Source organism: Eretmochelys imbricata, chromosome 8 (assembly GCF_965152235.1).
Source record: "Eretmochelys imbricata isolate rEreImb1 chromosome 8, rEreImb1.hap1, whole genome shotgun sequence".
Lineage (NCBI taxonomy): Eukaryota > Metazoa > Chordata > Testudines > Cheloniidae > Eretmochelys > Eretmochelys imbricata.
Genome location: NC_135579.1, coordinates 1645176 through 1783610, shown reverse-complemented (window position 1 = coordinate 1783610; position 138435 = coordinate 1645176). Strand labels below are relative to the sequence as shown.

At 57.4% G+C, this 138435-nt stretch overlaps 4 protein-coding genes across 12 annotated transcripts; 2 read left to right on the top strand and 2 right to left on the bottom strand.

Annotated features, from left to right (window-relative positions):
* Window positions 1-70800: 70800 nt before the first annotated feature.
* On the top strand, window positions 70801-78647 carry CPLX2 (complexin 2). The gene is made up of 3 exons (XM_077825083.1): window positions 70801-70831; window positions 75160-75335; window positions 78450-78647. The coding sequence occupies exons 1-3, from the start codon at window positions 70801-70803 to the stop codon at window positions 78645-78647; spliced, it is 405 nt and encodes a 134-aa protein (XP_077681209.1).
* Window positions 78648-94572: 15925 nt separating this feature from the next.
* Window positions 94573-104476, bottom strand: THOC3 (THO complex subunit 3). Its single transcript, XM_077824008.1, has 6 exons — window positions 104249-104476; window positions 103519-103675; window positions 102374-102578; window positions 96080-96241; window positions 95895-95995; window positions 94573-95519 (listed from the first exon to the last, which is right to left on the bottom strand). Exons 1-6 carry the CDS (start codon window positions 104429-104431, stop codon window positions 95356-95358), a joined length of 972 nt encoding a protein of 323 aa, XP_077680134.1. The 5' UTR covers window positions 104432-104476; the 3' UTR covers window positions 94573-95355.
* Window positions 104477-104583: 107 nt separating this feature from the next.
* Window positions 104584-120546, top strand: SIMC1 (SUMO interacting motifs containing 1). 4 transcript variants are annotated; one of them, XM_077824006.1, is made up of 10 exons: window positions 104584-105113; window positions 111268-112011; window positions 113514-113743; window positions 114633-114702; window positions 115665-115813; window positions 116286-116477; window positions 117156-117284; window positions 118845-119001; window positions 119082-119166; window positions 120124-120546. In XM_077824006.1, exons 1-10 carry the CDS (start codon window positions 105072-105074, stop codon window positions 120345-120347), a joined length of 2022 nt encoding a protein of 673 aa, XP_077680132.1. In that variant the 5' UTR covers window positions 104584-105071; the 3' UTR covers window positions 120348-120546. The 4 variants fall into 4 exon arrangements, with proteins under 4 accessions (XP_077680132.1, XP_077680133.1, XP_077680130.1 ...); XM_077824007.1 differs by having other exon boundaries at window positions 104644-105380; XM_077824004.1 differs by lacking the exon at window positions 104584-105113 and adding an exon at window positions 106514-106656.
* A 3342-nt stretch (window positions 120547-123888) lies between these two features.
* Window positions 123889-137573, bottom strand: KIAA1191 (KIAA1191 ortholog). 6 transcript variants are annotated; one of them, XM_077824009.1, is made up of 8 exons: window positions 137401-137573; window positions 136200-136280; window positions 133278-133468; window positions 131311-131437; window positions 129657-129781; window positions 127259-127365; window positions 126690-126838; window positions 123889-125885 (listed from the first exon to the last, which is right to left on the bottom strand). In XM_077824009.1, exons 2-8 carry the CDS (start codon window positions 136225-136227, stop codon window positions 125677-125679), a joined length of 936 nt encoding a protein of 311 aa, XP_077680135.1. In that variant the 5' UTR covers window positions 136228-136280; window positions 137401-137573; the 3' UTR covers window positions 123889-125676. The 6 variants fall into 6 exon arrangements, with proteins under 6 accessions (XP_077680135.1, XP_077680137.1, XP_077680136.1 ...); XM_077824011.1 differs by lacking the exon at window positions 137401-137573 and adding an exon at window positions 137362-137384; XM_077824010.1 differs by lacking the exon at window positions 137401-137573 and having other exon boundaries at window positions 136200-136350.
* Window positions 137574-138435: the final 862 nt, after the last annotated feature.

Here is a 138435-nt window from a genome sequence, read left to right as displayed (position 1 = left end):
AAATAACACTTCCTTATTTACTTTCTCCACACCAGTCATGATTTCATAGACCTCTATCATATCCCCCCTTAGTCGTCTCTTTTCCTAGCTGAAAAGTCCCGGTCTTATTAATCTCTCCACACATGGCAGACGCTCCATCCCCCTAATCATTTTTGTTGCCCTTTTCTGAACCTTTTCCAAGTCCAATAGATCTTTTTTTGAGATGGGGCGACCACATCTGCACGCAGGATTCAAGACGTGGGTGTACCACGGATTTATGTAGAGTGTGACAAAGTTCCTCCTCTGCCTTGGTGGGTCCTGCGTTTATTGGCAGATTTGCTCACCTCAGAGATTCATGGCAGCCCTCAGTTTGGCCACTTTTGCTAATGGCTCAAACCTGCCATTCATTCAGCTAACCTCATCGCTGGCCAGCATGGGGAAAAGGAAGGAGAACAATCCCCACAGTCTCTGCTGGTCCATCTAGTGGGTCAGGGGACAGGCCAGGGACCTTCCCCTCTGGTGGGACCCACAGTCCAGGTCAACTCCTCCTGTATCCAATAGGGAGTTGGGGGGAACCCGGGCCCACCCTCTACTCCAGGTTCTAGCCCAGGGCCCTGTGGATCACAGCTGTCTATAGTGTTTCGTGTAACACCTGTGTAACAGCTACAACTCCCTGGGCTACTTCCCCATGGCCTCCTCCCAACACCTTCTGTATCCTCACCACAGGACCTTCCTCCTGATGCCAGATAGCGTTTGTACTCCTCAGTCCTCCAGCAGCAAGCCCTCTCACTCTCAGCTTCTTGCGCACCCCTCACTGACTGGAGTGAGGTCCTTTTTAAACCAGGTGCCCTGATTAGCCTGACTGTCTTAATTGATTCTAGCAGCTTCTTAATTGGCTCCAGGTGTCCTAATTAGCCTGTCTGCCTTAATTGGTTCCAGCAAGTTCCTGATTATTCTGGAACTGCCCTTTTTACCTTACCCAGGGGAAAGGGACCTACTTAACCTGGGGCTAATATATCTGCCTTCTATCCACACTCCTGTCCCTGTTATTTCATTAGTTGTCCCCCGGAATCACTTGGCTTCCAGGGCCTGTGGATCCTCCCCTTAGCCTGCGGGTGGGCCCTTTAGCAGTGGGTGGGCTTCTGCCCGCCCGTTCCTGGATCCCAATAGGATCACTCTCCTGTAGCGAACTGGCCTGACCCTGTCACAAGAGGCAATATGATATTTTCTGTCTTATTATCTATCCCTTTCCTAATGATTCCCAACATGCTGTTCACTGTTTTGACGGCCGCTGCACATTGAGTGGATGTTTTCAGAGAACTATCTGCAATGACGCCATGATCTCTTGCTTGGTTACAGCCAATTTAGAACTGAGACTGGCCACTCAGTGCCCCATCTGTGAAATAGGGGTGACTGTCCTTTCTTTCTCCCACCTTTTCTCTGTCTTATCTGATTAACTGTGAGCCCGGGGGCAGGAACTGTCTCCCCCTTAGTGTCTATGCAGCACCTAGCACAATGGGGCTCTGATTTACTTTAATAGCGATAAAGACTGAAATCAGAATCACAGCCAGTGACAGAGCAGAGGTCTTGGGCATAGTCTGACACTGCACAGCAATGGATTGGTTTTGATTCATTGTCACCTAGGAACGACAGCAATAACCGAGAGAAGATCGGGTGGGATCGGACACCATCCCGGGCTGGTACCATTGTCCTTGTTTCATGTGTTTATAACCTTGGTTCCCAACTCCCAACTTTGACCAGTCCTTGGTGTCACACTGTGGACTCCAGCAGACTAAGTAGCTAATGCAGGTCTTCTTTAAGCATCCACACTCTGCTTTGGCCCCGGGGTGACACGTGCCTGTCACTGTCCTTCCTGCTCTTCCTCAGGTCAAGTGAAAGGCTGCTGACCTGTACTGTGTTATTTGGTGGCATCCTTAGTATCAGAAGCCATGCCAGGAGCTTTGCTCCTTACTCTGGTTTAGACATTAGCAAGATCATAACCCGTAGCAAGGGAAATGCTGAATCTGATCTCCAGCCTTGATGGGTACAGAAAAGAGGATTTTGTTTTGAATATATTTCTTACTTTTAAATCTCCGCATGTAATTGCACAGGGTTGGATTCTGCCACTCCTACTCACCGTGAGTTGGGCCTTGCTCCTTGAGGAGCCCCATCCATTTCAGTGGGACTACTCACCTAGTCCAGTGCTACTCTGCATGAGTAAAGGTGGCAGCAGCTGGCTCTTAAGCAGTTTTGAGGAGAGAGCCTTTCCGCTCCCTTCTGAAGGAGGCTCAGAACCCATCAATTCTTGAAGTGAAGACCCTCTCCCCTCCTCCCTCCGTGAAAGCAGCAGCCCTTTGAAGTCTTGCTGAAGGAATCTCAGCTGTTTGCTGGGGTGGCTTCTAATCTTGGTTGAGAGTTGTACGCTCAGCCCATTCCTCGGATGCCATGGAAGGGAGCCCTTAGGACAGTAGTGAAGTTGGAGTTAACAGGGCCTGGTTTAATTAAACAGTCACTATATTGCTAGAGAGGAGGTGGGCGAGGTCACATCTTGTATTGGCCCAGCATCTGTTGGTGGAAGGTACACGCTTTCGAGCTGCACTGAGCTCTGCTTCCCATCTGGGGAAGGAAGAAGAGCTAAATACACCTAGGGACAAATTGTCCAGCAGAAGGGGAACCGCATGTTGGAGGTGGTCCTTTGAAATGAAGTGGTCAGTTGTGGGTTAGATTGTTATGTAGAAAGGGTTTGAAGCAGGCAATTAAGGGTAGCGGGCAGTGTGGTGTGTTACAAATGAGCCATAAAACCAGGGTCCCTGTTAAGTCCATGGTGTCCAGCAAAGTTATGAATTCAAGTTGGCAGATCTGCCTTTTGCAGATGTTTGGCAGGTTTCCTTTGAGGACAAGTATTGAAAGATCAGCTAGAGAGTGATCTCTTTGTGAAAAGTGCTCGCCCATGGGCGACAGTGTGATTTTGTCTTTTATCATTTTCTGTTTGAGTTCATTTGAGAGTGTCGTGATTGTCTGGTTTCACCCACATAGCTGTTATTGGGCCATTTGATGCACTGGATGAGGGACACTGTGTTGTGATAGGCACATGTTGGCCCAGGGATCTTGAAAGGTGTGCTGTGGGGGGTGTTGATCACTGTAGCAGTGGTCCTGGTCTGTGGGGAGCTTGCTTCTGATGATGAGCTTGGCAAGGTTGGGGGATTGTTTGAAGGCCAGAAGAAGAGGGTTCAGGAAAGATTTTTTTCAGGATGTGATCCCCATTGGCAACAACACTGCAAACAGTTGTATTGCCAGTCAGTCCCCCTGGAGAGAGGCCCTTTGGCCACAGCTATCAACAGTCAAAAAAGAACTCAACAGCAAATGATAATGGTGAGAGTAATTAACCACTGGAACAACTTCCCCAGGTGCCTGGTAGATTCGTCATCACTGGCCATTTTCAAATGGGGGTGGTATGTTTTGCTAAAAGCTCTACTCTAGGAATTATTTGGGGGTGGGTCTCTGGCCTGTGCTCTGCAGATGATCACAACGGTCCCTGCTGGCTTTGAGAGCTAGGAACCTCTTCCCAAGCTTCTTCTCCCAGCTGTTGGGCACCAACGTTCCCTTTCAGAGTCTGGATCAAACTTCCTCCTTGTCTATTGATTAATGTGCCGGTAATAAGAAGGGCTTAGCCCTCCGCTCCCAGCTGTTCTGCATCGCACTTTCCCAGCCCCAGCAATGCTCCCCAAACCAGAGCGCCCCACTCTGACTGCGCCAAAGGGGGCTGTGGAGAGAGACCGGCAGGGGAAGGTCCCCGCTCACCTTGTCCGCCCAGGGGGGGAAGTGACACCCCCGCTGGCTGAGGCGGCCCGCCCGTGCTTTGGGGGGGCTGAGCCCCTTCCCCCCTTCCCCCCTCCCCTCCCCCGTGCGCTCCGCAGGTCCCAGGGAGGGGGCGGGTCTCCAGGCAGCTCCGCGCTCAACCCATCGCGGGCGAAACTTCAGCCAGCCCCGGCGCCGCAGCCCGCCAGCGCCGTGAACCCGCGGCTCCCCGGCCGCCTCCAGCCGCCTCTGCCTCCCGTCCCGCGCCCGGGGAGCGCTGCCCCGCGGGCCGCCCGTGCCCCGCGGAGGGCGGGCGGCGGCTGTTTGCAGGCGGGGCGCGGGGTGGCTCGGACTCCGGCAGCGCGCACTCCGCCCGGCCCCGCCGGCCGCCAGCGCAGCCTCCCCGCCCGGCGTCCAGGTTCGTACCGCCCTTTGTCCGCCCGCTTCTCCTCCTTCCCCCGGCCCGGCCTCCCGCCCGCCTAGGCCCCGCTCCGCGCCCCGGCCTGCCGCCGCCGCGGGCTTCAGCACCGCGGGCGCGGACAGCTCCCTGCGCCCCGGGCGCGCCCCGCCTCGCCAGCCAGCGGGGCGAGATCCCCGCGGGGACCGGGCCCGGCCCCGGCCCCCGGCCTCTTCCGCAGCAGCAGCCCCGCAGCGGCGGCGGGAAGGGGCCTGCTCGGTCCGGGTTGGGGCCCGGCTCCCCCGTGCCCCAGCCCGCAGGGCTCCCCGCGCCGGCTCGGGGCTGCTCTCCGGCTACCGCGGGGCGCAGCAGCCCCCCAGTCACGGCGCGGATCTCCCTGCCTCCGTTCCCCGCGCCTCTTCATAGCAGGGCGGGTTATTGTGTGTGTGTGTGTGTGAGCCTTTAATTAGCCCATGGCTCCCGAGCCTGCAGGGCCCTGGAGCTGAAACAATGAATAAAAGGGGCTCCCGCCCACCGCCCTCTTATGTAAGCAAGGTGAAGAATAGCAGCGAGAGCAGGACGAGCTGCGTCCGGGGGTGGGGGGAGATGATGCGGGATTCCCCCAGGAACCCGCCCTCCACCCCCAGGGCAGCACAGCTGCTTCCTCCCCCTGCAGCCAGGGCTTGCTTACGGGCCTGCTTCCAGCAGGATTGCAGACCCAAGAACAGGGAAAGCAGGGGAAATCCTTGTCCGCTCCATGCAAAGAGGCCTGGGGCACTGCAGAGCCGCGAGGGGACGCTCCCCCCACCCCAAAAAAAAAAAACCCTCCTGAAACTAGGTGGGGGGCTTTGGAGGGATGGCTCCTGCTGCCCGCAATAAAGCCAGGTGTATGCACTGCGAGGTGGAAGGGGCCCAGGCAGGCAATGGGGCTGTCCCATGGCTAAGGAAAGGAAAGTGCAATTCAAATGTGCCTATTGCAATTAGAAGGGGTTGCTGGCAAAGGCCATGTGATGAATGGCTCTTGCCAAGCCAAGAACAGGCAGGCCATGATAAGATCGTGGCCTGATAGAAAGCCCATTGGGCTGAATAGACAGACTCCCACTGAAGTCAGTGTGTTTTGCATTAGGCCTTTACACACTGGGGAAGGGCAGCTGGGGGCTCTCTACACACTTCCGGCATTTCTAAAAACCAGGTCCCTCGTGAGCAGAGCAGTCAAAGGGAAGCGAGTCGTCTGTCCCCTGCTCCATCACATGTCTCCCATCGCTGCTCGGGTTCTTGGCACAGGCATCTACAGTTCCTTGGCCCAGCCAGTCCGTCCTAAACACCCCGCTGATGGACCTTGCACCTTACAAGACGTCTCCACTGGCCCTGTTCTTAGGCGGTTCCCTAGTATGCAGACTATATTCTCCTTTTCCTTAGTTCACCCCATTTCTCTTAGTGCTATCTCGCTGACCTGCCCGCCCTCCTGTGCCTCCCATGGTATTCCTCTCCCTCCTTATTTAACATCTTATTTAGACACTCATCCTGCCCCTCCACTGTCCGTCTCCTAGCCAAGCTGCAGCTGTTTAGCCCTTTTAAGCTTTTGTACCTCACGAACCAGTCCATCCAAACCCCTAATCATTTCCATTGCACTTCCCCCAGTCCCCTCTGTGAAGTGAGGAGCGGGGTGCACAGTGGGAGCCAAGTCGCAGCATCTGCTCTTAGAAGCAGGTTTTGTGAACACAAAGTGCTTTAGGCAGGTGAGCTGCCCACCTAACGCACGTGAGAAGGCCCATCGGTATTGGTGGGCTGACTTGCGTGAATAAGGCAACCAGGATTTGGCTCTGAGTTTCAGAATGGGTGGCCTGGGGAGGGCGCCTGATGCTGGGTTTTTCAGAGCTATCTGCTGGAGCTTAAGACATAGGGTGCAGGCTGTTAACGCAGGTTAAAAGGAGTTGGGTTGGCGGGGCATCAGCCCATTCCTGCTTGCAGAACAGTGCATGGCTATGAACAGAGATCAGCCCCGTACTGTACACCAGCAGCGTCTCAGTGCTAAGCCCTGCTGTAAGATTTGAACTCGTGTGTGTTGAAAGCTTGCTCAGAGTGCTATCCCCGGGGTAGCTGGGCCAGTGCTGGAATCCAGCGGCTCATTTACCTGTGTAGTAGAGGCCGGAGAAAGTTCATTGAAGACAGATTGACACATAACAACATGTTTCAAAGTCAGCCTTGGCTGGGGCTGAGCGTTTGTTTCTTCAATTGCCTTATGGGATAGCATTAGTATTGAAATGATCCCAACTAGTCACAGCTATTAACACCTCCCAGAGGGGGATGAGAAATGCAGTTCACGCCTTAACTACTCCTGGTGTTGATTTGGAGCCCCCGGCAGCCACACTGATCGAGCAGACCCAGTGCTCTTTGTTAAGGATCTCTACACAGGGAAGGAAAAGAAATGACATCACAGTTTCAAATCATGAGAAGCCTCAGCGGAGATCAGGGCTCCCGTGTGGCAGGAATGATGGGCAGAGTAAGAGACAGTCCAAAGAGCTCCCAGTTTAAACAGACAAAGGCAGGAGACAAATACAGGTGAAGGGACTTGCCCAAGGCATGCAGCAGGTCAGTGGCAGGAGTAGAGGCCAGGTCCTGTGATCCCCAGGCCAGTGCCTAGCCACAAGGCCAGACTGCCTCCAGGGAACTTTTATATTCTGTAGAAAGCAGCAAAACGTTCAGGAGGAACCAACCCCTTCAATTTCTTGTTGCAATGCGTTATTTTGTGTTACCGCCGTGAGCTCCTCAAGCAGGGATTGTGTCTAGCTTGATGTTTGTACAGCGCCTAGCGCATCCAGGTCCTTGTCCTCAGCAGGTCTCCTGGGTGCTACCACGTTATCAATATGAAATAAGAATGAAGGTGACTTGGGATTCTTATCAGCCAGACAGATCACTTAGCTTCCTCCTCTCATTTCCTAGTGTATAGACAACACAAACCTTTTTAAGAAGAAAAAAAAAAACCCTGAGAACTTCAGGTACAAGCAGGGGTTTAAAGTCAGAGTTATCAGCACAGATGAGAAGTCAGGCAAATCGAATGACTGCTCCCGGAAGTGTCCTTGGGAGAGACGCAGGGAGCTGAAAGGATATTTGTCTTTGCTGCTTCATGTCCCTTTTGTTGGCTTTTTAAAAGTGCCCAGCATTGGCCTACCTCTGTTCCCATTGAACTCAGTGCAGCTGCCCTGATATGGTGAGTGCCAGCAGCGGGGCAGCTGTTCAGAGCATCCGCACAGTTTGGAACTTTCATTAGTATGGAAACTGCCTCTGTGCCACCCACTTTCCTTGATCTATATGTTGCCCGACACCCGAGAGAGGGGAAATCCTAGCCTGACTCCCGGGCACTTCACTGCCTGGGAGTCTCTTAGATGAGACCTTACCCCGTAGCTTTGGTCTGCTGTCTGTGGCCGTTCATGATCCCAGGGCACGTTTTCATATGACTTGCTGCTGGCCCATTGTCTTTGTCCAAAATTTCATCTCCCTGCCATTGCTGCACTGCGAATTTTATGGTCGCTGCTCGGCCCCAGAGGTGGCTGCATTTAAGCGGTGCTGAATGTACAAAGTTTATAAAGTGCGTTGAGATCCCTCCAGACGAAAGGGACTAGAGAAATGTGATAGGTTCATATAAACGCATGCACCCTATCACAAATGCCTGTGAGAACTGTTTGACCGTCTCTCTGACACTCTCCATTCAGCCCCTTGACATCAAAGCCCGGCTGCAAATGGGGGCAGATTTCAGGCCCCGGATGGGCTGGATATGGGGCGGGCAGATGGTGTGTTTTAATTGGAAGCCATTTCCCCAGAACTTAGCTGATCTGTGACCCTCTTTCCCACACCCGAACGCTCCGGCTGTTGTGGAACTCACAGCTGCTGCTGCCGCGCTGGGAGAGCTTTGTTCTGCCGCCGGGGGAAGCGTTTTGTGGAGATGATTGGCACGAAAGACCCTGTGCAAAGTTTTCCTGCCTGTGTGGTTCATGCGCCTCTTTTCCTCGCTCACATCTTCCTGAGCTGCAGTTTTTTAAAAATGCAGAGGTTTTAAAAGACAAACGCGCCCTGCTTTGAAGCGCAGATGCCCCGGGGGCGGGAAGAGGCCGCAGCCAGCAGGTCCCTAGGGACAATGAAAGGAGCCTAGGAGGGAGGTAGCATCTTCTGTAGCATGGCTACATACACAGTAATTTGACCTCCTGCGGATGAAAGTCCAGGGAGCTGCAATGGAGTCTTCTCAGTAACCAAATCCCTGGCTGTGCCTGGCTCGTTAGTGGTGTCTCCTGCCTGTGGGAGTGTAACACCTCTTCCCTGCTCCTTAGTGCTTTTAAAAGTGCGGCCTCCTATCCATTAGCACCATTGCTCCTCTGAAGTAGCTTTTGAGACGTGTTTTCCCTCTGCTCCCTTGGGTCATTTGTTTATCTACAATTTGCTGAATCTCCCTCCGTCCCCCGTTTGGGGAGAAGACTGTTGCTGTATTACAGATGAATATTTCATTTCCCGGGGAACCTGGCTAACCCTGTGGAAACATCGGCCTGGCCCCCCACTCTGGGCATTTGCTGTTTCTCTGCCCTCTTTCGGCTGCTTTGAGTTGCTAAAAGCCAGTGTTTTGCCCTGGGAGATTTCTGCATAGCATTCAGGGAACCAGTTGGCGGGTGATGTCACAGTGCGTTGCTGCGGTAATGGCGGTGATGTTGGTAGGACACAGTGATGATGCGCTTTTGCAACAAAGCGATGAAGGAAGAGAGGAACCAGCTCCAGATTGGTCCTGGAGACCCACAAACTCCTCCCCTTTTCCTTAAAGCTGACTTTCGTCCTGGCTGAAGGTGGCGGATTGCCAGCCCTGGCGACTGAGTCCCGTTGTTTGTCCCCAACCCAGGCAGCACCAGGGCGAGGTTCACACACACACACCCCCCACCTCCCAGGAAGCTACCTTGGCTCTGCCCTGGAAGGGCCTTTTCTGGGGTGAAAGGGGCAACGGGGGACTCCCTCACCCATTCTGTTCTTGGCCTCTTAGCTGCTTCTGCCAGAGAGGGGGCCAGCCACTTCCATCCCGGAGTCCCCATCAGCCCCCCTCCTTCATCCCATTAAGGGCTCCCTTCCCGGCCAAGGCATCCCATGTGAATGGGCTCCCTGCAGTTCTCCCTGTCCGCACTCCCCACCATGAACCCCGACAGGCCACAGCCTCCCTTCTCGTCAGCTGAGTGTGACTCATTTCCATTCCCATCAGCACCTGCTGCCCCTCCCCGCCCATCTCCCCATCAGCCAGAGTCCCACCTGGGTAACGTAAGATCCTCTCTCCTCTTAAGGGACTGAGCACAGTATCTGCAGTGCCTACAGCCCTGCCACCCCAGGGAGCCTGCGAAAGCAACAGCCCATAGACACCGTGGGGCTGAAAACCCTGCTCCAGGAACCACTATCCCATTTACGTGAAGACACCTACCACTTTCCTGGTGCTAAAAAGCCCATCAGCGCTGGCAGGCGTTTAATGTGGCTCTGTCACCGTGCAGAGCAAAGGCTGCTGTGACGGTGCAGGTCCCCGGGGCCATGCAGTCATGCTGCTCTTACCGCTCGTGGGCTGCTGCTCGGTGCTTGAGCATATTGTCACTCAGCAGAAAAGGGGCCAGCGGCTTCTGGGTCACTTACACTCCAGGGCCGAGTTCCTAGTGATCTAAGGCACCTCCGTTTTGGGGGCCCATGGGGCCTGGCGCACGACAAAGGGGTCTGATCCTCAGAGAGCTCTGAGCATCTGCCCTTGGGAAATCAAGCCCCGCTAAGCAGTTTCACTGGCGATACATGAATGTGTAGGCCGAGGCTCCTCGCTTATCACTGGCTGCAGCAGATGGCCCCTTTGGTGTCTTGAGTCTCTCCATCCCCTCTACCAGGGAGCTGCCCTGCAGAGAGCTTGGCCTTGCTTCTTAGTGTCATGTCATAACAAATGTCACACAGATAGGAGCAGACACAAAATGATTGCTCCAAATACCTGCTCTGAGCTGCCGTGGCTGTGCCAGCCGGAGACATTGTCAACCCCCTGATTTAGTCCTTGTGCCAACAGAGCTTCCCCCCGGGCCTAGCCTCCTGCCTGTTGTCATGGAGCCACAAGATCTGTGCTATGCCCCAGCTTTTAAACAGTCCCTTGGAGGAGCCCCAGCTGTGGAGCAGACCCCCAAGGGGTCCCACTCTTCCTTCAGGGTAGGCCTCATGGCCTCACCATCTCAGACTGAGCCGCCTCCTGCTTCACCCCATGAGCTCTGACCCACAAGCCCAAGTGAGACAGGCCCCCAGGCAGAGATTGTTACACTCTTTGGGCAGCTCAACAAGTGTCTGTAGTGGCAACAGGCAGCGGCTTCAATACACAGGAGGGTTTATGAGTCAGCTGGAAGGCAGCACTGGAAGTGTAGGTTAGCACAGAGAAATACAGGTGAGGACAGAGTCCAGCTGGCCAAACCAGAGCAACCCGCCAGCCACGCTGCAGGAGACTCTAATGCAGGCTCCGTCCCGTTGTCAGACCAAGGTGAGAGCAGTCGAGCCTCTTCCAAAAGCCCACTCTGATGCCGGTGCCCTGACACCTCCCAGTCTGGCATCCGCTCACCTTCCCTCCTGAGAGGTGGGGAAACCTCCTTCCTCTCGGTCCTTGGTTGCTAGGCGTCAGTGTTCTGCCCCTCGTGGTTTTCGGTGTCTTCTCGGGTTTTCCATTGCTCTGGGTGGGCCTCCGCCAGTGCTGCAATGACCCATTCGGACCTCCCCAGACAATTAGTGACACCCCCACCCCATGTCCCTTGCACTTCCCCACAAGCAAATTCAGGCCAGGTCTACGCTCAAGTTATTGCTCCGGGGTGTGAAAAATCCTGACCGCTGAGCCACGGAGCGGTACTGACCTAACCCCCCGGGTGGCCAGCACTGTGTCAGTAGGAGGCCTTCTCCTGTCGCCATAGCAACCGCCTCTCGGGGGGGTGCCTTAGCTACCCGGACAGGAGAGCTCTCTCCTGCCGGCATAGGAGCCTCTTCACCTAGCCACTGCAGTGTTTGCCCCGTGACACACACACAGGATTCATAAAAAGTAGTACCAAAAAATTCCCATTTTGTCGCACCTGTCTCCCACTGCTTGTCACAAATGCCTCGTCTTCTTCGGCTGTCCCTCGATGCGAGGATGGAGTCTGCCAAGGGGGTTCATTGCTGGGTTTTTAAGTGGCTGAGGAGCTCAATTCGTGCCCTGCAGATTTTCCCACAGAAGTGACAGGTGTAATCTTGGAGGAGACATAGTTGGTGGCTGGAGCGTTGTGCCCTTTCTTTCCTCCTCTGTTGCGTCTCGGTCTCATGAGCACGTCTGTTCTCCTCAAAGTGAGCTGTGGCTTGGGGTCTGGTGCGGGGCCACCATGTTCTGTTCTGCGCCGAGTCCTCCCAGAGTGTTGGGCTGATGCTTCCCTTCGTCAGATGCACTTTCTGTACGTCTTTGAAACTCTTCCGCTGCCCTCCGCGAGCCCTTCTTCCCTGACTTAATGGAGAGAAGAGCACTTGCTTCGGGAGGCGTACGTACACAGCGGCCAGCCCAGCGGAGTTGGTGTTTCATGACCTGCGCTTCTGTACTGCTGATGTTGGCTGCAGAGAGAACGCGGATGTTAGTGCGTCGGTCTCCCCAGCTGATCCTGAGAATCCTCCTGAGGCAACGCTGCTGGAACCACTCCAGCCTCTTGAGATGTCCTCCAAAGGTTACCCAGGTCTCACACCCACAGAGAAGGGTGGGCATGACAACTGCCTTGTAAAGCAGGATCTTGGTGCCTGTTTGTAGATCCCTATCAGTGAAGACTCGTCTTCCTGTCACAAACACTGAAAAGCCCTAAGGAAATTCACAGACTAAAATCTGCATGAAGTTGGCATTAGAGTAGGAAGGACCCATCAGTGACATACAGGGGGTTGTTTTTATTTTTTAAAAAGCAACAACATTCTTGTTATTTTTTTAAACTAACAAGAATGTTATTATTTAAAAAATGATGTTTAGAAAGCCAGGAAAGTCAGAGTTAATATTAAATGTCAAAGAAACCCAAGCATTTGAGAGTTTGTAAATACATGGTTAAAGCGCCCAAACGGATTTAACTCTGCCCTAGGGAGAACCAGAAATGGGGTGAAACCCAAGGCCATCACTAAAGATTGTTTCTCTTCATCACTGAGAGAAAAGCCAGGCTGCTTTCTGCTCAACCATAGCATGGTTGTGGTGGCTTTTTACCAATCCCTGCTCAGCCGTGTCGCCTCCTGACAGCCATCCTTCCTTACACATCAGTCAGGTCCCCGGTGCCACCAGTTAGACAATTGTAATTGGACACAGAACTAGTAATAACAGCAAATGCAATTCTCCTAGGTCCAGGCCATTAAATTAGAGAATTTAACCAGAGAAGAGCAAAGTCTGTGCAGTGATCCAGCATCATTCCTAGTGCTCGCCATGGGGGATATTTGGGCCAGGGCAGGGAGATCCCCAGTTGCAATGGGAGACAGTGGGACTTACAGCCAGGCAGCTTACCTAGCTTGAAACTGGTGAAGCAAACCCAGTGCCAAGCTCCCAGTGCTGGGCACCCTTCGTAGAGTCTGGAAACGCTCTAAGAGCTGGGGGGGGTGCCCCTTCTCAGTGCCCCGCCCACAAGCTGTGCAATGCTGCAGCTCTTGTAACATGCAGGGCATGGCTCGGTCCCGGAGAAAGCAGAGGGTGAGCAGAGGTGAGGTTGGCAGCGGTGCCATCCCTGCAAGAGCAGCCACCCTGCCACGCTGAGGATGCGCTGCCCCTTCTTCAAGGCCTCGGAGAAAGCCCTTGGTCCAGAACTCACCCGGTCTTCCAAGGAGTCTGAAAGGGAGCAATGCGGGGCGGGGCGGCCACTGTTACTGCCGGGCCGAGCGGGGAGGGCAGCCATCTGAACACAGCCGCTCCAGACTTCACAGGCTCTGCTTCCTTCGGAATGGAATCTGAACTCCAGCGTTCTCCACTTCCTGCTATTTTGTAGACCTGCCGGGCTCTAGGCTTTAACTCCAGCTTAGCAGAGTGCTCTGGGCTGGGGACTTTCCCTCAGAGAGAGGGAGAGAGAGTGGGGTGGGGGCGGGGGCTCCTGGCAGTAGATCCCTAACATAGGGAAAGCCAAGTTCCCATCTCTAGGAAGGCACGGATATGGACCTAGGAGAAGGAGGGGGCTCAACATAAACTGGGGGGGGGGTCCACCAAAAGTCGGGGCCCTGTGCCTGGTAGGGTGGCTGAGGCAGAGAGGCTGGAGGGGGCGGCTTTGGGAAATAACGAGATGCCATCCTGAGGGAGACAGCACGAATTGGGAGCCACATGTGCTCTGCAGCCTGCTGCTGTACCTGGGGCCGCTTTGCACACAGTGTGAATTACACTCCTGCCGTGGTGTGGGGCTGACGGATCCGTCCCAGAGATGGAGGGTCGGGAGAAGCTGCTCAGCTCCCCTACTCTGGCCTCCTCTTCTCTCCTCTCTAGGGCACAGGCTGCCCCTGACATGCTCTGCCCCAGCGAGGAGCCATCGTGTTAGTGCCCCGAAGACAAACGGACGCCTGGCTGGAGAGACACGGAAAGGTAGGCACGGCAGCTTCCCCAGTCCCCTGTGTGCTCCCCTGCACTGCATGCAACTCTCCGGCCTGTCGCTGGCAACTTGCTCGCGCTCCCTCGGGCTCGGGGGAACCAGCCAGCTCCTGAGCCATCCTTCTCCCTGCAAACATTGTTCCCAGTAATGAACCAACAAGCACAAATGCCAGGAAGCGAGGTGCAGTCGTCTGCCAGGGCGAGCGCAGTGCCCCAGGGGCTGGCGGGAACCGCAGAGCTCAGCAAGAAAACAACAAAGCAGGCGTCCCGGCCAAAATCAGTGCTCGGCCTCTGGGCCCCTAGGAATCCTGGGCTTCCTTCTCCTCTCCTGGTGATGGAACCTCACCCCAGAATTAGAGTGTTTTCTATTCGCGCAGCACGAGGGCTGGTCAGAAAGGGGGGGGTTCCCCTGGACATTTTTGACTGTTTATTGAAAACCCCCAAACTGAAATATTTGGGGCCCAAAACTGCTGAAAACCAAAAACGAAACAAAACTAAAGGGGGGAAGGGCAGTTTTCTGACATAGTCAGTGATTTTCAAGGGAAGTGAAACTGAGAGCTGCAGAGGAAGGTCTAAGAACCCACCCCAGCAGAGGGGGATAACCTGCCCTCATTCAGGTCTCCAAGAGTTGAAGAATGACACCCCCTGAAGCAGGTGACCTAATCACCCTACCAGGATGCTTGTTGTCCTGCATTGTGATACCCATAGAAACGGCCAGTCCCTTTTGGGATCTTGTTAAGTTCTTGGCCTCCAGTGAGCTCGGCATTTACCTGCCTGCCTTCCCCTTCCCTTGTACGTGGGTCTCCCTTTCTCCATCTAGGTATGGTACTGTGCCCATCATTGTAGTATCTGACCATCCCTCCCATGGTCCTGCTACTGCCTTTGCAAACTGTGTCATTCCTCCCACACCATTCTGCTCCCGCGGCCCCCATGTACCTGGTATTTAGCAGGCCCCATTCCCCAAGTATCTGAGAGCACAACCCTTTGTGTATTTCTCCTGGCACCCCCCAAGGGTCCGGCCTTGCTATCATCCCCATTTCCACAGAAGTCGAGAAAGACTAAGGGCCGGATGTTTGGTTCCTAACGTCAGCTTAGACTCCTAACTTCCACTGATTCCCATAGCAGTTAGGCTCCGGGCCACAAGCTAGCACGCTAAGCATTGGGCCAGCCTTCCTTGCCGTGCAGCTGGCAGCCCGGGGCCAGTCCTCCTGGCAGACTTGCCATGCCTTGTCATGTGGCGGAAGCCATCCTGAGGGGGCTCTGTGCTACCTGCACTGCCCGTGGGGGAAAACACTGGCAGGACATGGCTTCTGGTGGCATCAAAACCAAAGTGTGTCCCAACCCAAAGCTCAGCTCCCAGCGGTCAGCTCAGACGGTCACTCAGATTCAGGGACAGTTCTCTGACAGAGCAGGGGGGTTGGCCCGGGATAAGACAAGAAGGGCCTGGCGGTGACCATTCCTGGCTCTGCTGGCAATTTGCCATATGATCCCCAGCAAGTCACTGCCCGTCTTTCTGCACCTCCATTTTGTCACCTGTAAAACAGGGACCCAATTGCAGCAGCCCCGCGAGGTTCCCCCAAGGCTGAGGCGGAAGCTGGCCAGGGCATGTGGCGGCCCCATTACCATTTGGGTGCCCACTGGCAACGAAAATCGAGCAGAAACCGTGCATCCGCCTCCCAGCAGGACAGTCTCCGCCTGAGTTATGAGTAGTGTTTGCAAAGTGAGCGAGGTCAACCGGGCACTTTATCCCCATCCATACCCGAGGAGCCTTCTGGATTGTTGCTTTCCCACAGATCTCAAAGCCTTGCTGTTGATGTCGGTGGGTGTTTGAAGCATCTCAGAGCTGTTCTGGGGACCGGAGGGGTAGGACGGGGGGTGGGAGAGGAGCTCTGCAGTGCGAGGTCTCCAGAGAAACCCTTTGTCTGATGCAGAGCGATAACTAAGTGGCTCCTGGTATTCTGCTCACAGCTCCTTCTCTGACTCCCCTGCAAGGCTTTGTGCATGTGTGCGCCTGCCATAAATATTGATGGGCTGGCCGAGGGGTAAGTGTGCATTTATATACCACATTAGGTAGGTAAATGCCATAAGAACCTGCTGTGTGGGTAGAATCATAGAATATCAGGGTTGGAAGGGACCTCAGGAGGTCATCTAGTCCAACCCCCCGCTCAAAGCAGGACCAATTAATAGGAGGTAGAATCTCCTTCCTTAGAAGTTTTTAAGGTCAGGCTTGACAAAGCCCTGGCTGGGATGATTTAATTGGGGTAAGGCCAGGAGAAGCCATGGCATTGGTGCTAGCATCGGGGCTGAGAGCGTTACGGCTCTTTAATGGAAAACGGAATTTATACCGTGGGGGGAGGAATAAGGAAAGAACCTAGAAGAAATCTGCAAAGTCAGAAACCCGTTAAGAGAATCATCCGTACCTGCAGCAATTCCAGATACACAGCCTGAGCTTAGCAGGGACTTTCAGAGATAAATATCTGCTCAGAGAACCCACTTCCTGTGCAGCAAAGCCCAGGCAGGAAAAACACAGAGGGGCTGCAGTATATCTGTTTAATAATGCATGGCACAGACAGGCAAGGCGCATGCTGCTCTGTAAAAACCATGAGGACGAGAAGTCTCCCCTCCAATAGAGTCCAGCCTGCATGCAGATATTCCCAGGGCAGTGCACGGCCATGGATATCACAGGACAATCTAGGTGTGTGTGCCAGTCAAACCCAGGTAACTTCCTAGGGTCGGCACCAACATGGCTGATTCCCCTGGAGCAGTGTGCAGAGGTTCCTGGTGACACTCGCCTTTACCCCGCAAGGAAGGAGTTTGCAAAAGGGTGATGCCAGGCAGGCAGAAATCTCTCATTTCTATGGTGTGGGGACAGCCCAGAGCATATGCGGCAAATCTGAGGGAATCAATTACACAGCAATTACAGGTGACACAGTAATGACAGGGTTTGCTTCACTGAGCACCATGGAACCTGCCCGTGGGTTTCAAGGAGAAAAAGTATTAGTAATAGGGAGTATTAATGAGAATAACGATTCTTAATTCTGCACGTGTATGACAGCAGCAGTCGGGGACTCCAGTCAGGGTCAGAGCTGTACGGTGCTGGGTTCTGGGCAAAGGCAAATAGAGACACGGGCTCTGCCCCACTGAGCTTACAGTCTAAGGATAACACCAGTACCTTCCACCTGGGGTCAGTGACACTATTGTGGTAGTGCCCAGCAGCCCCAGTCAGGGAGCAGGGTCCCTCGGCGCCAGGCCCTGCACATCCACAGACCCAGGAGCCCCTACCTCAAAGAGCTTCCACCTAAGGATCAAAGGTCGATCTAGCGGATTGGAGGAGCGGAAGGGAATAGTGAGACAATGAGCGGCAGCAGGCACAGTGCACCAGCTGCCGAGCCACTGACTTTGGTTTGCAGGCATCACAACAGAGGAGCGTGTGATAGGGTTGCCAACCCTCCAGGATTGGCCTGGAGGTTCAATTAAAGATTATGTCATGTGACGAAATCTCCAGGAATACATCCAATCAACATTGGCAACCCTAGTGTGTGATTGCCCATGGCCAGCTATTATTGTATACATGGAGAATCAAAGGCATAGAGGTCATGTGACTCACGCCAGGTAGCAGGCTTGTGAGGGACAGCTGGGAATAGAACCCAGGAGTCCTGACTTCCACTTCTCTGTTCTAATGGCATCATGGGACAAAACCTAGATCTAAAAAGCAAATGAGTGTTTGTGTCTGATCAGCCTTTCAGGGCCTCACTGCAGATAGATGGTGTCGCTGGTGACCCCAGCCTCCGAGTATCCCAGGGGGCAAAGCAGCTTCCTCCTGGCTGCTATCAGTGTTGCAACCTGAGAAATCGTATTCAGGGGAGCAGAACTGAGTGGCCCTGAGAAGGGGAGTGAAATATGGACCCCTCCAGTGGCTGTAAATCTACACCCCATGCCTGGGATTCCCTGAAGATGTTTGGTGCTTCCTGCTTCCAGTCGGGCTGTGAATCCCCGAAGGGCAGGCCCAGGTACATCAGACCTTCTGACGATCCTGACATCACACAGTGAAGGGAGGAAACCTGCCCCCAAACATTGCACGGATTCAGACTCCAGGCCAGAAGGGAGCAGCCTGAGCATCTAGCCCCACCTCCTGCATAGCTCAGGCCGGAGACCCTGCCCCAGGGGTGCCGAACCCTCTGCTTTAGCATCAGTTCAGAAAATGGGCCAGCAGCAGCAGGGTGGCAAGGTTCTCCCAAAAGAAAGGACCTGCACGCCCATTTTGGCTGCTGCAGGATTGTCCAAATCGCCCAGGTTTACAGACAGACTCTGGAGCTGAAGAAGTATGTCGTGTATTCACTGCTTCAGTGAGCGATCAGTTCCCTGAAACAGGGCCCAGCACAGGGTTAAACGCAAGTGCACCCCCTCGTTCAGGTGCTGCCTTAACTACATTGTTACAAAGCGATTCATTATTTATCTTGTCTAAACACTTTCCTGGCTAGCACTGAGATTCGTTTGCTAACCCAGTTGTTTACCTGATTGGACGGTTGACCAGGTTGTTCACCTGATCAGGTCGCTGGCTCAGCTTTTCACCTGGCTGTTCGCTTGCCTTGCCAGACAAATCAGGCATCTTTTCACGTGTCCCAACACCTGAAACACTGTACACAGTCGACAGCCCAGGGTGGCCAAGTCTGACTAATGGCCTCTGTGGGTGTCTGACATGCCCAGCACTGTGTGCAAACAAAACTCGGCTCTGGCTCCGGCTGGGGTGTCACTCCACAAAATCTCTATTAGAGTCAATTACGTTGCTGCTGCTGCCAGGTCTCTGTCTCTCGCTGACAAATCACCGGCTCAGATTGGAACAGAGCAGCTGGGTGATTCTTTATGACCCCTGTCATAAATATAAAGGGAAGGCTAACCAGCTTGCCCTGCCTCTCTGGTGGTCTGGGACTGCTCGTATCGATCAGCATAAGAAGCAAGACTTTCTGAGTCCATTTCCTTATCCCATAAACACTGTTTTATTTCCTCCTTGGACATATTCAGGAATTGCTCCTGAGCTATCAAATCACACATTCCGTCAAAGCTAGTGACACCCCTTCCTTGGACCCATTTATCTAACAGATCCCTTATCTGGTTTAGATAAGCCACATTACTTAGTCCAGGCCCTCTCTTAAGGGTTCGAAATTTTACTCTATACGTTTCAGATGTAATTTGAAATTGCTTTAAAACCAAATCCTTGAACTTATTATAGTCAGAAGCCTCATCAATAGGCATCTTATTGAATATGTCCAGAGCTCTTCCAGTTAATTTTGCGACCAATGTGGTCATCTTGTGAGCTTCAGGAATTTTATGGAGAGTGCACAGTCTCTCAAAGGTGAGAAAATATTCAGCAATATCACTGGATTCATCATACTGTGGACATAGTCGCTCTCATTTGTGGATTGTTGGGGAAGGATTGTTAGGGTTATCCAGTAGATTCCGCTCAGCCCTTACCTTCTCCAACTCCAGTTCATGCTTCCTCTCTTTTTCCCTCTCCTCCATTTCTTTTTCCCTTGCCTCCATTTCTTTTTCCTTTGCCTCCATAGCTCTCCTGTGAGCAGCCTATTGGTGTTTTTCTGCCTCTTTCGCTGCCTCCATAGCTCTCCTGTGGGCAGCCTCTTGGTTTTTTTCTGTCTCCAGTTCTCTCCTGTGGGCAGCCTCTTTGGCTGTTTCTGCCTTGGGCTCTGTCATGTTTGCCTCTCTGTTTTTAACTAACTTTACACCCGAGAGTTAGAAATAAAAACAAACAAACAAACAAAAAACTTGGCTTGTCAAATATATATACATATATAGAGAGAGGTTGTGCTGTAACCGGATACTGATGTTCTCAGATCGTGACTGTCAGCCTACAGAAAAATTAAACCTTAAAAAAAACCCTAACACCTTAGTCTCCAGGCAAATAGACAGAAAACCCCTCGAGTTGCTCTTAGGTCAAAACAACTTCAGGTCTGTGAAGACTTGTGAATTTCCCTGCAGGAGGTTAACTACCCTGCCTTTAGGTAGAGAAAACTCCAGCTCACAAAAGACAATTCCCTTTTGTCTCTGCTCTGGCCCCCAAGCAGAGACAAAAAACCTCTAACTGCTTTCAGCTTAAAACCTGCTTTCCAGCAGCCCAAAGGAAAAAAAAAAAATTTCCTTTTAAAAAAATCTGTGCTTCTGGTTCAAAAAATCTCAAATTGAGCTCAAAATGATTTCAAGTTAATCCCACCGCTCTGCCACCATGTCAAGGTTCCTTCCCCACTCTGAACATAGATGAGGTTTTTTGCAGGAGTGGGTGGGTGAGCTTCTGTGGCCTGCGTTGTGCAGGAGGTCAGACTAGATGATCATAATGGTCCCTTCTGACCTTAGTATCTATGAATCTATGAAACTCTAGAGTACAGAGGTGGGGACCTGCATGAAAAACCCCCTAAGCTTATTTTTACCAGCTTAGGTTAAAACTTCCCCAAGGTACAAACTATTTTACCTTTTGCCCTTGGACTTTATTGCTGCCACCATCAAACGTCTAACAAACAGGGAAAGAGCCCGCTTGGAAACGTCTTTCCCCCCAAAATCTTCCCAAATCCTACACCCCCTTTCCTGGGGAAGGCTTGATAAAAATCCTCACGAATTTGCATAGGTGAACACAGACCCAAACCCTTGGATCTTAAGAACAATGAAAAAGCAATCAGGTTCTTAAAAGAAGAATTTTAATTGAAGAAAAAGTAAAAGAATCACCTCTGTAAAATCAGAATGGTAAATACCTTACAGGGTAATCAGATTCAAAACATAGAGAATCCCTCTAGGCAAAACCTTAAGTTACAAAAAGACACAAAAACAGGAATATCCATTCCATTCAGCACAACTTATTTTATCAGCCATTTAAACAAAACAGAATCTAACGCATATCTATCTAGATTGCTTATTAGCCCTTTACAGGAGTTCTGACCTGCATTCCTGCTCTGGTCCCGGCAAAAGCAACACACAGACCGAGAGAACCTTTGTTTCTCCCCCCCTCCAGCTTTGAAAGTATCTTGTCTCCTCATTGGTCATTTTGGTCAGGTGCTAGCGAGGTTATCCTACGTTCTTAACCCTCTGCAGGTGAAAGGGTTTTTCCTCTGGCCAGGAGGGATTTAAAGGTGGTTAGCCTTCCCTTTATATTTATGACAATCGCTAACCAGGAATTAAGCTGGTGGTCTCCCCTGCCTGCTCACCCCTCGCAAGCGTGCCCCTCCCTTCCCCAGCAAGTTCTCCTGTGTCTCAGAAACGGGAACCCCCTGGAATCAGCCAAACAATTGTCCAGGCTGTTCTGACAACAATTTACAAACCGTGCCTGCGAACAGCACCTCAGGAAACACACACAGCAATAATTGAGCAGGGTGCCATATGGTGCTGCTGCTCTCCCCATGGCCTGGTCTTCCTATGCCGTAGGCCTGGCAGCAACGAGCCAAGCAGCAGAAAACCCGAGCCGACTGCCAGCCCGGGCACCTGGGCAAGAGAAACACGACTGCAGGGAAGGGGAGCCCCACCCAGCACCCAGGAGCACACCTCCTGCACCCTGGGAAACAGGAGCTGGCAGCAAAGCAAAGGCAGAGGGTGGGTTGTGTCTTTCCATGGTGATAGACATTTGCTATTGTGGATAATTGGGGGCAGAACTGTGGCCAGTGCCGTCCGGGGCGTCAGACTCAGCACCATGCTCCCCTCTGGCCTTGGAATCTATGAAAGGGGCAACCGCCAGGTTAAACACCAGCAGCCAGTTCCTGCCACCAGGCTGAGCAGCACCCAGCCCAGAGCAGCTCGCGGGGCCAGGCCTGGCTCCGTATATTACACGGAGAGCAAATGTCTGTCTCGCTCTCACCCTGCCGTCCCTACTACGCCCCAGTCCTGAAGCTGGACCTGCCGGGGCGGCACCACAAGAATGCAGCGATCTGCCCCGGAGGTTGCATGGCAGGCCGGGGGTCTCTGTACTGAGATCAGTGAGATCTCTGCCGGGGGGAAGGGCCCTCAGGGTTGGGCCTGGCTGGCAGAGAGACCTGCGTTGGGTGAAGTGAGTTCCCGGTCTGAGCTCTGTGCTCTTGCCACTGCGACAGCGGGTCTGGCCCAGTCGCACCATTTTGCTTTCACCTCTCATCAACCCTGTGTGCATACTCGCACGCACGGCCCAGTCAGCGCGGAATTTGTGCCAGGGCTTGGCAGGGCTGAGCCCGGCACCTCTGGGCCTGGCAGGTCAGAGCCCGGCACCTCTGGGCCTGGCAGTTCACAGCCTGGCACCTCTGGGCCTGGCAGGTCAGAGCCGGGCACCCCCAGGCCTGGCAGTTCAGAGCCTGGCACCTCTGGGCCTGGCAGGTCAGAGCCTGGCACCTCTGGGCCTGGCAGATCAGAGCCTGGCACCTCTGGGCCTGGCAGGTCAGAGCCTGGCACCCCCAGGCCTGGCAGTTCACAGCCTGGCACCTCTGGGCTCAGCAGTTCAGAGCCCGGCACCTCTGGGCCTGGCAGGTCAGAGCCTGGCAACCTCTGGGCCTGGCAGTTCAGAGCCTGGCAACCTCTGGGCCTGGCAGGTCAGAGACTGGCAACCTCTGGGCCTGGCAGTTCACAGCCTGGCACCTCTGGGCTCAGCAGTTCAGAGCCCTGCACTTCTGGGCCTGGCAGGTCAGAGCCCGGCACCCCCAGGCCTGGCAGTTCAGAGCCCAGCACCGCTGGGCTCAGCAGTTCGGAGCCCAGCACCTCTGGCCTTGCTGCATCAGTTATGAATGTAAAAAAATTGCTTGAACCCTGGAATGTAAATGCTTGAGCCCCGGCACCTGTTTCATTGCAAATGAAGCCCTGGGCCCTGCACTGGCAAACCCTGCGCGGGAAGGGCCATGCCTGTGTAGAACCATCTGTTTCCATTTGAAACAGGACAGTGACCAAGCCTGGGGAAACGTTTCCTCTTGGGGACATTTTAGAGATCCAGGGATTAGCGTCACATGACTAATGCCCGATGCATTTTCAGGTTGGCTGTAAGCGTTTCCCGTCTACCCAGGCCCAGCAGTCTCCTGCTGGTAACAATGGTGGAGGCAGGAATGTAGAAAGAGCTTTGGTAACTGGAGCCAACAACAGGGAAGTGAAACTCCCTGAGCCCTGTCTACACTGCAGCCTCCCCCACTGCTGCCACTGGGAAAGCTGCACCAGTGCAGGGTTCCTGGGATGACCGGTCCATGCATTGTCTCCTCTGGAAAGCCAAGGAAAGTCAAGCAGCAAGTTGTGACGCAGCTCATTATACAAAGGACTGCAATTCCTGGTGGCCAATGGACAATTTGTGCATCAAACAATTTGCATATGTTCCCCAGTGTATTCTGGGTAATAATAGCCACATACTTGGGAAATCTGGTTGCCCAGGTTGCCTGTGTTTACTTTGCAAGCCTGCAAACATCCCTGGGAAGGCAAAGCATGTGCTGGAACAGCTGTGGTTGGATGGAAGGCATTATGTGCTGACAACTTGCGAATTGGTGTTCTCTCTGCATGGGAAGAGCTGCTCCTAACAGCCAGCTGTCTGCATGGTTTTAGAGCTGTGATGAGGAGTTGTTGCGTAGCTACAGAAAGTTTGGATAACAAGATTCTTGGTTTCATGGCCCAGTTTGGCCCAGGAGTTGTGTGTGAACTGGGACAAGCCACTTACACTTTTGGAATTTGTTTCCCTGTCTGCAGTGTGGGGGATAGAAATCCCTTTGGGAAGCCAGGGGAGGTACTTGGGTAGCAGCTTCACCTCATTACTGCTGCTCTTTTAATTGTTCGGCAACTGTTTCAGCTTTGTCTTGCACCCAGCAATGCAGCCAGGCGCTGTTGTCGGAGCTTCGAGTCCACTAACTTTGAGTTAATCTCAAGCATTGCAGTGGATTTGGCTTGTGCTAAGAACAGGAGAGTAAAACTTTGAATGGGGACTCCTGGGGCAAAGCAAAGAGGAATAAAAAGTGCACATCTGAGATGAGCTAACGATTGCTGTGAGTGCCAGCCTTCCCTGGGTGCACAATGGCAGAGCTGTCTAGGGTGGGAAAGCTCCAGGCATCCACACGGGTGGGGACCAGGGGGCAGCCCTAGGCACTGGAATAGTGGGGGGAGGCTGCAGGTTGGGACCAAGGGGTGTTGGCAGAGTTGTGTTTGGGGGTCCAGCACTGGACTAGGGGGGAGTTGTGAGCCAGGAGGGCATCAGCCGAGCTGTGTGTAGGGAGCCCAGGGCTGGGATAGCAGGGGGTCAGGGTCCAATGGAGGCAGCTTGCATGGGGGGGCTAGTTCCTGACTCAGCCACCTCAGTCCCTCCCTCATATTCCAGGAACAGTAAGATCCCTTCACCACTTCCCATCCCCCTCGTGCAAAGGCTGCGCAGTGTTGCTTTTAGCAGCACTCATGGGCATTGCAAGCCCTGCTGAGCTCCCCCCCGACCAGGGCCTTTCCCCAAATCTTCAGGGTGCGCCAGCCCCCCTCTCCCTGCGGCCTGCGCTGCGAAGGAGTTTGCATTAGAAGACAGGCTCTTTTGGATGCTAATTCTAGAGCTTGCTTTTTTTACGGCCCCGTGAAGTGCTTTGGTGTTCCAGAATAGAGTAGATGCTGTTGTCTGATGCGCTCACGTATGTGTGTGTGTGTGCAAGAGGGTAGCTGTTTGTTTCCCTGAAGATGAGCACACGCGGGTGGGCGGTGCGTGCATGAACACCTGTTCAGAGGAAGGTGCTTGCATGGTCTACGCTTTTGTGCAGTTGGAAGTTTGGGCAGGTGCCCTGGTTGCTGAGTGCCAGGCTGGAGGGGTGGCAGAGGTGCCCTGAGGGTGTGCCCCAGATTCACCCGCTGGGGAAGGAAACACAAAGTCCCTGCAGCTGGTCTCACCCTGTCCCTTTGCCGGGGGCTGGCCTTGTTTCCTGCAACCAATTCAAATGCAGAACAAATCAACTCAAGCTACTGGGTAACTACTCCGCTCGGCCGCCATGTCCCCTCTAGCTGGGGAATGGGGAGGCTGTACACCTTTTCCCTAGGATAGCCTCCTCTGCCCCCTTCCCCTGTGCTTCTATAACCCCGTCCAGACCAGCTGTGGGACCAAATAACCCATGCACATACCAGAGTGCCTTGATGCCACCCAGGTAGGCCCATGGCCTGTTGCTTACCCAAGTAGCTCTGTGGATTGTGCTGGACAGTGGCGTGACATTGGCCCTGGGGGATGGTTCCTGATCTGTGTGGGTCAGGTACATCCCCAGGCTGGGCCCCGACTAGCCCCCTCCCCTCTGTGACTGGTCCAGCCCATGGGTACAGCCCCAATTAGGAGCATCGCCCTCAGCAACATAGCTGGCGTCTCCCGCCGGGGGCTTGGCATTTCTTGTCAGGCCTCGGTATAGAAGCAGCAGGAGACTCGCACACAAGTCCTGGCTGAGCAGCCTCCTGGACCTCAGTAGAGTTAGCATCACCGTGTCCCGGCCCACGGCAACAGCAAAGTGCCAGCAAGAGGAGCTTGTCCAGCACGGCTGCCCAGGCTGGGCATTGCCCTGTGCTGCCAGCCACGTGCCATCAGTCAGGGCTCTGGGAGGGGTCACTGCAGCAGACAGATGGAGAGTGGCCAGTGCTTCTTACAGACCCCAAGAGTCAGACTCAGGGAGGCTCTTCCCAGCTGGGTCATTAAGTCCCTGTGGCAGCCACAGTCTGCACTGATCTGGGTCACTTCGTTTTCTGGGCATCCAGCTCTGGCTTCAGCAGCTTCTTTAGGGTGTCTGTTACCCGTGGGGCGCGCTGGTGCACGCGGTGTGGGGCTGGGGAATGAAACGCGCCTCCCCCTGTTTGTGCTGGCAGGAGAATGGGCTGCAATGGGGCGGGGGGGGGTCAATTCTGAGCACTGGCCTCAAGGAGAATAAAAGCAGATCAGCCTCCAGGGAGTCGGAGGGGGGGGGCAGTTAATCTTCAGGGGGCTGGGGGGGCAGTTAATCTCCAGGGGGCTGCCCCTGGTTTGAAGCGTGTGTGTTCTGGTGCATCGGGGGGGCACGCTGGCTTTCCTCCCCAGCTGGATGAGGGGACAGGACAATGGTGGCTTCTCTAACGCCTGAGCTCAGAACGGGCGGCCTAGGGCAGGGCCGGCCGCCAGTCGCTCGCGCCGAGTGCAGGGAAAGGCTCCGACGCCCCGTGAACAGGGCAGGGGGTTGGAGGTCGTGTCTGAGTCCGCACTGGTGGTACCGGAGGCCCAGGCCTGCCCTGCCGTCCAAGGAGGGGGGACCCTCCAGGCCAGGGTTGGTGCAGAGCAGCTGGGGGTGGCAGCCCTGCCAATGCCGAGCCCATTTGCAGACAGAGGTCACCGCAGTCCCCGGGCCGCCAGCTTGCACTGGTACCCGTACCCAGGCACTGATTAGTGAAGGGCCCCCCCACAACCCCTCGCCCAGTGGGGTGCTGGGGCCAGGGTAACGCCCCAAAGCAGCTCACCCCCCGAGCCTGGCAAAGGCTCTAAAAGACGTTGGGCCGGGCTCTGCTCCCAGCCACTCCAGCGTCACTCTGCTCCCCGGACACCAAGGGACTGACTTTGGATTTCCAGGACTTGTCCCCTGGCATTTCCCAGGACGGGGGTGAGGTGCCTCCGGGCCCGGCGGCAAAACCCCTGGAGCTCTCAGCGGCCCAGACCCACTCATCTGCCAAGGGGTCAGCATGGCACGGTACCGGTGTTTGCTCTGCTCTGCGGGTGCTGGCTTGGTTTTGTTTACAAGGCCGGGTTACGCATTTTAAACAGGCTCTTCCAAAACCCAATTACCTCCAGAAGACAGCCGGGTAAAAGTGGCGTAAGTGGCTGTGTGGAAATCTCCCTGCGCAGCAGCCTGGGGAAAACCGAACACAACAAAGCCTCTGTAAATTGAGTTAACCGCTTTTAATCCTCTTTACAGATGAGGAGAGCTGATAATTATTTTCTGCAGCCGCTGTCAGGGCCCGGGAGGACGGGGGGGGATAAATAACTGCCCTGCACCAATGGGCTGCGGCAGGCCTGGAGTTCAGCGGCCGTGTAGCCAGGTTGAATTATTCTCTGTTACACGCTGCCTCTCCCACCTCTCCACTCTCTGGGGAAGGCCGGTTTGGACAGCTTGTGGCTTGTGCCGGCCTTGGTGATGCCAGACCATTCCCCTGTTCCTCCACCGCAATCCTAAGTCGATCCCCAGCTTCCTGCTCCCTGGACCCTGGCCTTTCAGGTAACCTTCCTGGGCCTCCTCGCTCTGTGCCCGGGCTGGATGGCTGTGCACCCCGGCTCGTCTGCTGCTGCGAGCAAAGCTCAGGGGGTGGGGGGGGTGGCTCGGGTCTCACTGTGCCCCTGGGGAGTCCTTTCAGGGCCGGGTCCGCGTTACGCAGGTAACACCTGCGGTCCATGCAGCTGGGGTGGAGATCGGAAGGGGACCATAAGGAAACCAAAGGAGTAACAATAGCCAGCTGCTGGTGCCTGCACCAGAGATCAAAGCGGTGGGCTGGGCTGGAGAGCGAGCACGAGAGCACAGCTGCGCCGGGGGGGGGAGTCGAACGCGGAGCGAGAGGGACAAGGACAGGAGCCCCGCTGGCTGGGGTCTGCCGAAGGGAAGGGGGAGGCAGGAGGGACCCCGGAGCAGGGCCTGGGGGCTAGGCGTGAATGTCCACCATTGGCCGAGTCCGTGGTGCTCACTGCTCACGGAGACAGAGGAATACACAAGAGCTGGGCAGACCTGGGGAGTGCGGGGCTCTGGCTGAGGGACGCTGTGTGGGGCCGGAGTCATATCAGCGCTGTGGGGGAGCGGCCGCCATGTTCCTGTAGCGACCCGCATCCAGGGTCTGTCAGGCTGGTGCGGCGTGTCCCCGCATCCATCCGCAGGGCAGGCAGCCAGGAGGGAGGGGGTGTGCCGGTGGGCACGTTGCAGCCAGAACTTCCACAGCCTTTGTCCGGCAGGAGCTGCCGGCGTTCCCCCCCCCATCCCCCCCGAGGGGCTGCTCTGGGCTCCGTTTAAAGGGGCGAAGAGTGCTAGCATTCAGCCTCCAGCCCTGTGCACTCTCCCCTCGGGCCCCCCGGCTGTGGGGCTGGGAGTGGGGAGGAGTCCATGTTGTGAGCTTGGCAGCGCTGAGAACCTTCCCCACCTGGCAGATCTGCTGCACCCGCGCCCTGCCGAGCAGGGAGGCCGGTCAGTCACTCGGCCCTGTGCTGCCAGGGGCTCCAGAGGGCAGGAGCAAGGTTCTGGAGGCTGCGCGGGGTCTAGTTCTCCCTTCTGCTGTCACACTGAGATGAGACGATCCATCAGTGCCAACTCCCCAGCTGGCACAGGGTCTGCGATTAAACCAGGCTGGAGCATGAATGTCCTTCGGCCCTTGGCTAGAGCCAGAAAGGCATACCGCAGCAGGGCTGGGGAGGGAACGGAGCCTGGCCTCAGGGAAACTGACAGGGTCCGTCATCGAGGGCTGCCAGGGCTGTTACTTTGGGAAGGGGAGTAGCCAGTCAGCAGGATTGTCAGCATCAGGGCAGCCCTCCAGGGCTTGGCCATGCTCCCTAGGGACCCTGTTTGTCACTGAGCTGGGACCGTGCTCGCTCCAGGGGCATGACGCTGGTTTCCCCCATCTCCTTCTCCCTGCTGGTGCTGGAGGAGTCTCTGTGCTTGTCGGCCTGCGTGGCCAGGGGCTGACTGCATATGAGAGACCATGTCCGTGTGGAAGCCAGGAGCCGGGGGGTGGCGGAGGGTCTCTCATCATCCAAAACAGGGCTGAACAAAATGTAAGAGGAAGCTCATGAATATGCCTGAGAAAGTTGGCGTCATCTTGTTCTTCTAACCTGTTCTGCGTCGGGCCCATCCCCCGGGTATCTGAGCCCCCTGGTACAGTCACTTTCCCTGAACTCTCCTGCCATGGAGCGTCACAGGTGCAATCTCTAATCATTGGGGGTTGGGAGGAGACCTTCTTGGGGCCAGATCTCCCATCTCCCCCTGCAGGGTCCCTACACCTTCCTCTGCAGCACCCAGTGCTGCCACTGTCAGCTACTCAGCCAGGCAGCCCTGGGGTCTGTCATCCCAAACCCCGCAGGAGCCCCCTTTCCCCTCCTAAGCACAGAGTTTGCCTTTGGATTTTCACTCTTTTCTGTTCTCTCCCCAGGCTCTTACTGCTGCCCGACCCCAGGGTGGAGATCAAGGTAAGCACCAAACCTCCCCTTCCTGCTTTAGAGTGCGAGGAGATAACTTTCCAGGGGCTGCACCAGCCCATTACTGCCCATATCCCCCTTCCACCCAGGAACTCCCAGGGAAAGACTCAGGCCCTGGTTATTGTCGGGGAGCCAACTCAGCGTGCTGTGATAGACTGGGGCCGACTCGCGTTAGCCTGTGACCCGCCCCAACCCCCGGCATTCTGGTGGGATTTGTTGTATCCTGTGATGTTGCCCTGAGCTGGCCCTGCACTGCTGATGCTGAACTGAAATCCTGGGGGGGCTCTGGCCTGCTGCGTGTTGCAGAGCGTTTCGGGTCTGGACAGCGTGCCTAGGAGGCTGTTTAGTTGGGGGCGGGGGGAGTTGGGGCCAGATGCCCGGGGCGCTCTGTGTTGCGCTGGCCCCATGTGGATAAAAGTTGGGCAAAGCAGCGAGATGGCCGTGTTGCATTCAGGCTTTCTTTAGAACAGCTGTAGTGCCCGGCCTAGCAGGGAGCTGGAAAGAAACTGAAATAAGTCAATAAACCCAACTTTCTCCTGGGATCTGCCCGCCTAGATCCATTCTGCCGCAAGGCACGGAGTGGCAGCGGCTGGGGGTGTTCGGCTCAGCGTGGTTTGATTTCTGTCCTCGTTGCTCATTTGGTAGCAGGAGCTAAAGCACTGGGGCCTTTTCTAAGCCGTTGCTATATTGACCGGGCATTAACTCTCAGCTGTGGGGGTGTTGCTGAAAGGGTGGGGGCAGCATGCAGGGCCTCAGTCTGTCCCCTCTTCCCCCGCTCTTGTTCCATGTGCAGAATTTCGTACGATGAGCCCCCTGGTGTGCAAGGGAGACAGTCCCCTCGGAAGAGGCTCCCTGAGGCGGCTGGTGGAGGGCAGGGGATGTTGATCTGTCACCAGAACAACTTCTCCCTCCCCCTCGCAACATGCTGCAAAGCCCAGTTGGGAGATCTGGCTGGGGAAACACTTACCTGCCCTGCTGAAGGGTTCCCCACACATGCCATCGGCTGCTCTCAGCTGGCCCTGGGTCGGGAGGAAAGCTACGCCCTGATGGGAGCTGTGCAGCGGGCACAGGGTTGGTGTATCAGGGCAGCAGTTCCTAACGCACCCGGCATCTCCTGGCGTTCGTGAGTGGTGCTTGGGGCTTCCCCTCCCCACACTGGCGGCGAGTTCCAGGGCCAAGCCTACCGGGCACTGTGGGTACCAAGCTGCCCACACTCAGAGCCGAGGGAACGCGGCCTGCCTGCACTGCTGACTCTGGGCAGTAGCCGGGCGCTCACCCAGCCAGCTGAGAGCTGGCACACGGCGGATGGCGCTGCCCGGCCTGTGTCTGGTTAGACTGGCCCCAGCACCTGGCCAGGCTGAGATGCTGCCGTAGTGCCTCGGGAAAGGCTTAAGGACCCAGCCCAGGAACAAAGGAGGCGCTGTCAGGCGCTGAGAGATGGGCTCTTTCGTCCCCCCGGCTGTCACACTGATCTGTAATGAATTTCCACTCGGCTGGATTATTTTTAATACAACAGGCAGCGATGTCTCTCTCCCGCCCACCGCCCGGCTGCTGGGGGAGCCGCACATAGGAGCCTGCAGCGGTGCTGGCAGCGAGGTCGCAGAGAGAGGGCTCGCTCCCCCGCCCAGCACGCAGCGGCACCATTGAACCGCACGGCCGGGGCGGCTGGGAGAGCTGGGGGCCAGGGATGGTCGGAGCGATTGGTCTCTGAGGCTGTTGGGGAGGCGGTGACTGTGCGGGGGACCTGGAGAAGCCGTGCCAGGGCCAGCAAGGAGACAGGAGACTAGCCCAGCCTGGGAAGCAAGTGTGCGGGGACCTGGGCTCCAGTCCTCGTTTGCTTGTCACCATCCCAGGCAATGGCAGCTAGAACGGGGTCACCCTCTGCTGCACCAGAACCCGTCCTGACTCCCCTGGCTCCAGCCGGGTGCGAGGCTCTTGTCTGGCAGGGAACGGAGACAAGGGCCGGGGGCTTCAGCCCGCAGTGAGAGAACTGGACCTTCAGCTGGCAAAGCCTGTTGTGCTAGGGCAGAATAGAGCCGTTTCCTGGGGTCCCTGCTAACCCACAGCCCCTGCGGGGAGTGAGAGGCTTGTTCCGTGCAATGGGGTGACCTTGCATCTGTCCAGGGTGGATTCACTTGTTGCTGTGTTGCCCACGCACTCGGAGTTGGTGATTCCATGTGCATAGTGCTGGCTGCAGCCCATTCGCCTGGCCGGGGAGTGGCTCTGCGGCGCAGGGCTGATCTCTGCTTTGGCAGGACTGGATCGCGCTGCCTTGCCACCAGACCCCGGGCTCGCCTCCCACGAGGCCACACGGCCCGTCTCTGTGTGGGCAGTGGCTGGGATTCGCTTCCCCCCGGGGACTGTGCTCCAAAGAGCGAATCCGTCAGGACAGATCCCGGGGGAGGTGGCCGCCAGGTCTGCCTTGATCACAGGACTCAGGCTCCACAAGCGCTGTGGGGAGGGGAGGACGTCTCGGCGAACCCGCAGAGCCCCACAGCAAGGAGACGCTCGGCCACCTCTGCCCCAGCAGGCGAGGTTGTGGTCAGAGAAGGACCTGGCTGGGGAGGTTATTTCCCCATGGGCTGCACCCGGCCAGCACTGAGTGAATGCCCCTCCGGCAGGCAGGTGAGCCCATGGGTACTAGCCATTCACCACTGCTCTCAGAGGCAGGAGGCCCAGCCATTTCCCCTGGCTGGACCAAGCCCACAACGGTTATTATGGACTCCTCCATGCAGGGGGCTGCATCCCCCCTTGCCCCATCCCAGGCAGATACCAAGGGCAGGTGAGAGCCGGTTCTCCCCGTGTCGCACGGTGGCCCGTGACCATCCAGCTGCATCACAGTGCAAAGAGCAAGGCCCTGTCCACGCAGCACGGTTCACCTGGATTTTAAACGCGGGTCATCGTGTGTTGAGCACTCCAGAGGGGCCGTGCAGGATGGCCATCAGGGATCACCTTCTCTCCGCAGCGGGCCGCGTGCGTCGCTCGCACCTGGGCACAGCGGGGGTGAAACACTATCACTGACCGTGCTCCTCTGGCAGCATTTCACCTTCACCTCTCGGGGGGGGCTGCAGGTCAGGATCGAGGGGCACCGGCAGGACTGTGGAGGGAGCCCCAGAACGGTTCCGGTCCCTGACATCCCTCTCGGCCCTTTCCCTGCGGGGCAGCTCAGTGATAACGCCCCCCCACCCCACCCCACCCCACCCCACCCCGCCTTAGGAATCGCCCTGATCCTTGTTTTCTGCCTGTATCCTGCCAGAGCTGCCCAGGCTTCTGTGGTTGTCTCCAGTGCCCCCACCCCTTCCTCTGCCCATCTTGGCTCCCCACAGCGCAGGTTACAAGCTGCTGCTAATAACCCTCTTCTCCTCCGCCGTGTTCATCTGCTCTCCTTGCCACTTCACCATCCATCGTTTGGACACAAACCCTCCTGTACGTCTCGAGGTCCCCTGGCCCAGGGCCTGCAAGTACAGTGTCAACTCCAGCCACGGTGTAACACGCACACCCTGTCCCTCCTTGTCCCAGGCTCCCCCTTCCTCAGGAACCTGCTGCTTGCCAGCTTCCCAAATTGCTGGGCTTCAGGACCTCCCACGAGGCTCCCTCGCTGCTCCTGGAGGAGGACTACATTTCCCAGCATCCCTCTGCCCAGACTCACAAACAGCCAAGTATCTGACTGGGAGCTGGGTCCAAATAACCCTTTATAAACTAGGCTGCCCGGCAGGGGAGAGCTGACAGCACTGTGTGGTTGTTCATGTAACGAACTGCAGCTGAGCGCCCAGCCCTTTAACTCTGGTGCTTAAATGGCCCTAAAAACCTCCTTCCCTGCAGCTGTTGTAGGATTACTGGTGAGCGCTGGGTTGTCGTTCTTGTAGGGATGCTGGTGTGCACTGGGTTGTCATCGGGTTGCTGGTGAGTGCTGGGTTGCGTGCGCTGGGTTGCCGTTGTCGTAGGGTTGCTGGTGAGTGCTGGGTTATGTGTGCTGGGTTGCCGTTGTCGTAGGGTTGCTGGTGAGTGCTGGGTTGCGTGCGCTGGGTTGCCGTTGTCGTAGGGTTGCTGGTGAGTGCTGGGTTATGTGTGCTGGGTTGCCGTTGTCGTAGGGTTGCTGGTGAGTGCTGGGTTGCGTGTGCTGGGTTGCCGTTGTCGTAGGGTTGCTGGTGAGTGCTGGGTTGCGTGCGCTGGGTTGCCGTTGTCGTAGGGTTGCTGGTGAGTGCTGGGTTGCGTGCGCTGGGTTGCCGTTCTTGGAGGGTTGCTGGTGAGCACTGGGCTGCACTGGATAGTTAGCATATCAAAAAGAAAAGGAGGACAGCTACAGCAAATGCATCTGATGAAGTGAGCTGTAGCTCACGAAAGCTTATGCTCAAATCAATTGGTTAGTCTCTAAGGTGCCACAAGTCCTCCTGTTCTTTTTGCGGATACAGACTAACACGGCTGCTACTCTGAAACTTAGCATATCAAATGACTCTGGAAAGCTGAGCCCTCCCACGCCCTGAGCAGAGGTTCCTCCCCTGCGTGTGCCGGCACCCCATGTCCAGCGGGCAGGTGAAGCAGGTCTGCCACCTCTCCCTGAGCCCATCCCCATTGCTCCGGGCTGCAGACCAGGGCTGGCCCTACAGTGTAAAGCTCCGCGAACCCGAAGCCCCCTGGCCCTGCCTGGTCTCGGCCGGCATTAGGAAGTGAAGCGTTTCAGCACCATGTCGCGGCGCGTGCTCCCCACGGCGCGTGCTCCCCGCAGAGCTGGTAAGAGCTTTGCTGGGTGCTAAAGATGCAGCTAAAGCAGGTGACCTTAGCAAGAGCCCTGCGTTCCTAGTGTGCTCTGCATGGGCAACCCTGATCCTGCCCGCCTCCCCTAGGGCCTGACCTACAGCCCCACGGGAGCTAGTGCAGGACTCTCATTGAGCCTCGCTGGTCATCGCTCGGTGCTGGGGCTGCCGGCGTCCTGCCTACGGTCAGGAAGGAAGTTTGGGAAGGAAGGAAAAGCCACAATTGCTTGAAGAGCCTCAGTAATGCAGCAAAGGCCTGGCCCAGCCATGCTCCCGTGTTCCAGATTTCCCAGGGCTCTGCGAGGCCAGGGCTTTTTCACATGGCTAGAGAGAGCTGAGAAATAAGCCAAGATCTGGGCACGTTCCAGCTCCTCAGTCCAGACTTAATGTAGTCGCTGAAGGATGTCCCCCTCATGGGGCTAAGCCTCCAGTAACCGGAATCTGAGCTAATCCATATTTGCCAGCAGCCTTGCTCGAGCGGAGTCCATCCTATTTGGAAAAGTTGATTATTTTGTTTTTAATATTCTCGAGTCAGATTAATTAGGAGATGCTAATGGTGTCCCTCCTCTGGGCCCTGTTAGCTTCGCCGTGACCCTTGTTAATTACACAAATGGCCCCAACTCTTTTCTCTAATTTAAGACAATGACGGGGAACGTGGCTGTCAATTCCCCATCCTCCCCGGAACCGTCATGGAAAGTGCTGCCCTCCAGCAGGGAGCTGGGGCCTGGGGGTTGGACACTCCTGAGGGTGAATGGCTCAGAAGATCAGGTCCTTGGCCCTATCCCCACCCTGCCACCTTATCTACCTGCGTATTTGCCCCTCTGCACGATACTGGATGGGGCGAGCCATTTATTTTGTGCATTGGGTTTTTTGTGGCCTCCAGTGTCTGAGCGCCTGGCACCCAGCCCCGGGAGATATAGAAGAATCATTCGCCCCACTTTACAAATGGGGAAACTGAGGCACGGAGGGGTGAAGTGACTAGTCTAAGGTCATAGAGGGAGTCTGTGTCACCAGCTGGGAACCGATCCAGATCTGCTGAGTCCCAGCCCAGTGCTTCAGCCACCCCTCCCTTGTACTCAGGCTGTGGTCTCACCTGCCCCACGGATCAGCAGAAACCCACTGGCAGGATCCCCACAGCTGCAAGCAGGGTGGGGGCCCTTGTTCCCCCCCCGCCCCACACAGTGCAGGGGGTAGCTGTGCTCCAGGAGGGTGCATTGGTGGGTCCCGGGACCCTCCTGCCCAGTTTACACCCAAAGGAAAGAAATTTATTTAGTCTTCCAACCTCCACTGATATTAGCAACGACCATCCAACGACCCCCAAGTGGCACTGGGGAGGGTATCGGCTCTGTGCTCACGTGTTCCTGCCGTGGCACTCTCCGGGCGCCATGCCCTTTGTGGCAGAACTGGAGAAAGGGGAAGGGGGGAAACAGCCCTTTTATCTGCCAGCAGAACCTTTGTTTTTCTTCCTGATGCTTTTGCCGAAATAAAAGGGATCCGGTGTCTGAGCTGCCCACCGTATGCTAATGGTTTGCACTTAGAAACGGGCTCCCTTCAAAGCAACACTGTCAAGATGAAAAACCTACTTGAAAATAACTCCCATGGCTGTGTTATTAATAACCCCTCGGATCGTTAGCGCCAAGCCGCTCGCAGCCTCCCTTGCTTTTCCCTGCTTCTGCTGTGGGTTTGCATCCTGCAGTTTGATCAGTTTGGTGGGCAAAGCCCGGTGAGTCACTTTCACTCCCTGGCTCTTGTGCAGGGCCCTGGAGCCGCAGGGGCAGTGCTGGGGCTGGTTCGATTCCCAGCAGGCCATTTTCTCATGACTCTCCTCTCCCACCCCCAAGTGTGAAAACGTTTCTCAGTGTCTCCAGGCCCGGGGTAGGGCACTGGGCTGGCAGGGGACCTGGCCTAGTCCTTGCTGTCCCACAAACTGGCTGCATGAGCGGGGGAAAATCAGTTTCCCTCTCTGCCTCTGTTTTCCCTCCCAGCCTCCTTCTGCCACGTCTGTGTGGGGCAAGGACTGTCCCTCACTAGCTGTCTGTGCGGCACCCGGCCCAACAGGGCCTCGAAGGCCGCTGATGCTAGCAGGCAGTGTCAGTTGTAATGTAATTGACACTGTCTCTTTCAAGATCTGTTACTCCGGGAAACTGCTGCTGAAGACAATTGTTGTCCCAAATTAAAAAGGTCTGGGGTCAAATTCCCCGCTGCTGTGAACTCCGTGTGTAAATTGGCACCAATTTACAGCAGGTGGGGATTTGGCCCCTTGTAACCTGTATATTTCTGTCCCGGACGGGCTCGGAGGGCCCCCCTGGGCCCCATCACGTCACTGAGTGTGTCCCGGGCTCTCCCCACCACACGGCAGAGCGTGAACTAGAATGCTGGAGGGGTAGATGGACAGCAGGAATAGGTAGCCAGGTTCAGTCTAAAGTCGCCCACCCCCGAGGCGTTTGAGCTGGTCCCGCTCCTGCCTTTGTCATCAGCAGAACAGAGTCCCTGCAGAGTGCCGGGCTGCCCTGGGTCAGATACTCTGGAGACTATTCCAGAGGCTTTTACTGACAATCACCCACTCCAGAAGCTGAGCGGCTCGGGAGGACCCTCTCCCGGGAATGCATTTTCAGCCCCATGGACTCCTCTCCATGCTCTTCAAAGGGTGACTCAACAGATCCCAGAGATGGTCACCGTGATTGAATTTGGGCCAGGCAGGGGGGAGCACATCCATCTTCTCCTGCCCTGGCCTCAGCTCAGCACTGGTGTCTGCAGGTACCAGCCCAGCCCTGATCCGTGGGGGCAGTGTCCTATTGGGGAAAGATAAACTGGCAAATCCAGATTTGCCTGAACTGATTTCTCCCCCTTTGATTAAAGGAGGCCTTTCTAACCCCTCTCTCCTGAGCTGAGAATGAGCTCTCCCCGTTTGTTGCAGTCCCCAGTAAACAGCAGCTTTTAGAGCTTTCAGCGGTTAAAAGCCGTCCGGATCTCCCAGGGTGCGGGACCTTGGGAGGAGAGCTGTGCTCAGAAGCCTGCATGAAATGGACTCGGGCCAGGCCGAGGCGTCAGGTGTATTCCTGCAGCAGAGACCGGGAAATGGCTTTCAAAGGGCCCGTTGTTCTGGGACAACTCTTCTCGCTGTTCTCCAGCTAGTCAGCATGGGGGGCGGTTTGATGTTGGGTTTTGCTGTTTGTTTTGTGTGGCGGGTTTTGTTTTGTTTTGCTGCTGTTGGGTTCGCTCCAAAACTCACCAGATTGTTCTCTGGTTTAGCCTGTTTCATGCACCTTGTCAGCACCATTTGAGTCTATTAAAAAATACCCCGAGGAACCAGCACACTGAAAAACAAATCAGTTGCCAAGGGAGGACGCCAAGGCTAAATCTGGCTTGTCCAGGTCCAGCTGGGCTTGGAGCAGCTTTGAAATTCACTGTTCTATTGTCATGAAATCTGCTTAACACCATGTCGGGGACGAGTGCCAGGCAGTGGGTCTGCGTCTCCCTCCCCCTGCAGCTGGAGTGAACCCAAAGTCCCCGCTCTGGCTGCGGGACGCCTTCGCTTTATGGCAGCTCTAACAGATCACTGTCCACCAGCATCCAAGTGGCCTGAAGAATCAGGGAGAGTTTAGGAGCTCGGGATTGTCCCTGCTGGGTTTGAGGTGGGGGGGCAATAGTGAGGCAGCACGGGAGCTTGGGGGAGACAAAGACCTCCCGGCCATGGAGCTACCTAGACCAGAACCAGCAAGATGTTTGTATTTAAGAGTTACAGGGGGGATTTTCCAAAGCTCCTAGATGAGTTAGGAGCACAGGACTTTCCCACTGACTTTCCCTGGGGTTTGGGCTCCTAACCTGGATGCTTTTGAAAATCCCTCCTGACATCAGCATAAGGGGTGAAACTGAATTCAGCGTCTGAGCAAGCCCTCCAGCCTGTCTGTCTCTCTCACCGGCTTCCCAGGAGATACCTGCAGGGTCCACCAGAAGGTGCCATGCCATGTGGCCCAGGGTAAAAATTCCGGTCCTGAGGGCAGGCAAGTCTGTGCGGCTGCTCAGGATCCTGGATTTCTCTCAACCTGGAGATGAGTCCTAAGCCGCCACCTCCACACTGGCCAGATCTGAACAGCCTTCCGTCTGGAGGAAGGGGGGAGGGATTAGTGTCCAGATGCAGGGTTTGCAAACAGCCCCTGTAGTTGGCCCAATACCCTGGATCTGAACCAGCCCGGCTGCAAAGCCTCCTCATCAGCGTCAGCCCCTCCCCTGGGAAGGCAGGAGCCAGCCTGGAGCAAGGGGCCGCACAGCTGAGGTGAGAGCAGCACCGTTGTGCGCACGCGGCCGCTGGGCTAAGGGAGGTGCCCGGTCCCCCGCAAAGAGGCTGTTCCCCTCACCCAGCTTGGCAAGAACCTGGGAAAAGGTGACCCCCTTTTGGGGGGGGTACACAGGGGCCCTGTTCCTGAGGGCTTGTGCTTGAAGCAGGCCTGAGGATTCTTCAGGGAGCCCTTTGCATCAGCACTCTCTTCTGCGTCCTGACGGATCTGGGCATGCTGGGAAAAGCGCCTTCCCCACACCCTCTGGAGAGGCCTTCCCTGGCAGTGACACTTGCCTTGTGCAGCATAAGAGCGGCCAGGCTGGGTCAGACCAAAGGTCCATCTAGCCCCGTATCCTGTCTTCTGACAGTGGCCAGTGCCAGGTGCCCCAGAGGGAATGAACAGACCAGGTCATCGCCAAGTGATCCAGCCCCTGCCGCCCACTCCCAGCTTCTGGCAAACAGAGGCTAAGGACACCATCCCTGCCCATCCTGGCTAATAGCCACTGATGGACCTCTCCTCCCTGAATTTCTCTAGGTCTAGGAGCTGTGGTGGGGATGATGCCTGGGCCCTGGACAAGTGCACAAGAGATGGGCATGCTCCTCGTGCCCCTCTCTCGCCCCTGGCACGCTGGAGCTGGCTAGGCACCATCTTGCCTGTGGTCACCCAGAGTCGGTGGCAAAGCCAGGGCACTCAGGAGTTTGCAGCCTCTCACGCTCCGCCCCGTAAGCAAGACTGCCCCTTGCTTTCCCTGTCACCTCTGCCCTGCAATAATTAAAGCTCCTCTAAAAGCTCCTCCACGTGGCTGCTGTAAGAAGGTGCCACCATGGAGCGGGGGAGCTGCTGCTGTTGTCAAAGCCCAGCAGAACCCTAATTGTGTGCGCTGAAATGCGCTGAAAGCAATCACGTTAATACCTTCTGAGAACACTGCTGGAGCCTTAAAATGCTCCGATAAGCTCCGGAAAGGCAGAAAAGAGCCTTGAGTTTAATTTGTAGTCAGCAGGACGTTTGTGTTTCATGGTTTCTCCCTCCTGCATCCACACACGCTCAAGTGTAACCTTAGCTGGGGAGGTCAAGGGCTGTTCTCTCTGCTGGCCCAGCCTGGTCTGTGCTGTGGGCTGCTAGCTTTGAGCCCCATCCTGCTTGTCCACCCAGGGGAGGAGCGTCTGGATTTCAGAGCCTGAACGGGCCTCACATTAAAGTCATGGCAGGCTGATGAGGAAGGTCCTCCAAGTTCCACTCTTGACAAGGCGCTCACCGCTGGCCAGAAAATGTTAATATGTTTTTAAAAACCTTGAGCCCCAATTTAGTGAATTGAATTTAATTGTGTAGGCTCTATATAAACACATAGGGACAATGGTGTAACTCCATTAGTTTCCCTGGAATTGTTACAAATTTGGCCCAAGATTCCCCCCTCCCCACCTGGCTGTGACATAGGAGATTCCCCCTCCCCACCTGGCACTGACTCCTGATGTATAGCCATGGCGACCCCTTGGCTTTGATGGGTTCAATGCACATTCTAGCCCCTGGAGTTTCTCTGACTCCTCAGCAATGCTCCTGGCAGGGACAAATATTCTGGCAGAACATAAAAGTTAAAGGGACAATGTCAAGAGAAAAATCCTCAATCCTCTCAGTTCCTCTTCTGGCTTTCTGAGGACCCCTCAGCTCATTAAACAAGCAAGAAGATGAAAATCCATTCATACTTTTCACCCCCCGGGCAGTTTGTTTGTGCTTTACACTTCACTTATCTTAGGAACATGGAACTTGGACTGGTCAGTTTCACATCCTGTTTATAGCCAATTTCACTTCCCATTCATGGTTCACTAGTTCAGTGCTGCTGGGTTTGGGTCCCTAGTCATACAAGTAGGGCTGAATTAAAGCATTCTTGGGGTTCCCATTGGGCCTGACCCACACTGTATCCCCTCCCCCGTTTGGGTGGTAGTTTGTTTCAGAGTTAAGATGAATGTAGCTTTTTCCACCTTCTGGAGCTGTTGTTTCAGGCCATGGTAGGCATCAGTTATCCTTGGGTCATCTTTTCAAGTTTTTCTTTCCATCCACGAGGGCTAGAATCTATAATGTTTTGTGTAAAACATGCAAAAAAACAAATTAAAAGATTAAGTTTACAAAGTCAAGCACTCAGAAGTTAGGAAATGCCACCATTAAAGTTCTTTGTGCAATCTGAACACACACGCCCCCCGGTACGTATGCATTGTGAGAGTCTTTCATTACACAATCACCTAGTGTTTTTGTTCCACGGGACGGGACCCCATTTGAAGCTCTCGGTGTTTGCCAAATGGGAAAGGACGAAGCCCTAAAGCAGCCTGGCACCCATTACAAAGAGTGGCTAGAACAGACCTGGAAGCTGTTTTTCTAACAGTAGGTTGCTGGAATCATTTCATTCCCGTTAGTGAGCTGGTGGGGAGATTGCTGCTTGGGGAGCGCAGTTACTGCCGTCTCTGGACCAGGTTCACACTACTTTGTAGAGCTAGAGTCGAGTGACTAGCCAGTGAATCTGTCCCTGAGTTCTGGGGACCTGACCCAAAGCCCAGTGAAGTCAGTAGACAAACCCAGTGACTTCAGTGGCTTTGGATCTGGCCCCATGTCTATACGGAGAACATGGTAATGTACGTAAGACACCCTAGTGCCAACCCTGTGTGCACACAGAGGGGAGGACGTAAAGTGCTTGACATTGCCAAATACCTACATACTCCCCAAAGCTGTGACGGCCAGGGAAAGTCTCCAGGGACTCAAGATGTCACACCTGGGATGCACTGACGACCAGATCTGGAGGCAGACTATGAGAAAATGGAAAGCAAGGGCCAGGTTCCCCATTGGGCATCAATCACTGTCGCTCCACTTAACAGAACTGCCGGGTTACGCCGGCTGAGGATCTGGCCCAACGAATGTTGCGATGGCAGAAAGAAGCTCTTTGCTTCCCAGTGAAAGGTCAGGACCGACGCTGGGAGTGGCTAAGGCAGGGCCCAGCCCAGTTACCAGGCAGGGTGACCTACCAGCCGCCCGGGTAGGTGTTCATCACCCTGGGGTGGTACGAGTCTTGAGAGCACCACGTGACTCCGGGGGAGCGTACTGGTGCACTAGTCCTGGCTCGCTATCGCTTTCACAAGGGCTGGGCACGGTTTGGCCTCCCATTCCAACAGATGAAGCACTTTGTGGTGTATGCTGGGGGGAGTCGGGGGTGGGGGAGTAATGTTCTGAGCAATAAAGAGGGGGATCAAAAGCAGAGACACCCTCCTGGGTCCGTCACCCAGTTTTGAGCCCACTTGTTCATAGAATCATAGAATATCAGGGTTGGAAGGGACCCCTGAAGGTCATCTAGTCCAACCCCCTGCTCGAAGCAGGACCAATTCCCAGTTAAATCATCCCAGCCAGGGCTTTGTCAAGCCTGACCTTAAAAACTTCCAAGGAAGGAGATTCCACCACCTCCCTAGGTAACGCATTCCAGTGTTTCACCACCCTCTTAGTGAAAAAGTTTTTCCTAATATCCAATCTAAACCTCCCCCACTGCAACTTGAGGCCATTACTCCTCGTTCTGTCATCTGCTACCATTGAGAACAGTCTAGAGCCATCCTCTTTGGAACCCCCTTTCAGGTAGTTGAAAGCAGCTATCAAATCCCCCCTCATTCTTCTCTTCTGCAGGCTAAACAATCCCAGCTCCCTCAGCCTCTCCTCATAAGTCATGTGTTCTAGACCCCTAAACATTTTTGTTGCCCTTCGCTGGACTCTCTCGAATTTATCCACATCCTTCTTGTAGTGTGGGGCCCAAAACTGGACACAGTACTCCAGATGAGGCCTCACCAATGTCAAATAGAGGGGGACGATCACGTCCCTCGATCTGCTCGCTATGCCCCTACTTATACATCCCAAAATGCCATTGGCCTTCTTGGCAACAAGGGCACACTGCTGACTCATATCCAGCTTCTCGTCCACTGTCACCCCTAGGTCCTTTTCCGCAGAACTGCTGCCTAGCCATTCGGTCCCTAGTCTGTAGCGGTGCATTGGATTCTTCCGTCCTAAGTGCAGGACCCTGCACTTATCCTTATTGAACCTCATCAGATTTCTTTTGGCCCAATCCTCCAATTTGTCTAGGTCCTTCTGTATCCTATCCCTCCCCTCCAGCGTATCTACCACTCCTCCCAGTTTAGTATCGTCCACAAATTTGCTGAGAGTGCAATCCACACCATCCTCCAGATCATTTATGAAGATATTGAACAAAACCGGCCCCAGGACTGACCCCTGGGGCACTCCACTTGACACCGGCTGCCAACTAGACATGGAGCCATTGATCACTACCCGTTGAGCCCGACAATCTAGCCAGCTTTCTACCCACCCTATAGTGCATTCATCCAGCCCATACTTCCTTAACTTGCTGACAAGAATACTGTGGGAGACCGTGTCAAAAGCTTTGCTAAAGTCAAGAAACAATACATCCACTGCTTTCCCTTCATCCACAGAACCAGTAATCTCATCACAGAAGGCGATTAGATTAGTCAGGCATGACCTTCCCTTGGTGAATCCATGCCGGCTGTTCCTGATCACTTTCCTCTCATGCAAGTACTTCAAGATTGATTCTTTGAGGACCTGCTCCATGATTTTTCCAGGGACTGAGGTGAGGCTGACTGGCCTGTAGTTCCCAGGATCCTCCTTCTTCCCTTTTTTAAAGATTGGCACTACATTAGCCTTTTTCCAGTCATCCGGGACTTCCCCAGTTCGCCACGAGTTTTCAAAGATAATGGCCAATGGCTCTGCAATCACAACCGCCAATTCCTTCAGCACTCTCGGATGCAACTCGTCCGGCCCCATGGACTTGTGCACGTCCAGCTTTTCTAAATAGTCCCTAACCACCTCTATCTCCACAGAGGGCTGGCCATATCTACTCCCCATGTTGTGATGCCCAGCGTAGCAGTCTGGGAGCTGACCTTGTTAGTGAAAACAGAGGCAAAAAAAGCATTGAGTACATTAGCTTTTTCCACATCCTCTGTCACTAGGTTGCCTCCCTCATTCAGTAAGGGGCCCACACTTTCCTTGGCTTTCTTCTTGTTGCCAACATACCTGAAGAAACCCTTCTTGTTACTCTTGACATCTCTTGCTAGCTGCAGCTCCAGGTGCGATTTGGCCCTCCTGATTTCATTCCTACATGCCCGAGCAATATTTTTATACTCTTCCCTGGTCATATGTCCAACCTTCCACTTCTTGTAAGCTTCTTTTTTATGTTTAAGATCCGCTAGGATTTCACCGTTAAGCCAAGCTGGTCGCCTACCATATTTACTATTCTTTCGACTCATTGGGATGGTTTGTCCCTGTAACCTCAACAGGGATTCCTTGAAATACAGCCAGCTCTCCTGGACTCCTTTCCCCTTCAAGTTAGTCCCCCAGGGGATCCTGGCCATCTGTTCCCTGAGGGAGTCGAAGTCTGCTTTCCTGAAGTCCAGGGTCCGTATCCTGCTGCTTACCTTTCTTCCCTGTGTCAGGATCCTGAACTCAACCAACTCATGGTCACTGCCTCCCAGATTCCCATCCACTTTTGCTTCCCCCACTAATTCTACCCAGTTTGTGAGCAGCAGGTCAAGAAAAGCACCCCCCCTAGTTGGCTCCTCTAGCACTTGCACCAGGAAATTGTCCCCTACGCTTTCCAAAAACTTCCTGGATTGTCTATGCACCGCAGTATTGCTTTCCCAGCAGATATCAGGAAAATTAAAGTCACCCATGAGAACCAGGGCATGCGATCTAGTAGCTTCCGTGAGCTGCCGGAAGAAAGCCTCATCTACCTCATCCCCCTGGTCCGGTGGTCTATAGCAGACTCCCACCACTACATCACTCTTGTTGCACACACTTCTAAACTTAATCCAGAGACACTCAGGTTTTTCTACAGTTTCGTACCAGAGCTCTGAGCAGTCATACTCAGAACAGCAGACCTGTTCCTGTCCTTTGAGCAGTTTGGCAGATGAAATGAAGGACCCGTGCCCTGGGGGTATCGCAGCTCACTCTCACCAGCCCCTGCCTTCCCCTGAGGGCACCAGGACAAGACACCAGAGACCTGGGACTTGGCGTGTTTGCCAGGAGATGGGGGAGGGGTTAGTCTGTTCTCTCTTTTCCAATCTGGGGCCACCAAAGCAAACCAGGCTCTTGCTCCAAATTGGGAGCTCTCTGCGGAGGCCTGGCAAGCTGCGCTTTCTGCCTGGCTGTCACACTGGACGGGCCTCTCCTGGCTCGTGCACACACAGGGTCGTGTCTTCATACCAGGGCCCCGCTCCGCTCGCTGGAGGCAGGTTGAGGGCGAAGTTCCTGAGAGTCGTGCTGCTCTGCAGAGGATCTACAGGGTCCGTGCGAGGCCCTGGCCTTTAAACAGGCTCCCAGGAGTAACCCCTTCAGTGTGCCAGACCGCAAAGGACCCCACTTTTTCACAAAGGTGACTCCCCCTCCTGCCCACTCCAAGACTGGACCTTCAGGCTCCAGCACCTGTCTTCTCGCAGCAGCTCTCTGGAGCAAGTCCAGGGGCTGGGGGTGGGGCCCTCGGCACGGGCTCGGGGCACAGGACCAGCAGCAGGGGCGTGGGGCCAGCGGCCAGGTCCCGAGCCCCACATGCGGGGTTGGGGAGCGGAGTGCGGGGCGCAGGACCAGTGGCCACGGAGCCCCAGGCAGAGGGCCAGGAGCAAAGACCCAGGTGCAGAGCCAGCAGCTGGGGTGCAGGGCCAGCCCCTGAGACCCAAGCCAGGGACTGGAGCCCCGGGCGCGGGGCTGGCAGCCCCATATAAAACCTGGGGGGGCTGCAGCACCCCTGCACCCCTATGTCCCGCGCCTCTGCGGAGCGGCTGAGATGCAGCCCTCGTGTTCCTAGAGAAGCTGTGGCATTGAAAAGAGGGGAAACGGGGGAGGTAGTACCTTGCAGGTGACTTTCCAGGCGTGCTTGGCCTAGGTGATTTGGGTGCTTACAGGCTCCAGCGCCCCTGAGCACCTGTGCATGGGAGGGTCAGCAGCCCAGCCAAGTAAGTGCCCGACACTGCTGACCAAGCCCTCAGCCCCGGAGCATGCAGACGCCTTCGTGCCCATTAGCTCTTTCTCTGGGAAAGCTCCTGAACGGCCAGCGGAGCAGCGCTGATGAGTCAGTGACGGGGCCGTGCATGAGGCCATGCAGGCTGGAGACGAGGCAGAGGCTGCTGGTGCAGCCAGGGTGTAGGTTGCCAGGGGCATGGTGCATCCGGGCATGCTACAGTGACACAGGACACAGTCCCTGGGCCGTCTGGCGAGGGAAGGCAGCTGCTGTGCAGGGTGAGGGGCAGAGGCTGTGCATGTTGGCATCTGACTTCATCTGCTTCTTCGTGCATGGAGGAGAAGGCGCTGTTTGTCTGGCCTGGGAAGTAGGAAGGGAACTGTGAAGAGGGCTGGTGCCAGCCGCCCCCAGCCCGCCCCGGCTGCTGGCAGAGACAGGGTGTCACAGCACCAATCCTGCTCCCTCCACACTGTGACTTGCCTTGGAGGGATGGAAAGGGCCCTTGGCATGGGCCTACCTGTGCCATCAAGTCTCCAGGGGCTCAGCAAGGGGACTTGTTTCAGAGTCCATTGCAGACGCCCCTGGAGCCAGCTCAGCCCCGTGCCCCGTGGCGTCAGGGAAGGCTCCCCGGGGAGGTGTGTTCTGGGTTGGGTGCCAGGAGGAGCAAGCTGTGCTGTGCAGAGGACGTGGGATTGGCTCGTGCTCCGGGTCCTGCCCTGGCCTTGGAGCAGAACGGTCCAGAGGATCCCAAGAGATCCAGTGATCACACCGGCCTGAGCTGTGCTGCTGGCAATCCCAGCCATTGCCTTCCTGGGCAGGTTCTGCCCGATGCTGGGCAGTGGTTGTGGGGAGCTGGGACCAGGAGTCGTCCCCATTGTCCCCTCATGCTGATCTCCTGGTCAGGGCATTGCCCCTAGGCAGCAGGGTGCCCTGCGGGGGAGGTCCCCCAAATGCGTTGGGTATCGGGGCTCAGCCTGGGCCTGCAGATTCATGCTCCAAAGCATTGGCCCAAAATAAAGCACATGGAAAACAGAGCATGATGCTCGGGTGGCAGGGGGGAGAGGCCAGGGCAAGGGAGCTGGCAGACAGGTGTATTCTAGGCAGGGGCTCAGGAAGGGGCTGGCAGGCAGGTGTATGCCAGGCGGGGGAAGGGGAGCTGGCAGAGAGGTGTATTGCAGGCAGGGGGTCAGGAAGGGGATGGCAGGCAGGTGTATGCCAGGCGGGGGAAGGGAAGCTGGCAGACAGGTGTACTCCAGGCAGGGGCTCAGGAAGGGGCTGCCATTCACATATATGCCAGGCAAAGGGGGGCAGCGGACAGGTGTATGCCAGGTGAGGGGGGAATGAAGAAACCAAAATGCTTGACTCTTCCTTCATCCAGCCACCCAACCTGCCTTGTCGCTCTCCTTGCCCAGTGCCGGGATGTGGGGCTCCCATCCATCCAACGAGTCCTTAGTGCTGAGCCCAGGGCGATGAATGGCAAAGCCTCATCGCTCCCCTCCTGGCTCCTTTTCCAGCTGAGGCCCCTGCAACACCCTGCACCCCCACTTACCCCGCCACTCCTGGAGTGCTGGCTGCTGGAGCCCTCCTCTGCCCCCCGAGCACTCACACCTCGGTTCCCTGCCTCTGCCTTTGGAGCCCCATAAGTGCTGGGACCGGATCAGCACTGACTTAACCAGCTGTCTGCGCCCCGTGTCCCAGGAAGCGATGTGCTGGTCACGCAGCACCATGCGGGGGCCAAGCTCGCAGCAGGAGCGGGAGCCGCTGGGGAGCAGCAGAGTGCAGTGCAAGGGGCTGGGACGTGTCCGGGGGTAGGAGACTCTGCGAGCAGGGGGCTGGGAGCACACCTGTGTGTGCACACGTAGGTGGGAGTGCCCGGGTCACGGGCGAGTGTCCGAGCGTCTGCTGGGAATAACCCAGCTGCTCTTGGGGGCAGCTGAAGGCCGGGCCGTGACTTCCCTGCTCTGGCTGGCCCCGGAGGGGCCCATCCGTGGGCTCTGCCCTGCTCCTGTGCAGAGCTGAGCCTGGGGCTCTCTGGGGGCACGGCCGGTCCCTCCTGGGGGGGTCCTTAGCTCTGCAGCCTGCGCCCCGCCCTGCCGCCCTGGGCACCGCATGGAGGAAGCACTGCGGGGGGGCCAGGCCGGGCAGGCAAGCCAACGCCTTGTTCAGTTGCTAAGTGTCAGCACGGCGAATGGTGAGCAGCACGTGAGCGAGAAGCCAGCAGGCAGCGGGGGGCAGGCAGCGGGGGGCAGGCAGTGGGGGGAGGAGCCCCCAGGACCAGGGAGGGGTCCGGAGATGGATCCGTTTGAGGTGAAAGGGTGGGCAGGGCAGCTTCGTGCTGAAAGGATCTGGCAGCAGGAGCCAGCCCCAGGGGCACAGGAAGAGCCAGGCTGCCCTATAGGTTGCCTGGGGCTGGGCCCTGGGGGTGGCTCCCACTGGGCAGCCGGGCGGGGCGGGGGGAGCCACGGAGCACGGAGTCTATGGGCTGGGTGCCCCTGTCACCCTCTGCTCCAGCCCCCTTGGCCCTTATCCCCTCTCGCAGGCTGAGCTGCTGCTCTCTCCCCCCACCCCATTACGGAGCGGGGCTGAATTCCAGCTTCCTCCAACCACCCCAGTTAGTCGGCTGTAGCCTTGTCAGACGCGCACGCGGGAGAGGTGTGAGCACACTCGCTCACACACGCAGGGAGAGGCGTAGGCACACACACACGTGGGAGAGGCGTGCGCACACGTGTGGGAGAGGCGTGCGCACACGTGTGGGAGAGGCGTGCGCACACGTGGGAGAGGCGTGCGCACACGTGTGGGAGAGGCGTGCGCACACGTGGGAGAGGCGTGCGCACACGTGGGAGAGGCGTGCGCACACGTGTGGGAGAGGCGTGCGCACACGCGGGAGAGGCGTGCGCACACATGGGAGAGGCGTGCGCACACGTGGGAGAGGCGTGCGCACACGTGTGGGAGAGGCGTGCGCACACATGGGAGAGGCGTGCGCACACGTGGGAGAGGCGTGCGCACACGTGTGGGAGAGGCGTGCGCACACGCGGAAGAGGCGTGCACACGTGTGGGAGAGGCGTGTGCACACGTGGGAGAGGCGTGCGCACACGTGTGGGAGAGGCGTGCGCACACGTGTGGGAGAGGCGTGCGCACACATGGGAGAGGCGTGCGCACACGTGGGAGAGGCGTGCACACACGTGGGAGAGGCGCGCACACACGTACAGGAGAGGCGCGCACACGTGTGGGAGAGGCGTGCGCACACACGTACAGGAGAGGCGTGCGCACACGTGGGAGAGGCGTGCGCACACGTGGGAGAGGCGTGCGCACACGTGGGAGAGGCGTGCACACGTGTGGGAGAGGCGTGCGCACACATGGGAGAGGCGTGCGCACACGTGGGAGAGGCGTGCGCACACGTGTGGGAGAGGCGTGCGCACACGCGGGAGAGGCGTGCACACGTGTGGGAGAGGCGTGCGCACACGTGGGAGAGGCGTGCGCACACGTGGGAGGCGTGCGCACATGTGGGAGAGGCGTGCGCACACGTGGGAGAGGCGTGACACGTGTGGGAGAGGCGTGCGCACACGTGGGAGAGGCGTGCGCACACGTGGGAGAGGCGTGCACACGTGTGGGAGAGGCGTGCGCACACGTGTGGGAGAGGCGTGCGCACACGTGTGGGAGAGGCGTGCGCACACGTGGGAGAGGCATGCGCACTCGTGGGAGAGGCGTGCACACACGTACAGGAGAGGCATGCACACACGTGGGAGAGGCATGCGCACACGTGGGAGAGGCGTGCGCACACGTGGGAGAGGCATGCACACGTGGGAGAGGCGTGCACACACGTACAGGAGAGGCATGCACACACGTGGGAGAGGCATGCGCACACGTGGGAGAGGCGTGCGCACACGTGGGAGAGGCATGCACACGTGGGAGAGGCGTGCACACGTGTGGGAGAGGCGTGCGCACACGTGGGAGAGGCGTGCGCACACGTGGGAGAGGCGTGCACACGTGTGGGAGAGGCGTGCGCACACGTGTGGGAGAGGCGTGCGCACACGTGTGGGAGAGGCGTGCGCACACGTGGGAGAGGCATGCGCACACGTGGGAGAGGCGTGCACACACGTACAGGAGAGGCATGCACACACGTGGGAGAGGCATGCGCACACGTGGGAGAGGCGTGCGCACACGTGGGAGAGGCATGCACACGTGGGAGAGGCGTGCACACGTGTGGGAGAGGCGTGCGCACACGTGGGAGAGGCGTGCACACGTGTGGGAGAGGCGTGCGCACACACGTACAGGAGAGGCATGCGCACACGTGGGAGAGGCGTGCGCACACGTGGGAGAGGCGTGCACACGTGTGGGAGAGGCGTGCGCACACGTGGGAGAGGCGTGCACACGTGTGGGAGAGGCGTGCGCACACGTGGGAGAGGCGTGCGCACACGTGGGAGAGGCGTGCACACGTGTGGGAGAGGCGTGCGCACACACGTACAGGAGAGGCATGCACACGTGTGGGAGAGGCGTGCGCACACGTGTGGGAGAGGCGTGCGCACACGTGGGAGAGGCATGCGCACACGTGGGAGAGGCGTGCACACGTGTGGGAGAGGCGTGCGCACACACGTACGGGAGAGGCATGCACACGTGTGGGAGAGGCGTGCGCACACGTGGGAGAGGCGTGCACACGTGTGGGAGAGGCGTGCGCACACGTGGGAGAGGCGTGCGCACACGTGTGGGAGAGGCGTGCGCACACGTGGGAGAGGCGTGCACACGTGTGGGAGAGGCGTGCGCACACACAAAGCCCTCACCACACGGCAGCACCAAGGCGGCCCCATGCACACCTGCCCAGCAAAGGCAGGTGGCTTTCAGGAGCAACCTGCCGGTGTTGCGGAGGCCCCTCTCCAGCTGGCGTGCACACAGCTGCTACATGCCGATTAAATGGCCCCTTCTTTTAAATCCATTTCTCCTGCTGATTAGAATTAAAGCAGGAACAGAACACTGGCTGCAGCAGGGAGCGGGGATGGCAATCAGCGGCGGCTGCTAATTGGAGCCATTGTCGAGGTAACTTCTAGCCAGGCACCCTTCAGCCCCAGGCAGGCTCTGTGCCGAGACCAAACTGGACAGTTTTCTCCTTTCAGCCCTGAAGAATCAGGAGGGGGTTGAAGCAAACCCCACCTAGACTCTAAACAGAGCCTGGCCAAATGCTGACCATGCTGGGAGGAAGTGTGGGGGGGTCACCTGGAGACGGCGGCGCTCCTCCCGCCATGTGCTTCCGAAGGGACTTAGCCATACCCCCGTCCGACTTGGGCCATGGAGGGCCACCTAATGCACTAGACCAGCCCCCGGCTAGTACCTGTGGGAGCACTGGCTCCCAGATCCGCTCTGATCCAGTGTGGGTACACAGGGGCAGGGGGTTCCTTGACCCCCTTTCCTCCCGTTCTCCCACTCACAACAGACCTGAATTTCCCCCCTCATCCAGAAGGGCTGCCATTGCTGAGAACAATACATTTGTGCAGGACCTACACAAAAACAGTGCGTGGCACTCATGAGCTCCCTCTGCTGGCAGTGCCGTGTAAAGGAAACAAACAAGCTGGATCCGGAAAGGTGTTGGGGGTGGCTATCAGTGTCTGGCAACCAGAAACACAGGGAATCTAAGGGAACGGCAAGCTGCCAGGAGAGTAGAGTGAGCGGTGGGGAGGGGACACTCGAGCCATCTGTCTTGGGGCTTTATGTTGCTCCCACCCCCATGGTATCTGCGGGCCTTCCATGTACAATCAGTAACCTAGTGGACTTCCTGGAGTCTCTGGCACATCTCCCTTGTCAGCTTGGGCTAGGGTTGTTGGGTTTTTTCAGTTGGCTGGTTGGTGTTTTGTTTTGGGGGGGTGAGCGGGGTGTAGGACTCAAAGGGGGGTTCCTAGTGCCACTGTTATCCATGGTAGAAAGGCATTTCCAAAGGGGAAGGTTATTGCAACATTTCCTGAAGCTGGCCAGCTTCTGGGTTCCCCTGGCCGCGGCTGGAAGATTGTCCCCCAGCCGGCTCCCCGGGGAGAGGCAGCTTTGTCCCCCGCTCTCACGCTCCGTCCTGCATTTGGGCTCTGCCCACTCTCAGAGGAGTGCAGGGATCCCTGTGGCCACATGCTCACCCAGGAGGAAGGGATGACCCTCCCTGGCGAGCTAGAGGCGAAAGACATTTTTGGAAACTGATGCAGCCTGGTCATCCAAGCTTAGCGAGGAGTCCAGCGGGCCCCCGCGGCTTCGTGCCACCTGATGACCGGGGCCGTGAGCCCTGATGGAAGGCAGAAACGTGCATGCCCCCTCTCCGACCAGCACGGCTTTGTCTTGGCTGGGTTCAGTGGGCGCCAGCTGCTCTCCCTCCAGGAGCTGCTCTCCTGCCGGCCGCCTGGCATTTGGTCAGGCCAGTGGTTGGGTTGGTTGAGACTTAGATGGGTGCGTGCCCTGGCAGCCAAGCCTGTGGTGTCTCCCTCTCCCCTCAGTGGTCTCGGGTAGCTATTGAGGGGAAGTGAGGAGAGTCTGGATCTCCGCGGGACCCCACTGGCAAGGGCCTTCAGGGAGGGGGAGCCGTTACCCATCACCAGAGAACGGGGGACCAGGACTCTCCGGCTCTACACCTGGCCCTGGAAGGAGGCTCAACCTACTGCTCAGGGCAGTGGACTGGGGGTCAGGACTCCTGGGTCCTGTTACCTGCCCTACCACTGACTCCTCACTGCATGACCTTGAGAAAAAATCCCTCCTCCCTCGTGCCTCCGTTTCTTCACTTGTAAAATAGGGATGGTGATATCTCTCCACGTCTGGGGGGAGGGGACGGGGAGGTGCCCAGGCCTGTCTGCCCATCGCTGAGATCCCTGCATGGCGGGGAGGGGGGGGAAGCGGGGTGAGCAAAGTGCATTTTTCAGCAGAAAGGCAGGTAGCTGGGAGAGGTGCCAGCAGCGGCAGCCTGGGGGGGTGGAGGGGACTGTGCTGCATGGGGCTGGCCCTGCCTTTGAAGCTCTGCACCACCGCACAGCCGGTAAGTTAGGGGGTGTCTGTCCCCCCCCCCCGCTCGTTGGCCCCCCAGGGAGAAGGGGAAGGAAGCGGTTGGTGCGGGAAGGGAGCCTCGCAGCGTCTCTGCTGCACCAGATGAGAAGAGGCCTGTAATTTCCCACCCAACAAGCAGCCGAGTGGAGAGAACAACAATAATCATCATAGCCAGGAAGCCTGGCCCCCGGCGCAGCCCTTGGCAGCGTGGCTGTGACACGGGGTGGGGGCTGCCTGGCCGTGCCGGGGCGCCCCCTGCTGGGGAGACGGGCTGCCTGCCCCAGGGGGTGGGGAAAGCACCAGGTGGGGATGGCGCTGCTGCCCTGGGGGAAGCCACAGGCCGCTCTGCACAGAGGAAGGCGCCAGAATCCCCTGGGGCCGTTTGGAACCCCTGGGCAAAGGGGCGGGCCGGGCCCCTAACCCGGGGCAGGGCGGCTCAGGCCCCGAAACCAGAGATCGCAGGTGCCACCTGGTGACGGTGGCTGCTCCCGTGCAGGCCAGGCTGGCAGCTTCCCCCGGCCAGCAGTGCCGCGGGGAGGGCTCCCTTCCCCCGCCGGAGGGCTGTGTCGCTCACGCTAGTGCGCAGAAGGGCGCCTGGGCACAGAGTGAGGCACGGCCCAGTTTTTAGCACCTTTAGAACACGTGACGGTGCTCTGTAGCTCCCATGCTCCAAGGGGGAGAGGGAAACCCCCGCCTGACTGCAGGGCACGGCCCCGGGGGCGGGGCACAGAGGCATGAGGGGGCAGGGCAGAGCTGGGGAGCAGGGCAGGGTAGAGCCAGGAGCAGGGCAGAGCTGGGGGGTAGGATGTAGAGCCAGGGGGCAGGGCACAGAGGCATGAGGGGGCAGGGCAGAGCTGGGGGGCAGGGCAGGGTAGAGCCAGGAGCAGGGCAGAGCTGGGGGGTAGGATGTAGAGCCAGGGGGCAAGGCACAGAGGCATGAGGGGGCAGGGCAGAGCTGGGGGGCAGGGCAGGGTAGAGCGAGGAGCGGGGCAGAGCTGGGGGGTAGGATGTAGAGCCAGGGGGCAGGGCACAGAGGCATGAGGGGGCAGGGCAGAGCTGGGGGGCAGGGCACAGAGGCATAGGGGATCTGCTGTTAAGCTGGGTGCATGCGGGGAGGAGGCTGCAGCCCTGGCCCCGGACACCGGAAGCCCTAGGGCATCTCTCCTGGGCTTTCCCGCGGAGCTTGTCCATTCTGCCGGCCGCTGCATTGGAGTGAAACGTCCCGGGGCTTCTCCTCGGACTCCTCCAGGCGGAAGCAGCCGAACTCCACCCCTTGGGGCTGCCCCCTCCTCTGCCCCCCAGACTCAGGCTGTGTCCTTCCAGCCACAGTCACTGTGGAGCACGGCCATCCGCGGGGCACTCTCTGGGCGCCCTTCCCACCGGCACATCCCTGCCTTTCCTGCGCAGTCCGAGACAAATGCCCTACGCCCGTTGCTTGTTTCTGCCAGGCAGCGGGACAGCGTGGAGCCAGCAGAGCTGGAGGAGAAGACAGATGCGTAGCTGCCTTGGTGCACTGGGGTCCCTGGCACCTTGCGATCTCTCTGGGCATGTAACAGTGAGAAGCTGCTACTGGCTCAGTGGCATGGGGCTGTAACTGGCATACGGCTGAGTGGGCTCAGCACCCTCCCAGGCTGACTGGCACCTTGGTGCGGCTCAGGGCTTGGAGCCAGTGGATGTTGGTATTTCGATTATTCAGTGTGTGGACCACAGTCTTGCCTTGGAACCAGCGGGAGAGCACAGAGCCATGGGGCTGGGTGCGGTAAGACGTGGGCTGGGTAAACGGCAGTAGCCCTGCAGAGCCAGGCCCTGACATCTGCCTAGGCAGGACAGCTCCAGGGCTGGGCGGGCAGGCGGGGTCATCCGAGCACCGTGATCGGAGGGATGGGTTACAAGCATGGGGTGCCACCATTGGAGTGGGTCGCTGTTGAGGGGTCCCCCCATGTGCTAGGAAAAGAAGGTTTTTAACCTTAAACTCCGTGCTCCTTCCGAAACCCCCGCCGGGGGAGCGCTTGTGGGGGGAGGAGGGGCATCGCCCCTCATTCCACGTCACGCTTTGCTCCCTGGCTTTGCTCTGCCTGTGGGAGACACCGTGCCACGGCATCCGGGCAGGAATATAGCGATTGCATTCTCTCTTGGCAGCCCCGTGGCGCCTCACTAAAGCATGCAGCTGGCACCTGTGGCGCGCCCATGGCCCGTTAAATAATGGGGCTAGCCCCAGGGGCACCGCCCAGCTGGGCCTGAGCGCTGCACCACTGCCTGGCGAGCACCACGCACGGCACGGGACAGAACGGAGCTGGGGAGGGGGCGTCCTCCGCCAGAGTCAATTAGCCGTTATGCTCCTCAGGAGGCCTGGCAGCTGGAATTAGTTCAGCATCTTAATTTACTTAATGGTATTTATTCTGTGTGTTTCTAATGAAACTGCTTCATGGGGCAGACGCTGCTGGCCCCCGAGGGGCCGTCACCCCGGCACAGGGCACTGAACCCAGAAAACCAGACAGGCAGTCTCTGCTGGCAGGCAGCTCTCTGCTCTGCAGCCGTCCGGGGCCCGGCACCGGATCCCTCCCTGGCCTCGTTCTGTGGACTGCAGGGATGAATGCGGCCCACTATCGTCGAGTTTAGGGACTCCCCTGACGGGACAGCAGGCCGGGCTGTCTGCTGGACAGGTCAGCAATCAGCCAGGAAGCTCATCCTTAAAAGCTGTCCAAGCCTGATGCTCCAGCCCGGAGACCTTCAGCCTTTGGGCCCCTAAAGGTCTGGAGCTGGGTGTGAAGGACTCTTATACACCTGAATGAAAAACACACTCGGAACCAACTCAGGCCGTCTGCTGAAAAGAGAGCCCCAGAGGTCAGCTCCTGGAAGGCGCAGGCCAGAGGCCAGGTCGTGGCCTAGGCCTGCCAAGCCTCCCATGCAGATGTACTGGGGGGAGGGGTGTTTGCCACTGCACACAGCTGTATGTACACAGGCACACACACCTTGCACACGTGTGTCGAGTCACTCAAGCCCCCACAATCCCAAGCCCTGGGAAAAAGCACTGGGGTCTGTGCCTGCTGCCGAGCACCGGGGGGAAAAATGCTCCTGCAACTCTCGCTCTATTGCAGAAGTTTCTCGTGCGCCCACCACCCTCGTGTCCAGTCACTAAGATCGCCCTTCATGCACCAACAAGCCCACAGGTGGGAACTTCGCTCCTTTTAGAAGCATTTGGGCTGAAACAAAAACTTGAGGCAGTGACTCGTCCGCCGGGCAGGAAGAGGCCAACGGATGGTTGCCAAACGACTCCTGAAATGGTCACACTTCAGCCCCTGCGCTGGTGAACAGTCTGTTCTGGAATCCCAGAGCGCCCCAGGATCTTCCCCGGGGCCTCTCTGCAGACACTAGTGCACGCGTTCGTAGAGTCAAGGCAGTTAAAAACTATCTCCTGCTTGTGTTCTGAGCCTGTCTCAATAAGCCTCCTCCAGGCAAAATTCCGGTCTGAACACGACCTACCAAATCAAAATCCAGCCTGTTCTTCCCTAGGAACTTTATCAAAAGCACTTTTCATCCGATTCAAATGCTAATGTAAAACCCTTTTCCAAGTAGACAGGAGTGTCCCGCCTCTGCAATTGTCACAAATAACCTGGTCCCGCTTTGCGGGGATTTTGCAGATAACTCCTCTTCTCTGCTCCTCAGGACAGATCTCCCTTTCCTAGACCATTCTGTACAATGTGCCATGTCATTCACAGCCCTTCCTCGGCATTTCAGCACCTCTCCTACCAGGGCCTGGTGGTCTACTACTCTTCAGTCGGTTTTGATGCCTCGAAGGTCATTGCTTCTCGTGATATGCGTAAATCCACTGTTTCGTCGCAACTCTCCCTGTGCGTTCGTGGTTCTGGCTGGCTGAGCACGGCTTAGAAATGTTCCCTCCAGCGGGCGCTCTGTCCGTCCTCTGGGGTTAAAATTGTACCAGCTCGAGCCGTCTCAATGGCACAAGTAGATCAGAGGCAAACTGGGCTTTGTCCAGCCAAGGGCTCTGTTGGCAGCTTGCTATGCTTCTGCGGGCCACAGCTAGCTGGCAGAAACTGCAGGTCCCAGCATGCCATGCTCCGTCTTCACTTGAGCCACCTGGCCAAGTGGCCTCATGGGGCCTGAAAGTCCCCACAGGCAGTGGCTTTCTGTACCAGAGGATGGTGGGTCGGGGCCCCGTTGGCCTGGGTCCTGGGCACAGCCCCTGCCCTGGAGAGCACTGCAGCAACAGGCAAGGTAACACTCCCTGCTCCCTCCTGCCCTGGGCGACTGGCCTCCAGCTCGCCCCGGCATCTTCCCCGGGCAAAGCAATCGGCAGGAGGAGCCCGTGGCTGGGACAGAGGAGGGAGAGGAAGCAGCAAAGCTGGGATCCCTCCCCGCATTCACTCGTTCACAGGACCTGAGCCTGCATTACGCTGACGCTTTCCGACTGGTCAGCTGGGCTGTGCTGGGAGCCCAGGTACTTAGCCCCGGCTCAGTGAGGCTCGGAGGTGGCACCTCATGAAGTCCCTCCCCCGCTTTAGCGATCCTCTCATTTCCAATAGCTCCGGCGGGTACAGCTCCAGCCCTCGCCTGGGGTTTCCTGGGTGCCCCTTGGGGGAGACGCTTGCACTGAGCTGTTGCTCGTGTGACTGCTGTGGGCATCAGGCGCTGAGCAAAAGGCCTGGCAGACTTACCCTCCTCCGGCCATCCTGCGGCCCGCACGGGGTACCGAGTAACTGCGTCAGCCCTTCCTCCCTCACCCTCATCCCCTGCCACTGGTCCTGGGCTGGGCACCTCTGGTCCTCACGCTGGCCATGGGCACATGCATGCTGCCACGCCTGGCTGGCAGGGTGAGGAGGCAGTGGGTTGTGAGCAGTGTGTCTAGCCAAGCGTGGCAGCATGTCTGTGGTGTTGCAGTGAGGGAGGGGGGTTGGCCTGGCTTGCTGGGAGCGAGGGGGCCGCTGCACGGGAGCAGGTGCAGTTTAGATCCCTACAGTGACCTGGGACCCGCTGCTGGGACACAGACGTAGAGCTGCTGCACCAAGCCAGACCCCGTGGTGGGGGAGGGGGGTCCTCACCTCTGTTCGCCTCCTCTAAGAAGTGAAATGATGAGTAGCAGGCGCGCTGCAAGGGCCAAATGCAGCCTGGAAAAAGGGGGAGCAGGTCCCCGCGGAGTCTCCAGTGACCTAACAAGGGGAGGAAACCAGGTGTACGTGGTAGTGTGGTGTAACTGGCCTCGATCGGGGTGTGCTCTGGGTGTGTCAGAGCGTGTGACAGGCCACCAGTGTCTTCAGGGTTGACCTCACTGAAGGAAACTCCGCTGGGAGGGAATTCTCTCCCCATGGCGTGTTTGTGAGGCACCTAGTGCGACCAGGCCCTGGTCTGATCATAATTGATCATAGGGGCTCTGTGGGGTCAGTGAGGCAGGTGGCTCAGAAAGAGGATGTTGGGTGTGGGCTGAGCAGTGCTGAGCGAGGAGCCCCAGGGACAGCCAAGCCAGGGGAAGAGTTCCTAGGTGAACTCTGCTCTGTCCTTCACGACTGTGTTGTTAACGCTGAACAAAGACAGTTCCGACTCTACGTTGTGTGTGGATTCCAGAGCAAGCGTGGGTAGGTCACGTCCCCCCGGGGAGGCAGGGAGGGGAAGGGAAGTGTCACAGAAGAAGCACTTCACAAGAGGGTATCAAAGAGGGGACACCTCCCGCCCTTATTTAATTCCAGCTAGCTCAGTCTTCAACACTCCTGGGGCCAAATTTGTCCCTGGTGTAGGAAACCACAACTCCCAGTGATGTCACCCAATGACACCCTCTCACTGTCCCATGTACACTCAAGGCACGACCATCTCTCTGCCATGGATAAATCCCTGGAAATCTCTCTCACACACACATGCCCCAACATGAGTATCGTGACACCTCCACACCATACAGATTGATGGGCACACCTAGCACTCAGTGCCCGTTACCGTTCATCCCCCCCGAACACACACGCATTGCCACACTGTCCACAGAGTGTCCATACAGCCCTTTGCTACCCCTCCCTGGGAACTCCGGGAAAGGTGGCTGCCGGGCTCTGGTCACCCACTTGCTGAGGCCGGACGTTTTTTCACGGGGGAGTGAAATATCTGTTTCCCCCCATTACCCTCAGCCATGACAAAGGGCAGGTGAGCAGATGCGGTGCTTGAGCGGATAAACGTTCGTGCCCGTTTTGCAAGGCTGGGTCCCTGGGGTTTGAAAAAAGCATGTGAAGTTATTATCGCAGCAGGGAACAAACGCACACGGCTGTGCCTGCACGCACATACAGACGCCTGCCAATATGCACAGATGCACGCGGGGAGCCATGCGTTCTAACCCTGGGCACGCGGACTGTCCCGGGGTCCCCGGGCGATGCTCGGGAACTGCTCCCCAGGAAGCCAGGCAGGACTCTGGGGCAGTCTCCTCTCTGGGCGCAGCCTGTCTGCAGGACACACAGCTCACCCGGCTTCCACCTTCCCGAGTCTGACCCTGGAGCATTCAGCCTCCTCTGCCCCTCTGTGCGCTTCCCACAGCGAGTCCCCCCAGGCGGGGTCCTGGGGGGGGCCAGAGGGTCCTGCCCCCCAACTCCGCAGTCAGACGTGACTCTCAGCCAGCCAGTAAAACAGAAGGTTTATTAGATAACAGGGCCATGATCTAACACAGAGCTTGTAGGTGCAGAGAACGGGACCCCTCAGCTGTGTCCATTTTGGGGGCAGTGAGCCAGACAACCCCATCTGCCCTTCACTCCATGTCCCAGCCAGCCCCAAACTGAAACTCCCTCCCGCCCCTCCTCCTCTGGGCTTTGTTCCTTTCCCCGGCCAGGAGGTCACCTGATTCCTTTGTTCTCCAACCCTTCAGTCTTCACCTTGCAGGGGGGGGGAAGGGCCCCGGCCATCAGTTGCCAGGAAACAGGGTGTTGGCCATTCTCTGTGTCCAGACCCCTGCACACACCTGCCCTCTAGGGCTCTGCAATGATCATACACCCTTATCCCACCCCCTAGAGACTTAAGAACTGCCTAGGGGAAACTGAGGCACCCCCACAATATTCGGAGGAAACATTAAGAACAGTCCCACTTCGTCACACGGACACACAGAGACATGCCCACACCCCCCAGGATACAGGCGTGCACAGAGACGTGCCCCGCAGGGACAGGCAGAGGTGCGGAGGCGCCCACATGCCTGGCTATGGAAATGCAAACACAGCTACGCCCACGGCCAGGCCTTGCGCCACCGGGCCCCTGGGTTGCAGGGCCCACTTGCTTGCTCTTTGATACCAGGGCACAGGTCCCCCCCTCACCTTGGCTGCGTCCGGAAGCATTTGATCTCTTTGGAGGATAGCACCTTAATTGGCAGATGGAGACACAGCCGGGAGTGTAAAGGAAATCCCCACTTGTCAACAAATTTGCATCCTTTGACATTTTAATTCTTTCCACGTTGTTTTTTCTCAGACCCGCACACAAACCACTGTCATTAGCTTCCCCGATGAGCTCTCAGGCCCAGCCAGGGCTCATTACAGGGGCAGAGGTAGGGGCCTCCCAGCCAGCCCTTACTTAGTTCCGCTAGCAAACACGCAGCAAAGGCGGGATATTGGCTATAAATCATTTCTAAGTACAGAACGTGGATCTGCCCTTGTCCGGACTCTCTGCTGGGTCGGGTGTGAGGCCGGCTTGCCGTGTAAACTCCAGCTGTGTGTTTTCAGTGGGATCAGCAGAGCTGGAAATGTAAAAGAAAAGGGGAAAGGCCAAGTGAAAGGAGGGGGGGACGGTTAATTCATGGGCTGGGGGGCGGGGAGGGGGTTGTCTGCTTCGGTTTGGAGCGGAAGAGAAGGGAGCCAGACCCGCTCTCCAAACCGGCAGCCCAGAATAATTACCCGGCTGCTGTGTGTGTCTCTCCCTCGTGTTTACAGGGCGCTGCGCTGGGGTCAGCGCTAAAACGCGGAAACCGGCTGGTCCCGATCCTGCTGTCACCTCAGCGGTGACTTCCGTGGAGTTACTCCGGATTCACCAAGTCTGAGCTGGAGCAGTCAGACCCCTCCCCGCCCCTTCCATCCTGCAGCCCCGCCGGCCGGAGGCCGCGCAAGATCCAGCCCCGGCCCCCACCGCGGTGTTCAGGGCTCTGGCTGGCCGCTGGAGAAGGGCGCGGGGCCCCCTTGGCTCCCGGGAGGCGGCGGATGACCCGGCTGGCGGGCAGGCAGGGCGCTAACCAGGGTGCTGAGGACGGAGCAGCCCCGTAGGGCTCCAGCCCCCTGCCCCCGGGCGGCCCCGTGGCCGCGCTGGGGCCGCTGGCAGGCGGGGCGCAGCGGAGCGAGCCGGCCCCGGGGCTGGGCAGAGGCGCCCCGAGATGGCGGGGGGAGCCGGCAGCTGCCCACTCGCTCGGGGAGGAGAGAGGCAGGCGCGTCAGGGGCTGGGGGGAGGCACCGGCAGGCTGCGGAGAGGAGGGAGGCGGGCTCTGCGCGCAGGGCTGGGGAGCGCTCACTCCCCGCCGGCCACGGGCTGCTGGAGCGTCCCGGGTGAGTGGGTCCCGCGGGCAGCCCCGGAGCGGGAGCGGGAGGGGACGGGGCTTGGCACCGCGGCCCGGGCGCATGGGTCTGGGCGCGCAGCGCACCCGCCCCGGGCCTGCTGGAAGATGGGGGCGCATGGGGACGGGCCCCATCCAGGGCTCCGGGTCCGCGGGGCGAGACGCCCGGCGCGTCCCGCAGCCCCCCGCACCCGCCCGCCGGTCGCTGCTGGCAGGAGAAGGAACTTTTGCGCAGAGGAAGCGCAGGTTCGCGTCCCGGCGCGGGGGGAGCAAACCGGGGCGCTCCGATCCTTCCCCTTCCCCCCTCCCCGCAAAGCCAGAGGCTGCCCCGGGGGCCCCGTCTGTCCGGGCTCGGGCTCAGGCAGGAGCCGAGCGGCCGGTGCGGGGCTCCTCGGCCCGGCAGGTGCCCCCGGTGGTGGGGGTGGGGGTGCCGGGGTCCCTGCGTGCCCCGCTGGGTTGTGCACGGCGCTGGGCGCTGCCTCCGGGCACATGGACCCGCCGGCAGCGCCCCGGGCTAATGGTAAAGTGAGTCCGGGATCCCACTGATTCCCCCAGCCTCTCGCCCGCCTGGCGCACCCGGGTTACTCCGGGCCAGGCTGCGCCCGTGCAACTCCCGCTGTGTGTCCCCGCGGCGCTGCTCCGGCCCCTGCCCACTACAGCAGGGAAGCGACGCCGGCCCCTCACCGTCCCCTCGCGGCTGCGGCCAGCGGCCGCGACACACGCGAGGCGCTGGGGGCCGAGCCGGGGAACGTGCCTCCCTGCGGGTGCGGGGCTGGGACAGGGCACGCGGGGCTCAGCCAGAACTAGGGAGCCGCAGAGCCCCTCGGGGAGCCCCCATCCTGGGCTGGCGACCCGCCCCCTCTCCCTGCAGCCAGCCGGGCTCAGCTCCCAGTGCCCGGAGCCCCGCACAGCCCAGCCCGCCTGCCCGGGCTGGAGACGGATCCGGGACACGTTCCCCAGGAGCTGCCCGCGGCCGAGCCCCGGCAGAAGGACGCCCCAGCTCCGCCGCGCGGGGGGCAGCTGGGCACAGCCTGTCCTGGGCTGGGCTGCGTCCCCGCTAGCTCCGCCTCACACACACCTGTGTTTGCAGCCCGGAGCGGCGAGGGGAGCTGGGGCTCCGGGCTGCAGACCCGCTGCGCCAGGCGGTATTTGCCTTGGGGGTCTCCTGTCCTCTGCATGTGCCAGAATCACAAGAAAACCGCCGGGGGAGGGGGGCGGGCTGCCTGCTGGACCCTCTGCCCCGCTAATGCGTCCCTCCCTGGGCAGCTCAGGGCTCCCCCAGCCTGCCGCTTGCCTGCCCCTGGCCATGGCCGGGCGCTCCGGGCACATCCCCCGACACGGCACGTACACCCCAGGGCACATTGTTGACCCAGGGCACCTCGCCCACCCCCGGCATCGCACGTACACCCCAGGGCACATTGTACACCCCGGGCACCTCGCCCACCCCCGACACGGCACGTACACCCCAGGGCACATTGTACACCCCGGGCACCTCGCCCACCCCCGACACGGCACGTACACCCCAGGGCACATTGTACACCCCGGGCACCTCGCCCACCCCCGACACGGCACGTACACCCCGCGGCACATTGTACACCCCGGGCACCTCGCCCACCCCCGACACGGCATGTACACCCCGCGGCACATTATATACCCCGGGCACCTCGCCCATCCCCCGACACAGCACGTACACCCCAGGGCACATTGTACACCCCGGGCACCTCGCCCACCCCCGACACGGCACGTACACCCCGCGGCACATTGTACACCCCGGGCACCTCGCCCACCCCCCGACACGGCACGTACACCCCAGGGCACATTGTACACCCTGGGCACCTCGCCCACCCCCGACACGGCACGTACACCCCAGGGCACATTGTACACCCCGGGCACCTCGCCCACCCCCGACACGGCACGTACACCCCGCGGCACATTGTACACCCCGGGCACCTCGCCCACCCCCCGACACGGCACGTACACCCCAGGGCACATTGTACACCCCGGGCACCTCGCCCACCCCCGACATGGCACGTACACCCCGCGGCACATTGTACACCCCGGGCACCTCGCCCACCCCCGACACGGCACGTACACCCCGCGGCACATTGTACACCCCGGGCACCTCGCCCACCCCCGACACGGCACGTACACCCCAGGGCACATTGTACACCCCGGGCACCTCGCCCACCCCCGACACGGCACGTACACCCCGCGGCACATTGTACACCCCGGGCACCTCGCCCACCCCCGACACGGCACGTACACCCCGCGGCACATTGTACACCCCGGGCACCTCGCCCACCCCCGACACGGCACGTACACCCCAGGGCACATTGTACACCCCCGGGCACCTCGCCCACCCCCGACACGGCACGTACACCCCAGGGCACATTGTACACCCCGGGCACCTCGCCCAGCCCCCGACACGGCACGTACACCCCGCGGCACATTGTACACCCCGGGCACCTCGCCCACCCCCCGACACGGCACGTACACCCCAGGGCACATTGTACACCCCGGGCACCTCGCCCACCCCCGACACGGCACGTACACCCCGCGGCACATTGTACACCCCGGGCACCTCGCCCACCCCCCGACACGGCACGTACACCCCAGGGCACATTGTACACCCCGGGCACCTCGCCCACCCCCGACACGGCACGTACACCCCGCGGCACATTGTACACCCCGGGCACCTCGCCCACCCCCGACACGGCACGTACACCCCAGGGCACATTGTTGACCCTGGGCACCTCGCCCACCCCCGACACGGCACGTACACCCCGCAGCACATTATACACCCTGGGCACCTCGCCCACCCCCGACACGGCACGTACACCCCAGGGCACATTGTTGACCCAGGGCACCTCGCCCACCCCCGGCATCGAACGTACACCCCAGGGCACATTGTACACCCTGGGCACCTCGCCCACCCCCGACACGGCACATACACCCCAGGGCACATTGTACACCCCGGGCACCTCGCCCACCCCTGACACGGCATGTACACCCCAGGGCACATTGTACACCCCAGGCACCTCGCCCACCCCCGACACGGCACGTACACCCCAGGGCACATTATACACCCTGGGCACCTCGCCCACCCCCGACACGGCATGTACACCCCAGGGCACATTGTACACCCTGGGCACCTCGCCCACCCCCAACACGGCATGTACACCCCGCGGCACATTGTACACCCCGGGCACCTCGCCCACCCCCGACACGGCACATACACCCCAGGGCACATTGTACACCCCGGGCACCTCGCCCACCCGCCGACAGGGCATGTACACCCCGTGGCACATTATACACCCTGGGCACCTCGCCTGTGCCTCCCTTCACACACACAGACGCCAGCCAGAATCGGCGTGAGACCTGTTCCTGGGGCAGTGCTGGGAAGGGGCCCTGGGGGGGCTGGACAGCGTGTCCATCTCTCCAGATCTGTCCAGCCTTGTGGACTCACAACTCCTCACCCTCGGTAGCTGCGAACAAGGGAGACAATCAGGTGGAGCAGGTGCCCTGTCGTGCGGCGGGGGAGAGGGGAGGGGCTCTATGAGACCATCATGATCCTGTTACACTGGGGGCTGTCTGTGTCTCAGAGCTCAGTGCCCACCCTGCACTCCAGGCCCCAGGCTCTCCTGCCACACTGCTCCATGGGAAGTCCCTGTGGCCAACTCCAGCTGGGCACTGGCCATAGGGAGAGCATGGCCATGCCCATCCCCACCACCTCGGGCCTGGAGCAGTGATGCAGGCCCTGACTGGGCTGAGCAGAGTCTTCCTTGGTGACTTTTTTCTGCTGGAGCAATGGGGGGGTCAGGGGCTCCCCAAGGGGCCCAGAGCTAGAAGGGACAGCCTGGAGGCTGTGGGTCGCCCCTGCAATCCAGCTCCTGCCCCGCACCCTGCTCCCCTTGTGATACACTGAGGCTCCAGAGCCAGGTTCCCTCCAAGCCCCAAGGTCCTGCAACAGCCGGTCCAGGCACAAGGTGACTCTGTGAGCCCAGGGAGCGGGCAGAGCCCTCAGGGTTCGGGAAAGGTCGGGGACACAGTCCAGGCTGAGTGGATGGGTGTGCTTGCTGGGATTGTTCTGGGCTGGCTCTGATCCCAGACTAGGGGTTGCATGCACCAGACCGGAAATAAGGTGTAACTTTTTAACTGTGAGGGTGATGAATCAGTGGAAGAACTTCCCCAGGGTCCTGGTGGATCCTCCATCACTTAACATCGTTAAATCCAGAGGGGAGGTTTTTCTAACTGCTCTGCTCTAGGAATTAGCCTGCGGCAGGTCTTTGCCCTGTGTTACGCAGGAGGTCAGACTAGACAATCACAGGGATCCCTTCTGGCCTTGCAATCGGCGAGGAGCTGCAGCTTGTGTGCAAAAATCCGTGTTTGTCTGAAACCTCTTCCCTGCCCGGCCCCCCACATGGCGCAGTGCTGACAGGGGGGCAGGGGCAGGGCTGGCTGAGTTCACAGCACTGTATAAATACGCCACCGTCCCATTCTCCCCAGCACGGGTGCTGCTGGCACGGTGACTGGCAGCGCTGGGTTAGGCAACAGAATCGTTTCCTGGGGGCCGTGGCAGATGTCCGATTGCCTGGGGGTTTTACACCTAGATTGGACCCTATTCCAGGAAATGGCCAGCCCAAATCAATCCTGCATTGGCAGGGAGACTGCCTGGGTGATGTCATAGGTCTTTCCCCTCTCTAGCAGCTGTGATTCTGTTATTTATGATTATTGCTAAGATTTCTCTTCCTTGTGACTCTGTGGCGACTTGCCAACAGCCTCACTTGTCCAAACCTCGTTCGTTCAGAACCTCCTGCTTCCCCCAGGGAGCTGGCGTCCTGTCCCCGTCCCCCCATGTGTGGGCTTTACGGAGAACAGCCCTCCCAGGTGCCCCATCCCACCCCCAAATTATGCTAGTTAATTTTCTGCTCCCCGATTCCACACCCAGAAGGCCGGGTTCGCCTGGGGGGGGTGGCATGAGATGTGAGGGGGGAGAGCCACTCTCCCAGGTATTAGCCGCAGCGCTCGCAAAAGGAATCGTCTTCCTGATGATGATGCTGTATCAAAGCATTAAATCAAAGGGGAGGGGAGGATGCAAATTGACTACAAATGCTCCGTCAGCAGCCCGGCCCGGCCCGGTGGGGAGGGACAGGCTGGTGCTAAGTGCTGAGTTGAGAGCCTGCCTGAATCCTGCTAACGAGCCATTAGCTGCCACGACCTCGACCGAGAAGCGTTCTCTGCCTTGCAAAAATGAACTTAATTATCAAGAACTTACAGTGGCTAATTCATATGAGGCAGGGCTAAAACCAATTGAGTGGGGAGGCTGCCTGCTTTCCCGGGAGCAGCAGGAGAACCCTCATCCCCTCGACACGGGGCTTGCTGCGGTCTGTAGTGGCTGACCTGTGTTTGTGTTTGAAGCAATGTGGTTGACGGGGTCTCCCCCTGCCCTCCAGCAGCGACAGGCCAGGCCTGACGCTAGTGAATGATGATACAGGTGCAGGGGATCTAAGGCAGCCGTGCTCTGCCGGCAGGTGCCTGGCTTGGGAAGCAAGCTCTAATATAAACCCAGGCTGCGTCTCCACTAGAGATGTGAGCCGTTTGTAACTGAGCCGTTTGTAATTGACCGGTCTAAGCCATGCTGAGGTGGCTCACCGTCTGAATCCATTTCATTCGCACGACCCTCTGGGTACCAATCCCCACCTGCTCCACTCGCTCCCAGAAGCAGGGCCGGCTGGGAGATCCTGCTGTCGGAGGGTGGGGACGGATCGAACTGTTTCTGCTTTAATCAATTATTAAATCGGCTGCAAGGCCAGCAGGACTAAGCAGGGAATCGGTGTGTGTAGACCCCAGGCGTTCCCCAAACCTTCCAGCGGCCAGGCCCCAGGGCCCAGGCCAGGCCATGGTAAGAGTGCAAATGTGTGACTGCAACCGTAACACCCGTTCCCTCGGCTGCTGGAAGCACCGCTCGAGACAAACCTCCATGGACACTCCCCAAAGCGGCAGGCTTCATTCCAGCTTCAGACGTTCCCGTGTAGAATAGAAATTGGGTGGAACTGCAATAACCCCTACCCCAGAGCAGCAGGGCTAATGGGGCCGTGCTGCCCTCTAGTGTTTACCTCCGAGCTGGCCCTCCAGTTCAACGAGCAAGCGTAGGCATAGGGCTTGGGACCGAAGGGAGTCCCTCTGTTCTCCACATGTGCTGGCCAGGACGATACTCGGAGCACTCTGCCGGGTTAGCTATCCAGGCACGTTACACCAGCAAAGCACTCCAGCCTGGATGCAGCTGATTCCATGGTTTGTGCGAGCAGGGCTTGTATCAGCCCCTCAAGCAAAATACTCTGTAGTGGCAAAAATGCCATTTTGCAGCTATAGCTGTGTCTACACAAGGAGCTTTTGCCAGCAGGGATCACACCTCATCACACACCCCTGGCTGACACGGCTAAGCTGGCAAAGGCTATCGTGTAGACTTGGCCTCTGTATCCAGGGGCTCACAGGGGGCACGAGGAAATGGAAAATGCTGAGCTGGCTTCCACATTACGATGGAAACAGCCTTCTGAGAACCCAGCTGGGGGCAGTCTCCTCTGCCGGCTGTCTCCTGCTGCAGAGCGGGAGGGATGAGGGGGCATCAATTCATACACTGGGGCAAATAAGGAGCTGGGCATAAGCAGGGGCGCTCGCCACGGACTCTGAGAGGAGTGGTCTCCATTTACGTGAGGGCTGAATTTGGCCCATTGTCTGGCCAGGGCATGCCGGGCTCCATCCCGTCCAGGCAGCCAGCAGAGTTCCCTGGCAGCTGTTCAGCCCTGGGAGGGAGCATGAGCAGTTGCTCCGTGGGGACAGAGCGCGGGCAGTCCTGTTGGCATGTAGACGCTGCGAGGGGATGCAGCATGCTCAGCGCAGACGGACTCTGCAGAGAAGTTGGCTGCTGAACCCTAAAAAGGTTTTACCGAGCTCGTGTGAACAGCTGTCTCCAGCAGTTCCAAACTTGGGCAGATTTCCCTGGGGAAGACAAAAGGCACGTTCCTGACACCAGGGTGCTACCCCCAATCTCCTTGTGAGAAGTGGCTGAATCATTTTTGCTGAAACATTCAGAAAAGTCCCAAATGGTTAAACTTTGTCAAATTTACAAGCAGCTGAATACTGGGTCTTATGATGGGACACGTCAGGCAACCTTAAGTCTAGGAACTGCCCATCATCACTGGATGGAATGGGCTGGAGCTCTTCCAGGGGTCTCCTGCATGGTTCTGGAGATATGCAAAGAGGAGTTAGGAACACGGAACCCTTCTGAAAGGGAAAGGAAGGCGCTGATCTGCATGTTAGATCGGTCGTGCATGAGTCATTGGCATCACGGCCGTGCTGCCTGCCCTCACGTCAAATGGTTCTGGGCACATTCCGCTGGCCCGCGAAGGATCAAATCCCTGCTTGTTTCCAGTCACTTAACCCCACAGCCGAGAACGAGGTGCTCCCAGAGGGCGTCGCTCCAGAAAGTAGGCGGGGTGCAATGAGCAATCTCTGGAAGGGCCTCCAGTCAAGCTTGTGCCTTTCACTGTTGTAAAGCCCCATCTGGAAATGCAGCCACTCGAATAGGCTGCAACCTGGTGTGCAGAAGCAGAGCCTCAAGAACTGTCTCCCAGGGACAGTGCAGCTGGTGCTTCAGTCAGCCTAGGGTTAAATGTCCCAAGCGATGGGACTTGCACCCATGCCCTGGGGAGACGGTGCAGCAGCCTAAAGCAGTGCTCAGAGTTCCCATTCTCACTCTGGGCCTGTGACTCCTAGCCACACCCTCCGTGGGGTTTGCACCCATCCAGTAGTTGCAGACTGTCGGGAATATTCTGCACGACTTCTGCAGTAGGGAGGCGTCGGAGGTTTATCAATGTCCTTGGGCCTTTGTTTGCACAGGTGGAGTTTTGGTTCAGATAGAGCAGGGACTCTGTGCTTGTACAGCACCTAGCACGATGGGGTCCTAGGCCATGACTAGGCTCCTAGGCGCTACAGCAAGGTACCCCAGGTAGTCCTGATGCAAAGAGCAATGTCAGGTTACTACAAGAAGAGGACAGGGGATTGACAGGAAGTGAGGATGCTCCAATGGAAACAGCGTAAGGAGAGGGGAAGCCACCTTTCAGCTGTTTGAGGGGAATCTGTCCCCAGCTGGGGTTTGAGGGGCAGGATGGCCTAGTGGTCAGGACACTGGCCTAGGACCCAGGAGACCTGGGCTCAATAACCTGCCCTGCCACAGACTCCCCAACTGACTTGGGGCAAGGCACTTAGTGCCTCAGCTCCTCACCCATAAAAGGACCCTAACAGCACTGCCTTACCTCGCAGGGGCACCAGCAGCTCACTGTGATAATGGGGCCATGTAAGTAACGAGGCAGACAGGTGTGAAGCAGGAAACCTCCGGGCTGAAAGCTGCAGCTTTGCTAAGTGGTAGCTGGGCTTGTAGCTTCTTTCCTGGCATCTAGCAAATCTCTTTAGCAGCACCAGAGCAGATCTGCTCCCCCGCCAGTTAGCAGAGGTGCCCACACAGTCCGGTCAGCTCATTGTACCATGAACCCACAGCAGCCAAACACAGGGTCACTCCAGTATCCATCCCGGACCCCACGTGGGTCCCTGAGGCAGAAAAACAGCCATACGTCTCTGTACAGCTGCCAACTGAAAAGAGCTTAGTTCCATCCAGGGCTCCATTGTATGGGGGGGGCTGGGTGGTGGCCACGGTGTGTCATGCGGCTATTCCAGCCAGGCTGGGGCGAGCTGCCAGCTGGCTTTGTCCCCTCTGGCTGTCTGGCCAGCAGTTGGCAGACAGGAGCCCTGGATCCTTCCAGCAAGTGGGAAGCAGGATGGTTGTAAGTCTGTCTGAAGCTGCTGTGGTGTAAAGTGTGTGTGTGTGTGCACAATTGCACACTGAGCGTGGGGTGAGCATGTGAGAGGTAGACTAGGTGTGCGGGAGGTGCATGAGAGAGAAAGAGCCGGCTTGTATTTATCAGTCTAATTATTTCCCTGAGTGGATCCATGACTAATCCTGCGAAGGCAGCTGGTGAGCGGGGGCCAGGAACACAGCCCTGGGCACCCACTTTCGGTTCTGGATGCCAGGGATTCTGCATGTGTTGGCCTGTATCCATCTGGGTCAAACTGGAGTGTCCCGCGCAGTCCCACGTGGCCTGCTGCACTTCATCCCTACAGTCACCTCCCTTTGGCCCCGGAGACAAGCTCACCCCGTCATCGTATGCGCCATAGGCTTCCGTGGGGATTGTGCAGGGAGATTGGGGCCTGAAAGTGATGTCAGTGGAGTTAATCCTGATTTACACCATTGCAAGTGAGAGCAGAATCTGGCCCATGATTTGCATCTCAATAGCAATTCCTTTCCCCCGCCCTATCACTGCCTCTGGTGAGTGTGACATGGTTCCCTTCGGGCCTGACTGCGCCAGCAAAGACTAGGGCTAATCACAAGAGCAAGGTTACCCCAACACTCCTTGCCCCAGGCTCTGGAGTACTGGCTGTCAGGGGGTCCCCGGGCGATGCTCTGGAACTGCTCCCCATGAAGCCAGGCAGGACTCTGGGGAAGTCTCCTCTCTGGGAGCAGCCTGTCTGCAGGACACACAGCTCACCTGGCTTCCACCTTCCTGGGTCTGACCTCGGAGCATTCAGCATCCTCTGCCCCTCCCTGCGCTTCCCCCAGCGAGTCCGCCCAGGTGGGGATCCTGGGGAAGCCAGAGGGTCCTGCACCCCAACTCCGCAGTCAGACGTGACTCTCAGCCAGCCAGTAAAACAGAAGGTTTATTAGACGACAGGAACATGGTCTAACACAGAGCTTGTAGGTACAGAGAACAGGACCCCTCAGCCGGGTCCATTTTGGGGGGCAGTGAGCCAGACAACCACGTCTGCCCTTCACTCCATGTCCCAGCCAGTCCCAAACTGAAACTCCCTCCAGCCCCTCCTCCTCTGGGCTTTGTCCCTTTCCTGGGCCAGGAGGTCACCGGATTCCGTTGTTCTCCAACCCCTTTAGCTCTCACCTTGCAGGGGGGAAGGGCCTAGGCCATCAGTTTCCAGGAAACAGGGTGTCGGCCATTCTCTGTGTCCAGACCCCTGCACACACCTGCCCTCTAGGGCTCTGCAATGATCATACACCCTTACCCCACCACCTAGATACTTAAGAACTGCATAGGATAAACTGAGGCACCCCCACACTATTCAGAGGAAACATTAAGAACAGTCCCACTTCGTCACAAAGGCCTCTGCACTGGCTCTCAGCCCATCTCACTGTGTTTCTCCTTCCCGGCCAGGTGGCACCTGATCCTAGGAGTCCGGCCCACAGCACTGGATGAGAATTCTGCTGTGGTCTAGAGCGCACTGATCCGGCCCGGCAGCATGGACTTTGTAATGAAACAAGCGTTAGGGGGTAAGTCTGTTCTTCATATTTGGATCGTGTCCGCCTGCCTGCCCCACGCCCTCCTGGCTGGGTGTCTGAGAAAGGGTCCCACACTGAGGAGAGCTTGGCCTAGGACTGTCTCAAAGGCTGCTGCTAAAGGGGGAGACCCATGTGGATTGTTTCTCTCTGTCTACGTTCCACCTGGGTGCCAGGAGCCAGGTGTAGGGAGTTCTCCCAGGGGAGCCGAGCCCAGCTGTGGTCCCATGCACCAGCTCCCCAGTCTCTCTCTAATGGCGGTGCTGCTATTCCCTCGCGTCCCGTCCCGTGAAAGAGCCAGAAGAAGCAGGATCCTGTACCCCTGGCATCAGGCTGGCGGGCCAGGAAGTGCCTGGAATACCTGGAGAGCTGACAAACCCTCCACCCCAGCCCGCCCCCGCTTCAGCAATAGCCCCGCTCACTCACCCTGGGGGTCCGGCAGCTCGACTCTGCTGGGAATGGAGCCCGCAGCTTTGAGACCCTGGGAAGTCCCCGGTATAACTCACCGGCGAGGCCCAGGCAGGCGGACGGGGGTGGGTGCTAGCCACACGGAAGGGCTAGATAACGACAGGCTGAGAACATCTGTAGCAGGACAGAGGTGGCAGCTGTTTTAATCCCTGAACTGTTTCATACTCAGAGCTCTGGCATCACACACTGAGGGGAACACCCAGTGGGGTTTTGATTTTCCTGCTGCCAGGTGAGGCCGTTAGCCACAAGGGTTCCCTGGGCCACCAGCCTCGCTGACTGGCTTGTTTTCCCTTGTCACCCTGGCTAGTGGAGTTGGTTTGTGTTGGGGTCCTAGTGAAGGGACTTGCCTGGCCCCCGTGACTCTTGTATCTGAGCCCCTCCCAGTCTGTAATGGATTTACCCTCCCACCCCCCTGGAAAGACAGGCCAGGGCTTTGATTCCCATTGAACAGACTTGCCCACGGCAGCTCAGGGTGCTTGTGGCAGAGCTGAGACTTGACCTCAGTCCCACTGGGCTGCCCTCCCCTGAGCAGCCCCTGGCTGATCGGGAATCACTGTCTGGTTGAGGTCATTGTAGCTTTACAGTGATGTGAAGGGCCCTGGGGAGGCAGCTCCCTTCCCCGTGGAGTCACAAGAGACACTAAACTGAGTGGTTTGCAGAGCCCAGGGGCCTGGCATGGTCAGCGACACGGGGACAGCCCAGCAGCTATGTAAGAATAAACCAACCCCCCTGGATTCTCCGGGGGAACAGCAGGGCACCTGGCACCGAAGGAGAGTGCAGTGACAGGGGAGGCCGGGGAGGGGCAGGACACAGCAGAGAGAGCAGCCAGTGGGGCTGGGGCTGCAAGCATGGCCCAGAGCGTCGGCCGAGGGGCAGAGCGGAGCCACAGGACATGACGGTGGGCCGCGGGTGTCTGAGAGGAGACGGCCACGCTGCTGCCCTGCCCCACGGGGAAAGCCCCCTGCCGGCAGTCCAGAGACCCAGCTCCCTAGGACAGGCAGAACTGGAACACCCGGAACCCAGCACCTTCCTCCATGGCATCTCTGCCGTTCTCCCCACAGCGAGCTCAGCCCCAGCCCAGCCCCCAGGCCGCTGCCACGCGCTGCCCTCCTGGCTCTAGGCTGCAGCACTGGCCTCACTGGCCTGGCCGAGGGGCCAGCCCGGAGCAGCTCCAGCTGGGAGAGCTGGTCCCTGCATGGGGAGGCTGCTAGGCAAGGACCAGCACACTGCACCAGGGATCGCTGGGCACCAGGCTGGGTGCTCAGGGTGCTCTGAGGGCTCGCCCTCTCTGCAGGGGGCACCCCAGCTCCGCAATGTCTGCTCCCCAGCCCCAGGCCTGATGCTGTATGTGTGTGGGGCGGGGGGGGGGGGCAGGGCAGCTCTGTATCAGCAGTGGGTGGCATGTTGCCAGGGCTGCCTAGCCTGATGGGGCCTCGCGAGACATGGTCACACCCCAGCCTTCTGCTGCTGCTTCCAGCCTGGTGCCCCCGGGCACTCCCCGGCACGGGCACCGGCTGCCCCACCTCCCGCTGGGCCCTGGGCCTGCCCTCTCCCAGGTACGCCTCATGCCACACTGTGGGTCTGCAGCACAGCCTTGCCCCCTTGCCCAGCACTGCGGGCAGTAGCCCCCCAGCGGTCTCTGTGCTGGTCCTCACTGGCTGGGTGCCAGGGGAGCCTGGCATCTGCAGCGGCTGGGCAGCTCCACTGTGGAAGGGGGAGCCCCTCAGCCTGGCCCTGGCACAGAAGGTGGCAGGAAAGGCCCCAGGGGGCCTGCTCGCTCTGAGGCCGTGCTGGGCCCAGGACAGGGATCTGGCTGCGCGTCCGGGGACCCGTCTGCCTCGGCGTCTCGCTAGCTCACGACTGGTCTGCTCAGGTTCTTGCCTTTGCATTCGTGGGGGACAAAACTTCACCACCAGCTCCGTGGGCTTTGCAGGGAGGGTCTGGCAGTGCACCTGGGCGCCCAACCAGAAGCGCCCGGGTGGGTCCAGGTTCCCATCCAGAGAGGTGTGGAGGGTCTCTCCCCATCTGGGGGGTCTCCACTCGTGACCTGCGGCTCCGGGGTTCCATGCTGAGTGACTTGCACAGCTCTGTGGCTCACGTCTCTGCCCAGCACCGGGCCAGACCTGCCGCGGCCCCTCCCGGGAGAAGGCACTTGAGCTGAGCCGTGGGTCGCCTGTTTGCTCGCTGCTCCCATTGCTAACCTGTAAACTCGCCGTCTCTGCTGTCGAAACACATCAATCTGCCTCCCATCAGAGCAGGGAGGGGCGAGGGGAGCCGCTCCTTGGGCCACAGCCTGGCTGCCCCCTCCCCTCTGGCCGTCCCCGGCCCGGCTCCCTGCATCCCCGTTCCTTTGGCATTAGCTGCCACTGATGCTTGGCCACGTTGTCCCTTTGCCATCACCCACGTCTGGCTGCCTCCTCGCTGGCCCTGCCCAGCCCCGAGGCTGTGGGACGCACCCCGAGGGAGCCCCTCTAGCCCTGCCCAGGGTAAGACTGTTCCCTCCTGGACATTTCCTTACCGTTTGTCCAGGCTGGACTGCCTTTGCCAGGCCCTGAGGCTCCCCGCCCCCTGCCAAACGGGCTGTGTCTGCACATGGGGGCTGCTTTGCAATCGTGTCCCCCGTTCAGCTCCTCAAAGGGGAGCCCAGCTAGGAAGGGGTGGTCCCAGCCGAGGCCTGCACACAGCCCCCCCTGCCCATGCAGCCGCCAAGCTGCACCGGCTGGGTGCCCTGCCAGGGCTCATTGCAACCCGGGAGTCAGCGAACGTCCTGTCCACAATCGCCCCCAAGTCTTCTCTCCTGGCTACTGCTTCCCGGGGGAGGGGGTGTCTGTGTGGCAGGCTGCGGCCTTTGGGATGTCTCAGGGGCAGGTGCCTGTGCAGAATCTCCCACGGATCTTCCCGGCCTTTCCAGGCGCCGTGTCACGCTTGCCTGCCCTCCTGCTCTTGGCGGAGCCTCCCTCCCTCCATTGAGGCGCCTGTAATTCCTCGGCTGAAGGGCACGGGCCAGACCCAGCCTGGCACAGAGCCCCGGCCGTCCCGCAGCCTGGCTCTGCCGCGGAGCAGGGCTCTTTGTTCAGAGCCATGCTGCAGCCAGTTTGAAAACGAATCAGCAGGCGCCGGGTGCGGACACTGCCCCCTGCGTAGCAGAGGGGGATTCCCCGAGACGCTGTCTTGGGAGCCTCGCTGGCACCCCGCCGCCCTGCAGCTGCGCCTCAATGACAGGAGAGAGCTGGGTTCCCAGCCCACCAGCCTGCGCTGCTGAATGCCTGGCCCCGGTGCTGGCAGCTGGCACTTCCCAGACTCACTCCAGGGTTACTCTGTGCCCCAAGCCCCTCGACTGCCAGTTTACGGGGTCCCGGCAGTCCAGCTATGAGTCAGGGCTCCTGCTGGTCTCCAGGCCAGGCCCCGTGAGTGCTGGGAGACCCCGCCCCAGATGCCCTGGGTAGAGCCTGTTCTCCGGGCCTCCCTGCCCCAGCTGCCAGATGGGGTACAGCCCTGCCTGGCCCCCAGGGGCGTTATGGGATAAATACAGCGCGGCTGCTGGGCAGACAGGAATGAGGGACAGACAGGGAGATGCGTCAGTCCCGCCTGTGACACGCTCATTCGCACTGGTGTAAATGACTGCACTGGAGGAGGGGCAGGGCAGCCCCAGGCCGCTGGTGAGCTGCAGCAGCGTCTCATTCCCTAGTCGCCTTCCTGCCTCTCCCAGTTCTGCCCCTCCTGGCTGCGGCCAGGCGGGGGCCGGCAGGGGATGGTGCCAGGCAGCTATTGGAGGGGGGCATCTGCTTGGGGAGCCCCGAGCCCCGGCCGCAGCCTTGCTCCCCTTCCCATGCTGCCTGGTGTGTCCTGTGCAGGGGCCACCAAGGACATGGGGAAGATGCTGGGCGGAGAGGAAGAGAAGGATCCCGACGCTCAGAAGAAGGAGGAGGAGCGTCAAGAAGCCCTTCGCCAGCAGGAAGAGGAGCGGAAGGCCAAGCACGCCAGGATGGAAGCCGAGAGGGAGAAGGTCCGGCAACAGATCCGGGATAAGGTGGGTGAGGCGGGGCAGCGGGGCTGGAGTGTGACTGTGTCACACAGACGGTGCCCAGCCACAGCCTGATGGGCCCATGCGGGAGTGGGGGGAGCCCTGTGCGGAGATGGCTCAGGGGCTGGCGCTGTGATCAAGCTGGGGCCATAGCAGGGCCAAGTAGAGAGGGACTCCCTGCTCTGGGCAGTCACCGGGCCACCCCGGCAGCTGCTGCTCCCTCCCGCCGCTGCAAACACCCCGGAGCTGGCTCAGCGCCCCTCTGCCCCCTCCCAGTGCCAGACTCTGGACAGCCCCATGGGGCGGGGCTCGAGTGACTCCGGCTCAGCCAGACATGCAGCAGTTCTGCGGGACCCTCCCATACGACACCCCTGAATGCCGCTCGCCTCGTTCGCCCCTCCTGGCCCTGTGCTGAGCATGCTGCCCACGCTGCTCCTGGCCCTGTTCTGTCTCCCCGTCCCGCCTGGGCTCTGAGACCGGTAGGCTTGTGGTGCAGAGGGTGGTGGTTTAGGGCAACTGGGCTCCACCAGTGAGTAGAACTGAGCCTGGAGCCAGGCAGGGGAACTGACCAGGCTAGTTTTGAAGTGCAAAAGGCAAAGGAACTGCTCTCTGAGCTCTGTGGGGTGGGGCAGAACCGGCCCCCAGGCCCCTGGTGCTCTGCCCCGCCGGATGTGGTGGGAGCAATAGGGTTTTTCAATGGGCACAGAGGGGAGGGCTTGTGGCTGCAGGGATTTCATCTGACCGCTCTCTGACTGCGTAGCTCCCATGCAACCGCCAGCCCTCTGCATCCCAAGGGCCGCGACTTCCACCTGTAACGAGAAGGGCGGCAGGTCCCATGTCAATGAAGGAGATGGTGCGTCCTGCACACACGGCGTCGGGGAGGCCGTGGGGTGCAGAGTTCTGTGCACTGGATCACTGACTCCCTGCCCGGGGGCCTGCCTGATCCCGGCTCGTCTCTTCGCCAGTGTGCTGAGCTCCAAGGGGAAGTCAGTGTCCTGTCCTGTGCTCGCTGCCACGGATCCCTGTGCCAGGCACACTGCCCAGGTTTAGGGTTGGGGTCTCTGTGCCATGGCCAATGTCCAGGCCTAGGGATTCTTGCATGGTTTCTCAGCTGGCTTCAGCCAGGGCAGCTGCGCTGGTGACAAGCCGCACATTCTCCAGCCTTGCTCCGGGCATAGGGGGGAACTCTGCACAGCTCCTCTTCTGGGAAGTCAGGAAGGGGAGGAGGCTGGGGACTCGGGCGGGGGAGGCCAAATGGGTCATTTCCCCTCTATGCTGTGGGATCCAACCTGCCCCAGGTGTGCAGGGAGTGTTACTCCCATGGGTGGCCCATGTATGCAATGAGCTTGGTGGGTCTTAGCCTGGTGCTTAGTAGGGCAGGGTCCCCATCACTAAAGAGCCACATCCCCATTGGCACTAAGTGGCAGCCTGAGCAAAGAGGGGGAGGACAGACTGGGCCATGGAGACACAGTTCCCGTCTCGGGCTGGGAGAAGCGAGCCACTGACCTCCCTGGGCCTGTTCTCTGCATGGCAGGGGAGGCCCTTGCTGAGCTCGCTGCGGGAAGCAGGGCGGAGCTGGGGCTCTGGTGTCCTAGAGCCCGTCAAACCCGGGCCCATGGGAGCCGCAGGCAGAGCATGTCCCCGGCCCAAAGCACCTGAGCAGCAGTGAAATGCTGGTAAATTAATGACGGTTCCCTGGGGCCAGGCACAGTGCACGTGTTACCCGCCCTGGTGTAACACCCCTACCCTCCTCTGCATGGAGGGGGACCCTGCTCCAGCGCACACACCCCTTGGGACATCCAGGGTCTCACACACCCCTCCGTACGCATCCCCAGAGTGCCCCCCGCACCTTCACGCACCCACTGCTGCGCACACAGCTACACACTTGCTCCCACAGAGCCCCTCTGGCACACACAAAACCCACCTGCCTATGGCCCCCTCCCTGGCCTGGCCAGCCCTTGCAGCAGGAGCCCCGGGCGCTGCTGCCTTTGAGCCTGGATTTGGACACAGCCGAGGCTTGGCCCCTTTCTCACTGGTGACACTGTGAGAGGCAGCAAGACCTGACTGGGGAAAAGCTGCCCCAGAGATTCTCCCCCTTCGCAACTGCTCCGAAACTCTGCCCCACCCTCGCTACGCGCCCCTCCTGCCACCGCAGCAGGGGATTAGCTTGGAACGGGGGTGGGCTGGGGGGGGGGGTCCTTATCTCCCCCGCCTGCTGCAAGCAGCCGCATGACAGCCTGGAATTGTCGCTCGCTATCTGCCATCTTTAATAACCCACTGAGGAGCAGATAACATGGCCACATCGCGCCAGGAGCTGCCTCGGCCCAGACGCTGGGGAAGCCCGACTCTTGCCTCCAATATCCTGTGAGCCGAGACAGATGGGAACAGGCGATTTCAGGCAGCGGGGCTCTGCCAGCCAGTTCCTCCTTTAGCCCGTGCGGGAGTGGGGGGAGCTGCACCGTGTCCTTTGCGTGGCCGGAGGCGCCCCAGGGCAGCTGGGGACGGGGAGCCTGGTCGCTTTGCAAGCTGGGCCTGGCCATCTGCCCCGTTCTCGCCTGTGGGAGGAAAATGAGGAAAGGATGAGTGGCTGTGATGGGCTTCGGCCCACACCTGCCCCGGGAGCCTGGCAGGCGGCCTGCACGGCCCGGGCAACGCTCTGGGCACCGCTGCTCACGGGCTTTTTTCTTATGGAGACAGCAGCACCTAGATGCCAGGGTGGTGGGCATTAGAAACATGACAGACCAAAGCGCATCCCCCAGCCCGCCCCGGAGAGGCAGGCAGGGTAGTTGGCTGGGTGGTGAAGGAACGTGGGCCTGGCCAGACAGATGCCCAAGGCTGGCGTCATGGCAGTGCCAGCCCCCCTTGCTGTGCTAGGCTCTGGCTGTTACCCGCCGCGGGCTCACAGGGAGGGGCTCGCTGAGGGTATCAGCAATGGACGGGAAGGCTGCTCTCTGCTGGGCTGGCATGTGTTCAGACCCGCAGAGAGGTGTGTGCGCATTTGCACACGTCTGCACACTCACAGCACTGCACATGCTGGGGCAGGCCAGGGGCTGCAGACCTGGCCCCAGAGGAGAGGGGCTCCCCAGGCACTGAGAGGCCCGGTCTGTCTCTGCCCCACAGTACGGCCTGAAGAAGAAAGAGGAGAAGGAGGCAGAGGAGAAGGCGGCGATGGAGCAGCCGTGCGAGGGCAGCCTGACGCGCCCCAAGAAAGCCATCCCGGCGGGCTGCGGGGACGAGGAGGAGGAGGAGGAGGAGAGCATCCTGGACACGGTGCTCAAGTACCTGCCCGGGCCCCTCCAGGACATGTTCAAGAAGTAACAGCCCTGCGCCACCCGCCCGCCCAGGCCCACCCCCACACACTGGGGCGCACTGGACCGGGGGGGGGGGATTTTCATTTCTTTTATTTCATTTGGTTTTTGTTCCAACTCAGTTTCGAAGGGAAGATCCCAGATGTGTCCCCTGTGCCCAGAACCCCTCGCTGCTCCAGTGGGGCGGACGAGGCAACCAGACCAAAACCCACCCCCCGCCTGCTGAGCTCCGGGCAGCCGGAGCCCCAGGCTGGGCACTGCCAGGAGCCCAGGGCTCCCCCTTCCTCCCTCACCCCTCAGCCATACAGAGTCGGAGTTCTGTTGTGCCAAAGTGCCAGCCGGTTGCTTGGCAAATCCCCCCGGGTGTGGGGGGCGAACTGGGACCAAATTCACTGCAGTAACCTCATGTCGGGCGGAGGGTGGGGCAGACGGTAGGGAAAGGCACGGCTCTGCCCGCTCTCCATGCCCCCTCCCTGCCCTTCACTAACTTCAGACATTCCTCAGTCCCACACTGCCTGCCTACTGCCAGGGGTTAGGGATCTGCTGGCATCAGGAGAGCACCCGCAGGCTGGGGGCTGTGCCCCCCACAGCCCCGGCCCTGCCTGGTCTCAGCCCATGGAGCAAAGCAACCCTGGCCCGTTCCAGCTCTCCAGCTGGCGGCTGTAGATGTCCTGCCGGGCCAGGTTCCAGGGGCCATCCTGGGGGCTGGCGCAGAGGGGACATGGTGGGCTACAGGGCTGGCTCCCAGCGGCGCCGCCCCACAGCTCTGCCCCCCGCCCCCCCCAGCTGCTGTGCCCATTTCTGTTGCATTTTGTTTGGGCTTCAGGAAGGGGCTGTTGGGTCCAGCCCCTCCCCTGGTGCTGGGCAGCCACACGCTGCCCCTCGCCTGCCGCAGCAAGCACCGGGGAGAGCCCTGGAGCAGGGGCTGCGGTACACAGGGGGACACGTGGACTCCCCAGATAACCCTGCCCCGGGGCAGCAGGGCAACTGGTGGGACTGGGGGGGCCGGAAGGAAAGATGAAGCCTTCCTCACCACTCTGCCTCTGCCCCCGACCCCTCCGCAGGCCCAGGCGCGACCCCAGCCATGCCTGTGCCCCGGGAGTCACATCCCCCGCATGTCTCCAGCCAAGCCGAGCCCGTATGGGCGTCCCTGGCCGAGCTCGGCCCTTGGGGGGATCAAGCCGAGCACCCTTTGCCATATTCAAGACCCTGCCCATTAGGGCAAATGGTTGGGGAGGAGATTTATAAAAAAACAAGGGCCAGAGTTGGGCCCAAGGAACTGGGGGTTCCCACCTCCGCTCCCAGCCCCACTGCACAAGGAGTGTGTGTGGGGGGTCTTGGGTCTGGGGATGATCCTGGCATGTTGCAAGGCTGGAGCCCAGAGGGCGGACGCAGCACTTAGCCCTCCGGGTGTCCCCTACCCAACGATTCCCATTATGGCAAGGCTGCCAGCACCTGTCTCCCCAGCGCTGCCCTGAGCTGGCTGCGGGCAGCCCGTGGCAAGGCTGAGCAGCCTCCAGGGGGGTCCCACTCAGCACACTTCACACCCTGGCCCTCGCCCACATTCCTGCTATGCCCATCGCTGTGGTATCTGGGCACCCGTGCCCACTGACATACACTGAGCCCTGGCTGGAGGGACCCGTCCTTCTGCCACGCTCGGCCCCTGCTGGTATCTCTGGCTCATGGCTCCCGCCTCTGGGCACCAAACTGCCCCTGCATGGCTCCAGGGAGCTCCCCCCATCACCAGGGCAAACCTGCCCTGGCTCTTCCCTCCACGGCAGCACCAGCCCGCCCAAGGACACAGGCAGCCTCTCCTGCGCCTAGCCCGGGCTGCAAGCTCATTGCCCAGCTGCAGCAGTGCTGAGCCAGGCAGAGCGAAGCGGCCGAGAGCTGCCCGCCCGAGCTCTCACCAGCAGAGACAGTCCCCCCCATGCCCTGAGGCGGGTTCAGAGGCCCAGGACTTGTCTCCTGTTTCCCAAAGGGGTTTCTTTGCTTGGGGTGGGAGTTCCCGATTGCATCCCAGGGTTTCTCTTTTCCAGGGGTTTTGTTTTTGCCTGCGGGTTGAGTCTGAGAGAAGCCACAAAGTCTCGCTCGCATCTGTGTCCTTCTCCGATAGTTAAAGCCATATCAGTTAGACTGCAATACATGCAACGCATGCCAGCGAGCCGCACCGCCGTGCTCCAAGCCTGCGCAAAGGAGCAGAACCGGGCGGGACCCCCCGGCCCCCAGCGTCCACGTCTCAGGCCACCGTTGGCCCATGTGTGTTTCTGCATTAGTGTTTGTGTAACAGGGTACACTCACCCCAACCCTCTCATCCTGTCTGCTAGTCACTGCACCAGATGGTCACCCCATGGCCCAAGGGACCCCAGTGCCAGGAGGGGCAACGGGGGGGGGCAGGGGCCCAGGACTAGGAGGGGGGGCTCTGCGCGGGTCGATGGCACTGGCCCTTTGGCACCCGCAGCCAGGGCTGACAAGAGCAGGGGAATGGGGGGACAATGGGGCTGGGGGCCTGAGGCCAGGCGGGGGGGGGGGGGGGGACACACAATGTATGTAACATCTGTGTAAATAAAGTGAACCGGGAGGGGGTGGGGCTGCCGTGACCATGTGGTTCCAGGACCCCCCCCCATGTCGGGTGATGGGCCTGCCCATCACCTGTTGGGCAGTGAAGCTCCGTGCACTGCAGCACCGCTGCTGTGTATTTTCCCACGTGCCCGCAAGGAGGGAGAGTGGGGGTCACCTGCTGCGCTGCCCAGGGCTCCCCCCCGTCGTTTCAGCTGCTTCCATTGTCTGACGCTCCCAGGGCTGAATGGCTGATGTCTGCAACCTGCAATAAACACAAACTCTACCATGGGGCAAAGGGCTGATCCGCCAGACCCGGGCTCCCCCTGGGGTGGCCTGCGTTTGGTTTATACTTTTACCACTAGACCGAGAGGCCTGCGACCCTCTGCAGGGGAGGGCGACTGGAGCCGACCGCACATCTGGCTGCCCCGGGGTCCTGCTGGCCTGAGCAGCTGTACTTCACGGCTTGGTGAGATGAGGGGCCGGCCAGCAGCTCACAAGGCCGAGTCCCTGCAGCGAGGGTGGGTACGTGAGGACCCCCCCGCTCCCCAAAGGGGCTGCAGGCCCAGGACACAGCAGCAGGGTTTCTCCTGGCTGTGCCACAAGGGCGTTTCAAAGGGGCTCGATTCTTGTCACAGGCTTTTCCTCCCCACCTGGAAACTGACAGGAGAGAAGCGCCAATCTCGTGTGTGTGAGAGAGAGAGGGGGCTCGCGTGTTTGTGGCTTTGAGTGCGTGTGCAAATGAGTGTACAAATACGGCTGTCTTGGCGCATGAGCGCACCGAACCATGTGCTGTTTGCACCTGAGCAAGGGGACAGTAGGCGTGACAGGGAGCGTGTGCGTGTACACGGCTGGGTGTGCGCCTGTGGGTGGGTGTACGCCTGCGCACGCTTTGCTCGTGTTCCCGCCCATGCCCTGGGGCCGGCCGGCCGGCAGAGCGTCGCCGGAGCCTCCAGGGGCATCCCAGCGCCCCCAGCTAGCCACGTGCCTGCCCAAGGCGGCTGCGGCTCTCACCTGCTGCCAGCGACACCAGCCCTGGGGCTGAGCCAAGCTCACCTGCTCGATGTGGGGAATGTAAAGTCCTGCACGTTAGCCCACCAGACTGCTGGATCCATTCTCCCCTGCCCAGCCCCCTGATAGTGCTGCCCAGCGCGCCCCGGAACCCAGCGCAGCCCCCCACCCACCCTGGGGGCTGGCATCCCACATAAGGAGGGGGACAGGCCCCCCCAGACGGGGAGAGCTCCGGGGAGCACACTAGAGCACCAGGGAGGAGGGTTCCTTCAGTTGCTGGATGTGTGACCCCCCAACCCACAGAATACACCCCCTCCTGATCCACCAACCCCCTCTCAGCCACTAGCTTCTCTGCAGAAACTCATGGGGCACAGAAGGGCCCTAACCTTTCCCTGCCCCCCGATCTCCTGGTGCTCACACCCACCTGAGAAGTGCTCTTGGGACAGGGGCCGGCCCAGGCAGGGGTCCCTTGCCAGCCATGCGGTGACCATCCCACTCCAACTAGTCTTCGACGAAATAATAAAATAAAGGAATTTGTACGTTGCCCTATGTCTGCCCTGAGTGCGCTGCGGCCCGCAAGCTGGGACAGCCCCCCCCACCCCCCCAATGGGCCCAGCACGGATCAGTACGGCCAGTGTCTGCACTGCCGGGGGCGCCAAGGGCTCCCAGCGTTCCTGGGCCTGACCCGGATCCAGAGGGGAGCTGCCTTTCCGAAGGGGCCACAAGGTAGGGCAGCAGGACAGGGAGCAAAGCAGAGCTGGGGGGCAGGGAGAGACTCCAGCCTGAGCAGCTCCAGCACGGACGGGACTGGGGGTGGGGGACCAAGGGCCGATTACAGGGCTGAGGCGGGAGGAGGCAGGTGGTGGCTGAGGCCTGCGCTCTCATCACAGGGCTCCACCTAGGGAGGCCCTGGGGAAGGGGACTGCATCCCCATGACACCCAGCTGGAGGGACTGGGACTGTGAGGCAGGGGCAGAGGGGCTGGCCAGAGAGGGAAAACTTTGCAGCCCTTTCTATCAGCACGACCTGCTCTTTCCTGGCATAAGCTGACAGTCTGGGGAAGTGGCAGGGGGCGTTGGCACTGCTGCCCAGGGCTCTGGGACAGCCGCCCTCCGCGCCCTGCAGTGCACCCATCGGCTGACATGCAGTCCCATCGCCTTGAAACTGATGTCGTTAGAGCTGTGAGCTATCGGCCTGCACGGAGGGCAGGCAGCCAGGGACTCCGGAGCTGTGCTCCTGGCTCCGCAAACACCTCCCCCATGACCTTGAGCAAGTCACCTCTGGTCTCCCTTTCTCCATCTGCAATACAGGGCGACTCTACATGAGGTGCAAATCACCATTGTTAGGGCTGGAGCCTTAAAAAGCAGCCCCTTGGACTGCAGCTGGCAGCTGGTGCCCTGCAGTGATTGGACCCAGGTAGGCACAAAGGGACAGACTGTTAAAGGTGTTTAGGTGCCTAGCGGTGCAGGACAGCTAATGCCCCAAGCTGGGTGCGTGACTCCCGGGATGGCAGCTAGGGGCTAGGCTCTTCTGAAAACTGTCACTAGATGCCCAGGAGCCCAACTCCCAGCGGGGGAAAGAGGAGGGAGAGGAGAGGAGCTGGCAGAGTTTCCATTGGGAGTTAGGCACCCAGGCACTTCTGAAAATCCTGCCAGCTGCATCGTTAGGCACCTAAATACCATTGCAGACCTGCCCCAAGCACTCTGCACACACCATCAGGTGCATGGACGTCAGCTGGCCTCTCCCGACTCGGTCATTGCCCCTAACTCCCAGAGCAAGCAGTATTGCGACCCGCGACCCATGAGGCTCATGCTGGCCGAGTTTCACAGGCCCCAAATCTGCAGCCCAAGCCAAGCCAGCTGCAGGTGTTTAACTGCAGGGTAGACAGAGCCTGTGAGGGTGGGTCCCCAGGGGGATTCCCTCCTGCCCCCACCCCACCCCAGCACAGTCCCCCATTCGCACTCGCTCTGATGTACCAGGACCCCGTTGCCAAGCAGCGTGGTGGGGCTTGTTGCTCTGCCCAGGAGCTGCGACCTGCTGCCCCCGCAGGCTCTTCGAGAGCAGATGGTTCCCAGCATCCTGGGCTGCTCAGCTCAGTGAATTCGGCCAAGCGGAGCACAACCTGCCAGCGCTCAGCACCGGCTCGGCAACGTTGTGCCAACAAGCTGCTCCTGGCATTCTCCATCCCTGAGAGCCATTGCCAGGCTCACCCTGCCCAGGAAGCTGTGTGGGAGCAGGACGTCGGGGTTCCCCGCTGCTGCCCTGCATCCAAAGGGACCTGCATTTCTGTGCCTCCTGGACTGGAGTCTGCCGGGGACAGCACTAGCTCCTCATTAAAACCGTGTCACTCCAGCCACGGCGACATTCTGCACCGGGAAGCTTAGCCAGGCTCCAGGAGCACACCAGCCTGGCTCCAGGATTGTCATGGAGCTCCCGGGCAAGCAGCTCCCTTCAACATCCTTCGCTTTGCCAGCACCTCCCCATGGAGCAGTTACCCGACCCGCGGGGGTGCTCCCCATGAGCAGGTAGGCCCCGGCCACCTCCCGGCACTGTGCCCACTAACCCAGGGGTGGCCAGCCTGGGGCTCCGGAGCCACACGTAGCTCCTCAGACGTTAACAGGCGGCTCCCTGTCGAGGCACCGACTCCGGGGCTGGAATTACAGGCGCCAACTTTCCAGTGTGCTAGGGGGGTGCTCCCTGCTCAACCCCTGGCTCTGCCCCAGGCCCTGCCCCCCACTCCCTCCCTTCCCATGCCCTCCCGTGAGCCTGCCGTGCCCTCACTCCTCCTCCCTCCCCAGCCTCCTGCACGCCATGAAACAGCTGATCGGGAGGTCCGGGGAGGGAAGGGGAGGTGCTGATCAGCGGGGCTGCCGGTGGGTAGGAGGCGCTGGGAGCAGGGGCAGGAGCTGATGGGGGGCTGCTGACCTATTACTGGGGCTCTTTAGCAATGTACATTGGTAAATTCTGGCTCCTTTCTCAGGCTCAGGTTGGCCACCCCTGCACTAACCCATCACCCGGGACTTGCCCCCCGGAGGATGGAGAAGGCTGGGGCTGGCATCCCCCCTTTATCACAATGCAGAGAGGTAAACAGCAGAGTCCCCCGAGGATCTGTACTGGGACCTGTGCAGTTCAATATATTCATAAATGATCTGGGAAAAGGGCTAAACAGGGAGGTGGCAAAGTTTGCAGATGATACAGAATTACTCAAGATAGTTCATCCCAATGCAGACTTCGAAGAGCTACAAGGGATCTCACAAAACTGGGTGACTGGGCAACAAAATGGCAGATGAAATTCAACGTTGATAAATGCAAAGCAATGCACATTGGAAAACATCATCCCAACTATGTATATAAAATGATGGGTCTGAATTAGCTGTTACCACTCAAGCAAGAGATCTTGGAGTCATTGTGGCTAGTTCTCTGAAAACATCCACTCAACTTGCAGCTGCAGTCAAAACAGCAAACAGAGTATTAGGAACCATTAGAAAAGGGATAGATAATAGGACAGAAAATATCATTCTGCCACAATGTGAATCCATGGTATGCCCACCCCTTGAATACTGCATGTAGTCGTCATTGCCCCATCTAAAAAAAGATAGCATTCAAATTGGGAAAGCTGCAGACAAGAGCATCACAAATGATGAGGGGTGTGGAATGGCTTCCGTATGAGGAGAGATTAATAAGCCTGGGACTGTTCAGCTTGGAAAAGAGATGACTCAGGGGGAGATGAGAGAGGTCCATAAATCTTGGCTGATGTGGAGAGAGTGACTAGGGATGTGCTATTTACCACTTCCCATAACATAAGAACCAGGGGTCACCCAAGGAAATTAAGAGGCAGCAGGTTTAAAGCAAACCAAAGGAAGTGTTTCTTCACACAACACACAGTCAACCTGTGGAACTTGTTGCCAGGGGATGTTGTGAAGACCAAAAGTATAACTGGGTTTAAACAAGAACTAGGTAAGTTCCTGGAGGACAGGTCCATCAATGGTTGTTAGCCAGGATGGGCAGGGACACAACCCCATGTTCCAGGTTTCCCTAAGCCTCTGACTGCCAGAAACTTGGACCAGAGGTCAGGGGACGGATCACTCGATAACTGCTCTGTTCTGTTCACTCCCTCTGAAGCACCCGGCACTGGCCGCTGGCGGCAGACAGGACACTGGGCTGGGTGGGCCATTGGGCTGACCCAGTCTGGCGGTTCTCATGTTCTTCCGGAAGGCCCCTGCCTGCTCTGTCAGCCTGGCCACAGTGGCCTCAGTTGGGTTGTTTGGACGCTGTTGTTTGCAGCACAGAGCTTGGGGGAGACTGAACTGTGGGAGCCCCAGGTTTTCCTGGCAGCATCGCAGCCCAGCCTGGCCAGACACTGAGACCTGCAGCCACGACAGGCATGAAGCATCCCCCAAACCCCAAGGGCAGGTTTGGAGCCAAGCGAGTGCACTTACCCCAGCTCCTCACACGGGTAGACCCCAGACAGCCAGGCCCTTTGCCTCAGGATCCGGAGGAGACACCCGAGACATCCTGCCTTAGCGCTTGGCTGCCCATCCCTGGGGCGCGCTGGCACCAGCCGGAGACAATCGCTGCTGACTGCTGCGAAGGCGAGCAAGCCCAAGGCGGCAATTAGACGGGGGTGGGGATAATAGTAGCTCTCCAGGCTGGAGGGCCTAGTCCTTCACCTAATGAAATTAACATAATAGCCATAATCAGTAACACTGGCAGAGCTAGCCACAGAGCATCCCCGGCCTCGGCCCTTGGGAGCTGCTTGGATTCGACCACAGCCACACCCCTCGGGTCAGCCTGCCATTGCTGGGCAGCTGCCTTCAGCTCCCTCCGCCCGCTGGGCCCTGGGGCGGGCGCTGCTCTGTGTCTGCCCACTTGGGGCAGAGACCGCGGCTCAGGCACCGGACGTCTGCCTGCACCCCGCGCGCACACAATGCAAGGAGCAAAGCCTTCCATCGCTCACAGTGAAACGTGCAGAGAGGCACCGGGCGCCAGACCCGGCTGGAGAACGGCGGCGCTAAGGAGATTTACTTGGGATGTTTTGACACGTGATGTTAACAGCTTGTGTTTGGAGAGGGATAGCGCAGTGGTTTGAGTGTTAGCCTCCTAAACCCAGGGTTGTGAGAGTTCAATCCTTGAGGGGGCCATTTAGGGATCAGCACAAAAATTGGGGATTGGCCCTGCTTTGAGCAGGGGGTTGGACTAGATGACCTTCTGAGGTCCCTTCCAACCCTGATAGTCTATAAAGCTTGCACTTTTTGAATCTCAACATCTATTGTCATTTAATAATTATTGTCTGACCCCCCCCCCATCGTCCAACCTCTCCCTATAATCAGGGGCGACAGCTTCTTCTTAATAGTGGGGGGGGTGCCACAGGGCTCCGCCCCCTTTGTGGCTCCACCCCTGCCCCTCCTCTGCCCCTCCTCTGCCCCCAGGGCCCTGCCCCCTGGCCAAGCCCTGGAAGCCAGAGGCAGGCTGGGAGCTGTGGAACCTCCACCTGCTGGGATGGGGGGGGGGTCAAGAGCAGGCCCCCGCCCGTGTCCCCACCCCTTGGGCCCCCTGTGCAGAGCCGGTGGAAGGTCCCCGGCTCCCCACAATGGCCTGCGTGGCTCTTACCTGGGCCAGGCTCCAGCTTCTGCCCTGGCCAGGGAGTGGGGCCTCAGGGGGAGAGGAGGGGTAGGGCCAGGCTGGGCCCATCCACTTTCAAAAGTGAGAGGGCCATGACCCCTCTTCCCCCCGCCCCACCCCTGCCCATAATTTCCCACAACTGTGAACATTTAAAACCGGAACTGGTTAAAACAATGCTGACAAACAAACAGTGATTTTATCTGTCAAAATTACAAGAAAATAAAAACCGAATGTTCCCAAGTCCCGCCAGCCAGGCGGGTGGGACCGTAGGTGATCCGCACCAGCCCCAGGCCATTGGCGTCTCTGCAGCCTCTCCCCCCGGATCCCTGCGTGGAGAGGGAAAAGGCCTGGGGGGCCTATTGGAGGGACGGCGATGCACTGGCTTTGGGGGGTGTCCAGAGAGCGAGTGCGGCCAGTCGGCATTGTGACTAGCACTGAGATGGGGCAAAGGGTCAGGCAGGGGTTCAATGAGGAGGGGCCAGGGCCCAGCCCCGTTCCTTGGCTATAGACAGGGAGGGAAGGGGTGAGAAGTCACAGCAGTCAAGGTCTCTCTGGTGGGAGGGGAGATCGCAGCAATGCCAAGGGGGGGACCCATGCACCTCTCAGCCCCTCCTTTGGAAACCTCTGGTTGTGCCCCTGGGGCTGGGGCCAAGGAGCTGGGCAGATACGCCAGGCAAGCCGTAGTGACCACTCCCCTTCCCCGACTCTTGCTGTGACCAGCTCCCGCGAGTTCGAGTTGGAGCCGGGCTGGGGAGGGCTCGGCCCCCCAAGATCTGAGCTGTCCTCCTGGGGAACCAGACCCTTAGCCCCGCCTGGGTAGCAGAGAGTCGGTCAAGCCCGCAGTGCACGGAGGAAGGCGAGAGCAGAGACAGTGCAGGATCGGAGAAATGGGAGCAAGCCATGACCTCTGCCCTGGGGCAGGATGAGATGCCCAAGTCCAACCACACAGAAAGAGCCTGTTGCCCTCGTCTGGGCTCCAGGAGGGCGGCGGGCAGCCACGGAGCTGTCTGGCCTGTCGCTGGAAGGAGGGGGCGATCCTGAGACTAGGGACACTCCCAGACTTCCCCCTCCCACAAGCAGGCCCCTGTCTCTGATTGCAGGGAATTCAGGCCCCTGCCCCGATCCTGGGGACCACTGGGCATAGCCCCCTTCCCGTGAGCCCCACCCACAGGGTGCTGGAGGGCAGGGGAGCACTGTCACTTTAACGGTGATTGGAGGCTGCCAGCCTCAAATGGGCTTCTCTGCTGGTGAGCTGGCCTGAGACCTCCCATTGATCCGCCCTCCTTTCGCTGCAGAGCTCGGCTTGACTGCCAGCCAAAATCCATGCGGTAATGGCAGAGCAATCACCAAGAAAAGCCATTTGTCGGGAGAAAATATCCAGCTGGGAATATGATAGAGATCCAGCCCGCGAGGTCGCCATCCAACGGCCAGGGATGTGCGCTCACCGGGCCCCTCCCTGCGTCTGCACTCCCCCCTGGGCAGAGGCTGCAGACAAGCACGGAGCTGGCTCTGCACATGCCATGCAGCCCCCAGGAACTGGGGGCGTTCGCTGGGGCTCACGCCTGTCTGCTAGCTTCTGGGCACAGCTCAGCTTGGGCCCTGCCTCGCCAGCCCCTGGGGAAGAAACCGCACCAAATCCCACCGGGGCCCAGGGCCCAGTCGAGGGGAAAGCGGGGTGCAGCTGGATGCTGGCACAAATCCTGGCCCTTGCCTCGTGGATCTTGGCATGGCCCCTCTGGGAATTTCCCCATCACCTCCTCCCAGCCCCCACCCAGCTGGCTCGGTGGCTGACTCACCCTTGGTCTCCTCTCCAAAAGAGGTTGGGGCCCTGTGCAGAGGGGAGGCTGCGCCCAGCACCTGTCCTCCGCTGAGGGCTCTCAATAAAGCCATGAGCATCTGGGGGCCGCGAGCACAGATGAGTGGCGGAGGCCAGGACATGGTGCGCCCGAGTGTCCCACGCCAGGCTGCAGCACGCCCAGGCGAGGGCCCGGCTTGCAGCGTTTTCTCCCGTCCCTGCAGGAGCCAGAGCAGCTCATTTCCCCTTGTGACTCTCTATCTCCCTCGCCTTGGGGAGATCGTGCCCTGCCCAGTAAAGAGGTGGCGCAGGGACGGCCCCCCATGCACAGGAGAGGGAAGGAGCCTGAGTGGCTCTGGCAGTGCCCAGCAGCGCGGCTGACAGGCGTGATACGAAGCTATTTAGTGCATTAAATTGGCTGCTGTGACCTCGGGGTGGGAGCTGTGATAAGGAGCCCGGGGCCTCTGTCAGCGTGTCTGGATGCAGCTCCACATGGCCGACAGCCGGGCAGGAGCCTTTCCAGGCACAAGGCCCAGGGAGGGCTCCAGCAAGAACTTCCAGCCCGGTGAGTGCCAGGGAATGTCTCCAGCGGAGCTGAGGACACCCTCCCTCACCCCCCGGGGAACTCCCCCTCCAGCCAGGCCCCGGAGCCAACTCCTGCCCCAGGCACAGAGCGGGAGCACCCGCAGGGAATGGCCCCTGAACTAGGCACACAGGACTGGAAGGACCTCCTGGGTCAGAGTCCAGAGCCTGCTGTCACGGCACCCCCGCCCCTTCAGAAACCCAGCAAGCTCCAGCTTAACACCAGGCAGGTTTCTAGCCCCCGCTGCTCCTGTGGGGCGGCTGGTCCTGAGCCTCACCCCTCTGCTGGCTAGACCCCTTCTCCTCATTTCCAGCCTGACCTCAGGGCCACTTTACACCAATTTGGCCTGGGGCCTGCACGGACCTCTAGCTCCAACAGCTCTTTGCCCTCCCAGTGCTCAACCCCCTGCCAGCACTGACAAAACCCAGGGAAGGGAACTCAGCATCAATGTGGGAAAACACCGCAGCAATGGCTCAAAAGCAACCACCCACCCCTCAATAGCTGGGCAGGGTCCCCTGCCTCAGTTTCCCACAGTCCAACAGACAAATGTCCTTTTAACACCCCCCCACACGCACCCTTTTCCTCCACAGCCCCCACTGCCCATGGTCAGCAAAGTCCCAGCATCCAGGGTGCACTCAGGGGGTTTCACCTCCAGCCCTCGGAGATGGGGGGTGGGCCTCAGGGAGGCGAGGGCTATCCTGCCAACACCTCTGCCACTTCTGGCCACCGCTCAGTGTTACGGCCACTCGTCCAGGCTCATCCCCTGGCTGGAACTGAGCCAAAACCGCATGTGGTTTTGTCCGGTATCAGATGGGGGGGATGCTATTTTGAAAAGTGCAACGCTCCCCCCTGCTGGCGTGACCTTGCACCATGCATGGGGGCGGGAGGGAGACGGGCAGGGCAGGGCAGGGCAGGGCTCTTCAAAATGTCACGCCCCTGTACGGCATGACCTCGCACACAGTCCCATCAGTGGGGCAGGGTCACGGCGTTCCTGGAAGTACTGGAATAGCTGGTGTTCCAGGAACACGCGTGGCCACCGCACGTGCTGCTGTCACGGCTGCCTCTGCAGCGCTCTGGGCCGGTACACACATGGCCGCAAGGGCACAGGCAGGTGTGACATGCACACGCACTGTATCTCACACGCAGGGACACGACACCCACGTGCAACACACGCAAATCCAGCCCAGCCCAGCTTCTAAAAACAAGCCAGCTGACACGCCGCTTGGCTAGCTGTTTCCGATTGCATTCTGCCCATCCCCACCCCCTCCATCCCAGGCAGCCAAAGCACTGTACAAATCTTCAGTGGCCCCTCAACCCAATGGGCAGAGGGGAAACTGAGGCACAGAGCAGCAAAGCCACTCTCCTGAGGTCACACACTAAGTGGCAGAGCCAGGACCAGACCCCTGGTTTCCTGGCTTGCAGATCCCACTCCTCTCCCCCCCCAACCTCTAGGTCTGCTCCCTTCCAGTTTATTATTAACTGTATAGAGAGGCCCCAGAGGGCTGCAAGCCCCCCTCACCTGCTCCCCAGGCCTTTAAGCACGAACCGAATTACACTCCCCTCCCCGGGGTCCAGGACAGGTCCAGTGCAGTGAGATCCGTGCCCAGCAATCCTGCTCCCACTGCAATTACTGAGCCTGCCGGGGTGCAGGGCTGTTGGCTGCTCACCAGGCCTGGGACCAGGCCTAGCAGCTTCCCGCTGCTAGGGGCATGGCTGGGGGCGACTACAGACCTCAGTGGCCAGGCTGGGGGTAGATACGGAGCATTGCATGCTGGAAGCTGTGGTCTTCAGGGCTTGTACTTACCCCGAGGGCAGTGGCAGACTGCACTGTGATGGCACCATCCTACTCAGAGCCACGAGTTCCAGCCTGGCGTGGCCATGACTGCTGGGAGCATGCTGCCCCCTGCACTTGCAAATCCTGCGGGGGCCTGGGGAGCAGTGGGACCCCAACGAAGCGAGTGGTGCTGTGACCTGGTGCACAGGGGTTGCAGCTCCACCCCAGGAGGGGCTGTGGGGGCCAAATCCTGGGTAGGCAGTAGGGTGGCCAGCACTGCTGCTCCTCGCTCCTACACTGGGGCTTCCCCCCGGAGGCCTGCCTGGCCTCACCCCACTCCCAGCAGCCTGCGTCCCCTGGCAGGGGGCATTGTGGTGAGCGGGGCAGGAGTGCCGCCTGGGGGAGGTGTCCCAGCCTCTCTGTCCCTGCACTGCAAGCGTTCGCTGCCCCAGGCACAAGCTCCTGCAGCCTCACTGGCTTCCGACTTTTCTCTGGGGCAGCTGCTGCAAACAGGCCCTGGGTAGAGGGCCCCACCGGCCGTGGCTGCTGGACTCCGGCCCACCCCAGCCACGCTCTCCTCGCGGGTGGAGGGCCAGAGACAAGCCACCTTCCTTGGGGACCATGACAACCAGGCCGCGCTTGTTTCCAGGACGCAGGGTGGGGTGGGGACAACTGTGGGAGCCGTGCTGCCACGCACTTGTCACTGCTGGCAGAGGGCAGCGTGGGGGGTGGAGGCGGCTGCCGGGTGCGCGGGGCTGCAGAGGGCAGCGTGGGTGGGTGGAGGCGGCTGCCGGGTGCGCGGGGCTCGGGGCCGTTAGCATTCAGAGAAATGCAGCTGCTGTCACTCCTCGCCCGGGCTGCAGTTCCACTCGCTAGGAGCGGCCTCAGCCCCGCCCAGCTCTAACAATAGCTGAGGCTCCAGATCATTTAACCCCCAAGGCTAGAGGGAAAGGCCCAGGGCATCCAGCAGGCTGCTGCGAGCTGCCAAGTGCCTGGGAGCTCCCGGCACTCCTGCCCCTGAGCCTGCGTGGTTCAGGTGACAGCAGCAGGGAGGGGTGCTGCAGATGGCAAGGGCGCTGGAGGGGGTAGCATGGAGCTGGGCTGGAAGAACAGACCACATCCCCCAGAGGTGCTGCTTGTCTGGCCCGTGGCCAGCGGCCCAGCTCCTGCCCATTGGTAGCTCTGGGCACAGGGGGCCACAGAGATCGATGCCAGTGCTGCCCACCCAGGGCAGCTGACCACTCAGCCCGTGGGGAGGCCAGTCTGTAGGGGACAGGCCCCTGAACAAGGGTGGCTGCAGTAATGCCCCCTCCCCACTCCCACGGGGGTCCCCTGGGTGCTATGAACAGAGCTGCTGGCAGCCCTGGCCGGCGACGAACACAGTGCACACAGCCCAGCTGCTCCGAGCAGGGGAGCTGGGGAAGGGTGGCGGCAGAGGGGCCTGACTGGAGCGAAGGCCTGGAGAGTTTAAGCTCTAGCTTTGCTGATCAGATGCTGCAGGGGCCCACAGGGACAAGGCCCACGGCTCGTTAGCCTTCCAATAGCATTGCCATTAGCAGCTGTGTCTCTGCCCCCTGCCCCTGCAGGACACAGCCACCTGCGCTCCCGGCTCTGGCCCAAGGGAAAGGCGCTGCTCTGGAAGAGGGCCTGAAGCAGACGACCCGGGGACACGCTCCTCGTTAGGAGCAAACAAGGCTGGGGAGACTGGCCACCAGCCGGCCATGCAATAGGGACAGGGAGGCCAGCTGGCACAGAGAGCAAGGCTGGGGGCACACTGCCCTCTGGTGGAAACACGGCACCGGGACAGGCCTGTGCAAGGCACCAGGAAGCCAGACAGCCTGGGTTGTGACCTTTGGGGGTGGGGGAAGAGGCTTTCCCCCAGGGAGTGTTTATTCCTGGGGGAAGAAAGGGGCCAAGTTTGCTTTGGCCCAACCCAGACTCGGGCAGCCAGCTCTAGGCTCAGACTGTGCAGGCTGGAGGTATGGGGGAGTTGGAGATGGACCCATGAGCCAGCGCCCACACCCAGCTCCGGGACGGTGAGCGGTCCAGGCCTCTCTCTGGAGAAGGGGATAACGCTGACCTACCTCATGGCGGGGGGTAAGAGTCATGGCCAGGTTCTGAGCACACCTCCGCCCGCTGGCTCGGCACCTCTGATCAGCAGGTCCTTGCTGTTTGCAAAGTGCTTTGAGATTCACTGGGAGGCCACTGAGCAGAGTTAGGCTCGCAGTTCATGCAGCACTTGCTGGGGGGCTACAGAGGGCCACGCAGGCACCTGGGGCTGGCTCTCCCCCTCGTTTCCAGCTCCTCCACATCCATTCAGCACCACCTGCACAGAACTGCCCATGGAAGCCAGTGGGAGGCCGTCTGGTGAGGAGGCATGTCCAGGGCTGGTGAACGAGGTGGCGGGTGCACTGAGCAGGAGTGTGACAGCCCCTCCAGTCGGAGCCTGGCAGGCACGGGCTAGAAAGGAGCGAGGCCTCTGCCAGCTCTAGGAGCCCACACAGAGCATCCACCCGCCCCTGCGGTGCAGTGCAGCCGCCCTGCAGAGCAGTCAGCGTCTGCCTCCATGAGCTGCAGAGACTCCCCGACAACCAGGCCTTACTTCCTTTACTGACAGAGACTTATCAAAATTACAAAAAGTCATACAAAAAGAGGCCCCCCCCCCCAATTCACACCCCTGCCCAAGAAGCTGCACCTCTGCCCACTGGCACATGCCCACTGGCACATGCAGCAAAGGGACAAGGGACAGCTGCCCACCTGGCCTGGGCAGGTGACAGCCTAACGCAAAACCCTTTTCCAAAGGGGAGGGATGTGCTGGGGCCTCCAGGCGATTCCCAGCCTGCCAGGGAGTTGGCCACACCACTGGGGGTGGGGGGTGAGGGGGACTACCATGCAGCTTATCAACAAACAGTTCTAGCAGCAGGAGGCTTGACAGCAGCCTCGAGCTGAGTCCTACTGGGATGGCCGCAGGGCAGGGCTCCTTCCCCCAGAGAGGCCATCCTGAGTGGTCAGATTCTGGTGACTGCTCCTCTCTGGCCACCAGACTTCTGAACACAGCCATCCGCCTCCTTGCAATGAGGGAGAGAGGCAGCCCTGAGATGGGTGGAGGGACTCCGGCGGCAGCCCCCGTGTTCTTGCTAGGCCAGCGGCTGCTGGGTACAAAAGCTCCCAAGGGCAGGGGCCGCTGGCAGCTGAGCTGAGGGTCACAGCACTGCCAGGAGCGAGGAAGCCCAGCCCAGGGAGTGGCCAGCAGGACGGAGCTTCCCTATTGCCAGAGGACAAGGGAAGTGCTTTGGCAGTGCAGAACATGGCTGGGGAGGAGCCCCACCTCCCTGCCCCTTCCCAGGCCCTAGCCCAGGGCCCACTGGGAGCCCGTTATGCGTCATTGGGGAGGCCGAAGAGCTTGACGGTGCCTGCCTCCCGGCTGCTGTCATATTTGCCGTCTTTGTCATCACAGGCGAAGGCCAGCAAAGGTCTCTTTGGGTGCCAGGCCACCGTGAAGGTGGGGGACTCACACTGCACCTCCCACAGCTTCTCCCCTGCAGGAAAGACAGCATCAAATGAGCCAGGCCCAGGAGCAGCTGCAGGGGGAAAGACTGAGGGAATGCCCCCCTCCCTCCACCCTGTGCGGGAGGAGCGAGACCACCACCTTTCATGCTCCTTTCGTTCAGTGCTCCGAGACAAGGAGAGAGACACTGTACAGATTCCTAAAATAGATGCAATCGCCAGAATCTCTACTGCAGCCCGCCCCTGCTGCTCCAGTCCTGCACTCCCCGGCACACCGCTCACTACCCCTCCCTCCCAACCTACACCCCCCCAAAGCCCTGCCACTGCCCTCCATCCAGAGCCACAGCCCACACCCACCATTCCTCCCCAGGCCACTGAACCCCTGAGCCATGGGCATGAGCAGTTACCTGTCTCCACCTCGGCAATGTCGATGAAGTGATCCTCAGACGCGGACGCCAGCATCTTCCCATCATGGCTAAAACTCAAGGTTCTCACAGGCCAGTCCAGCCTGCAGCACAGGGTGAGGAGACAGTGAGGGATTTCCCGTCTCAGTGCCAGGGGTGGGAACTGCACACGGGGCAAGGTCACCTACCTGGAGAAGCACCTCACACACACCAGCTCGTCCACATCCCACAGGCTGACCAGAGCATCTGCGCTTCCCGTAGCAAAGTACTTCCCCATGGGGTCAAACTTGATGCAGATGCAGTTTGAAGGGTGAGCATTGATAGACTGGATGGGCTTCAGCTCCGGGTAGCTGCAGACAGATGGGAGAGAGCAGAGCGGGTGAAAGAGCCAATTCACCAACACTGCAGGGTCCAAGTGCCCGCTACAGAGGGACGCCGTGTGCCCTGACCAATACATCCGCATGCAGCTGGGCTGCAGAGATCCAAGACCTCATGCACCTAGCGTCAGTTTAAGTGGGCTACAACAGCTGGATCGCTTCTGAGGGTGTCTGGCCCAGAACAGTGCGGCAACGTAAGAACGGCCAGACCGAGTCAGACCAAAGGTCCATCTAGCCCAGTATCCTATCTTCTGACGGTGGCCAATGCCAGGTGCTTCAGAGGGAATGAGCAGAACAGAGCAATTATTGAGTGATCCATCCTGTTGTCCAGTCCCAGCTTCTGGCAGTCAGAAGTTAGGGACACTCAGAGCACGGGATTGCATCCCTGACCATGTAACAGCCATTGATGGACCTATCCTCCAGGAACGTATCTAATTCTTTAAACATAGTTATAGTTTTGGCCTTCACAACATCCCCTGGCAGGGAGTTCCACAGGTTGACTGTGCGATCTATGAAGTACTTCCTTATGTTTGTTTCAAACCTGCTGCCTATTAATTTCCTTGGATGACCCCTGATTCTTGTGTTATGTGAAGGGGTAAATAACACGTCCCTAGTCACTTTCTTCGCACCAGCCATGATTTATAGACCTCTCTCATCTCCCCGAGTCCTCTCTTTTCCAAGCTGAGCAGTCCCAGTCTTATTAATCTCTGCTCATATGGACGTTCCAGAGCTCTCATCATTTTTGGTGCCTCTGTCTGTACCTTTCCCTAGTCTAATTTTTTTTTTTTTTTTTTTTTTTTTTTGAGATAGGCCAACCACATCTGCACGCAGCATTCAAGATGTGGGCGTACCATGGATTTATATAGTGGCATTATGATATTTTCTGTCTTATTATCTACCCCAGTCCTAATACTTGCTAACCTTCCATTAGCTTTTTTGACTGCCCTGCACATTGAGTGGATGTTTCAGAGAACTATCCACAAGATCTCTTTCCTGAGTGGTAACAGCTAATTCAGACCCATCATTTTGTATGTATCGCTGGGATGCGTCCCAATGTGCATTACTTTGCCTTTATCAACATTGAATTTTATCTGCCATTTCGTTGCCCAGTCACCCAGTTTTGTGAGATCCCTTTGTAACTCTTCCCAGTCTGCTTTGGACTTAACTATCTTGAGTAATTTTGTATCACCTCCAAACTTCACCACCTCACTGTTTACCGCCTTTCCCCCAGTCATTCATGAAGATGTTGAACAGCACAGGACCCAGTACAGATCCTTGGGGAACCCTGCCATTTACCACTTTCCATTGTAAAGTTGACCATTTATTCCTACCTTTTGTTTCCCATCTTTTAACCAGTTACTGATCCATGAGAGAACCTTCTCTCGTATCCCAAGACTGCTTACTTTGCTTAAGAGTCTTTGGTGAGGGACCTTGTCAAAGGCTTTCTGAAAGTTGAAGTACACTATATCCATTGGACCACCCCCTGTCCACATGCTTGTTAAAACCCTCAAAGAATTCTAATACATTGGCGAGGCATGATTTCCCTTTACAAAAGCCATGTTGATTCTTTCCCAACGTACCATGTTCATCTAGGTGTCTGATAATTCTGTTCTTTACTATTGTTTGCCTGGTACTGAAGTCAGGCTTACTGGCGTTTAGTTGCCAGGCTCATATCTGGAGCCTTTTAAAAAAATATTGGCTTTACAATAGCTGTCTGCCAGCCATCGGGTACAGAAGCTGATTTAAGCCATAGGTTACATACCACAGTTGGTAATTAAGCAATTTCACATTTGAGTTCCTTCAGAACTCTTGGGCGATACCTTCAGTCCTGATGACTTATTACTGTTTATCAGTTTGTTCCAAAACCTCCTCTAATGACACCTCAATCTAGAACAGTTCCTCAGATTTGTCACCTAAAAAGAATGGCTCAAGTGTGGAATCTCCCCCACATCGTCTGCAGTGAAGACTGATACGAAGAATTAATTTAGCTTCTCTGCAATGGCCTTATCTTCGAGTGTTCCTTTAGCACCTTGATCATCCAGTGGCCCCAATGACTATTTTGAAGCCTTTCTGCTTCTGATATACTTAAAAACTAGTTTTTGTCTTTTGCTAGCTGCTCTTCAAATTCTTTGGCCTGCCTACTTATCCTTTTACACTTGACTCGCCAGAGTTTATGCTCCTTGCTATTTTCCTCAGCAGGAGTTGACTTCCAATTTTTAAAGAATGCCTTTTTGCTTCTAACCACCTCTTATACTCTGCTGTTTAGCCACAGTGGTATTTTTCTTTTTGGTCTTCTATTTTTTTTATTTGGGGTGCACATTTATTTTGAGCCTCTGTTATGGTGTTTTTAAATATCTTCCATGCAGCTTGAGGGATTTCACTCTTGCGTTTCTTTTCATTTCTGTTTCACTAGCCTCCTCATTTTTGTGTAGTTCCCCTTTGTGAAGTTAAATGCTACTGCGGTGGACTTCTTTGGTGTTTTCCCCCCTACAAGGATGTTGAATTTAATTACATCATGGTTGCTCGGGCATGTAGGAATTATATTGTTTGGGCATGTAGGAATGAAATCAGGAGGGCCAAATCGCACCTGGAGCTGCAGCTAGCAAGAGATGTCAAGAGTAACAAGAAGGGTTTCTTTAGGTATGTTGGCAACAAGAAGAAAGCCAAGGAAAGTGTGGGCCCCTTACTGAATGAGGGAGGCAACCTAGTGACAGAGGATGTGGAAAAAGCTAATGTACTCAATGCTTTTTTTGCCTCTGTCTTCACTAACAAGGTCAGCTCCCAGACTGCTGCGCTGGGCATCACAACATGGGGAGTAGATATGGCCAGCCCTCTGTGGAGAAAGAGGTGGTTAGGGACTATTTAGAAAAGCTGGACGTGCACAAGTCCATGGGGCCGGACGAGTTGCATCCGAGAGTGCTAAAGGAATTGGCAGCTGTGATTGCAGAGCCATTGGCCATTATCTTTGAAAACTCGTGGCGAACGGGGGAAGTCCCAGATGACTGGAAAAAGGCTAATGTAGTGCCAATCTTTAAAAAAGGGAAGAAGGAGGATCCTGGGAACTACAGGCCAGTCAGCCTCACCTCAGTCCCTGGAAAAATCATGGAGCAGGTCCTCAAAGAATCAATCCTGAAGCACTTACATGAGAGGAAAGTGATCAGGAACAATCAGCATGGATTCACCAAGGGAAGGTCATGCCTGACTAATCTAATTGCCTTCTATGATGAGATTATTGGTTCTGTGGATGAAGGGAAAGCAGTGGATGTATTGTTTCTTGACTTTAGCAAAGCTTTTGACATGGTCTCCCACAGTATTCTTGTCAGCAAGTTAAAGAAGTATGGGCTGGATGAATGCACTATAAGGTGGGTAGAAAGTTGGCTAGATTGTCGGGCTCAACGGGTAGTGATCAATGGCTCCATGTCTAGTTGGCAGCCGGTGTCAAGTGGAGTGCCCCAGGGGTCGGTTTTGTTCAATATCTTCATAAATGATCTGGAGGATGGTGTGGATTGCACCCTCAGCAAATTTGCAGATGATACTAAACTAGGAGGAGTGGTAGATACGCTGGAGGGCAGGGATAGGATATTAGGAAAAACTTTTCCACTAAGAGGGTGGTGAAACACTGGAATGCGTTACCTAGGGAGGTGGTAGAATCTCCTTCCTTAGAAGTTTTTAAGGTCAGACTTGACAAAGCCCTGGCTGGGATGATTTAATTGGGAATTGGTCCTGCTTTGAGCAGGGGGTTGGACTAGATGACCTCCTGAGGTCCCTTCCAACCCTGATATTCTATGATTCTATGCTATTACCAAGCGTTTACATTATATTCACCTCTTGGACCAAATCCTGTCCTCCACAGAGAACTAAATCAAGAATTGCCTCTCCTCTTGTGGGTTCCAGGACTAGCTGCTCCAAGAAGCAGTCACTAATGGTGTCTAGAAATGTTATCTCTGCATCCCATCCTGAGGGGACATGTACGCAGTCAATATAGGGACAGTCGAAATCCCCCATTATTTTCTGACTTTGTAGCCTCTCTACTCTCCCGGAGCATTTCACAATCATTGTCGCCACCCTGGTCAGTAGTATATCCTTGCTGCTATACTCTTGTCAGTCAAGCCTGGAATTTCTATCCCGAGAGATTCTATGGGACAGTTTGATTCATTTAAGAGTTGTTCTATATTTGACTCCACGCTTTCTTTCACAGACAGTGCCACTTCCCCACCAGTGCGATCTACTCTGTCATTCCTATATAGTTCGTACCCTGGTATTACCGTGCCCCACTGATTATCGTCATTCCACCAAGTTTCTGTGAGGCCGACTATGTCAATGTCCTCATTTAATACCAAGCACTCGAGTTCACGCATCTTAGTATTTACATTTCTAGCATGTCTACAGTTGTCAGTATTTAGTTGTCTGCTTCATGTGAGGTAACTGAATGGGACTCTTTCATTTGACTGTTTCTCCTCAGTTCCTACCTATACAGGCGAGTCTCATCTTACACTGGGGTTACGTTCCGCAGACAGCGTGTAAAGCGAAAATCACATATAGTCAAAATTACATTGAGTGTAATGGCGGGCGGAATCGCCCACACTACAGGTACAGTATTTAAATTGTTACCTTTCTCTCTTTTTTTTGTTTTTGTTTTTGCCGACCGCACAAAGCTGAATTCACACATGTTAAATGCGCGTAAGATGAGAGTCACCTGTACTTTATCAACTTCTATCCTCTCCCCTTTACTAGGATATAGAGAATCCCTGTTCAGAGATCCTCCCCTAAGGGATGTCTCTGTCCGAACCATGTGCTCCTCTGTACCTGTCGGCTTCTCCCAGCCGTTAGTTTCAAAACTTCTCTACCACCTTTTAACACTACACAAGCAATCTGGTACCAGTTTGGTTTAGGTGGAGTCTAACCTTCCTGTATAGGTTCCTCCTTTCCCAAACCCCTCCTCCCAACACCATCGTCTCATCCACGCATTGAGACCCTGCAGTTCTGCCAATCTCCCTGGCCTGGAGCGTGGAACTGGAAGCATTTCAGAGAATGCTACCATGGAGGTCCTGGACTTTAATCTCTTACCTAGCAGCCTAAATTTGGCTTCCAGGACCTCTCTCCTATCCTTCCTATGTCATTGGTACCTACCTGTACCATGACCACCGGCTCCTCCCCAGCACTGCACATAAGTCTAGAGAGATCTGCAACCTTTGTACCTGGCAGGCAATTCACCATGTGGTTCTCCTGATCATCACAAACCCAACTAGCTATATTTCTAATGATCAAATCCCCCATTACTGTTACCTGTCTCTTCCTAATAACTGGGGCCCTGGAGGAGCACCACATCATCATCTGGAGGGAAGGTCCCAACTATGGGAATGTTTCCCTCTGGTCGAGCTTGATGTTCCTCTTCTCCGAGACTTTCCTCCTCCTCAGAAGCACAGAGGCGGTCAGACCGGGGGTGAGACCACTCTACTGTATCCCTGAAAGTCTCCTCTGGGTACCTCATTGTCCCCCTTAGCTCCTCCAGTTCAGCCACCCTGCTCTTAAGAGCCCGTAGTTGGTCTCTGAGGGCCCTGAGTTGCTTGCACTCAGTGCACGTGCACACACCCCTGCCCACAAGGCCAGTAAGCATACATGGTGCAGTCAGTGCAATAAACTGGACAGCCCCCACTCGCCTGCTGGACTTTGCCTGCTTTATTTTTACTCTTGCGGGGTTTTCGGTTTAGGAGTACTGTTAGGTATATCTGCCTCTCTAAACTCCCCTGTTCGCCAGCTCTTCTAGTCACTTTGGAGCTGGCTTTTAACTCCCTGTTCTCCCGAGTTAGCCCCTTCCCCTCATCAAGGGACCCTAAAGGGGTTAGGGATCACAGGACAGCAGAATAGAGCGTCATTAGGAAGCTCTCAGCCTCGCCTACCAGGAAACTTGTCTCAGCACACAGCTCCAAAACAGACCACACTATAACCTCAGCTACTGGCAAGGCTCTCAGTCTGTCACAAGAGCCATGCGAAGGAAACACAACTGAGTGCAGAGAGTCAGAGCGAGGGTGCAGGGCAGGAGATGTAAGAGGCAGCCAGCCTGCCTATCCCATCCCTGCCAGTGGAGATCATGCCGGGACATACCTGAGGATGTTGATGCAGCCGTTGCCATTGGTGAGGAAGAACATGTTGTTATCATTGTTCCAGGAAATCTCATTAACCTCAAATTTAAACTGCTCCTCGGCTTTGGAGCGATGTGTTTTGGCATCAATGAAGGTGACCACATCATCCTTATTCCCCACCGCAATGGTCTGGCCATCAGGACTCCAGCAGATATTAATGTTCTCTCCTGGAAGGGACGAGAATTCATCAGGTCCTACCATCACTCAGCACCATTAACAGGGGCAAGAGAACCACTCAGGTGCCAAAGATGGACTTTTGTATTTTTAACCCAAGCCCCAGGTCTGCTCCGCTAACCCTCTGCCTTAAGTGGCGAAGGCCAATGACATGACCAAGTTTAAATTTTAACAGCCTAGCTTTGCTTGACCAGCTGTGCCACAACTATGCAAGTTTTAAGGGAAATTAACTCCAACAGAACTGTGGCCTCAAAACAGAGAATCACAATTACTCCTGTTGCATGTCTCTTCCCCGTGCAAATCTCTCTGCAAAGCCACTGCTCCATGCTACATAGGTCATTCAACAAATCTTTACATAGTACTGACACAGGGGTGCTGGAAAAGTGTGGGGGGGGGGGAGACGGGGGGGTGCTGAGAGCCATTGAACCAAACTGTAAACCTTGTATATGATAAAAAACACTTCAAGCCAGGAGGTGCTAGTGCACCCCTGGTTCCTGCACCTGTGTACAGACAACTAAACCTGGGAAGAAAAGGTGCATCAAAAACAGAAATGGGTGATGGAGACTCAACTTCTCTCCCTAACCTCTATCCCTTCTCCCTACAGCCACGCATGCTAGTGAGAGTTTCTACAGTGCCGGTGCTAATGTAGATGGGTTCAGATGTTTAACACTGTTTCACCTAACACTGCTCAGAGCTTGGCTGATGCCAGGCACAGATACAAATTCTCGCTGGAGGTAGTGTCATGTATGTTTACAATTGGCTAGCAAAAGCCAGAAAGATGCAATTGTCACAAAAACATCACGTAGAGGTCTCAGGGTTTCCTGAATTTGCTTCCAGTCCATGTTGGGAGCAGGATACGTGTGCAAAGTGAGCAGTGTTTACAGCTGTCCTGAGATACTCTGGTCCCTCCTATCGCCTCATGTTATCACCCACCTTTGGTGTTCACGGTAGCAATGCACTTAGTGGTGCGGACATCCCAAATACGGATGGTCTTGTCTCCAGACGCAGTAACAAAGAGGTCTGGGTTACTCGGGTGCCAGCACAGTTGATCCACGCTGTCCCCGTGGCCGCGGTAATTGTTCTCCTTCACCTAGAGGGAGACGACCGCCCAAGCCATCAGACAACCAGGCTCCTACGGATGCTGCCCCACTCACTCAGGAAACTGCCCCCGTGAGCTAAACAAAGACTACGGTCCCCCTTTTACAGAGGGGGACCCGAGACCGATGGAAACTAAGCGACTTACCCAAGATCGCAAGTCTATGGGGGGGATCAGGAAAGCCAACGCCCCCCTCCCGCGCCCCAGACTAACACTTGAACCCCGGGGGCCTTTCTTTGAGGGGTGCTCGGCGGCTCGCAGACCTGTCCCAGGCGCAGCAAATGGGATCCCCCAACTCCCAGGGACCGAGCCCCGGCCTGGGCTCGCGGGGCCGAGCCTGGGGGGCGGCTTCCCCTGAGCTGCCCGGGGGGCGGGGGGAGCGGGGCGGCTTCCCCTGCGCTGCCCGTGGGGGCGGGAGGGGGCGGGGCGGCTTCCCCTGGGACGTGACCCCGCCCCGCCGCTGGCAGCCCCGCATGGCGGATGGCAAGGGACGGGGACCCCCCCCGCGGCGCTGTGCCCAGCCCGATTGAACGGCCCGGCCCCGGCCCCCGACCCCGGCCCGCTCACCAGCCGGTCCTTCTCCAGCACGAAGACGCTCGCCGTCTTGTCGAAGGAGCCCGAGGCGAGCCGGCGGCCGCAGCAGCTCCAGGCCACCGAGTGCACCTTGGCCCCGTGCGCCGGGAACTCGCGGCTGCGCGTGTTGGCCCGGAACAGCTCCTGCATGGCGAGCACGTACGGGGAGAGCGCCATGGCAACCGGGCGCCCGGCAACCGCTTCCGGGGCAGCGGCCGCGGGGCCACGCCTTCCGCTTCCGGGGCGCCTCTGGCGCTGCGCGCGTCGGGGGCCAGGGTCACGGGCCGGAAGGGACGGAGGCGGCGGCGCGCTCCCGGCGCGGGGGCGGGGCCGGCGGCTGGGGGAGGTGCCCGCGGCCCCCGCCCGTCTCCGGCGCTAGGCCCCGCCCCAGCCCCCCCGTGCTGTGCTGGCCCCTGCGCCCCGGGGGCGGCCGCAGCTCCGCGCGGGGCGCTCCGCACCAGGACCGACTCCGGCCTGTGGTTGAGGCTCCGGCCCCCGGCTCCGGGACCGGGACCGGCCGCAGCGCCGCACGGCATTCAGCCCCCTCTTCCAGCGCAGGGAGCGGCTGGTGCCTGCCCAGACCCGCGTGGGCAGCCCCTCGGAGGGGTGCAGGTCCCCATCCCGGTGTTTCTGCCACCAGCCTGCAGCCCCCGATTTCCCGCTGCAGCCTCACGGTGCCCAGGGGCGTCTGGGGGGCACCGGGAAGAAACCGAGAGTCACCGGACTCGCTGTTAATTGAATACACCTGAAAAGTAGCCACAGAAAACGTCACACAGCTGCAGAGACCAACAGCCCGGGTAGCCAAAGGAGATTCGGGATGGTGCCCGCACATGGTTTGCTGCCTGGCCTGAGTCTCCAGGTCAGAAAGCTGGTTTGTTTTTACTAAGACTAGTTGCTCCTAACCAGAGTAGTTCGTCTGCTCTGATTAGGCCTCAACTGGCGTATTGCGTCCAGATCTGGACACAACATTTCAGGAAGGATGTGGACAAATTGAAGAGCGAGTCCAGAGAAGAGCAATAAAAATGATAAAAGGTCTAGAAAACAGGACCTTCTAAGGGAAGATTAAAAAAACGGGTTTCTTTAGTCTGGAAAAGAGAAGACTGAGAGGGGACATAACAGTTTTCAAGTATGTAAAAGGTTGCTACAAGGAGGAGGAAGAAAAATTGTTTTGCTTAAACTCTCTGAGGACAGGACAAGAAGCAACGGTCTAAAACTGCAGCAAGGGAGGTTTAGGTTGGAGATTAGGAAAAATTTCCTGTCAGGGTGGTTAAGCACTGGAATAAATTGCTGAGGGAGGTTGTGGAATCTCCATCCTTGGAGATTTTTAAGAGCAGGTTAGACAAACACCTGCCAGGGATGGCCTAGATAATCAGTCCTGCCAGGAGTGCAGGGGACTGTAATAGAAGACCTCTTACCATCCCTTCCAGTCCCTGTGAGTCTATATAGGCTGATCAGCTGGAAGGAGGGGGCTGCTGGACTGGAGAGAGAGCAGCCTGAGCCCATGGGGACTGGGACAGTCCAGGCTTGAGGGCCCTAAGGCCTTCCTGTGCTAGGATCAGACACTCAGTAAACCCTCCTGTTTGACACTGGCTGAGAGTCAGTGCAGTCCGTAGATGGGCTTTGCATTGTTCCCTCTGGTTGTGGTGGTCCCGGGGGGCCAGCGAGCCGTGGACTCCCTGAGGGGGCCCTCGGTGAAAGGCAGGCATGCGGAAGGCTCCGAGGTGCAATCCGAAGAGCTGGGGGGACAAGAGCGCAACCTTCGCGGAAGGCCCTGACGCTCAAGGGGCTTGCTCCCAGGGGCCGCATGACAAGGGATGCGGAGAAGCATTAGGCAGCCGGCCACCCACGCCTCACTGGTGGCTCTCAGGGAGTGGGTTAGCGTTGCTGGGCTGGTAGAGGTACCCGGTCTGCCCCAGCCAGGGAGCCGCGGAGGTCAGCAGAGGAAAGGAGGAAGAGGGCCTGGCCAGGGTGTCCCAGCCCTGTCTCTACCCCCGCGCACACCCCTCCGGCCTTGCAGGGCTGAAGCCCCAGGCGCGGTGTGTGTTTGGGGGGGACCCCAAAGTGCCCCCCTGCAAACAGCCGAGCGTGGTGCCCCCCCCCGGTCCAGGAACCCTGGGGTCTCCCTCACACAACCCCGGGCCGCGCGCCCGCGGCTCGCTGCCGGGTCAGGCGCGTGCCCGAGGGGCCCCAGCCGCCGGGGGCGCGCGCGGAGGGAGGAGCGAGCGCGGGCCCCGCCCATCGGCCCGGCGGGGGCGGAGCCCGGGGAGCAGGCAATGGCCGAGGGCGTCATCCTCGTCCGCGACTCGGGCTCGGAGGGCGGCTGCTCCCCGCCCCGCCGGAAGAGGCGGCGGCCCCGGCCCCAGCCCCGGCCCCGGCCCCGGCGCGGCCGGCCGGGACTCGCGGTGAGTCACCGCGGGCCCCGTTACCCGGCCGGGCGGGCGCGAAGATGGCGGCGCTTCCGGCCGCGGGCTGGGCGAGGGGATGGCGGCCGGGAGGGGTCAGCTCCGGACCCCCCGCCTCCGTCCGAGCGCCCCGGCGGCCCGGCCCCGCAGCGCGGGCAGCGGCTCTCCGTGGGGATGCGCTCGGCCCGGTGCGCTGCGCATGCGCACAGGAACTGAGCATGCTCAGTAGCATCTGTTGAAGCCACTGCCCTTCGTTCTGCCCTTCCTGGTGTCTGCCCGTGCAGGACAGCCCGGTCCGCGCCCACCGGGGAGCAGTCTCCTCCATTCCCCCCCCCCGCGCCGGGGCCACGCTCCCACGGGGAGCAGTCTCCTCCATTCCCCCCCCCGGGGCCACGCTCCCACGGGGAGCAGTCTCCTCCATTCCCCCCCCCCGCGCCGGGGCCGCGCCCCCCGGGGAGCAGTCTCCTCCATTCCCCCCCCCCCCCCGCGCCGGGGCCACGCTCCCACGGGGAGCAGTCTCCTCCATTCCCCCCCCCGGGGCCACGATCCCACGGGGAGCAGTCTCCTCCATTCTCCCCCCCCCGGGGCCACGCTCCCACGGGGAGCAGTCTCCTCCCCTCCCCCCCCGCCAAGGCCACGTTCCCACGGGGAGCAGTCTCCTCCATTCCCCCCTCCCCGCGCCGGGGCCACGTTCCCATGGGGGGCAGTCTCCTCCATTCCCCCCCGCCGGGGCCACGCTCCCACGGGGAGCAGTCTCCTCCACTCCCCCCCGGGGCCACACTCCCATGGGGGGCAGTCTCCTCCCCTCCTCCCTTTCCCACGGGGAGCAGTCTCCTCCATTCCCCCCCCCGGGGCCACACTCCCATGGGGGGCAGTCTCCTCCCCTCCTCCCGCTCCCACGGGGAGCAGTCTCCTCCATTCCCCCCCCCAGGGCCCCACTCCCATGGGGGGCAGTCTCCTCCCCTCCTCCCGCTCCCACGGGGGGCAGTCTCTTCCATCCCCCCCCCGGGGCCACGCTCCCACAGGGAGCAGTCTCCTCCACTCCCCCCTAGGGCCACGTTCCCACAGGGTGCAGTCTCCTCCACGGGGCCACGTTCCCACGGGGAGCAGTCTCCTCCCCTCCCCCGTGCCGGGGCCACGCTCCCACGGGGAGCAGTCTCCTCCACTCCCCCCTGGGGCCACGTTCCCACAGGGTGCAGTCTCCTCCACGGGGCCACGTTCCCACGGGGAGCAGTCTCCTCCACTCCCCCCCTGGGGCCACGTTCCCACAGGGGGCAGTCTCCTCCACGGGGCCACGTTCCCATGGGGAGCAGTCTCCTCCCCTCCCCCGTGCCGGGGCCACGCTCCCACGGGGAGCAGTCTCCTCCCCTCCCCCGCGCCGGGGCCCCGCTCCCACGGGGAGCAGTCTCCTCCATTCCCCCCCCCGGGGCCCCACTCCCACGGGGAGCAGTCTCCTCCATTCCCCCCCCCGGGGCCCCACTCCCATGGGGGGCAGTCTCCTCCCCTCCTCCCGCTCCCACGGGGGGCAGTCTCTTCCATCCCCCCCCCCCGGGGCCACGCTCCCACGGGGAGCAGTCTCCTCCACTCCCCCCTGGGGCCACGTTCCCACAGGGGGCAGTCTCCTCCACGGGGCCACGTTCCCAAGGGGAGCAGTCTCCTCCCCTCCTCCCCGCCGGGGCCACGCTCCCACGGGGAGCAGTCTCCTCCCCTCCCCCGCGCCGGGGCCACGCTCCCACGGGGAGGAGTCTCCTCCCCTTCCCCCCACCAGGGCCACGATCCCACTGGGAGCAGTCTCCTCCATTCCCCCCCCCCCGGGGCCCCACTCCCATGGGGGGCAGTCTCCTCCCCTCCCCCCGCTCCCACGGGGGCAGTCTCCTCCCCTCCCCCCTGCCGAGGCCACGCTCCCACGGGGAGCAGTCTCCTCCCCTCCCCCCTGCCGAGGCCACGCTCCCACGGGGAGCAGTCTCCTCCCCTCCCCCCCGGGGCCACACTCCCACGGGGAGCAGTCTCCTCCCCTCCCCCCCGGGGCCATGTTCCCACAGGGGGCAGTCTCCTCCACGGAGCCACATTCCCACGGGGAGCAGTCTCCTCCACTCCCTCCCCCCGGGGCCACGCTCCCACAGGGAGCAGTCTCCTCCACTCCCCGCCCCGGGGCCACGCTCCCATGGGGAGCAGTCTCCTCCACGGGGTCACGCTCCCACGGGGAGCAGTCTCCTCCACTCCCCGCCCCGGGGCCACGCTCCCATGGGGAGCAGTCTCCTCCACGGGGTCACGCTCCCATGGGGAGCAGTCTCCTCCACAGGGCCACGTTCCCACGGGGAGCAGTCTCCTACACTCCCCCCCCCCCCCCGGGATCACGTTCCCACAGGGAGCAGTCTCCTACATCCCCCCCGCCCCCGGGGCCACGTTATTGTCCCTGCAGCCAGGCCCCAGGCCCAGCGGGCAGCCTGTGCTGCATCTGACTCGAGTTGCCAACTTTCCAATTCCACAAAAATCAGACCATGCCGCCGAGGGACTCAGGCCTGGATTCGCAGGCGGTGTCCTGCGGGGCTGTGGGGTGCTGGGAGAGACAGCGTCTCTTGCCAGTGGTACAGGAGGGAGTGGCCTCTGGAACAGGCTGGAAAGCCTGTTGGGAGGGAGCAGATAAGTGATGAGCTAAGCACTTACCTCTGATCTTCACAACAACTCTGCTGGGTAAAGTCCTACCAGCTGACAGGGGAGAGGGAGAGGGCAGAGTTACCCAGCCCCCCTGGGTTCCGGGGGATCCTTTGTCTGTTCCAGAGAGCTCAGAGGCTGAGCATCCAAGGCTTGTCTGATTGTGTAAAGAAAGCCGGAGCAGATGGTTGCTGAGTGGACAACACATCTCATCTGGAAGGCTGGCTGCCGTGGCCCAGCTGCCATCTCAGCTTGAATCTTCTGAAATTCTCGCCTCCCATGCCCAAGCAGCTCAGGGATCAAATCAATGCTCTTTAGCCCAAGGGATTTCTCTTGCCATCTCTGCAATGCTCCCAATGGAGCTCACAGGACTTCCCTGGGGGCCGCTGTATCAGTCACAGAAGAGAAGGCAAAATATCTGCTCCTGCTGGAAGGGTCCTGGAGGTTGCACACAGTGAAATCCACTGTGCTGGGAGCTGATCTGGGCCCCAGGTTAAGAGTCCTGCCCTTTCCTCCAAGGGTGGAAAGGGACAGGAGCAGGTCGGGCAGGCGGGAATGATCTGCTCCCGGAACTCAGGTGCCGCACGGCCGCCTCCAGAAGGAAGAGCCCAGGAATGAGAGTTCATTGTTCTGCAGCCAAACCTGCCACCAATGGTCGCTTCAGTCACTGCTTAGGACAGAGCCCTGGTGAACAGCTTGCAGGAAACAAGGCACCCAGACCCCCAGGGTGGATGTCACCCACTGGGGCTTTTCCAGCTCGAATAGCGTCAGTCCCCTGCCTCGCGGGGTGGCTTTTCTGGCAGGCCGATTAGCACTCAGCAGCTCCCCTGCCACCATCTTACTGCAGCAGCCGTGGGTGCAACACAGACAGCAGCAGGCAGGCCCCTCAGCCTAGCACAGCAGCAGCTTGAGCTGCAGCCGTGTGGCGTCAAAGCTCCTTGTGTCCGCTAGCAGGGAACCCACCCGCTCCACTGGCCACGCCTCGCCCCGTGTTTGTGGGTGCCCCGTGCAGATGTGTGCTCGCCCTCTGGACCAGTGCTGACACTCACTGGACCTGGACCTGGCTCAGAGGGCCTGCAAGGCATTGACAGACACTGCCCCACGGGAGCTGGCATGCTGTCTGAAGTAGAGCCCGGGCTTCTGCAAAGCGCTCTGGGGTCCTGGGGCCGCCCCTTGCCGGGGCAGTGGGAGGGATGAAGGGGGTCTGTGCTGATGCTGCAGGGGGAGGGAGGCACCACTGCTGGAATCCAGCCTCTGCCCCGTGTGCCCAGGTGGGGGCTGCAGGGCTTGGCTCGTGTCTGTTCTCAGGTGAGCTGCCGTCACTTTGTGAGGATTGGGGAAAACCCAGCCTCCAGCACCCTGCCCTGTCCCCTCAGCGATTCTGGCAGTGCTGATGGGGACATATGCAAAGCTCCAGCTGCCACGACCTCAGAGCTCCTGAGCCAGGGCACTGGGCCCCGCGTCCCATGTCCTAGTGCAGCCCTTGTGGCACTGCTTCTCCACTGCAGGAGGGGGCCCTGACCCCAAACTCTGCAGCGGCTGATAGCAGCAAAGAGCCGGCCGCCATCTTGGGTTTGGGGCACGGGCTTGTTCACTGCTCGGACGCTGCCTGACAGCCAGTTTGCCCATCAGGGAGGGGCAGGGTTTGCCCCAGGGATTAGGGCAAGGAAGCCCCCCCGGCTAGGCTTTTCCGAGCACAATTCAGACCGTTGCTTCATGCTGCTAGAGGCCGGGCCGGGGGGGTTGCAATCTGAGCAGGGGATGGGCATTGCTTGCCACTAGCGTTCTGTGCGACCATGGGGAAGTCCTGTGCGCATGCCTCTTGCGATCCCGTGGGGCTGATGGGCATGCCCCACCTCCCCAAGGCCCTGCACCCGGGGATCGGGGGAGCCCGGCCCGTGAACTCCTTGTGCCCCCCTTTGCCGGCAGCACTAACCGCTGTCTGTCTGTCCCCAGGAGGTCATTGATCTGACCGGGGAGGACGAGTGTTCAGAAGCAGCAGTGCAGGATGACTTCGCTGTGATCGACCTGACCGAAGTGGAGGAGGAGCGTCCGGCCGACTTCCCCCTGGCTGATGCTGGCACTGCTGCCGGCATGGCATGCGCGTCGCCTCCCAGCCTCCCTGCCCTCGTGGACATAAAGCGTGAAAGGAAAGAGGTGGCAGACCAAGGCCTTGGGGACCCGTGGGACGGAGCCCAGGAAGAGACGAAAGGCACCCACTTGGAAGGCTGCGTCTCCCCCGTCTCCAGCTGCACGCACTCCGTCTGCGGCCCTGAGCTCAGCAGCACCACCATTAACAGCGACCTGGGCTCCTTGGCCAGCCTCCCGCTGGACTCGGACGTGTTCTCCTTCTCTCCAGCCAGCAGCAGCAGCAGGAGGGCATCCTGGGACTGCTCCGCCGCAGAATCTCACAGTAGCAGCCAGCAAAAGGAAGACCCAGAACGCCTACCCACCGCCCCTGCTCAGAGACAGTCCCCAGGCCTCTCCAGCTGCCCCCCAGCAAGCACCCCTAGGTCTCCAGAGCAGCCTTTGCTAGAGACAAGTAACCCAATGCTGACTGCCGTGAAGCAGGAGCCCCCCGAGCCAGCCAAACTGCGGCCTGTCAATAAGGCTTGGCTTCATAAGCTGCGGTACTTCAGGAGGACTCCGGTGCATCACCTCTTCCTCCAGGGCATGGTGCAGGATGAGGAAAGCCGCCAGGTAACCTAGTGAGATCGCCCCGCCTCCGTGCCCAGGGCCAGTCATGGGCTCAAGCACAGGGGTGCTGAGAAGGTGCCACCCCTTCTCAAAGCGGGGTCTCTATCCTACATGGAGGTTGATGCTCTGGGCGCGCCCTCGGCATTTCCCTTCAGCCAGGCATACTGGGGTTGAGGAACGCTGCTCAAACATCCCATCCAGCGGCAAGGAGGAACCCAGGGGATTGCAAGCATTCTTGGGGGGCTACTAATGATTCGAGGGTTTGGGTCCCCTCGGCAATTCAGCCTGGAGGGAGCTCTGCTCTGGTTCCTCTTCTGCCTTTCAGTTACGCCTTTGTTTTTCCCTGTCCATTCCTCTGGCTGCCTTCTTCCCTCTCTCTGGATTCCCGCACTTAGCTCTGCTCTGTGCTCAGCCCTTGCTCTGGCTTTGTTCAGACAATGGTCTTCGTCCGGCGGGAGGGCCCAGCCTGCTCTCCTCTGCTCCCGTATGCGGACACGGGGACCTCTCAGCAGAGTGGTCTGTGTGGTGAGAGAATGGGCCCGGGCAGCCGTAGCGAGCGCTAATCCCATTGCTGGAGCACTGCGTGCGGAGCAGACCGGCCCCCGTCACCCCCTGCTGGGCCAGCCTGTGAAATCCGCCCTCCTAATTGGGTTTCAGCCCAGTTAGGGAAGTGCCTGGCTAGCCAGGAACCGAGCATCATGTTACCACAGGCCAGCAGAGGCCTGTTAAGGTGGCCCCTTGTGCCTGTGTGGCAGAGCAGTGCCGCTCCTGCAGGCTTGGAGGGGAGGAGGCTCATGCAGGCCCAGAGCCATGAGGCACTTGTGCTACCCAAGGGCCCTGGATGCATTTTTTTCAGCTCCTAGAGATGGTTGTTCAGCGTTTTCACTGCATGGAGACTGCGGGTTTGTGTGCTCGTAACCCTGGGGACAGCCCGGCCATGCACATCTGCCTTTGTGAGCTCCCCAAGGCCCACTGCAGGGTGTGACATGCCTGCAGCTGCGCCATTCGTTAGTCTTGATGCTGCTACGACACACTGAACAGAGAGGGCACAACGCTGCTCCTTGGTCTGGGTAGTTGTCCAAAGCTAGCCCCACCTCGGTGACTGGCACGGCCGCTCGCTACGGATCCTCGCTTTCTCGTGCAGCCGAGAGCCCTGGTTATGGCGATTTCCTGGATAAGAGACCCCTTTAACAGCAAAGGTTCTAGACCAGCCCCCCGAGTCCTAAATCAATTGTAACTTTAGGGTAAGGCTAAAACTGATTGACGCCTAAGGCACGTTTTAGTGCTGGTAAACTCCACCACCAGCCCTGCTCATCAGCAGGGACAAAGCACAACAACCGTGCATCTGTTCATAAATGTAAAGGCAATCCAAATTAGTCCCAGCCTTGACTCCTGGCGAGCGGTGTATGGGGTTCCTAGTTTCACAAATGGGCTCTCCAGCCGGGGCTTCTTTGTCCCTTCACATGCCTTGCAAACCCGGTTCTAATATCTTATCGTCTTGACAGATCGCACAACGGAAGGCGCAGCCCATCCCCAGCAGAAAATTGAGCATGGTGTCCACCACCATGGAGGAGAACTTCCCCAAGGGGACCCTGCAGTTCCTAATGGACTTCGTGTCCTGCCACCATTACCCTCCAAAGGAGATTGTGTCCCATGTGATCAGGAACATCCTGCTGAGCTCAGAGGCTGGGGAGATGCTGAAGGATGCCTACATGCTGCTGATGAAAATTCAGATGTATGTGTTGCGTTTGCCTGGGTACCACCTGCCCTGTGCTGCCTGGCTGGGGAGCATGCTTCCCCCTTATGGTGCTGGCCCACCTGGTCTCCATGGCAGGGAGAGGTCTCCTTTTCAGCACTGTGGATAAGATGTCCTGTTAGAGGCTAATGCCCCTCCTCTGTGGCTGGTACACAGATAGCCCTGCTGTGCATGCCCTTGGAGGATTGGAGGCTGCTGGCTGGTTCTACATACTAAATAGCTAGAAATGCAGGTGGGGGGGTGGGACACAGCGTGACCAGCAGGACGTGCTGGGTAAAATGGGCTTTGGGAACGTGGTTCTAACTACTTCGCGTCTTAACTTTTTAAATCAGATGTGGCCCATTCTAACGCTGGCTTGTCTGACACAGAGGCGAGGGGGTTAAAACTCTGCTTCAAGGTGGAGAGGACCAGGCCATGCAAGTCAGTGCAGTGAGTCCGTATGGGAAGGTACCTTCCCTGAACTCCAAGCTAGTCCATTGTTCTGGACTGGACACTGCAGGTTCCTCTTTCTCCACAACGAGTTGAGAAGTCCTTAGAGGTCTTCAGCCTGTAGAATCTGTAGCCCAAGGGATGAGTAGTGTCCATGACCTCCAGAGCATGCAAGCTCCCTGGTCAGGCTGTTCTACACAGCCACAGGGGGGCACAGGGAGGAGGAGGAAGGAAATAAGGGAAATCAGAGCTGGAGGACACTGCAATACTAGGGTGACCAGCAGAGTGTAAAAACCTGGGGCAACAGGGTTACAACAAGTGACCTGGCAGAAGGGCTGCTGAGTTCTTGGGGTTGCTTTGCCTTTTGCCCAGGCTCCAGTTGTCCCACTGAAGAGTCAAGCAATTCAGTAACCGACTGCAAATACCTGTGTCATTTCAGGCTTCATCCGGCTACCGCCACAATGGTGGGATGGGACTGGGAGCTGCTACGGTATGTCATGGAAGAACAGGTACAGTCAGTGTGTCCTGTATGGGCGTGTATGTGCGGGGAGGGCAGTGGCCATGTATTTTTCTTGTGTAGAAGGTGGGCTCACACTGAATTTCACAAGCCCTCGCAGTGCAGCAGGGGTACGTTGCTGGAGCGCCCTGCCTCCTTGCAGCTGGCGTGGGCCATTTCAACCAGCAAAGAGCAGCCTTTGGCTCTCAGCATCTCCAGCAAGGCCCTGTCAGAGAGACCCCTGCCTCCTCCAGCACCTGTAGGAAATCCAGCAATGAGCCCCAAGTAGGCTAGCCACACAAGCCCTACCAAGCACCACATTGGCAACTTGCCCAGAGCCTCAGGCTTCCCCTAATTTACATTAAAAACTCAGAGTGCGGCCATCCTTAATTCCTTCACCGAGGCAAAGCCCATGGTGACTGTGGGTCCTGGCAACACTTTATCTTCCTCCCGCATGCCTGCTGGCTCAGACGGCTGTGGAGCAATGCCAGGTGGGACCGGGCACAGAATGCTGCAGCCCACACTTTGACGACCCATGGACAGGTGGGTTGAGCAGGGCCAGAGTCTAGTCTCCCAGCTTCTGGTCACAGCTCTGCCAGTGACTTGCTGAGTGAGCTCAGGCAAGGCCGTGTACTCTCTGGGACAGTTTCCCTATCTGGTGAAGAGGGTAATGGATCTACAGAGCTCCCAGGGGCTGTGTTTGGAGATCCTCAGCAAGGTGATGGAACCTTCTCTGCTCAACCACATCGCCCTTGGGGTTGCCCCTTGGGCTAGCCAGGCAAGGCACGTCCTACTTGAGGAAAAACTACCTTGGCCTTCTTGCTTGAGCATATGTACTTGTCCCCATCCATCTCCCCCCTGGCCTCTGTCCCCCTAACCTTTGAGGCACCTAGAGTTCCCCTCGCCCGCTGAGCCCATCATATTGGCAGCCCTGACACGCCCAGGCGCCAGCTCTGAATCGCTCTGGGCCCGCAGGAGGAGACGCTCCCCGGGCGCTTTCTGTTCCTGCAGTATGTGGTGCAGACCCTGGAGGACGACTTCCAGCTGAACCTGAAGCTGCGCTTCCTGCAAAAATCCATTGCCAAGGAGGTGCTTTCCTGTGACCGGTGCTTCAGCAACGTCACGTAAGGCGCGCCCCCCGCGGCCCAGCCACACGCCCCCCACGGCCCAGCCACGCGCTCCCCGCGGCCCAGCCACATGCCTCGGCTGTAAGGCAGGGGCACTAAGAACCCTGATCTCCCAGGACTCAGTGCAGAGAGCTTGGGGGCCAGAGATCATGTACCTGGCCCATGGGGGAGGTTCGTATCAACAGCTGCTGGGAGGAGACTGGGGATGCCTTGCACTCAGGCCGGCCTGCTTTTTCCCAAGGACTGGGAAACAAACAGCCCTGAGAACAGGAGGAATTCGTGCTGCTCCGCTGGTGGCACAGGGTTTATAAATCGTCATGTGGGTCCTACCCCTGGGAGCATCTCAAATGTGTCCTGCCCCATGTCCCACACTTGGTCTGTCCTTCTGTTCCAAGTGGACCTCGGGGTCTGAACGTGCAGATGGAAAGCCAGGCCCTCGTCCTAACTAACATTCACATTTCCATCCCAGGGAGGTGATTGAGTGGCTGGTTGCTGCGGTTACTGGACTTGGATTTTCCCAGCCCCGAAAGCAGCAGCAGAAAGCACCATGTCCCTCATCAGAAGCTGACGGTAGCATCTCCTCACGTGGGCCAGACTCCGCACAGAATGACAGTGAAACTGGGCAGGCAGAGGCCGTCCTACCAGCTTTCCTTTCCCAAAAGTGAGCCAAGGAGGCATTAACTCTGTCACTAAAGGCTACAGAGCTGGGCTCCTCTCAGACTAGGAAAGACACAAGCTAGCAAGTATCTCTAGTCAAGAAAGAAAAGTGGTGCTTGCAACCTGGGTGCCCTGCTTGCCAGCCGCTTAGGTTCAACCTGACCATGTTTAGGCCCCACTGTAACTGATCCTACCACCTGACTGGAAGGGAGCCACTTATGCAGCAGGGAGCCTGCCCTGCCTCAGAATGGCCCCAGGAGATCATCTGACAATCATACATTGGGGCAGGAAGCCCTTTGCTAGAGCGAACAGGCTGGCAGGAGCAGCAGCTATGCAGGCTTCACCTTGCTGCCCTGCCACTGTGCCTCCCGCCTGACCTTGAGGAACCTCAGCCCTTACCTCTGCTTCCAAGGATGCTAGGCAGAGCGGTGCTTTTGTGCAAGATAACCAGTGTCCCCTAGAAACTGGACTGAGCCCACCTACTCAATCCCCATAGGCCCTTGACAGTCCAGTGGTACCACGTTTACACTGTCTGCTGGGAGCACATTTGAAGCAGAGCTCAACTCTTGGTCCTCTGGATTCTCTGAATGGGGGAGGAGGCCTATGCTGTTATGCTTCAGACACAGGCAGACGCGTTGGGAAGAAGCCCCACCTGTTGCCTAACTCCTGTTCTCTGGCCTAGGGTGGTGCTGCTTCTCCAGAGGATGCTGTCCATAGCCGTAGAGGTGGACAGGTCTCCCAACTGTAGCACCAATAAGATTGCCAATGTGATATTTCTATACTTGGTGAACATTCCCCTGAGGAGCCAAAGGTGAGAGAGACCGATCCATTGTTCCTTCTTGCTGGGGCTGGTTTGATTCCTGTGCTTACCCCCAAACCCATCTGCAGCTAACAGCTTAGCTAATTGGAACACACGTGGAGGGGCAGAATAGCCCCTAGCAAGTGAAGCAGTGGCCAGCATGGGGGACTTAGAAAGACTGGGATGGACAGACCAGAGCTGATTTTGATAATCACATCAAGGATCTGAGACAGCCCTACTGTGATTGGCTCCATCTTGCCCGGTTCTGTTGCGGGGAGGGGATACCCACGCTGACTGCACCAAGAAGAGAGAGTACACTGGTGTTCAGACAATCAGGGTCATGTACTTGGGCAGGTGAGGCCTGCATAGTAAAGCTTTAGGGCGACCCATTTCAGTTTCCCTGTGTAAAAGAGCTGTAAAGCCTAGGCTCCAGGTCCTGTCTACCTGATGGTTTCAGCCAGCCAATCAACTCTTACTTTCCTGAGCCGCCATGGACAGAGCTGGGTCCTGAGAACCAGGCTAGCCAGACTCCGTGTCTTCCACAGACTAGAGCCCAGATGTGCTCCCAGTGAGTGTTAGAAGCAGCCCTGCTGAGGAACACTCTTGGTGCTGCCTGTGGGTCCCCATCGATCCCACACGTGAAAGCACGTTAGGGACTCGCTCAGAGCAGGGCTAAACCTCATTTCCATCATGCATTGAGAGGACTTAAGCACGTGTTAACACTGGACATCTGACCAACCCTCTCCCCCTTGTTCTCCTGGGACTTTAAGGGTGCTGCCCACCTCTCAGCAGCTCTTCCCCTCCTTTCAGTCATCCGTGCAGAGGCAGCCTCCAGCTGGCTTTCTTGGGGGAGGAGTGACTAGCCAGGAAAGCTGTTGGCACTTCCCTCTCACCTTTGCTGCTCCAGCAGGGTAGCATGGGGGCCGAGCAGAATGCCCCAGGCACTTAGTTCTGTCTAAAAGCATCCCCTCTTCTGGTGCTAACCCCCCATTAAAATAAATTTAAAAACCACTTGGTTGTGGCATAGACTGCAGCAAGAGCAACAGGCAGGGCAGCCCCTTCCTTGCTACAGCAGACCCAGCACGGTCCTGCAATCTTTCATCCTGCTTGGGGCACCAGCGGTCCCAGTGCTGGTCTGGCCGAGGTGAACACAGTCCAGGCTTACCGGCACCGCTGGGGGCTCGTCCCCGCAGGACCTGCTGGCTGGTACGTCACCCAGTCTCAAGGCAGTCCGGCTGTGCTGCGCTCGGCAAGCCCAGCCTGCCTTCCTGGCTGAAGGGACTGTCCTGACCTGGAGTAAACACGGGCTGATCCTAATGAAGTGAACAGCTGGGGCAGGCTGACGGGCTAACGAGCGTCTTGGTAACTAGGCTGGCCACCGGGCTTGCGCTCAGCACTCCGGAAGCCCTGAAAATGGAGTTTCATTGTTGCACGCTCCTTCCCTATCGTCGCCATGCCAGCATCCCCTCAGCATGCTTGGCCTTGGGCTGGGGCAGGTGCTGGTGGCTCACAGGCTGCCCTAGCCTCTGCTTCCCTCTCCATTCCCTTGTTACTCTCGCTCCTTTCTTCCAGGGAGGCCTTCTTAAACAGCATGGAGAGCCAACTCCTGCGCTGCAAAGTGCTGGAGCTCCTGTTCCACCACAGCTGTGCCATACCAGCCTCCTTGCCCTTGTCTCTGAGCAAGATCCTGCATTTCCTGAGCTGCCATTCTCTGCTGCTGCAGTATCAGGTATCGCCCTCCTCCTCCTTCCCTGCCCTGGTCTTTCTTAGAGACCCCTCCTGGTAATCAAAGCTCTGCTCTTTGCACAGGACCACGAAGTAACGTGGCAAAGATGGGATGAGATGCTTCAGGACTTGATTTTACTGTTGACAAGTTACCGCAACGTTGTGCTGGGTAAGCAGCCTCTGTTAATGGCCTAGCAGCCTAGCCCAGCCTTAGTGTGTATGCTCTGACCCAGAGGAGCCAGACCACCCACGGCCCCCTTCACACCAAAGCAGCTGCAACCTCACTTTTCAGTTCCAGAAAGCTGCAGCATCTCCTTCTGGGAGCGGCTTGGAGTACAGTACATGAGAAACCATCCAGGCTCATCTCCAAAGGAACAATTCTACCCCATGCCACCAAAGTCAAACTCCCAAGAATTAGCCTGTTCCCAAAGGGTTTGCAGCACAATGTGTTCCTAGTTATTCTGTAAAGGGCTCAACCTGCAGTGCCCTCCCTGGGCAAGCCTCTGGGTGGTGTGCAGGCCAGCTCTGCAGAAAGACAGGGCTGATAGGTGAAAGCCCTGGCTCAGGTGGGGAAGGGAAAGAAGGGGAGACACTAGATTAATCTGGAAACAATAGAGGCTTAGGGTCTAAAATCTGATTTTTGGGACAGTTACAAAGGCCTCTTCCCTGCTAGGAAACTACTTTAATGTACTTCTCCTTCACACTGGTGGGCTCTGCATTTACACCCCCATGTGCATTTAGTAACTATTAAACCTGACACCACCTACACACACACCCCCCTCCTCCTCGGTCCTAGCCTCCCAGAGCAGAGACTTTTCCAGGCATGTTAGGCAGCTGGCAAGCAGGAGTCTTCTGACAGTGAAAGAGGGGTGTTGTAAATCTCTGTGGGGCTGGAACTCTCTCCTACTTTGCAGAACACGGGGCTGCTCAGAGTTGGGGGATGACACATTGCAACGGAAAGTCAGCTCCAGGCGTAACCCTGGGATGCATGCCACTTTTCCTACTGGTTCTGTGCGATCACTCTTCACCATGGGGCATGTACTGACTTCAACTGGAGCAGGGTCAGACACTGCCCCATAGCCGCCTTGTACTAACAAGTTGACCTTACCAGCATTTCCTTTTGCAGGACACTTAAGAAGTTCACTCAGTGAGCGGATGGATTTAATCATTTCAAATGCCAAACCCCAGCTACAGGATAATGACAGTATCACCACAGTGGACATTGAGCTGCATGTCAAGGACTTCAGCAGCTGGCTGCTGCAGATCCTGGGGAAGCCCCTTCCCCCGCAGATCAAAGACAAGGTGTGCGTGCTTCAAGCACTGCTGCTCACCGCTGCTGCCACCACCTGACAGGAAAAGGATGCTCGCAAGGGAGCTGTGGACCTGGCTTTCAGTGCCAGGCAGCAGCCTGGTCAAACATCAGTTGCCCCACTATTCAGTTCTGGTCATATAGTTTGTGGACCTAGGAGTCTCCTACCCTCCTCTGAAATCTGCTTCTCCTTGTGCAATCTGTGTATAGAGTTTTTTCAATTAAATTATTTTCCTGCTTGATGAGGTTCTTTCCTCAAGCTACCAGTAACAATCTAGCCCATGCTCAACTTCTGAGCCCTGCAGCTGCATTCAAAAGCTGGCACCGCCTCAGAAAGTGCTGGCTGTCCTACACTGAAGGGGGAAGTACTTGAAGAAGCTTGCCTCGTTTGGTTTTAGCTGGCTACCCAAGACAGGCAAGAGCTCAGCGCGGGCAGCATATGGAAGTAGCACAAGAATGGTAGATGCTGCAGCCCGAAAGTCTTTCAGCAGCAGCTATATTTGGATTCCTGGGCTGCACTCAGCACTGCGGTATCTGGCCACGTACGCTCTGACTGAACAAGCTGATTGCAAGAGTGACGGCACCTCCTCTGGTGGAGCCATTCCTTTAGCTGGCTACTGCTATCCAGCCATGTCCTGGATCACTGTGTCCTGGATAGCTGCTTCACTCTATAGACCAAGGGAGGCCAAACTTACTGACCCTCAAAGTCACAGACTATAATCTTCAGACGTTCGAGAGCCAGGCAAACCTGCCAGGGCTCAGAGCTTCTCCCCGTGGCAGCAGGTGGGGCTAGGGGCTGAAGCCCTGAGCCCCCGCAGGCACCTCCACCAGGGCGGTAACCCCTAGACCCACCCCCTCCCCACAGGGCAGAAGCCCCTAGCACCCCCCTAGTCTGACAGGTGGAGAATGTTAGTTAAGTAGCATCTTCTGAGTGGAAGCTTTTCCTATCAACCCTCTATCCCCACATCGTACAGCAGAGTTCTCAAAACAGGCCAGAGCAGTCTACATGTCCTGCCCACTAGAGGACTAAGCCACGCCTCCCTCAGGGTCACCTCTGCTTCAGAGCATCTATTCCTCAAGGGAGCTAGTTCTGGGTTGCAGTATTCAAAGATAGCTAGCTGTCTTGTATCCACAAGTCCTGCCCTGCCAGTAACCGCTGAGCACAGGATGCAAGTTTGTATTAGGCAGATGGACTAAAGCTGTAGGTAAAGCAAAATGATGACAAACTAGTTACAATATACTTCCTCTAGAGATGAGCTGACCTAGAAAGCAATGCTAAGACTGGAAAATTCTCTCTTCCTTCCCCCATCCTCTTTCACAGTGGCTTTATTCCTTGCAGTCAAGGAGTCAGGAAGCACACCTTGCTCTGAAGTGGTTGAGGCAGACCCAGGAACTAGGAAGAGAGACTGGACAGTTTAGTGTTTCAGAACAATCTGCGTGCCTCTCTCACACTTATATAGCACCACTATCCTATCTGAACACTGCCCCTCTAAGGGATTTACCCTCATAAGTCCCCTGTGATGCAGTGTACAAACCCCACACTGGGATAGAAGGGATTAAAAGACTATACTGGGCCCAGCTAGCCCTGTCCCTCCAACCCTACTGAGCATGCTCCAGCTGGAGACAGGATTGAAAAGGGGCCCAGCTCAGAGGGGGCAGGCTGGGGAGGAGTGCAGACCTACCATGCAGGCTCCTGCCAAAGGAGATGGGTTGTGTGTTCAGCCCAGCTGGGGCTAACTGTTTGCGCTTCTGGTCCCAATGAGGAAAAAGGAAACTAGAGAGCAGTGCTGGGAAGTGACTCAGGAAGGGTAACACAGAAGGTCCACATTCCCCACCCCAGAGGTCAACACTGCTGACCCTCCCAGTCCAGTGGAGGGGGCAGGCCCATGCTCCCTTACCACTGCCCCAGCCCCTGGCTGAGTGGACACTAACCACTAAACCACCCAGCTCAGCAAGGACCTTACTACAAACCCTCTACAGCAGGTGACAGGTGCCATTTGCTTTTCGTACCACAATCCTGGTCAACAGTGCAGCTCTACCAGTCACATTTCACTTCCCATTTCATGCATACTAAAAGGACAGCAAGCAGAAGCTGAGTTTTCCTACCTACTGTGCAGTGACTAGGTCTGTAGACACTGTCACTCTCGCCCCTCTGAAAGCCAGGGCACTTAGTTTAGTAACCTAACAAGGGGTCTATGAGCCTGCCTTTTAGGGACCCAACCTTGCCAGTTTTGAAGGGTAAGTTAAGGGCAGGAGTGGTACCTGAAGCCCTGTGATGCTCTTACAATAGAAATGTATGGTTTTTTACATTCGTCTGTGTTGAAGGATCTGCAGAAATAACCCCCTGCACCAGAGACAATGAATGTGTCAACAGTACTAGGAAATAAACATAGGGGAGAGGGGGGTAGAGTTCTGCTCTTCCAGGAGAGTACACCGAAAGCATTTTCTAATGATGAGTACATGGTTACTCCAGGTGGGAGGCACATTTGTTTAAGAGCAACAGCAAGCACACGCATGCCCCTTCTCCAGAACTTGGAAGTTGGTCTTTTAGGTGACATTTCCCAGCTTTGGTCTCTGCCTAGAGGCGATGAGCTGGAGGAAGCGAGCACAAACGGCTCAACTATTTGAGTAGAAGAAAAGCGGTTTCTTTTTGCAATTCTTTCTTTGCTCCCTGCTCCCAGATTAAAAATACCTTGGGAATCCAACAACCACAGCAGCAAAGCTATTGGGAGTAGAGTTCACATCAACAGCATGAAAGAGCTATAGCAAAGACCCTGCTGAAAATAGGGTTTGATTTCATCAAGTTCTAACTGTTCAATTACAATTATAAACTTCATTGTACCTCTTCAAAGTGTAATATTCAGTTCAAAGTGAGTGCTACTCAAGGAATGTTGTTTATGCACACAGCTAACTGCATACTGAACAATGCAGGGAAGAGACACCCTTTTGTGTACCCTGTTAGCTGTGGAGGGCAGGGTACTGCAGTGGCATCAAGCCACATGCTTCAGTGTTTCCTTTTTAAAAGAAAAAAAAAAGTCAAAGCTAGATGAGAGGCATGGTTACCTGTGTACCGCACTGCTGCCACACAAACTGTTTTATAGCCTTAGATAACTATCTAGCATATTTCCCAGGAGGCTGGCTACACTTACTGAAATTGTGAGGGCCACATTATTCCCCAGGCATGGGGAATATGACCATTTACCTGCCTGGGAGCTGCACATCATCCAAGTACAGCTTAAGAACGTGAGGAAATCCCCCACCAATGGCTTTCCATTGGCTCTGGTTTCATGAGCACTTCTATTCAGTAAGTTCTGAAATAGCAGCACCCCCGCCCTTCGGGCCCAGACTACGCACCACTATCTTCCTTCCAAGAAAGGATAGTACACAGCAATGGACTTTGCAATGCAAAAAAAGAAAAATGTAGGCACAAGTTCGGTCACAGTGGCATCATGTCACAGATCAGACACAGACAAGTTAATGAGTTACTCAGCAAGGAGCAGAGCGCCCGGTTGGGGTTCAGGTGTGTTCCTATTTCCTTCCAGCACTTTACCTGCTGTGCTGCTGCAAGACCCACCACAGGTCTCCATTCACAAGGGCTTTTATTCTCATGTAACAGTTAGGCACATTTAAAAGAAAAAAAAGGACTGAGCACAAACTGCACAAATAAATTAATGGAAGCCAAAGTCGTCCGATTACCACTGATCACACACACTTCCAATCCATAATGACAACTGATTACTAGGGAAGGAGTCCTTAGTGCTATCAGTGCAACACATGTGACAGGTGTTGCCATTAGTGAGGAAGTTTGAAATGAAGCTGTGCTACAAACCACGTTTCTTCAAAGACGGGGACATGAGCTAACCACTGCAGTGTGGTCAGGACATAGCCTCTCTGTGGAGCTCCAAGGAAAGACATTTCACTATAAGAGGCTTTTAACACTGGCTGCAACAAGACTGGGCCTTACATGCCATCTGACTGCTACAGTGACCACTACGGAAAGGATAGTTCAGGCCAGTACCTGTCAAGGAATCTAAAGACTCTGGAGTGACCAGTTTGCCACAGGGCAAGTATGGAGATTTCACACTAAGCCTCCTTCCATTGCTTGGTGAATTAGAGGCTGCTTAGAAGTTTCTTCCCCACTTCTGTGGAGGAAGAGACATGAAGGTGCGTGTTGACTGTTCCCCATGAATGTGTATAAATCTAGGCTAAGAAAAATATTAAGTCTTACCAGAGCACAGGAGGAATGTTTAAGATTAAATTCTCCCTTAGTCCCCCTCAATGCCTGCAAGCATGAATCTGATGTTGAGAAATAAAGATCCTACATAAGAGGGACTGTCCACGTCCCTTTCTCTAACTGCTACATCCCCTCCACACATACCTCTCACAAGATACAACTAGAACTCCAAAACAAAGCCCTAGAGACAAAATGCCACATCAACTGTAGTTCCATTTGTGCTCCCCACTGAAAGCAGCAGAATGGTGTCACCATGCAAAGATCTGAGAAGAAAATGAAGGGTTTAGTTCAAGTCACACTAGCTCTGGTCATTTCCTTCTCTGGGCCCACTGGAAAATGAAGCCCTTTGACAGCAGAAGTAAAAGTTTCCCCGCTGCCACCAAGCACCAGTACAGAACTGCACAACAGAATTTAACACTAAGGGCCGATCTTTAGAATGGTCACTGTTCATGGATCAATTACCCTTTAAACAAAGAAACCCAAAAAGAAACAAACACTAGATGTGGAACTACTATAAGCAAACATTACAAAGCAGGGGAGCTAGATGGTTATGTAAGGGAATCTTGATAGAGAACCTCAGTGAATGCTCCAGTTCTTGACAGGCTTGGCTGGAGGTGTTTGGTCTCTAGCACAAGGCCGCCAGCTGCTGGTGTTGTCTAGATCCTAGAGAGAAGCATGTTGTCCTTCTGGCGACTTGACCAGAGCACTGAGCAGAGGAGAAGTAGAAGCCTAGAACATAGCTGGGCAGGACAGCCCTCAGCACAGCATGATGCTCAGGAAGAGGCCTCCCAACAAGGTGGGGATTTTCAGGGGATTTTCTAGAGCAGTGCACATCTCCCAGTGGAATCTTGCTGTACAGATAAATAGGACTGCAACTGATACAGGACGGTTTATATGGACTTGGTGCCATTACAGAAACTTTCTAAAAAAACCAGGAGACTCAGGCTGCACTACAGAAGCGGTGACAGTTGTTTTCCAGATCTTGTTTCGGTCTCATTGGTGCTCTGACGTGGAAGAAAGATGGACTTTCGAAGGTAACTGTGCAGGAGAGTGGGATGGGGAAGCATACCCCAAAACCACCCTTTAATCCATTATGAAGACACCAAGAACATCCTTCCTTGAAGGCAACGATATTCCTAGAATCCCGTGGGAGTGAGCACATTCATATCCCGGGGTTTGAGGTTATGGGACCGTGCCGACTGTTTCTTTCCCTCCATAACAGGAATGTCCATCTTGGGTGGTTTGAAGGTAGCTGGGTCCTCTGCCATCCTGGTGGCCTGGGAACGGATCAGCTCCATTGGGGATGGCTTCTGGGCACCCTTATAGGACTGGATGGTAAAGGCCGCTGAGGGAAGAAGTTGTTACAGCAGATAAGCAACAGGAAAGAGTCAAATATTGAACAGTTCACTCAGGTTTTACAGAACATTCACATATCAAGGTCTGCAACATAAGGAAGCTGCTCTTAAAACTGAAGGTTAAGGTCTTGCCTTGATGTATGTAAGGCGCTCACAGAAGAATCATTTCACTTTGTTCTCCCTCCCAGCTCCCCTGGAGTGTAGCTAGTGCCCTACAGTGCATGTTCTTCACAGATCCATGCAGAAGTGTACCAAACCTCTGGGAGGGCAGCACAGACAGTCACACCTATAGATAGCTTCTTCCTGGTATGTAAGAAGCAGAGATGACAATTTCTAAACTAGCTGCCGACAGGCGTGGTGCCATATATTTGGCAGGCTACCTTCCACGCAGCTCTTAACCGCAGCCCCTGCCATCAGGGAGAGGCTGCAGAAGTGTCAATACTGTTACTAAAGAGAACAGTGGCCACCTGCCAGTCATCTGTTTCCACTGGCACATCCACAAGATGCTCTAGCTTGAGACACGGAGACAAGACGTGGGCAGCACAAGGTGCAGTTACCAATAAAGGCTGTGAGGCCATTACATAACACAGCCGAGTGTGTATGGAAGTCTATTTATGGCCACTTCGCACTAGTTTCCACTGAATAGTCAGAGTTGGGGGTAGTGACGACGGCGACACTGGTCCACAGTTACAAGTCATCCCTGTGACCCGCTCTTTGAATTAAGTGTTTGCACTGTCACCTCCCGCTACCTCTGGCGGCTTTTGAGAAGGGTTCTCCTCCTAGAGGGCACATACCTGGGTCATTAGTGGATTTCTGGACAGCTCTGGGTCCAAAAAGGCTCCATTTTTCAGAGGATATTCTGTCTCTGTCCCCACCATCTGAATCCATGGGGACCAAGTCTGAGCCAGTGATAGAACTGGAGGATCCCTGACTAAACCAACCCCTGGAGGAAAAGAATAATTTTGGAGTATGTAACAACTGGAAGGAGAAACATGAGTTTAGTCTTTCTCACCATGGGACCACCAGAAGCAACCATTCCCAAAGCAAGCATGAATAGGCCTTTTGCTTGAAAGCCATTTCCCTATATCCATGGACATGTACATGTCTGCCCACCCCCAGTAGAAAGAATTTACACCCACAAGGAGTTCTAGAAGCTCTCATACTAATCTAGTCAGTCTGAACATTCAGAGCTGAATATTCCTACAGAGAATCCGGGGAGGCTCTGAACTCCACCCCTTCAATAAGATATTTGAGTTCTCCAGTGCTGGCCAGGAAAGTTATTTGTTGCAACTCTGATTTTAAGTGGCCTGAAGGAAACCAACTCCTCCTGGGAGGCAAGGGACTGCCCTGTGTGGGAGTGTACCTGTGTTTCTGTTTGGGAGAAGAGTGGGGGGTGCTGCTTGGAGTGGATTGAGTGGAAGATGTCTGTTTGTCGTCTTTGGCCATCTCTCCACTTTGCATCTTTAACTTCTGTTAGAAAGGGCAAGAGGAAAACAAAATCAATATAAACCTTTCAACAAGAGGGTTAGGAGTAAAGAATAGCCAGTTTCAGCATGAGCATGCCACTTCCCCTTTAATTGATGGAATAGTATAACAGGAGTTATAGCTTAGTGTGTTACAAGGTCTGCATGCAAGAGTGCCTGTTAAAGTGTATTCAACAGAGTAAGAGCTCCCCATTTCAGACTGTCATAGTTTTGCTACCAGAGCATTTCTGGAATAAGGTCTTGAGTTATCTACTCCAGCCTAAAGGCAGCCAATGGTAACAGTTCAAAGTCATACACTCTTTGGATTCATACTGTCCTCTGTTAGTGCATTGTTAGGATCTTGATTGGCATTTACAAGGAAGAGGTAGTCTGAATCTGCAGTGAAGCTAGTTCATCCAGAGAACTATTAACATCTGTATCCTAATAGCACAGTCATGGCTAGATGCCACAAGACCCAGGTGGCCTCACGCATTTAACTCATCTAGTTACTACCTCTAAATGGGTTATCATGGTTTAATATTTGTAAGCCATGTCAGCATTAGGATTCTAAATGCTTTCCTGCCTATACAAACAAGAGACATGTCAATGACCCTGTGCACACCAACCAGATTATTTCAAGTCCTTCCAGATAGCACAAAGCGATCTTTGAGGGCAGTCATGGTTTGAAGAGGGACTCAGGAATTTTCCCCTCATCTGATTCTATGACACCTTGGATACCACAGGGAGACAGACTGCTACTGCTTTACTCTTATGAGCACCGTAGAGTCAATACATCTAAGAGAGTTACCTGTGTTCTATTCTGGCACGTATCAAACAGACAATTCTACAGTTGGAATACACCACAATATTAATGGTGACTGACAGGTTTGATTGGATTTCCCAGGTTGTTTAATTGCCGTGGCAGCAAACATATCTTTATTTGTAAGCTGAGCAGGCTTCGTATGGAAGTGGAAAATGAGATCACAGTGGTTTGTTTTTGAAGAGTCACTTCTCAGAGAAAAGCTGCACTCACATCTATTGCATTCTTGACTTTTGGTGTAATGAAGTTTGATAGTTCAGTCTAACAGTCAAACACACTGAAGCCAAGACTACAGGAGAGGAGTCAATTCAGTGCTTTGTAAGAGAAGCAGAAATGCATTCAGCCCAGAATGACTACACAGTTACGTAAGTTTCATCTGCCAGCCTCTGCATCCCTGAGGCAGAGTGTGACATTCCACGTTAGTAACTGTGAAGGAGAACTATCAGTCACTACAGACATCTCTAATCCTATATTGGGGAGGGGAGTATTTTCTACTCTATTTGCCCATGATAGCTGAAGAAAAATATCACAGGAGAAGTTCAAGATTACTAAAGTGAACTGCTGCAGGAAGGAGTTCTGCAAATCATGCACTTCAGCTGATGAAATTGCTCACCTTTTACACATTTCAACATTAACAAGCATCTCAGTAATGTAATAAACCAATGATCTGTTCCCTTACAAAGTAGAGGCTGCCTAGGGGAATGGAGCCTGCTGGCTTCTTTTCTGGAGGGGACAGGGAAGCAAGCAACAAAGTAGTTAGAGCAGCTAAAACTCATGTTTTCAGAATGAGAGAGGCAGGTAGTAGAGCAGCCCTGAGTTACTGCTGGAAGACAGCTTGTCTCTTACAAGCCCAGGAGAGCAACAGAAATGGAGGTAGCTGAGAAGTCTGCACAAAGGCAGGAAGCAGAACTGAGTTATCGTGGAAAGCCAGAATTGGTGATAGTTGTATTCCCACCCTGAAGCTTTATTCACGTATTTTAAGAAGTATTAACATCCCTTTGAACACATGCAGTGCCATGGCAGGATGGCATGTCCAGCCTCAGACAGGTCCACAGAAATTTACAATTTTAAAGGGTAATTTATCTTCAGGGTAGATTGCGGCACTGAAAAGAAGGATTCACAATTGATTGTGATTTGAGTGATACTGAAACAGACAGTTACATCTATTTACATACTAAAGACTCACCTACTAGAATTGGAGAGTTAAATTTTGGGGAAACCACAGATTGTCCCTAGTCATTGCAACGCTAGTGAAATGCATGATTTACGAAACAAAGCCAAGACGGGCTATTTAAATAGAAAAATCCGGCCATTGTTACCAATACAGAGTTCTACAGACAGCTACGAACAGTGAGAGTAAGCCCCAACACAGTTCCATGAACGCTTCCCGAATTCTAGGGGCTATTTGAGTCCCGCAGAGGTAAAGCAGCACACAAACTACAAGAAAGCCAAAGCAGAGGACGAGACAAATGTCTTACATGGAGTGCCTCAGCCACACGATGGTACTTTGTCTCCTCAGCCGTGAGGCCCTTGTGGGGAGTGTATCCAGCATCTCTTAGCCCTGCCTGCTGTTCAAAGCGCTGAATGCTCTCCTGAGTCTGCTCTAGAATGAACGAGATGAGACATTCACACAAACCAGAGGAAAACACAGATGCCTGTATGCAGTTCTGGGAAACACAGAAGCAGCACGAGAAACTGGGTTTCCATGATCCAGAATTTAGCATTGTGATGAGTCAGCAGAGATCGAATGTGACAAACACATTAGAGGGATACAATTTCTAATTCAACAGATCAGAAAGACGTGTTAGGCATTAGGGTTCTAAGTAAACAGAACAACAACTCGGAACTCTGCAATAAGACTGCTCCCAAATCACGGGGCTTGTCACAAGCACATCTCAGCCAGAAGGGTGAAAGCTAGCGTTGCTCCTGAATTAGAATATTTCTAAAACCCCAGGCAGTTAAGATAACCACTTAGAATAATCCCAATGCATCCAAACTCCATATACACAAGTATTGCTGCCAGTTCTTTACTTCAGACTCAGGTGTTCTGAACAGCTAATGTAGCAGTCTTTCAGAAAAGTTTGTCAAAAATGTTAGTGGTTTTTGAAGGTTTTAATTCTTATTTATAACTACTGGTAAAGTCTTAAGTGATGGAAAGAACTGTTTGAGAACTTGATAGTTTCCTACAGAATGCCAGTCCATCATTAAAGCAGTACAGAAGCTACACTTCAGCTAGAACTAGGTTCCTCACTGCTGACGTTTTTGTAAGACTTGCTTTTAGCAAGATGCTCAGGTCTGCCAGCTTTCTATAAAAGAGCTTCAACGACAACTACAACGTGCTCTTTGTGAACTTCCAGAACGCTGTGCTAAGACAAACCCAACAGGGCTGGAAGTACTGCTTGAATATTAACATTTGAGCTTTAGCTAGCCAGGCAGCAATAAAGTAAGATCCAGTGACAGTTACACCCTAGTGGTTAGCATCTACTCATAAGGATGGAACAGATCTTGCTGCACTACAGACCCAGTCTCATTCTAAAGCCTCATTGTTAAAAGCACAAAGTTCTCTTCATGTTCAAGACAGCCACACTGCTGACCATGAATGCATGAAGCCAGTGAGTTATACTTAAGTACTTATCAGTTTGATGGGTCAATCCTCCCCTTCGCTCTGGTACAACTGAAGATCACTTACTGGTTAAACAGAATGAGCTAATAAGCAAACAAGTGACAGCTGGCAGCACCTGCTCTCATGATCCTTGTAACAAAAATAAGACTATAAAACACTGCAGCAGACATTAATTGGAAAAAAACAATTTCTCCACACCTCCATCACCAACCCAGTTCCAACACTAGAAAGAAAGTTTACAGAGTTTCAGATTTATTCATCCAGCACTTGATTTAGGGCAGAGTTTCCTGCATTTTTCCATTAGTGCACCTACAAAGCTTGTGAGGCCCCCTCAAGTGCACAAAAATTGTTTTAGCCTACACAAATTAGGTCTATATGGTTTTGAGGCTGGCTGAAGAATTAGGCCATGAAATCTGGTCAAATGGACCATAGACTTGCATGTGATCTCAGCACATACCCCACTCCCATATCTATTAAGTAGCCTAATACAAATACATCAGAGTTCTTACTTGTAATGAGAGAATTCATGATGATATGAGTGGCCTTGGCCTTCACCACTGGGACCTTGTTCACACTTTCAGTGGAAGATGAGGGGGTTATGACAGGTGGATACATGCTAGTCTCCCCTTCCTCAACCTGTGCAGAGGAAGTGGGGTACAGTTTAAGACAAAGGGGAGAAAGTTACCTCTTGAGCATTACACCCTTTCCCTGAATTCTCATCACAACAGGGCTTTAACCAACACACAACTAGTTAAGCAAAAAAGTCAACTTGCATTGCTTAAGAGTTAAGACTAATCATAATTGGCACTTCAATGTTCTTAAGGAAATGGACATTTTCGTGTCCTTCATGATAGGACATTCCTGTTATCTATTGACAACAGGCACTCATTCTCATATGGATTTGGAAAGCACTGGGCTCACAGCCAGCAGGTTGTTAGTCTGAATGGTAAAGGTCACTAGGGACGAAACTAGAACCAACCACTTCTCTTTCCACTCAGGGCCCAATCTGACCAAAACATGTGGCAGGTCTTTCTCCATGAAAGGAGATTCTTTGATAGATGGCACTAAAGTTGTTAGCCAACACCCTAGTTAGAGAGATCAGACCCACTTATAAGTCATGGAGCTCGAACTTTAATGTTATTACTCTAGGCCCTACTCCAATACTTTATACTGGTTTTAAGACATTCTAAACTTAGTCAGGTAGCTTATACCCAAAGTTTTGCCATTCTTAACTAGACTCTGGGGACTGTGTCTGCTGGATTCTAATTCGTTACTTTACAAAATGAAAGCACTTTTGGAAGTGACAAACAATTCTTGCAGCTTGAACAGAGGGTAATAGTCTTCAGTGCCAGGCACTGATTTTTACACACCATGCTCCAACCTAAGACAACTTCACAAGGAAGTTCCACTGGCAGAATAAAAACCAGTTTAAGCAGATACAGTTAAGCCAGTTCAAATGACTGCATGGACACGAATTTCAGTATAAGTGTGACTTGCTTCAGTTTAATTAAACCTGATCCTAATGGAGCTAGTTAACCAAATAAGCTGCTCTTATACGCAAAGAGCAGACACATGCCATTTGCACTGATTTAACTGTATCAGTTTAAATTTACATCTTAACACCCACACAAGTTTCTCATTTAGACAAGTTCTTGGAGCATATTCATTCTATGGTCACCAGACACTATGCATTTGCTTAAGTGGACAGAATCACAGAGGACATACTGACAGGTTTCAGAGTAACAGCCGTGATAGTCTGTATTCGCAAAAAGAAAAGGAGTACTTGTGGCACCTTAGAGACTAACCAATTTATTTGAGCATAAGCTTTCGTGTAGCTCACGAAAGCTTATGCTCAAATAAATTGGTTAGTCTCTAAGGTGCCACAAGTACTCCTTTTCTTTTGGAGGACATACTCATACTCTTCAGAGTTTGCAGGATGCCTTTAAAAAAATGTAAGCAATTAGAGTTATGCCTTTGTTTCTTTCCGATGAAAGAAAGCCTGAAAAGTTATTTCCCTACCAGCACGCAAAGAAAAGGAGGGGGGGAGGCAGGAATGTCAGCTCTGGCTTTGCTGGAGGTTTCAGAAGATATGTATTGAGTTTAAGGAGGAGGCTTGTTGAAGTTGACGTTTTAGAGAAAGAAGGTCTGTGTTAGTCCTTAGCGTGAAGTCAGTGTTGGCCAAGATTTATCGTAGCACTCTGACCAAAGGTCCCTCCTTCTCAGTTGGAGAGCTCTCTCTCTTGTGATATTTAACCACTCCTCCAGTCAGACTCACAAGCTGCACAAGAACTACATTTCTAATGGCAAAGTGTCAGGACGTTGTCCTTGATCAAAACACTCCCAGTTTTGATCCACCTCTGCAGGTCACCTTAAAGTAGTAGTCACTTGCTTAATCCAGAAGAGTTCCTGGTTTTCATCCAATTAGAATCTAGCAGACACCTCCCTGCCATCTCCTCACCCATTCTAGAGTGCATACCTTTGAAAGCTCCTGGTACTTGCGCTCTGGGATGACTGGCTGTTTCCACAGGACATTGGAGCACATATCTGAAGGGGGAGGAGTCATCGGTGCTGGATCCTCCAGGGCATCATCATAACTGAATGCCCGACGATGCATTCCAATAGGCAAGGACATCTTTCCTAGAAGCCCTCCAGAGCCATGCTCAATAGCTAAGAACAAAGATGGCAGCTTTCACAGAGGGATGCATCTTGGACATATCAAACGGGATTATCTCTGTACTGGTTAAAAACACTGATTCTTTAAGAATCTATTAACTTTTCAGAGACATGGTACAGCTCACAACAGTAAAACCCACTACCAAAATGAGACTGGTGCTGGAAGCACCTGTTATGAAGTTTGTCTTAAGCAGCTACCCAAACGACCGGTAAAGTCTGTGGTCTAAAAAGGGGCTTTTAATGGGCAGTTACCTTGGGGATATTTTGATGTGGTTGCTAAAGCAGTTCATCCTTAGTACAAGTTTCACTATTTTGGAAGAACAGGTTTCTACGTGGGAAAAAAACAACCCTATTTTTAGAACTTGTTGGAGAAGTGCCTGTGCTTGCAAGACTGAGGAGACATAAGCTGCAATACTCTTCTATAAGACATTCGTGACGAAGCGGGACTGTTCTTAATGTTTCCTCTGAATAGTGTGGGGGTGCCTCAGTTTCCCCTAGGCAGTTCTTAAGTCTCTAGGGGGTGGGATGAGGGTGTATGATCGTTGCAGAGCCCTAGGGGGCAGGTGTGGGCAGGGGTCTGGACACAGAGAATGGCCGATACCCTGTTTCCTGGCAACTGATGGCCTGGCCCTTCCCCCCCTGCAAGGTGAGAGCTAAAGGGTTGGAGAACAAAGGAATCTGGTGACCTCCTGGCCCACAAAGCCCAGAGGAGGAGGGGCTGGAGAGACTTTTAGTTTGGGGCTGGCTGAGGACATGGAGTGAAGTGCAGATGGGGTTGTCTGGCTCACTGCCCCCCAAAATGGACCCAGCTGAGGGGTCCTGTTCTCTTCACCTACAAGCTCTGTGTTAGACCATGTTCCTGTCATCTAATAAACCTTCTGTTTTACTGGCTGGCTGAGAGTCATGTCTGACTGCGGCGTTGGGGGGCAGGACCCTCTGGCTTCCCCAGAAGCCCCGCCTGGGCAGACTCGCTGTGGGAAGCACAGGGAGGGGCAGAGGATGCTGAATGCTCCGAGGTCAGACCCAGGAAGGTGGAAGCTGTGTGAGCTGTGTGTCCTGCAGACAATCTGCTCCCAGAAAGGAGACTTCCTCAAAGTCCTGACCAGCTTTGTAGGGAGCAGTTCCAGAACATCGCCCGGGGACTCCGTGACAACACTCTAGTCAGAATTATGCAGCCTTTGCAAAATTCTAGGAGCTGTTTTTGGTTTTACTAGCCTCACTCCAAACTATCAGATTTGATGTGACACTTTAATCACAAAGTAAGTTACCCATAACTACTGCTTCGCATCTGTCAGTCACAGTTAACAGCAGTACTTCAAGCTACATCACCCTACATAGCAATCTGTTAAGCAGTTACATATATTGTGGGCTAAAACGCAAAGTTCACCAATGACTAAAGAAAATCTATGTGGTAAGACTGCCATTGAACAGGAGCACGAAGTCTGATTTGGGTAAAAAAGCAGCTCAATTTTCTAAACAATCCAGGAGTTGAGAGATTAAGACTGACAACTTTGTATGTGGCTAAACCAATAATGGTTCTAAAGTGAGAGGTTTCCGAGTGGTAGCCGTGTTAGTCTGTATCAGCAAAAACAATGAGGAGTCCTTGTGGCACCTTATAGACTAACAAATTTATTTGATCATAAGCTTTTGTGGGCTAAAATTCACTTCATCAGATGCATACAGTTAGGAGTTTGTTTGTGCAATCCAACAGCACTGCTGAAGTTCAGGATCTGATTTTATTTACATATTTTGGAAGGTTGTTCTACCAAAAAAGAGCTTGCAAGTAGCATGCGTTCTTACAAGATCTATTTATGTGATCAGGTATTCCCATAAATTAGTGCCAAACAATCAAGCTGCTATTTTCAGACCCTCAGGTGAAGCGAAAACATGCAACACTTTGTCAGGTCTCCACAAATCTACTCACAAATCTTCCATGATTAAACAGTGGTGGGATGGGGAAGGAACATTAACATCAGTCTCGGGATGGCTTTAAGGGATAGGGCCACTGGCAGGGTCTATGGAAAGCACTGAATACAAGTTCCAGCAGCTGTGGGGTGAGAGAGAGGCTGCACCAGACCTAGATATCCCAGCTTGGAGAGCACAAAAGGCACATACTAGGGAGGACATCACTCCCAACACCTCCCCACTTCATCTTTCATACCCTCTTCTACATAGCAGGAGTATGACAAATTCTCTAGACTTTGCTAATGAATTGTCATGTCATATTAACAGCAGCCAACTCTGACAAAAACAGTCATGTGACTATCAGTAGTGTCATGACTGAGGCAATCACTAACCAGAATAGTTTAAATCAGTGGTTCTCAACCCACAGCTGCGGCCCAAGAGACATCCTCAGGGCCATACTGGTAGCATACATATTGTGTGGATTTGGCCCACATAACACAGAGAGCTGCATATGCAGCCCACAACAGTAAATAGGCTGAAAACCACTGGTTTAGACCCTAAGGTCTTCAGGATACAGTCTTTCAGAGGTATTTGTACAGCACCTGGCATCGTGAGGCCCTGACACAATAGAAATAATTCACTGGGAGGAGCACTGATACAGTGGCACTATTTAAAAGCTGACACACTAGCCTCACCAAATACCCTAACCAGGCTATACACCTGATCCAGACTAGAGAGCCTACATAAAAACCACGTCTTCTCACAATTAACCATCACGTAAGTGACCAGACTAAAATTTACCGGAAAGAATTAGTTTTACCAGGAATATCTGGTTGTCTTGAAGCCATGACTGTAATCCAGATGTTCCTCTATATGGAAATCCAGAACCGATTCCCGTTACCTGATAAATCAACAGAGAATGTTTTTATCTGCAAAAGGCACCAAGGCTACAGTAAATATGACCCAAGACCATCTTATGAAACACGAACCCGAAGTGCCCACGGGAAGGCTGGACTGGGGGGCTGCAGGATGACAACGGGTCTCGTCTGGAGTATTCCAGCCAGGCCGCAACCCCCCTGGGGGAGGCGTGTGACCCGCCCTGCGCCCACGGCCACCCGCCTGCCCGGAAAGCCGAGAGGCCGCGCCCGCCAGCAGCGCCACCGCCCCACAGCTCCCGCCGGACACAAGGCGGCCCCCCGCGGGGCCAAAGCGGGCCGCACCCCCCGGGGCAACTCAGCCGCGGCCCCTGGGGAGCAGGGCGCGGAGCAGACGGGCCCGGCCGCGGCCCACGTGTGACAGGCTGGGGCCCAGAGACCCCGGGTCTGCGCGGGCGGGCCCGCCCGCAGCCCCCCGGCAACCCCTCCCTCCCCGCCCGCGGCCCCCCCTCCCGCCGGCCCCCCGGCAACCCCTCCCTCCCTCCCCGCGGCCCCCCCTCCCGCCGGCAACCCCTCCCTCCCCGCCCGCGGCCCCCACAGCCCCCCTCCCCGACCCCACAGCCCCCGGGCCCCCTCCCCAGCCGGCCCCACAGCTCCCTCCCCGCCCCGCCCGCGGCCCCCACAGCCCCCAGGCTCCCTCCCGCCGGGCCCCCTCCCCAGCCGGCCCCACAGCTCCCGCCCCGCCCCGCCCGCGGCCCCCACAGCTCCCAGGCTCCCTCCCTCCCGCCGGGCCCCCTCCCCAGCCGGCCCCACAGCTCCCGCCCCGCCCGCGGCCCCCACAGCCCCCAGGCTCGCTCCCTCCCTCCCCGGCCGGCCCCCCAGCTCCCTCCCCGCCTCGCCCGCAGCCCCCACGGCCCCACAGCTCCCTCCCCGCCCTCCCTCCCTCCCGCCGGGCCCCCTCTCCGGCCGGCCCCACAGCTCCCGCCCCGCCCCGCCCGCGGCCCCCCTCCTTGGCCGGCCCCACAGCTCCCTCTCCGCCCCGCCCCGCCCGCGGCCCCCACAGCCCCCAGGCTCCCTCCCTCCCGCCGGCCCCGCAGCCCACAGTACCTGGGCCCCCACGCCCGCCGGCCCCACAGCCCACATTACCTGGGCCCCCACGCCCGCCGCTAACAGGCCCGCCGGGGCCGCGGCCCGCACTGCAGCCGGAGGAGGCGGAGGCCGCCCACATCGGGGCGCGGGGCAGGGCGGCTCGCAGGCTCCATGGCGCGGGCCCGACCGAGCCTCCCCCTTCGCCCCAGCGCAGCAACGACAGCGATGGGGGGAGGGGGCGGAGCATATAGAGGGCTACGGTCCCGCGATACTTCGGTGACGCAGGTTGCAAGATGGAGGCCGCGGGCCGCCGTGAGGCACGCCGGGAATTGTAGTTCTCCGCCCTGTGGCCGAAGCGCTTGCGCTGCGTGGCCCACGCACGTTTCTTGAGGGCTCCGCAGCAGCAGACTCCGCTCGCCCCGGGCCGCCTGAGCCCGCCCCTCGCTCCAATGCCCTGCAGTGCCCGGGCTAAGGGCCCACCGCCCGTGCGTGGTCCCACGCGCGATGGACGGGAGCCTAGCACTCCGCTCCAGGCAGCCCTGGGGGGCTGCAGACGGCGGCTCCGCTTTCCAAAGGGTTCCGCGCCCCCCGTGAATGGGTTCCGCGGGCTGCCGCTGCCAAAAGGCTAAGAACCGCGGAGCGAGGGGAAGGAAGAGCTTTGGGGCCTTTCCTAAGGCCGCGCCGTTTGGGAACGTGGGAACAGCCCACGCGTGACCCAGCACGTGTCAGACCCGCGCTCCGTCTCCTCCCCCATCCGGGCTCCGCCCGGGGCCGGCAAACGCTGCCGCAGAAGCGGCCACAACGCGCGCAGGAAGCAGCGAGGCTCCGGCCCCGCGGAAGGGCAGATCCTGCCCGAGCCGGTCCGCTCGTGGCTGGCTCGCCGGCGGCGCCGGGAGCAGAGCAAACGCGGCTGTCCGGGCTGCTGGGACTCCTGCTGTTTAACCACGCGCCCGGGCCTGGCTCCACTTGCCGCCCGCCCCGCGGCGATACCGGAGCGGGTGCTGCACGGTGCGGCAGCAGCGGCCACGGGCCTCTCCGCCCCGGAGGCCGGTCACCGGGGTGGGCCCCGGCATGGCATGAGCAGGACGAAGT

What these genes read in the sequence shown, in the direction of transcription:
- CPLX2 (XM_077825083.1), top strand. Translation starts at nt 70,801, where the DNA reads ATGGACTTTGTAATGAAACAAGCGTTAGGGG. An exon ending in AATGAAACAAGCGTTAGGGG is followed by an intron (nt 70,832 to 75,159) that starts GTAAGTCTGTTC and finishes TGTCCTGTGCAG; the next exon opens with GGGCCACCAAGGACATGGGG. An exon ending in GGCAACAGATCCGGGATAAG is followed by an intron (nt 75,336 to 78,449) that starts GTGGGTGAGGCG and finishes TCTGCCCCACAG; the next exon opens with TACGGCCTGAAGAAGAAAGA.
- SIMC1 (XM_077824004.1), top strand. Translation starts at nt 106,528, where the DNA reads ATGGCCGAGGGCGTCATCCTCGTCCGCGACTCGGGCTCGGAGGGCGGC. An exon ending in CTGCTGATGAAAATTCAGAT is followed by an intron (nt 113,744 to 114,632) that starts GTATGTGTTGCG and finishes GTGTCATTTCAG; the next exon opens with GCTTCATCCGGCTACCGCCA. An exon ending in CCAGCTTTCCTTTCCCAAAA is followed by an intron (nt 116,478 to 117,155) that starts GTGAGCCAAGGA and finishes TCTCTGGCCTAG; the next exon opens with GGTGGTGCTGCTTCTCCAGA.
- KIAA1191 (XM_077824009.1), bottom strand. Translation starts at nt 136,227, where the DNA reads ATGGCTTCAAGACAACCAGATATTCCTG. An exon ending in AAGACAACCAGATATTCCTG is followed by an intron (nt 133,469 to 136,199) that starts GTAAAACTAATT and finishes CTTTGTTCTTAG; the next exon opens with CTATTGAGCATGGCTCTGGA. An exon ending in GTGTGGCTGAGGCACTCCAT is followed by an intron (nt 127,366 to 129,656) that starts GTAAGACATTTG and finishes CCTTTCTAACAG; the next exon opens with AAGTTAAAGATGCAAAGTGG.
- THOC3 (XM_077824008.1), bottom strand. Translation starts at nt 104,431, where the DNA reads ATGGCGCTCTCCCCGTACGTGCTCGCCATGCAGGAGCTGTTCCGGGCC. An exon ending in GGCTGCATCAACATCCTCAG is followed by an intron (nt 96,242 to 102,373) that starts GTATGTCCCGGC and finishes ATCTGTCTGCAG; the next exon opens with CTACCCGGAGCTGAAGCCCA. An exon ending in CATTGCCGAGGTGGAGACAG is followed by an intron (nt 95,520 to 95,894) that starts GTAACTGCTCAT and finishes TCTTTCCTGCAG; the next exon opens with GGGAGAAGCTGTGGGAGGTG.